Raw genomic sequence first — 129,286 nt, forward strand, 5'->3', positions numbered from 1 at the left:
TTGGCAGGCAGGCGCTTTACCCTGAGCCACCTGGGAAGCCCCCACCCTGTGTCTAAGGAGACCTCAAAGCAGCCTCTTGTGTCTTGTGTTTGTCAATCTGAGCAAGCTGAGCAGGACGGGTGGTGCAATCAGACCAGCTGCACTGGTGGTGAAGCACCATTTTTACACTGTCCTGCACTAACACCCATGTGGACCAAGTATTCCCATCAAGGTAAGGATAAAGACCACGGCGGAGATGAGGGAGAAACTGCGGAAATGAGCTTCTCTCCTGTCCCCTTGCTACGTCCCTACCTCTGACATTATACGGATCTAAAACTACTTGAAACGTCTTTAGTATTTTCTGACATCTCTTCAAAAAAATAGAAATAAAGGAATTGCTTGTTGTGTCTGTTTGATTGGATTTTCACCTCTTACAAAAAAGATTTATCATTTTTTATAAATTAAAAAAATTATGAAGATTAACCTACATTTAACACTTTAGGTTTTCAAGTAAGTGTAACAAACTCCAACAAACCGTCCTGTCTGTGTCAATAAGGATTTTTCCCCAGTTTTTTTTAATCACAAATGCTGCATGCTGAACTGGTATGGACACTGTGAACAACATAAGGCTCTTAGGGATGTTAGTCTGCGATGGCCTGAAGCCGAGAACACAGGCCAGCTATAGAAGGGGCTTCAGGAAAAGTATTCTAAACCAAAAAAACCCTCTGTCACACAAGGTAAGAGAAAATTATATCCCTTTGTTGAGTCCTTTCTTCAACAACAAAAATAGCATGTCTACAAACCCCTCTAAGGCCCAATATACTAACTGGGAACCAACTCAGAGAAACAGTGCCATCTACTGATTATACATGCTATTTGCCACAAGTGACAGAATTTCAATCTTGTCAGTAAATTGCCAGACAATGTGAAGTAGACCTTGAACGCAACGTTCAGAAACAAAGTTTATTTGACTCGTTCCTTTATCATACACGCTGCTAAATGGATGAGCTCTTGGGAAGTTGAATTCTACAGATCCGAGCTGCTCACACTTTAATCCATTAGTGATTCAGTCCTAATGAGAACGTGATTCAAATGTATTTACGCTGTCATTTAGAGCAAGATATTCCCATGAAGACATGTCAAAGGTGCACTTGTGCAATTAGAAATGAATCACATACTTGAATCAAACAGTACCCTTTGCACTGACAGTTATTGTCAGCTCATGCTGCAGACATGATTCCAGAAATCATGGAAGTAAGAAGGGAAGTCTCTGCTGCTGGAAGGGAAGAAAAACCACTGGTTCTGCCTTCTGGAGAAGGAAATGGCGACCCGCGCCAGGACTGCCTCGCCTGGAGAATTCCATGGACAGAGGCCCTGGGCAGGTGACAGTCCATGGGGCGGCAAAGAGTCGGACACAATGTGTGACTAACTTTCACTTTCACTTTCTGCCTTCTTCAGTGCCAAACACAGCCCCACATTCGGCAATCAGCTTTAAAAAATACCCTGAAAGTGAGATCTCTGAGTAAAGAACCCAATCGTGGCGGTTAAAGGGGGCGCGGTGCGGGATGAAGTATCTCATTCATTTATTTATTCATTTCTCACTTGCAAGTAGCTGTCTTGTGCCAGGGACCATACGAGGTACTAAGATACTAGGAAGGTGAAGTCGCTCAGCTGTGGCCGACTCTTTGTGACCCCGTGGACTGTAGCCCACCAGGCTCCTCCATCCACGGAGTTTCCCAGGCAAGAATACTGGAGTGGGTTGCCATTTCCTTCTCCAGGGAATCTTCCCGACTCAGGCATTGAACCCAGGTCTCCCTCACTGCAGGCAGACTCTTTACCATCTGAGCCACCAGGGAAGCCCCGAGATACTAGGGTGAATATGATAAAGGCCCCATCCTCAGAGAATTCAGCCTAGTGTAAAAGGAAGCCAGGTATTACAAAATAACAGTTATAAACTGTGTTATCTCAGAGTAGATAACAGACAAAAGAATTCTTATAAATTGAGTACCAACCACAGGAAAGGCACTGTGTATGTGCAACCCAGATGTTAACTGGATACGCCTTAAATTCTGGGTTCACTGAGTCTGATCCCCCGCAAATCCCTGGCCTATTGGCCTGAAAGCCTTCCTTGATCCCCAATGGCTGAGTGCTGTCTTCTCAGCCTCCGGCTCCTGTGTCCTGCACGCGGGCCTTGGTCCCAGGTCGCATGGAGGCTCTTGGCGAACTCAGCCTCTCTTCTGAAATTCTGGCAAGATTTGGGGGTAAGGCAGAGATTGAGGAGGGTTACTTCCCACACTCCTTAGCAAACAGTCAAGTGAAGAACAATCGTAATTCAAATATCCTCCGGTTCTCATCACAGGGCGCGTCCCTTATCTAACCCAGTCCCAGCCTCCCTCCACAATCTCCTTTTTCTCCCCTCCATCCTTCCCGCTCAGATTGTCTCCAAAGTTCTAAATTTTCCTTCCTCTATTCCACTTTGAGAGCAACCAACACCCATGTTGTTGAAAGGCTCACCAAGTTTGAATAGGGTGTTTTTCCAAATAAAAACTAAGAGGAATTCTGATGAAGTCTAGATAATATTTCTCCACAGACACAGAAAACAAACATCTGGTTACCAAACAGGAAAAGGGGCAAGACAGATAAATTAGGAGTTTGGAATCAACAGACACGACTATATATAAAATAGTAAACAGCAAGGACCCACTGCAGAGCACAAGCAACTATACTCAATATCTCGTAATAGTCTCTAATGGTGAAGAATCTGAAAAAGGATATATATATATAAATGAATCACTTGTTGTAAACCCATACCTGAAACTAACACAACATTATAAACCAACTATACTTAAAAAAAAAAAAGAAAAAGATAATATTTCTCTACCTGGCTGGCTATATATTTCATGAAGTTTTGCAACTATTCTTGGACATATCACTGAACAGACAGTAAAATTCAGTTCATCAAAGACAACACTAACGCTGTCATGGGTTGCTAATGTATGCAAAGCACTTAGCATTTAGAGCACAGTAATAAAAACTTAATGTTAGCCATTATTATTTTTATCATTATAACATCCATTTTATCTCTTCTGTAGCAACATTTACTACCGAGGTAATATCTTCCAGTCTCATGCCTTTATTAAACACCATCTACACGCTGAAATATCCTGAATTTCTCTCTAGCCTTGACCAATGTTTCCGAACTCAGCTCATACCAAACTGCTTATTTGACACCTCCACTGGCTACCTAACAGGCATATCAAACTTGACGTAATCATGTCTGAACTTGCGCTCTTCCCCCACAAACCTCCTTATCTCAGTATCTGGCAATTCCATTTCTCCTTTGGCTCGGGCCAGAAACCTTGCCCCATTCCAAATGATTCCAAGATCACTTTTTCTTTTCTTCTTACACCTTAAATTCAATCCATTCAGATATCTTGTCAGCTCTGTGTTCAAAAATATCCACAATCCAACACTGCCCTGCTCCCCCTTGGTCCAGTCACCAACGCCTCTTGACATGATTATGGCAAGAGCCTCCTAACTCATCTCATTGTTTGCACCCCATGTTCCACCAGTCTGTTCTCATCACGGAGCGGCTCAGCTCATGACTTTCCTTGGCTCCATTCCCAGTGGCTTTCCATCTCCCTCAGAGTAAAGCTGAAGCCTTCAAGATGGTCTTCCACGCCCTGTAACATCTGACCACCTCATCCCTTACTACATTTCTGACTCTCAGAAACAGCTGCCTCGAGCTGCTTCTCAAATGCGTCAACACTCCTTCACCTGTCTCAGGACCTTTGCCCTTGTGGTGCCCTCTATCTGGAACACTTTTTCCCAGAGAATGTCATGAGTCTCAATCCTTTTTTCAGGCCTCTGCATAAATCCACCACATATAAATAGCAATCTCCATCTTCACTTTAATATCTCCCTTATTCTTATTTTTCTTCATAGCACTTATCACCATGTGCAATATTATGTTAAGTCACTTTAGTTGTGTCCAGGCTTGCCAGGCTCCTCTGTCTCCGGAATTCTCCAGGCAAGAATACTGGAGAGGGTTGCCATTTCCTCCTCCAGGGCATTTTACTGACCCAGGAATCAAGCCCACATCTCTTACGTCTCCTGCATTGGCAGGTGGGCCCTTTACCGCTAGCATCACCTGGGAAGCCCTCTGAAACCACAGAACTGTCTACAAAAGCAGGCTCCTGCTCAGGACACTCTGGGCTGCAGAAGTAGACACACACCCAGGCACGCCAGCTCTGCGCAAGGCTCCAAGGTCACACGTGTGCGGGTGCACGATCCCTGCTCCCTGGGGGACCAACCTGACCGGCTCTCACGGGCAGACCTGAGAACACTGCCAGATGGGGGGTCTCCTGGGAGAGGACATGCTTCCTGACCAAGCAGGCCCACGTTCAAGACTTCCTGGCCTAGAGCTGTAGGCCTGGGCTCCCAGAGCCGCCTCCCCAGAGGTGGGGGTCCCTCTGAGTGGCCCCACCTGGCACATCCATCTGACACCTCCCTTACATGTGCGCATTATTCTCATGATGCTAGAATGAAAGCACGAAGAGGGCAGAGACTGCCTATTTTTTGCTGGATGCGTAATCCCTAAGATGACGTCCAACACGTACTAGATATTCAATAAATAATTGTGGAATGACAGATGAATTTAATCAAAATTAAGAAAGGCGGGGATTTCAAGCAGTTCACCAATACCTAATATGAACAGAAGCCAAGATGAAAATTGAAAAGAGTTCACTGCATTTGCCAACTAGCAAATGACTGGATAGAGGCCTCTAGTATTGGGGAGAGAGATACTGAGAACTCTTCTGGAAATGGACAGTGGTGATGACTGTACAACACTGTGAATGTACAGACAGTAATTCATTTCGACGGGGTCTGTTTTTAAAATGTGGTATAAAGTAAAATTTATTCTACTTTTTACAATGTTTTCATGTATCAGTTCATCCCATTCAAGGATTATTCTGCCAACAACTAATGACAGTTGGATGCCATCAATTATAATTATTAAAGTGCTTTTCCTCGGTGATACCTCTGTGGGTAATGTCTCACGTCAGGTCACCTGGAAAACAGACCGAGCAGATCTGCAGGCAGGGAGTTTGTTAGGAGCGACATCTGTAAGGCACTGAAGGAAGCAGGTCTGGACACAGAGACAAGCTGAACGGCAATGAAGCTACCACACAGGCCCCAACGGAGGGCCTCTGGAGCTGGAGTGGTCCTGAAGGCTTGTCCCAAACTGAGGCAAGGGGCTGGGCCTTTCTACCTTACATCATCAGATCAGCGGGCGCCAGTCACCTGTGGGAGGGAGGGGACCTCTGCATAAGGCAGCTCCTTTCAGCTGGGGGCTCTTCCTGGACAGAGACTTGGCTGTGAGTGGTCGTCAGTGACACTCCCAACAGGTGGACAAATGAGCAGCCTGATCCTAAAAGGGCCAACCTGGGCAGTACACCCTAGTGTCCACTACAATTAACACAGACAATAAAGCAGCCAGTCTCTTACCCTTTAAAAATATTTTTCCCCATTTATTTTTATTAGTAAAAAAGATTTTATACCTGAGAATGATGTGATACAAGATACATTTGAAGACAGTTTTACATGTTAAGCCTCACATAAGAAGCCTATACAGAGTCCATAAATGCCATTTTTGCTTTTTATTAGTTGATTACTCCCTTTCTGACAAACTTGGTCCTCAAAATGCCAGTTCATGAGTCACAGATGTACACATGTCCAGGTGTGCATGTGCGTGCCATGTCTAGTCACTCAGTCGTGTCCGATTCTTTGCGATCCCATGGACTATAGCCTGCCAGACTTCTCTGTCCACGGGGACTCTCCAGGCAATAATACTGGAGTGGATAGCCTTTCCCTTCTCTAAGGGATCTTCCCAACCCACTGATCAAACCCAGGTCTCCCACATTGCAACTGGATTCTTTACCATCTGAGCCACCAGGGAAGCCAAGAATACTGGGAGTGGGTAGCCTTATCCCTTCTCCAGGGGATCTTCCTGATCCAGGAATCGAACTGGGGTCTCCTGCATTGCAAGCAGATTCTTTACCATCTGAGCTACTAAGGAAACCCATAAACACCCAGGCATGGCACTACAGATCTACAGAACTCAAATTTGATGATAATTGAGTCTTTACTCAAAACCTTAAGACCATATTCAGTCTAAAAGAAATTTCCCTAAAAAGAATCAAAAGCTGATTATAGGAGCCCTAACTAGAGATTAAATGAGTAATTCCTCTTTGCAGACTTCAGTCTTGTAAAGCTTGCTTTGTACATTGATGTCAACAATCACCTCACAAACCTTCGACATGATGGTAGCTGAACCATGGTCCAGGGTATATACAGTGCTTGGTGGACATGGTTTTACAGACCGCGTGTCAGTCCCCTAGGAGTCAGAGGTCCCAGATCAGAAACCGGTGCTCTGAAGCATCTAGTGCTCCTCCCCATCCTGCCACGAGCTACACACCATTCTCACCCAAACTGCCCTGCAATAACTACCACATCGCATCTTCGGCATGTGCTATCCTAGTCTCTCACCCTCTTTCTCCTTTGAGCTACAGTTTAAACTGAGCAAAGCTTTCAATTGTCTACCACATCTACGGCTACAACTCCTAATCGATTTAGCTTTCCCAAAGACAAGGAACTGGGTGCTTCACCTTTTAATATTCCTTTAAAAATCCCTTAGAAAGCACTTAATAAAAGTGCACAAATTATGGAATTATTGATAATTATAGGATGATATAAGTATGTCTTTAATGTTTCAATATTTAGGAACATATACAAAACACTAAACAAGTCAGTTTTGACTACCGTATCAAAACTATAATATAGTGTGCAACAAAATACATTATTATAATTAAAATAATTCTATTTGTTTTCCAAAAGTACATTTACTTACTAGATTAACTTTTTAAAGGGGGAAGCAAAGTAATGTCGTAAAGTAATATTTCATTATATAGCAATAGTTTGATTGGTTATATTTTGAAAAAAGAATGATACATTTTCTCTTATTCTTTCAAGAAAAGGATCTGTAAGATTTAAATGATCTCCAGGAAAATGTTTCCACTGTTTCAGCTGTGACATGGAGAGAGGTTTCAGGGAGTCAGACTTCTGGTGATGTGGACCAAGCTGACAACTTCTAGACACAGGGAATTTTTCCAATGAATCACCTGAAAAAAGTAAAACAATAAGAAAATCCTGAGGTCAATCAATATTCTATTATACACAATACCTTTTAATTATATAATGAGTTTGTGTGATTTATTATATTTGATTACCATAGTTCATGTTAAGATGAGCAAATTCAATTGATTCACTCCTTCTACAAATATTTATAAACTGTTTATTATGTGCTAATTTGAGCAAAGAGGGCCAAAGTGGTCAACAAAAATAGACATGGCTTCTGACTTCAAGGACTTTATGATCTAACATGAGAACTACACATTAAACAAATAATCATCCAGAGAGATAGATGTATTATAGGTCCACAATTTCTTATCTAAAAGCCTGTGGGGCCAGATAGGTTTCCAAATTTAGAATATAATTGTAACAACATGGGATAACACTTCATAATCAAATTCATTAATCAGCTACGGCAAGAACAGCTGTACAAAAGAGATTAAAGACCATCGATGAATTCACATAAATTTAGCTAAGGTTTCTGCCACCAAATAAGACTGAAGCAAATTTATGAAAGTGAAGTGAGGGAAAGTCGCTTAGTTGTGTCCAACTCTGTAACCCCTATATAGTCCATGGAATTCTCCAGGCCAGAATACTGAAGTGGAATCTTCTCCAATATTCTCCAGGGGATCTTTCCAGCCCAGGGATTGAACCCAGGTCTCCCGCACTGCAGACGGATTCTTTACCAGCTGAGCCATAAGGGAAGAAGGTGTGGGAAGGGCAGGGGGGTGGCCCACAACTTTTGGTCTTTCAAGCTTTCTAGATTTCAAAACTGGAAATAAGGAACTATGGAGCCACATTACAAATAGAGCTAAGGGTATGAAGCTAAGACAGAGAGGGCTATGAGCTTTTCCTAAGAGGAAAAGCTGACCTGTGTTACTGAGATCTGAAGGATGACAGAGTGGCCACAATGGCAAAGCAGAAAGGCCCTGAGCTCACCTTCTCCCATGAGCACACCAGAAGTACTACTATGCGATTGTTACAATTGCAGCTTTTCATGAGAGGGATGTGAAGACTGACAGAAGAGATTTTCCACAATTAAAGACAGAAGGAACTACAAGGAGAGGGTAGGAGAGGCAGAGATGCAGTCAGGACCCACCCCCTGGGTAGGTGACCCACAAAGGGGAGGATAATCACAATTGCAGAGGTTCTCCCCAAAGAGCAAGGGGCCTGAGGCCCACATCAAGCTCTCTAGTCTGGGGGTCCTGCACAGGGAAGATGAGCCCCCAAAACATCTGGCTTTGAAGACCAGAGGGAATTACATATGGGGAAGCCAGAGGACTATAGGAAATAAGAGACACCACATTCAAAAGGCTCATGCAAATCTCACATGCTAAAAGTCCCAGGGCAGAGGCAATGGTTTGAAAAGAATGAAAAGAACCAGTGTCAGATCCACTTGCTGATCTTGGAAAGCCTCCTGGAGAAGCAGGAGCTAACTGTAATCCCCCTGGGAACAGCCATTCCGGGCAGCTCATTCTTCCCACAAGGGCATTGATGCTGGCGAGCACCATTTTGAAGTTCTCCCTCTAGCCTAGCAGAACCAGGGGCCTACCTGCCCACCAGCAAGCCAACACCAGTCCCAGAAACCATAAGCCGAGCAGCTAGACAAACAGGAACCCGGCCCCACCTACCCGTAGGCCACACTCCCTCTATGACCATCTGGGGCACACAGCCGGCAGAACCAGGACGTGGCACTGCCAGTGAACAGGCTGGAGCCACCGTATGTGGCGAGTCTGGCAGCCAGCCAGGCCAGGGACCGGCTCTAACTCCCAGGGCACCCACTCTGTCTGCCTGCCACAACAGAAGGAGCCACGCAGCCCCCAGAGGGGGCGCCCGAGATACAGCTCCGGTGACCGAGGGGAGTGCGCTGCGGGGCCCCACTGCATGACTCCTATACAAGGCCACTTCTCCAACATCAGGAAAAACCCAACCTATTTAATACACAAAAATAAACACAGAGGCAAAATGAGGAGACAGAAGAATATGTCCAAACAAAGAAATAAAATGAAACCCCAGAAGAAGTACTGAGAGAAGAAGAGATAAGCAATCTACCCAATAAAGAGTTCAGGGTAATAATCATAAAGATGCTCAACAAACTCAGGAGATGAATGGTGAGAAGTTTAACAAGAGCTAGAAAACAGACAGAAGAACCAAACAGAACAGAAGATACAAAAGCTGAGGCTGCTTTGACAGTAGAATAATACCTCAAAAGTACTAACCAAAAAAAAAAAAAATCCATTAAAAAACCCTATCAATTAGAACTGTACACTTAGCAAAGAAAGAATTTAAGAAAGAGAAAAAACACTTTGAAAAAATACTGAGAGACTTAACCACTAATAGACCCTTGTTGGGGGAAAAAACAAAAAATGAAAAGACAGACAGTAGAAATGAATCAAAATATATCAGTAATTATAATTAATGTAAATAGACTGAATGCTCTAGTTGAAAGAAAACATCAGACTGGATAAAAAAGAAAATCCAGGCTCATGCTATTTAAATATGAGAGCTACCGAAAATGATACAGAAAGACTTAATGTAAAAGAATGGGAAAAGATGTATCAGATAAATACTAACAATGAGAAAGTCAGTATAATATATTAACAGAAGACAAAATGAAAGCAAAAGACATCAGGGATAAAGCAATCCCTACATAATAAAAATATAAATAATAATGAAAACATTTCACAAACATATAAAATATATAAAGCAAAAATTGACAGAACAATAAGAAACAGACAAATTCACTGTCATACTGTAAGATTTTAATGTATTTCTTAATAACAGACACGTCACAGGCACTGCTTTTCTTGCTTCTGCTTGCACTTAGTCTCCGGTACTGCCGTGTAGACTCAGTGAGGTAGAACCAAGAAAGAACCCTTACTTTCCCAACAAATTTTTGGAGGTCTTGTGAGATCAAACAAGACCAAAAAGAAAAAAAAAAGAAAAAAAAAAAAAAAAAAAAAAAAAAAAAAAAAAAAATAACAGACACGTCTAACAAAGAATTAGGTTATTAACGGAAAAATGGGCAAATGTTATAAACAGGTGGTTCACATAGAGAAAATACAGCTCTTAACCACAGAAAAACATTCTCAACTTCACTCATAACAAAAGTAAATTAAATTAAATTAAAACTAAACAAACAAACCAGTTTTTACTCAGACTGGCAAAAACCCAAACATTTGATAAATCCTAAATTGGGAAAGCTGTGGGGAAATAGTATACTGTTGGTGGGGTATAAATGATACAACCTCCACTCCAATGGAGGGCACCTTAGCAGGACCTATCAAAATTACAAATGCACATATTGTCTGACAAAGCAACACTGATAATTAACCTTACAAGATATTTGAACATATGGAAAAAGATGTATGAATGAAGATGCATACTGACTGAAAAGAACCTAATTAATTCATGGCTGTGAGGTTAGATGAATAAATACGGTCTATTCATTCAATGGAGGATTATACACTGAGGGGAAAAAAAGAATGAGGAAACTCTTTCTGTAATGGTATACTATTAAATGAAAAAGGTACAGAAGGTACAGAATCCTACATATACTACACTATCCCTTATGGGGGCTGGGGGAACTGGGCAATAATATTTATTCAGAGTTCCTTGCATATGCATAAAAATACATCTAGGATACACAAGAAACTAGTAACAGTGGTTTCTTATAGGGTAGCAGGACTAGAAACTAGACAGATGAGGGCATTACAGAAGGAAGTGTTTCCACCATATACATTTTATACTTTCCAATAGCTTTCATATGTAAACACTGCCAATTTTCCAGGTAAATTAGTAAATTTTTAAATCTTTAAAATAAGAAAAAAATAATTTGGTAACAGAAACTTTGACTAATATGGCAGAGCTCTAAACTAAGTAATTAAGAGAATACAAATGATTTTCATGCACAAGAGAAACATTTATTAACTGAACACACCAGGCCATACACCAAGTCTCTACAGTTGCCAAAGAATCAATATCATGCAGACCATACTTGGGACTACAGTGCAGTAGCCAGAAGTCAATGACAAAAACTAAAATACACTTTAAGACATACTTTTAAATACCTCATGAGTCAAAGAAGAAATCACAATGGAAAATAAAAAATATTTAGAACTGAAAAATAAAAAGATGGCATATCAAAATGAGATTCAACTTAGTAGAAAATTTACAGTCTTAATACCCATTTTAGAAAAGAAGACTGAAAGTCATTAAGCTAAGGATTTAACTTTAGAAAATAAGGGAAAAATCAGATAAATACAGGGCAAAAGAAAAGAAATAATTAGAGTAGAAATCACTAAAATGGAAAAAACATACAATAGAGGAGATTAATGTTGACTATATAAAGTATAAATTATTCCATGCTAGTCTTACACAGTTTCACTTCTTAAACTCATCTCAATACAATTATCAAGTGACTTCCAACTTCCAGACATTGCTTGCTCAAGGACCACTTCCAGTCGAGTTCCTATCTGAACAGTGTTCACTCTGGAGGGCTGACACTCTCAGCCTCTCTAAGCAGCACAAGCAGCGTGTGACGTGCTGAGGAGCACGGTGGCTCGGGCGTACTGTCCAGAAAGTCTGACCTCATCAGGAGTGAGCAGTACACAAAAATAAACAGCAGGATTAGCCTGTCGTGTTTGTGTGTGTGTGTGAGAAACAGAAATAAGGATTTAAAACACTTCTCTAATTCTTAAATCATTATCATCAGGATTTGAATGATTTTTACTAAATAAGTCCAATTTTCCACAATTGATTCTGAAATAGGCTAAATTGAGAGAACTAAGAGGGTTCTATTTAAAATTTTTGCTCCTAGAGTAATGGAAATAAAAATAAAAATAAACTAAAGGATCTAATTAAAAGCAAAAGGAAACTATCAACAAAAAGACAACCCTCAGAACGTTAAAAAATAATTGCAAACAAAGCAACTGACAAAGGATTAATAATCTCCAAAACATACAAGCAGTTCAAGCAGCTCAGGATCAGAAAACAAACAATCCAATCAAAAAAATGGGTGGAAGACCTAAACAAACATTTCTCCAAAGAAGACAAACACATGAAAAGATACTCAACATTGCTGATTATTGGAGAAATGCCAATCAAAACCACAATGAGGTATCACCTCACACTGGTCAGAACGGCCATCATCAAAAAAATCTACAGACAATAAATGCTGGAGCGGATGTGTAGAAAAGGGAGTCCTCTTGCACTGTTGGTGGGAAAGCAAATTGATACAGCCACTATTCCTTTAAAAAAAAAAAAACTAGGAATTCAACTACCGTATGACCCAGCAATCCCACTACTGGGCATAAACCTTGAGAAAACCATAATTCAAAAAGACACATGTACCCCAATGTTCACGGTAGCACTATTTACAAGAGCCGGGACGTGGAGGCCACCTAGATGTCCCCTGACATAAAAGAAGTTGTAGCACATATATACAATGGAATGTTACTCAGCCATAAAGAGGAAGAAATTTGAGTCAGTTTTAGTGAGGTGGATGAAACTGAAGCTTGTTATACAGGGTGAAGTTAAGTTAAAAAGAGAAAAATATCGTATATTAATGCATACACATGGAATCTAGAAAAACGGTACTGACGAACCTATGTGCAGGACAGGAGCAGAGACACAGACGGAGAGAACAGACGTGGACAGAGCTGGGGAAGGAGGGGGTGGGTATGAACTGCGAGAGCAGCACTGACAGATAAACACTGCCACGTGTGGAACAGCTAAGCGGGAAGCAGCTGGACCGCACAGGCATCTCAGCCGGGAGCTCTGGGATGAGCGGGGTGGGGAGGGGATGAGAGGGCGGCCCAGGAGCGAGGGGATATATGTACACTTACAGCTGAGTCATACAGCAGAAACCAACACGACACTGGAAAGCAATTATCTTCCAATTAAAAAAAAAAAAAAGGGCCAAAAAAAAATTTTTTTTCTCAAATACCCATGTCACAGTTGCCCTAGGACCTGAAGAAAAAATAAAACTAACATATGCAAGTGGTCAATATTTTAGTCATTCTGCTTTTAAATATTTTCAACTGCTAAAGACAGACCAATTAACTTCATCATCATAACAGAATTAAAATACAACTAACCTGTATGATTTTCTCCCGTACATTCACAGTCAAGCAGGTCATGAGTAACGCAATGTGAACTTTCATGCAATGTGAACAAATTTTTAAGTTCTTCCACTGAAAACTGAATATGATCAGATGTCTTGGATAGGTCTACAACTGCCCCAGAAAGACCTTGCTTACTGATCTGTCTTTGATAGATCTTTTCCTCTATTGTGCCTGAAGAGAAAACATTCATTAGATTTCCTTCAGATCTTTACATCTGTCATTTTGGTAGGGTAAGATACGTTTATTACTATACTAGCTAACAAATAGCTACCAATATTCCTGGTACTGAAGTTTAACACACAAGACACCTTTATTTACTCAAGAGAATACATCTTTTTTCATACTGGAGGGTTACTACCTGTGGTTAGGAGTCTGTAAATATGTACAGGGTGCTTCTGACCATCTCTCCACACTCTAGACATTGCCTGTAGAAAATAAATGAGAACTCAGAGTACAACAGAAACTAATAACCTTCTCCACACAAGCAACTTGTATTCATAAATTTAAGACTGGGAATTCTACATTTCACTTACAGCTTCAAAAACCAAAGCCCAGGCATACCTAAGCATTCTCCACTTCAATTTTTTTCCCCCCGAGTTAAAGAAAGGGATGAATGAACACTCGCTATGGTACTGTAAAATAACTACAGGGCGCCAGGCAACAGTGAGAGGGTCTATCTCATCAAAAAAAAAAAAAAAAAAAAAAAAATGGGATAGCAAGTTTAGGAAGTAAGAATGCAATGAACCAAGTATAGCATGGGCATGGAGGGTTTATTCTCGGTCCCAAAGGCTAATGATTCACCTCTAAGGAACCCTAGGATACCTGCAATCAGCTCAGGCTCTAGGCAGATCCCTGAGGTTTTAGGATTTATCAGTAATGCTATTTAGTAAAAGGTTGATGTTCAAACCCCGAACATTCCAAAGAAAATTCTGGCCCTCAAGCAGCTTCTGAAAACCCCTAGAATATCCTGCCTGATAAAAGCATCTTTGGTGACCTGGGGTCTTGGGCCACACCAAGTTGTTTACGTTAACGATGTGATTTAGGTGAGGACTTGGGCCAGTCTGACCTTTGCAGAGGCCAATCACACAGGTATCCGTGCCTACATGACTACCTCCAACAAAAAAATCTAGACATCAAGGCTTAAGTGAGCTTCTCTGGTTGACAAAATTCCATGGGTGTTGTCACTCACTGATGCTAGGAAAATTAAGTGTTGTCCATACAATTCCATAGGGAAAGGAAAACTGGAAGCTTGTACCTGGCCTCTCCAGAACTCTGCCCGATGTACCTTTCACCTGTGCTGATTTTACTCTGCATCCTTTCACTGTAATAAACCCTAACTTGAATGGAACTGCCTTCCTTGATTCTGTGAGTCCTTCTAGTGAATCACTGAACCTGAGGGCTGTCTCCCGGTCCCCTAACACAGCTACCAGGTGAAGGGCAAATCTATAGGTAGGAACCTCAGAATCCGTGAAGATGGACTGTACTCTGAAGAAAACCGAAGGCTGCTACTGAAATATTTTCCTAAGAAAGCTAATTTTGTATCTTCACTATACCCTGCACAAACACTGACCCTAGCACCTGTAACAAACACCTTACTGTCCTCCCCTGATGGTCATGAGCATCCTGAAGACCCAACTAACTACAGAGTCAAGTAGGGCCTGGAGACATACAGGCTTGGGTATGAATCCTGGCTCTGCCTCTTACAAGCTTTGTGACCTGAAGCAAGCTTCCATACCTTCATCTGCAAAATAGAGCTTACAACATGCACACTTGTAGGACTACTGTGAGGATTAAACAGATGTAAAGCATTTAGTAGAATGCTTATTTTTACAAAATAAAGGCTGAATATGCAGCAGTTATTATACTTCATCATCACCCTCATATCCCCACAGGCACCGTATCCCCCTGTGGCATTCGATAATGTTTGTTTAATATAGAAACAGTCCTACCTGGATATCAGTAGCTGGATTCCAATCAATGTCATAGAGGATTAAGTGAGATCCTCCAATAAGGTTAAGCCCCACACCACCAGCTTTTGAACTTAACAAAAAAATAAAATCAGAAGAGTATTTACTATTAAAGCCATCAACAATTTTCTGCCTTTGAGAGATTGGGGTCTGTCCATCAAGTCTTGTATAAGCATATCCATGACGCTTGCAGACTTCTTGCAAAATATCCAAGGTTCGTGTATAGTTGGAGACCAGAACAACTCTGTCAGTCAAAAAGAAAGAATCTTCATATACAACTTAGAAGCAGTATTCGAATTTTTTAATTAGAGAAAAATACTAATATTATCACTGATATTTATAGAATAACCAACAGAACTTTGTACAATTAAAACAAAGATTTTCTTTCAAATTCCAGTTTAAAGTCAATATCTAAGAGGGAATTCCCTGGAGGCCCGGTGGTTAGGACTCTGTGCTTTCACTGCCAAAGGCATGGGTTCAGTCCCTGGTTGGGGAGCTGGGATCCCACAAGGCACACGGTGTGGCAAAAAAAAAGGAAATCTAAGAGACTTTCAGTATAAAGATAATGGAGTAAACACCGTTCTGCTTTCGTTACCTTTCTTAAGTCACCCTAAGAACAGCAGGAGAAGAAGAAACACAAACTCTATCTTTGATGAAACAAGCAGAGATTTATATATGAAAACAGAGAGTAGTGGCATGGTGACCTGTTTAGGAGTGAAACCTAAGTGCCCAAAGAGGGAGATACAAGTTCATTCACACAGCCACATCTTGTAAAGGCAGAGCAGAAGGAAGGGGTTTAGACCGCAGCTATTACAAGAGCAAAGGTAAGGAGAACCCAGGTCCTACTCCCATGAAACAAGCTGACTTCGCTTTCTCAACTAGAATACTTACTCTCTGTGGAAAGTAAATCAAAGAAACTTAGACCAGGGAACTCTAGAAGGCAGAGAGATAGCAACAAAACAAAATGCAAGTCTGAGTTTCTCACGTCTCTCATCCCCTAGCAGGCTAGCCCAGGCTTCTTCACATGGTGACAGAAAGGTCCCAGGAACCCCGAGGGCGGGCACGCCCCGCTGCACAAGACCTCTTCAAGCCCCCTGTGGTGCCACGTTTGCCAGCATCTCATGGGCCGATCCAAGTCAGGTGGCTGAGCTCAGAGTCAGAATGGGAGATGACCCAAAGTTACACAACAAAGGGACAAGGATGGAGGGAGGGAGAACTTGAGACCATTTCTGTAATCTACCAACATTCCTACAAAAAGACTCTGCCTGTACTAACATAGGGACAACATTACTACTATTGTTAGTAGTATAGGAAGAACACTCCAGTACTAATGTCTCAGTCATTTTTTGCCCTTTCAATACTATTGTGTGGATGAATAACATTATCTAAACATAGTTTTTCTGATACAGCTTTACTGGACTGGAGGAAGTCTGGTTTAGAATATTTTTCCCCAACAAGTTCTTAGAAGACTAGATGTAGATTGATGGGAGCAGTGATTATCTTGGTAAGGAGTCTTGGACAATCCCCTTTCATAGGTTGAGAGCTCCCCCTCCTCCACAAACATAACACTTTCAAATAGGATAGTATTTTTATGGTTACTTTAGTGTCCCTAAAAGCAGGTGAAATCTGCAGGAAGACTGCCATGTGAGGTACAGTACAAGGTGTACCCAGCACAAGAGTGTCCAAGCAAGATGTATGGGGGTTGGAATTCAGCATGAACTCTGCTCACTAGGTTTCAAGCCATGCATGAATGCAACCAAGACAGAAGAGGAACTTTTTAAATTTTGAAGTATCTTCTTTAGAAATTCCATATAAGGGGCACCATCCAGACAAGTCAGGGGTTCTAATTCATCTTAATATACACAAAAGCACTGTGAAAGAGTTTAGCCTGTAGACCTAAAACACAACTACCTGGTTCCAGTTAATGAGAGCACAGTAGACCAAGTACAGACAGTAATACTATCCCTGAAATCAAACACTGTGAGCAACTTATAGCTACATATTTTAAAGGTTTAGGAGATGTCTGCACATAGGCAGTTCAGCTGTGGAAAATCTGACCTCTATACCCAATTGGCCACATTAAAAAAAAAAAAAAAAAAAAAAAAAAGGCTACAACTCAACAACAACAAAAAACCAACCCAATTAAAAAATGGGCAAAGGATTTGACATCTTCCAAAGAAAATACACAGATGGTCAACAAGTACATCAAAAATGCCCAACATCACTAATTACTGTGTATGTGTGGGTGCATATGTGCAGTTAGTCGCTCAGTTGTGTCCAACTCTTTACGACACCATGGACTGTAGCCTACCAGGTTCCCCTGTACATGGAATTTTCCAGGTAAGAATACTGGAGTGGGTTGCCATTTCCTACTCCCAAGAGAACCTCCCGACCCAGGGATCAAACACATGTCTCTTGCACTGGCAGGCAGACTCTTTACCACTGTGCCATTTGGAAAGCCCCCATTAATTACTAAGGAAATGCAAATCAAAACCACAATGAGATATCATCTTATACCCATTAGGACATCAAAAACAAAACAGAAAATAGCAACACTGGTGAGGCTGTTGAGAAACTAGAATCTTTGTGCACTCTTGTTGAGAAAATGTTGCAAAAAAAGAGTATGGAGGTTCCTTGAAAAATAAAAAAGAATTATCCTATGATCCAACAATTCTATTTCTGGATATGTATCCAAAGGAATCGAAAACAGGGTCTCAAAAAGACACTGATTCACTCATGTTCACAGCAACATTATGCACAATAGCCAAAAGGTGGGAGCAAACCAATCATCCATAGGCAGATGAATGGGTAAACAAAGTATCATATACATACAGTGGAATATTATTCAGCCTTAAAAAGGAAAGAAATTCTGACACATATTAGAACATGAATGAACTTTGAGGACATTACGCTAAGTAGAATAAGCTAGTCATAAAAAGACAAACCATTGTATGATTTCACATACAGTAATCAGATTCATGAAGACAGAAATTAGACAGGTGGTAACACACTTCAGTTCAGTTCAGTCACTCAGTCGTGTCCGACTCTTTGCGACCCCATGAATCGCAGAACACCAAGCCTCCCTGTCCATCACAAACTCCAGGAGTTTACTCAAACTCATGTCCATCGAGTCGGTGATGCCATCCAACCATCTTATCCTCTGTCGTCCCCTTCTCCTCCTGCCCCCAACCCCTCCCAGCATCAGGGTCTTTTCCAATGAGTCAACTCTTCGCATGAGGTGGCCACAGGATTGGAGTTTCAGCTTCAGCATCAGTCCTTCCAATGAACACCCAGGACTGATCTCCTTCAGGATGGACTGGCTGGATCTCCTTGCAGTCCCAGGGACTCTCAAGAGTCTTCTCCAACACCACAGTTCAAAAGCATCAATTCTTCAGTGCTCAGCATTCTTCACAGTCCAACTCTCACATCCATACATGACCACCGGAAAGACCATAGCCTTGACTAGACAGACCTTTGTTGGCAAACTAATGTCTCTGTTTTTTAATATGATATCTAGGTTGGTCATAATTTTCCTTCCAAGGAGTGTCTTTTAATTTCATCCATCACCATCTGCAGTGATTTTGGAGCCCCAAAAAATAAAGTCTGACACTGTTTACACTGTTTCCCCATCTATTTCCCATGAAGTGATTGTACCAGATGCCATGATCTTAGTTTTCTGAATGGTGAGCTTTAAGCCAACTTTTTCACTCTCCTCATTCACTTTTATCAAGAGGCTTTTTAGTTCCTCTTCACTTTCTGCCATAAGGGTGATGTCATCTGCATATCTGAGGTTATTGATATTTCTCCCGGCAATCTTAATTCCAGCTTGTGCTTCTTCCATCCCAGCATTTCTCATGATGTACTCTGCATATAAGTTAAATAAGCAGGGTGACAAGATACAGCCTTGACGTACTCCTTTTCCTATTTGGAACCAGTCTGTTGTTCCATGTCCAGTTCTAACTGTTGCTTCCTGACCTGCATACAGGTTTCTCAAGAGGCAGGTCAGGTGGTCTAGTATTCCCATCTCTTTCAGAATTTTCCACAATTTATTGTGGACACACTAGTATATATAAAATATCATCCAATAAAACATTTTAATCAAACTGTATTAAAGAGTTCATCGAAAGTTTCCTTAGTCACTTCAGTATTATGAAAAAAGGGAATGACACTATTAATACTCCAAAGAGGTGAAGCGGACTCCTTGAAAATTAAATATAATTACGATTTTGCAAACTTTTCTCTGCATTTTTGCATTCAAAAAGCTTGAATATCCCCTACAAGGATAATCAGACACAGTCCCTGCACTACAGGTGCTGATATAGAAGAGGACTACTGACTACAGCACAACATGAGAAGCGCTCCATCAGAGGCAGGTACATGGCGCTAGGGGAGTACAGATGGGGGCGCTGACGCAGCATGAGGCCAGGGGCTTCCAAGAGGAGAAAGCCTTTGACCTGAGTCTGAAGAGAAAGTCGGCCAGAAGAATGAGAAGTGGGGGTACTTCAGGCATAGGAACCTGCAACAGGTAAGAACAGAGGTGAGAACCAGAGCAAATTGTAGGTTCTGCAAATAGATTCTGGTATAATTGGACAACTGGAAAGTGTGAAAGAGTCAAGAGGGATAAGGCTGGAAAAGGAGGTACCTTTATGTCATGAAGAGTCTTGATCATTGTGCTATAGAGTTTAGAAATTTCTGGATGGCAACTGGGAATCTTTGAATGATTTTTAAGAAAAGGAATGACATGTTCACATTTGTATTTAAAAAAATATACAATTTAGGGCATAATGATATGCAATGGGATTGAAAGTCAGAGGAACACAGTTTATATGAGACCACCATAATCCAACTGTAATTACAAGACTCAAAACAAAAATCTTGGTTGTGAACAGCAGTAATTAACACAACACTGTAATCCAATCAGACCTCAAAAATAAGTTTTTTAAAATAAATTTTAAAAAATATTTACAATAAAACTCAAAACAGGTGCTAAAAAAATTCTTGGTACCAGAAAGCAAATGGATTCCTGAGATCAAGAAATAAAATCAAAAAAAAAAAATAAAAAAAATAAAAAAAAAAAAAGAAATAAAATCAATAGAATGTAGTGACTGATGACATTGGGAAAGTGCAGGAGAAAAGTGAGTCTAGAATGATGAAAGCTTTTTCTTTGCATATGGTACCATTCATCATCCCAAGGAACAGTGAAAAAAGATTTAGGCTTGCAATGGCAAAGTGATGAAGCTGGTTTGGTACATGAGAAGGCTGAGATCCAGACAGATTTAGATTCCATTAAATTGAGGGTTGAACTAGAGATAAAGATTTCGAATCAACACTATATGGCTGACAGCTGAAACTAGGGGAATAGAACTAAGGCAGGAAGGATCTTTAGAGTGAGAAAAAGGCTGAAGAGAATGTCCTCAGGAGTAACAACATTTAAGGACAGAAAGAGGATTCTTAAAGAGATAAAGAAATGAGTTAGGGGCTTCCCTGGTCGCTCAGTGGTAAAGAATTCACCTGCCAAGGTAGGAGACACGGGTTCGATCCCTGATGCAGAAAGATCCCACATCCTGCGGAGTAACTAAGCCAGGGCACCACAACCATTGAGCCTTCACTCTAGAGCCTGGAAACTGCAACCACTGAGTCCACGTGCCCAGCTACTGAAGCCTGCACGCCCTAGGACCCATGGCCCTAGGTGCCAACCAGAGGAGGCACCGCAATGAGACGCCCATGCACCCCAACGAGAGAGGAGCCCCTGCTCGCTGCAACTAGAGAAAGCCCGTGCGGCGATGAAGACCCAGCACAGCCAAAAATAAACAAATTTAAAAACAGAAAATTAAAAAAAAAAAAGAAACAAGTTAGGTGTTACATATCAAAAGACATCTCTAGGGTTTTTTAAACATAGGTATTTACTTTACATTTAGTTTTAGTTTTTCTTAGATAAAAACTTACAGGCACATTGGTAATGGCAGGTTTATAAAAGACTAGGAGCTGACCATGCTCCCAAAAAAGAAAACAACTTGTTTTTAATGTTTTCTTTTTTTCAAAAAGAGGCAGTGAGGGAAGGGAGTAAGCTGAAATCCTTAAGTAAGCTGAATGGTCTAAGCTGAAATCCATAAGCACATAGACGCGGTTTATTAAACCGTGCTCTTACTTTTCAGCAGGACGAAGTTCGCGGATAACGGCTAAGAGCTTTGACAGCACCTGCAGTTTTCCAGACTCTTCCTCAGTAAACATGATCGGGTTGTAATCAGCAGGGAACACATTCATCAAGCCTTCATAGAGATTTCTTTCTTCACTCTCATCCCAAGTTGAGTTGCTTTCTTTTTCCTGTTAAAAAGGATGATTGTCAACCCTGGTTCATGTATTTTAAACAGGGAGGAAAAAATGCTTAAATTATGGGTAAAAAAAAAAAATTGAAGTTTAATAGCTACCTGAAAAGCTGACTCTAATTGTTATGTAAATCTTTAAAGGTCACAATTTGGCCATGTTTGATTACAGTGATTACAGAGCAGTTCTAATTGATGTCTCCAAAATGCCTGCTCCCTGAACCCCACAAGGGCAGTAGCATTGCCGATGTGTGATCGAGGGGGAGGTGGGTAGCAGAGAACTAAACGGGAGGAAAACAGAGGGCAGACAGTGCTAGGAAATCTGTGCGCTCCGAAACCCTGAGGATCCTCATCACTGCTGCCTCCTTTTCTCTCTTCTTCCCTCCTTCTCTCCCTGCCGTTCCTTTTCTCTCCTGATTTGCAGGCTCACACAGCACCTCCCAGGTGATCCTCAAACTCAAGCACAAACCCAATCTTACCCACTTCTTCTACAGGAAGGAATAATTCTGCCAACACATTAACAGAGAAGTTTACTGTTAGTTACAATATTTTGGCTTTTTTACAAAAGGTTTTTGTATATTATTCCAAAGAGATTATCACCACCTCCAAAACTCCCCCACCAAAACCGACATGTGAGCCCAAAACTGGAGATTACATTTGTTAATGACTGCATCACTTTTTTAGATTAAATTTCTGGGACTGGCAGTCTCCTCACTCTCTCCCACATTTAGCAGATTTTTCACTGTTCTTGAAACTTTGTTCAGCCTATGTCCCCTGCCTGGAATGTTCCGTCACTTTTTTTATTTTGCCCAATTATCCCACTCCTATAAACACTTGAGGACCCAATGCAAATTCCACCTGATTACTCACAGACACCTTTTGGGGGGCATTGAGTCTTAAAACTTTATGGTTACACAGTACATTTCAACTCTGAATTTATTTAGTTGTACAATTAACAATTTTTTTTATAATTCCCTAATGCTTTAATGTGTGTTGTAACCTTTCACTAATAACCCTAGAAACATCTTAAGGGCAGTGAACCCTGTAGCATAAATTGCTTGGCACAAAGTACTAACTTTAGCTTGGCTTATTCCCAAAGCATAGCAATATTTGCGTAAAGTCACTTGGAACCCTAAGATATTTTACATAACTGGGATATATATGAGAGGAGAGATGGTTGCTGGCTGCTTTGGGTTATGTTTCCTACACCAATGCCTACACCTTGGCAGGGTTATCAAAGGATGACAGACCCCGGGTCCAATCTACAGCTTTTCATGTTCAGAAACTTGCATATGCTTAAGCTCTAGGGAAATGAGCCATACTAACCAAATTAAGAGACTAAATCAGACTATAAATTATATAAATTTATTGACCTATAAATGAGGCCTGACTATTTAAACCGACTGATCTATGTATTCTGTCCTATAAACAGTCCATGGGGAAACCAAATTATTAGCACTAAGCTGTCTGGTGAACAATAAACCAAAATACAAGGGAGATGAGTGATCCTAAGGCACAAGAGTTCTCAGCCAGGAGCACATAATCAGAATCACTCGGGGCAGCTTTTTCAAAATCTTCATGACTGGGTCCTACTCTCAGAGAATCTGAATGTACTCTAAACAGCATCCCTGAAGACTATAATGTATACTCCTAATTAAGAATCAATTAACAGATAACACCTTTATGCTGAGACAGCCTGATTCATGGAGATGCATCACAGAGATTTACCAGTTAGACTGGTAATCAACTAGACAGGGCAATCTCTTCTCTGACTCTATGCAACCCAATACTCTCCTTGTAAGAAGATACACATATATCATATATAAGAAGATACACAGAAATACACAACTCATATAAGTTGTGACTTATTTTTATTGGTTATATCCATGCACATTTCCTGAAGAGAAACTCATCATTTTGATTGAACTTGAGAAAACAATCTAGTTTCAGTTGGAACACATTTATTAAGCCATTGCTTAAAGGTTACTTATATATAAAGGCTCATTTCAGTCATTTTCTTATTGATCCTTACTTGCTATGATGTTAGAGGGATGGTAAATTATGTCCTCTATTTAAAGTTTGTAGTATACTCTGCCTGTTAATAGTTAGGTGGTACATTCTGGGTCATCATAGGTTTTTTCTTTTAAGGAAGAATTCTGGCTTCTTTTTTTGCTGGGCATCATGCCCAAAGAGTTTAATTTTTATCACTGTGTTTAGAATCTGTTCCTTTAAAAGTTGCTTAATAAATTGTTATAATCCTGTCTACTGCAGAGTTATAGAGAGCTGACTTCTCCTATGATAAACTATGTAAATATAATCCACTGTAGGAATAAACATGGAGAAATGTGACAGAACACTACATCTCCTAAATACATAATTAATGACCTCTGCATAACGTAGCACCCACAGGTTTTCTTTTGATTTGTTTGCAAATTATTTTACTATTTGATAAAAATAAAAGAAGAAAAATTAAGGGTGAGTTGGGGATAATAGGGTATTAATAGTTACTGTACAGCTTCCATGACCAGGCATTCTGCTAGGTTCTTTCCATCTTCTTTCTTCAAATTGCCTCAATAACATTTTCAGGAGGTTATTATTATCTCTGTCTTCCAGTTAAGACAAACTAAAGTCACAGACATAACCTGGCCATGGTTAAACTTGCTTTCAGTTAAATAAGTAGTACAGAAAAACAAATCCAAGAAGACAAAGTTGTTGTTTAAGGAGGCTTTACAAATATCTGAGAAAAGAAGAGAATTAAAAAGGCAAAGAAGAAAGGGAAAGACATACCAAACTGAATGCAGAATTCCAGACAATAGCAAGGAGAGATAATAAAGCCTTCTCAAGTGAACAATGCAAACAAATAGAGGAAAACAACAGAATGGGAAAGACTAGAGATCTCATTAAGAAAATTGGAGATCTCATCAAGGAAACATTTCATGCAAGGATGGGATCGATAAAGGACAGAAATGGTAAGGATATAACAGAAGCAGAAGAGATTAAAAAGAAGTGGTAAAAATATACAGAAGAACTATACAAAAAAGATCTTATATGACCCCAGCAAATCACAATGGTGTGGTCCCTCACCTAGAGCCAGGCATCCTGGAGTCAAGTGGGCCTTAAGAAGCATCACTACAAACAAAGCTAGTGATGGTGATGAAATTCCAGCTGAGCTATTTTAAATCCTAAAAGATCATTCTGTTAAAAAGTGCTGCACTCAATTATGTCAGCAAATTTGGAAAACTCAGCAGTGGCCACAAGACTGGAAAAGGTCAGTTTTCACTCCAATCCCAAAGAAAGGCAACGCCAAAGAACGTTCAAACTGTCCTACAATTGTGCTCATTTCACATGCTAACAAAATTCGGTTCAAAATTCTTCAGTTAGGATTCAGCCATGTGTGAACCAAGAACTTCCAGATGTCCAAGCTGGGTTTAAAAAAGGCAGAAGAACCAGAGATCAAATTGCCAACATTCGTTGGATCATAGAGAAAGGAAGGAAATTCTGAAAAATATCTATTTCTGCTTCACTGACTGTGGTAAAGCCTTTAACTGCATGGATCACAACAAACTGGAAAATTCTTAAACAGATGGGAATACTAGACTACCTTACCTGTCTCCTGCGAAACCTGTATGCAGGTCAAGAAGAAAGTTAGAACCAGACATGGAACAAAGGACTGGTTCAAAATTGGGAAAGGAATATGTCAAGGCTGTATACTGCCACTCTGCTTATTAACTTATATGCAGAGCTGTTGCTGTTGTTCAGTTGCCCAATCATGTCTGACTCTTTGCAACCCCATGACTGCGGCACTCCATGCCTCTCCATCCCTCACCATCTCCTGACATTTGCCCAAGTTCATGTCCATTGCTTCGGTGATGCCATCCAGCAATCTCATCCTCTGACGCCCTCTTCTCCTTCTTTTCCAATGAGTTAACTGTTTGCATCAGATGACCAAAATACTGGAGTTTCAGATTCAGAATCAGTCCTTCCAATGTACTTTGCACAATATGCAGAGTACATCATGCAAAATGCAGGGCTGGATGAATCACAAGCTGGAATCAAGATTGCCACAAGAAATATCAACAACCTCAGATATGCAGATGATACCACTCTCATGGCAGAAACCAAAGAGGAATTAAAGAGCCTCTTGATGAGGGTTAAAGACGGGAGTGAAAAAGCTAAGAATATTCAAAAAACTAAAATCATGGCATCCGGTCCCATTACTTCATGACAAATAGAAGGGGAAAAAGTGGAAACAGTGATGATTTTCTTTTCTTTGGCTTCAAAATCATGGCAGACGGTGACTGCAGCCAGGAAATTAGAAGACACTTACTCCTTGGAAGAACAGCTATGACAAACCTAAAGAGCATATTAAAAAACAGAGACATCACTTTGCCAACAAAGGTTCATGTAGTCTAAGCTATGGTTTTTCCAGCAGTCATGTACAGATGTGAGAGTTGAACCATGAAGAAGACTGAGCACTGAAGAACTGATGTTTTCAAATTGTGGTTCTGGGGGAGACTCTTGAGAGTCCCTTGGACACCAAGGATCTCAAACCAGCCAATCCTAAAGGAAATCAACACTGAATACTCTGTGGAAGGACTGATGCTAAAGCTGAAGCTCCAATACTTTGGCTACCTGATGTGAAGAGACGAGTCAACGGAAAAAAACCCTGATGCTGGGAAAGACTGAGGGCAGGAGGAGATCGGGGTGACAGAGGATGAGATGGTTGGATAGCATCACTGACTCAATGAACATGAATTTGAGCAAACTTTGGGAGATAGTGAAGGTCAGAGAAACCTGGCGTGCTGCACTCCATGGGGTTGCAAAGAGTGGGACACGACTTAGAAACTAAACAACATGTCACAGTTGGGACTGATTCTTTGTTCCAAATCCAAAAGAGAAAGTTCTCAGGGTAGCCCAAACTGCCTTATGTTCATATTCAAATGGACAGCTCAACTATGTAGCCATTAAAAACCGTATTTGTAGAAGGCGTCTAATTTGGGGAAATGTCCACAATTTATTTAGTTAGAAAAATAGATTTTTAAATAATAAGCATAGCATCATTAGAATTAAGTTTCTCTAGAAAAAGACTACCCATGTGTATCTTTAAGTTCCTATTTCCTCACCAAAAAATGAAGATGGTAATAATAATACTTACTCCATAAAATTTTGTGAAGTAAAACAATATTTGCTAAGTACTTAGTGTTTTGATACATGGTAAGTGTTTAATAAGCATCAACTAAGATTAATATTACTAATAGCAAATGTGGTTTTCTCTAGCTGAAGAGCTTTACCTCTTTATAACAAATTCCTCAAAGTGGTATTGGCAGGTCACAAGTTACATAAAATTTTAAGGTCTTTGATACACATTGCTAAACTGTCTCCCAGTTGGACCAATTTACATTCTAACCAGTAGATGATTTTTATTTTCTTCTTTGTGATTTTCACAAATTTCATACAATAATCATGCATTACTTTTATAATGAGGAAAAAATAAATTATTTCTTAATGGTGGATTCTGTATGTGTTAAACCAAACAAACTGACTGGCTTTACTAACATAAAATAGGAAGGGAAACCAGGACCAAACATTAGGTGAGGCACCAGAGGGCATGGGACACAAAATCCAGAAGAAGGCTCTCAAGCCCAGTCCATCCCCTGTTTAACCCTATGAATAAGGACATGCTCTGAAGAACAAGCAGAAGGTTGGATGAGCTCTAGAGAAGAATCACACTGGAGAGACTGTACAGCTTTTGGAAAACACACAAATGTAATCTCAGGGATTAGTCTCATCTGCCCTCTTGGGTACACATGACATAGAACCCTCAGCTCATATTCCTGAGAGTCTCACACACTACTTACCTTTATTGAGCCAAACAAAAGGCAGGGGTGATTGCACAGTTTTTTAAGAGCTCCAATACATATTAGATGAGAAGTATTTTCCAACAATCCTTGAAGACAGAATCTGACAGCCTGAGAATTTAACAGTTTTCTATAAAGTTCAATCTGTAGGGCTCCTGGTCGGCAAAAGACTACATTCTCTATTTTAGGAGGGAGATATTTATTTATGACTTCTTGGGTTCTTCTAAGGATGAAGAGTCCAGTGAGGCAAGTAAGTTCAGCTGCTCTTTGCTCTCCTAACTTCCTTTCTTCCTATGGAAAAATAGCAGACTTAAAAGTGTTTTAGACAAAAAAAAATACATGCAGTTAAAAAGAATATTAAATATTTTATCAAGATCAAACATTTACTAATTGCTTCCCTTCAGATTTATTTTAAACAAGAATTATTTGAAATACAGCTTAGAATAGAAAAACCAACAATCATCTCTTTAAATGTTTAGCATAATCATTTAATTAAGTGAAGCCACAGTCTCAGAATCCTTGCTTGTTTGGCTACTGCCACCACTGAGAACCACTGGAAATCAATAATCTACAAACTGAATTATCTGAAAGTAATCTTTTATGTGACGATACAATGGTACAATAGTCTTAAAATCATTATCAAAGCACTAAAAAAGCAAATTCTTGGAAGGAAATATTTTTACAATTACTCATCCTAAAACAAAGCCTTTAAGAAATTACTGGCACAAGGCGCTGCTGACTCTTTAAAAATCATTACACATTGTTTGTTCATTATATAATAGTACATCTTTAAAGTCAAAATACAATATGAATGAAATATATGTTTAAATTCTCTACATAGAATCTTCTAGTCTTCTACACTAGAATCTTCACAGTATAAGTATATATTTGTTTCTATACAAATCATGGGAAATTTCCCTTATATTTTAAAACTATTTTCAATTTTTTATTACAAAAAAACTGGGTCACAGCTCATAAAATACAGTGATACAAAAATAAGAAAATTAAAGCTAACTTTCAATAACCAGAAATAGCAAACGCCGTCAAAACTTTTTATAAATAATTTCAAAATCATTGTTTGCATAAATATGCAAGTATATTAGATGTTTTATTTTTATTTGTTACAAAAAACATGATCTGAAACAATAAAGCTTCATGAAAATTAGAAACCAGTTTGGCTTATCATCATAGTCCCCCATGTCTGGCACTTAGCATTTGGCCCACTTGAGGGATTTCATATATAAGTGCTGGGGAAGTAAATGAATGTGGTCTTACTTTTAAATAATGTATTATAAACATTTTCCTTTCTATGAAATATATGTATAAATAACTATTTTTATATGGTTCCTGGTTCATGGAAACTGCTCAGTAATTATCTGTTAACTAATCACAGTATTGTAATAATTCTGAAATTTTTTTTTCTCAATTTAACTGCTCTGAAATAGGATGCTTTTACAATTGATGACTTCTTACAATTACAACTGACAGTGTTTTGCTACTGGTACAAAAAATAATGGTGCCTCCTAGAATTAATAGTATAATAGATGCTATGAAATATATACACCATATAGCACCTAACTTAGATTTTTCTATCTTCAGTTCAGTTCAGTCGCGTCCGACTCTTTGAGATCCCATGGACTGCAGCACGTCAGACCTCCTTGTCCATCACCAACTCCCAGAGTTTACTCAAACTCATGTCCATCAAGTCAGTGATGTTCACTGAGTCGGTGACTTCATCTTCTGTCTTCCCCTTCTCCTTCTGCCTTCAATCTTTCCCAGCATCAGGGTTATTTCAAATGAGTCAGTTTTTCACATCAGGTGGCCAAAGTATTGGAGTTTCAGCTTCAACATCAGTCCTTCCAATGAATATTCAGGACTGATTTCCTTTAGGATGGACTGGTTGGATCTCCTTGCAGTCCAAGGGACTCTCAAGAGTCTTCTCCAACACCACAGTTCAAAAGCATCAATCCTTCAGTGCTCAGCTTTCTTTATGGTCTAACTCTCACATACATACATGACTACTGGAAAAACCATAGCCTTAACTAGATGGACCTTTGTTGGCAAAGTAATGTCTCTGCTTTTTAATATGCTGTCTAGCTTGGTCATAACTTTTTTCCGAAGGAGTGTCTTTTAATTTCATGGCTGCAGTCACCATCTGCAGTGATTTTGGAGCCCAGAAAATAAAGTCTGTCACTGTTTCCCCATCTATTTGTCATGAAGTGATGGGACCAGACACCATGATCTTAGCTTTCTGAATGTTGAGTTTTAAGCCAACTTTTTCACTCTCCTCTTTCACTTTCATCAAGAGGCTCTTTAGTTCTTCGCTTTCTGCCACAAGGGTGGTGTCATCTGCATATCTGAGGTTTCTGATATTTCTCCCAGCAATCTTGATTCCAGCTTGTGCTTCTTTCAGCCCAGCGTTTCTCATGATGTACTCTGCATGTAAGTTAAATAAGCAGGGTGACAATATACAGCCTTGACGTACTCCTTTTCCTATTTGGAACCAGTCTACTGTTCCATGTCCAGTTTTAACTGTTGCTTCCTGACCTGCATACAGATTTCTCAAGAGGCAGGTCAGATGGTCTGGTACTCCCATCTCTTGAAGAATTTTCCACAGTCTGTGGTGATCTACACAGTCAAAGGCTTTGGCATAGTCAATAAAGCAGAAATAGATGTTCTTCTGGAACTCTCTTGCTTTTATGATGATCCAACAAATGTTGGCAATTTGATCTCTGGGTCCTCTGCCTTTTCTAAATCCAGCTTGAACATCTGGAAGTTCATGGTTCACATACTGTTAAAGCCTGGCTTGGAGAATTTTGAGCATTACTTTGCTAGTATGTGAGATGAGTGCAACTGTGCAGTAGTTTGAATGTTCTTTGGCATTGCCTTTCTTTTGGGATTGGAATGAAAACTGACCTTTTCCAGTCCTGTGGCCACTGCTGAGTTTTCTAAATTTGCTGGCATATTGAGTGCAGCACTTTCACAGCATCATCTTTTAGGATCTGAAATGGCTCAACTGGAATTCCAGCACTTTCACTACCTTTGTTCATAGTGACGCTTCCTAAGGTCCACTTGACTTCACATTCCAGGATGTCTGGCTCTGGTTGAGTGATCACAGCATCATGATTATCTGGGTCGTGAAGATCTTTTTTGTATAGTTCTTCTGTGCATTCTTGCCACCTCTTCTTAATATCTTCTACTTCTGTTAGGTCCTACCATTTCTGTCATTTATTGAGCCCATCTTTGCATGAAATGTTCCTTTGGTATCTCTAATTTTCTTGAAGAGATCTCTAGTCTCTCCCATTCTGTTGTTTTCCTCTATTTCTTTGCACTGATCGCTGAGGAAGGCTTTCTTATCTCTCCTTGCTATTCTTTGGAACTCTGCATTCAAATGGGTATCTCTCTCCTTTTCTCCTTTGCTTTTAGCTTCTCTTCTTTTCACAGCTATTTTAAGGCCTCCTCAGACAGCCATTTTGCTTTTTTGCATTTCTTTTTCTTGGGGATGGTCTTGCTCCCTGTCTCCTGTACAATGTCATGAACCTCTGTCCATAGTTCATCAGGCACTCTGTCTATCAGATCTAGTCCCTTAAATCTACTTCTCACTTCCATTGAATAATCATAAGGGATTTGATTTAGAAGATATCTGAATAGCCAAGCAGTTTTCCCTACTTTCTTCAATGTAAGTCTGAATTTGGCAATAAGGAGTTCATGATCTGAGCCACAGTCAGCTCCTGGACTTGTTTTTGCTGACTGTATAGAGCTTCTCCACCTTTGGCTGCAAAGAATATAATCAATCTGATTTTGGTGTTGACCATCTGGTGATGTCCATATGTAGAGTCTTCTCTTGTGTTGTTGGAAGAGGGTATTTGCTGTGACCGGTGTGTTCTCTTGGAAAAACTGTATTTTCCTTTGCCCTGTTTCATTCTGTACTCCAAAGCCAAATGTGCCTGTTACTCCAGGTGTTTCTTGACTTCCTACTTTGCACTCCAGTCCCCTATAATGAAAAAGACATCTTTTTGGGGTGTTAGTTCTAGAAGGTCTTGTAAGTCTTCATAGAACTGTGCAGCTTCTTCAGCATTGCTGGTCGGGGCATAGGCTTGGATTACCGTGACACTGAATGGATGCCTTGGAAGTGAACAGAGACCATTCTGTCATTTCTGAGATGGCATCCAAGTACTGCATCTCGGTCTCTTTTGTTGACTATGATGGCTACTCCATTTCTTCTAAGGGATTCCTGCCCACAGTGGTAGACATAATGGTCATCTAAATTCACCCACTCCAGTCCATTTTAGTTCGCTGATTCCTAAAATGCTGACATTCACCCTTTCCATCTCCTGTTTGACCACTTCCAATTTTCCTTGATTCATGTACCTAACATTTCAGGTTCCTATGCAATACTGCTCTTTATAGCATCGGACCTTGCTTCCATCACCAGTCACATCCACAACTGGGTGTTGTTTTTGCTTTGGCTCCATCTCTTCATTCTTTCTGGAGTTATTTCTCAACTGATCTCCAGTAGCATATTGGGTACCTACCAACCTGCGGAGTTCATCTTTCAGTGTCCTATCTTTTTGCCTTTTCATACTGTTTATGGGGTTCTCAAGGCAAGTATACTAAAGTGGTTTGCCATTCCCTTCTCCGTGGACCACATTTCATCAGAACTCTCCACCATGACCCATCCATCTTGGGTGGCCCTACACGGCATGGCTCATAGTTTCATTCAGTTAGAGAAGGCTGTGGTCCATCTGATTAGACTGGTTAGTTTTCTGTGATTGTGGTTAAAAATGTTTATTTCCTATTAGTTTGTTTTCCTTAGTTTTATCTATAATCTTTTTTTTACCCTTATAGCTAAATCTTTAAGCATTTAATAAACATCTATGATTACTTCTTTATAATAAATACCTAAAGGTGGTACTTCCAGGCCACAAGATACACTCAAATTGAAAGCTTTTAATACATATCGGCAAACTATCCTCCAATCATACCAATTTATATTTCAATTGGTAGAGGACAGTATTCTTAGGTACACTTGCTATTACAATGTAATCTAACCAACAAAAAAATCAGTAGAAAAGTACAAAAATCACTTCACAGTTACTTAATTTACATTTTTCAAAATTCAGTAAAGATAAACATTTTTATATGTTTACGGTCATTTATAATTCTTTATGAAGTACCTACCTATGAATCTTTTTAAAGTGATAATGTCATTTTTCAAAGTAAGAAATGCAAGAGAAGTTGAAAGATTGTGGAGAAAATAAAAAATTCACTCTACTAATTTATTTTTTCCTAAATTAAAATAATACCCAAGTTATGGATGATTTTCCCAGATAAACTACTCATCGTTAACCTACTTATTAAAGTAAACTATACCTCAGAAGCAGAAGGTTGTCTTGATATAATAATGGGTTCTTCATATATTTTTCTATAAGCTGACAAAGAGCCTAATATTCCTGGATTTACAAAATCAATTAATGCAAAAAATTCTTGGAGATCATTCTGAACTGGAGTACCTAAAGAGATAAAAGTGATGAGAAGGTCAAGTTTGTGTTTTACAGTATGAATTTTTTATAGAAATTTGTACTCTCTTCCCTCAGAGGACTACATATAAGCAAAGTCTCAAATTAAAAACGAGCAGCTAAATCAAGTTTTTAAAAATTAATAATCATGTAAATTTTTAACTCTGGTTGTAGCTGTGAACTGAAGCCTTATTTGGTACAGCATTTTGGCAGAGTACAGGCTCTAGAGTCTGACTGTGCTGTGCTTAGTCACTTAGTTGTGTTCGACTCTTTGTGACCCCATGGACTGTAGCCCACCAGGCTCCTCTGTCTGTGGGGATTCTCCAGGCAAGAATACTGGAGTGGGTTGCCAAGCCCTCCTCCAGGGAGAGTCTGACTATTTGGGTTTAAATGCCACCTGATCTCTTACTCTCTGAGTAACCTTGAAAAGTTACTTGCCCCAATTTTATTATTAGGGTTGTGAGGATAAAATGAATTAATTCATACACTAATAACAGTGCCTGGAGCACAGTAATGTTCCATAGCTGTTAGCTGTTACTGTTAGAACTGTGTGACTCTGGACAAAGTTGCTTAAGTCCTTTTAAGTTAAACTGGGGATTGTTTTTACACTTAAAAAAGTGGAAAGATATAATTTCCCAGGACATTACAGTGAAAAGTAAAGACAAAGGATGTGAAGTGCCTGACATTTAGTAGACACAGTGAAAGGTACCTAATACCTTACAAAGTTATCAGATAAAATTGGGATCTTCACTAATCCTAAAGAGTGACAGAGACTCTAATGGATCGATATACCCTGCACATACTACATGCTCAATAACTTCTGGCTAACTAATTTTCAAAGAAACACCAGCATGTTTCAATAATTATAATAATGTCAAATGAATATATAAGTCAGCACAGTAAAAGAGCGTAATTTCAGATGAGTTTCAGATAAGAGACTATAAAAAGTTGTCCAAAGATATAAATAATATAAGAAGTACATAAAAATGCACTTATTTCAGTAACAAACGACACGAACTTTTACAATGTTAGGGATTTTTACGATCACTTTCTTCAATATTAAATGGGTAGACTGAGGCTGGACCAATGCTTACTAATTTTTTTAATACATCTAGTTAGTTTTAAATTTTTTTAGACACATCACAGAGTTAAGAAAATATCATTTGTATTAATATGTATTTTGTTAAGCCTTTAAAAGAATTCATGACAATGATTGATAAAAAAGTGGGGGAACAGGAAAAGCAAGACGGGAACAAAAGGTACAAGGGTCACTGTGATTGGCTTCCAGACAATCATCCAGATGATTAATCCAAGCTAATCATAGTAGTTCTGTCCCCTGTGCCAATGACTGATGTTAAAGAAGAGTTTGTCTCAAACTAGGTTCTAAGAAGGAGAGCCTGAGATACAGATTAGCTACACATGATTTATGGAGAAATGACTCAGGAGAAAGGGAATCAGAAAAGGCAGGGAAAACAACTAACATTGTAGCTTGAGTTAATTTACAGGGAGCCTTAGAGCAAAAACTGCACCATATAAAGCTGCTCCTGAGATTACCCTAAGGTGAAGGAGCTGGTATTTTCTACTTGCTACTCTATATGAGTCCGAGCTACAAGGGAGAGAAGTAGCTCTCATTCAACCAATGATAATTCTCCAGATAAGGCAGGAGACACAAATTCTTTAACCAACAGTCCCAGTAGCTAAGAGATGGGTCTGACAGCTCAGAAAAGGCGAGCTAGAGAGGGTACTGACAGTGTCCGCCAAGAGTATGCGATCCATCTTGTCCAATGAGATATAAGAGGAAGTCAAGAGAAAAAGGCAGAGCCAGTCCATTTTCCTTTAAACATCACCACATCTGGATGTGATGTCTGGAACTGCTCCGGCCACTTGTTACAAGCATAAGGACGAAGTCAACACCAAACACGGCACAGCAGAGAACAAAAAGAACCAGAATCCTTGACAACATTGTTAAGCTGCTGGATCACCCCCCTGGAACCTGTCCTCGCTCTAGATTTGCAGTTGTGTGGGAGAATAAGCACGTTTGATTCACGTATCTGTTACTTGCAGCTGAAATCACCCTGATAGACAAGGGAAAGAGGCAAAAGCAAAACTGGAAAACAGAAAGGTGGAACGTAAGAAAGGGGCAGGAAAAGGATTTAGGGTAGAAAATAATAAAGAAGTAGAGTAAAGAAAGAAAAGAAAAGATGGGTTTCCCTGGTGGTACAGTGGATAGGAATCCACCTACCAATACAGAGGATACAGGTTTGATTCCTGGTCCAGGAAGATTCCACACACCGGGGAGCAATTAAGCCTGGGTACCACAACTGCTGAACCCGTGTTCTAGAGCCTGAGAGCCACAGCTAGAGAAGCCGCTGTAAGGAGAATCCTAAGCATGGGAAAGAAGAGTAACTCCTTCTCACCACAACTAGAGAAAGCCCACTCATAGCAACAAAGACCCAGTGCAGCAAAAAAATAATAAACTTTTTTAAAAAAAGAAAAGAAGGGACTATAAGCTAGACAATACACTAGGGTAGTATCATTCTGAGAAGTCACAAATGTCATCTAGAAATACTTTAGTCCCCAGCTCACTGCTTTTAGTATTGCTTTCTAATTCTAGACTATGTGGAACTTGTAGAAGAAGCTAAATAATATAACGTTAATGAAAGTTCAGCAGCAATGTCCTGTGACAAGAAAAAAGGAAACACTAAAGATTTTTCAAGTTTGTGTATTTACTAAAATTATTTTCAGAGCTATGGAAGTGAAATTAAGAGAACTTTCTCTTCCCCTACCTCCATCCCAGCAATAAAAGCTTTTCATTTCATTGTTTACTTTTAAAGAGACATAAATCTACCACCCAACCCAAGTACAGCTATATCCATGTCTCTGATTTCCATAAAAAGGTATAAGAGCTCTTTATACATTCTCTTACGTGTATTTTTCCTTTAGGTCCAATAATTCCACTTTCAGCAGTCTACATAGAAAAAGTATGTACTTGTAGATACTCATCACATTTCAAAATTATGCAATATCATAGAAAAATGTTTACATTAAGTGTATTTTGATGTACATTGTGTGTCAATGAATAAAGATGGATTTTGCATGTACTGGATTGGCCAAAAAGTTCGTTCAGGTTTTTCCATATGATCTTATGGGAAAACCCAAACTTTTTGGCCAACCCAATATATACAAAAAACAAAGAAATATGCATGTATGTTCTCTGTGTGCGTGTGTGTGTGTGTGTGTGTGTGTGAATAATGAAACATGACAAAATGCTAACAGCTCATTAAGAAACTGAGACTGAAGGATGACTTCCACACTCTAGTTTGTAAGCATGCCATAATACAGCAGTACATATATGTATCTGTATATCTGCGTATGTGGTATCTATTTTTAACTTTCAATCTTCAATAAGAATTTTGCTTCAAATCTCATATTTTTCTTTTTTATGCTATAAATAAAGGATATCTAACATATAGTGAAAGGTTATCTAACTTAATGAGGTGTTACAAATTGACCTGTGTCCCCTCAAAATTCGTATCTTGAAGTCCTAATTCCCAATGTGACTATATTTGAAAACAGGTCTTTTCAGGAGGTAAAGTTAAAGAAACTCATAAGGGTGAGGCCCAAATCCAACATGACTTATATTCTTTCAAAAAGAAAGACAGACACGGGATACACACTCCGAGGACAGGCCATGAGAGGACCCAGCGAGCAGACAGTCATCTTCAAGGCAAGGAGAGAGGCCTCAGAAGAAATCAAACCTGCTGATAGTCTGAGACTGGACTTCCAGTCTCCAGAACCGTGGGAAAATACATTTCTGTCATTGAAGAAATTTACCACCCAGTCCATGGTATTTTGTTATTGCAGCCCTAGAAGTCTAATATACCTCTATTAAATTTTAATTTAATTTTAATATTAAAAATTTCCAGGAAATATTAACTGAATATTCTTCACAGCACTGGGAGAGGTAAGAGCAGGAAACAAAACCAAAATTACATTCACTGGATTCTTAGACAGCTTTTGAGCACCTATTATGTATGCAGCACTGCACATACTCATAATCAAATGTTAATTCCATAATAAAACACAAATCACCTTGGGAGTAAGATATTCTGCCACTATTAAAAAGAATTTACTCAGGCAATCCTGAGCAGATAAAAACCAACTATAAGCATTTCTAAATATGAGAGGTTACCCAGTGCTAGTTTTCACCTAAATTCACAGCTCAGGAGCAGCAGTGAGCAGGACAAGAAAGCAGAAACAGGGACCTCCCTGGTGGTCCAGGGGTTAAGAACCCACCTGCACGGCAGGGGACCGAGTTCGTTCCCTGGTTGGGGAACTAAGGCCCCACATGCCACGGAACAACTAGAGAGCCTGCTTGCCACAACAACACAACAACAGCAGCAGCAAAAAAGGTCCCACATGATGCAGCCAAGATCTGCAACTAAGACCCAATGCAGCCAAATAAATAAATATATTTTTAAAAGAGAAAGAAAGAAAGCAGAAACAAGGTAAAGAACACAAAGCACAAACAAAGGGGGCAATGTTAATTCCTCAAAGGAAATGACATTATTGGTCATCATTAGGACAGTCCTTCTGAATGGAGTCCCAGAATCATTTTCTAACTGAAAATATTAAATTTAATAATCTCCAAAATATATAAGCAGCTCTTACAGCCCAATATCAGAAAAACAAACAACCCAATCAAAAAATGGGCAGAAGACCTAAACAGGTATTTCTACAAGGAAGACATACGGATGGCTAGTAAATTCAAGAAAAGACGCCCAACATCACTATTAGAGAAATCAAAACTACAATGAGGTATCCCCTCACACTGGTCAGAATTGTTGTTCAGTCAGTCAGTCATGTCTGGCTCTTTGCAACCCCATGGAGTGCAGCATGCCAGGCTTCCCTGTCCTTCACTATCCCCCAGAGTTTGCTCAAACTCATGTCTTTTGAGTCAGTGAGCCCATCCAACCATCTCATCCTCTGTCATCCCCTTCTCCTCCTACCCTCAGTCTTTCCCAGCATCAGGGTCTTTTCCAGTGAGTTGGCTCTTCTCATTAGGTGGCCAAAGTGTTGGAGTTTCAGCTTCAGCATCAGTCCTTCCAGTGAATATCCAGGGTTGATTTCCTTTAGGATTGACTGGTTTGATCTCCTTGGTGTCCAAGGGACTCTCAAGAGCCTTCTCCAGCATTACAGATCAAAAGCAACAACTCTTCAATGCTCAGCCTTCTTTATGGTCCAACTCTCTTTGACTACACAGACCTTTGTCAGCAAAGTGATGTCTCTGCTTTTTAATACACTGTCTAGGTTTTAATACGATGGTCAGAATGGCCTTCATCAAAAAATCTACAAACAAAAATGCTGAAGAGGATGTAGAGAAAAGGGAACCCTCCTGCACTGTTGGTAGAAATGTAAACTGATACAGCCATTATGGAGAACAGTATGGAGATTTGTTAAAAAAAAAAAAAAGAAAAAAACACCTAGGAATAAATCTACCATCTGACTCAACAATCCCACTACTGGGAATATACGTTGAGAAAATCATAATTCCAAAAGACACATGTAGGGGAATTCCCTGGTGGTCCAGTGGTTAAGACGTGAAGCTTGAACTGCAGGGGGCACAAGTTCGATCCCTGGTTAGGGAACAAAGAGCCCACATGCCGCAAAGTGCGGCCCAAAAAAACTTTAAAAAAAAATTTTAAAATAAATAATAAAAAATAAATAAATATGACACATGTACCCCAATCAATGTTCACTGCAGCACTATCTACAATAGCTAGGCCATGGAAGCAACCTAGATGCTCATCGACAGATGAAATAAGTCAGAAAGAGAAAAACAAATATTGTATATTAATGCATATATATGGAATCTAGAAAAGTGGTATTGATTAACCTGTTTCCAGGAAAAGAATAGAAACAGATACAGAGACTTGTGGTCTTGTGGGGTTGAGAGAGCAGGACAAATGGAGAAAGTAGCAAGGGCATATACACACTACCAAGTCTAAAACAGAGAGCTGGTGAGAAGCTGTTGTGTAACATAGGAAGCCGAGCCTAGCACTCAGTGATGATTTAGAGGGGTACTACGACAAAGGGAGGGAAGGGAGGCTCAAGAGGGAGGTGATATATGTATAATTATAGCTGATTTGCATTGTTGTATGGCGGAAACCACAGAACACTGTAAAGCAATTTTCCCCCAATTAAAAATAAAGTGTAAAAAAATTAAGAGTGGTATCATCCACATATCTGAGGTTGTTGATGTTTCTCCTACCTGTCTTGATTCCAGCTTGTAACTCATCCAGCCTGACATTTCTCACAATGTGCTCAACATATAGGTTAAACAAACAGGGTGACAGTAAACAGCCCTGTGGTACTCCGTTCTCGATCTTGAACAAATCAGTTGTTCCAAACAGGGTACTAACCATTGTTTCTTGACCTGCATAAAGTTTCTCAGGGGGCAGGTAAGATGGTCTGGTATTCCTATCTCTTTAAGAGTTTTCCACAGTTTGTCGTGATCCACACAATCAAAGGCTTTAGTGAGTCGATGCAAGAGGTAGATGTCTTGTCTGGAATTCCCTAGCTTTCTCTATGATCCAGCAAATGTGAGCAATTTGATGTCTGGCTCCTCTTCCTTTTCTAAACCCAGCTTGGACATCTGGAAGTTCTTGGTTCGCATAATGCTGAAACCTAGCATGCTAACCTTACTAGCATGGGAGTCACTGACTGCAACTGTCCCACCCACACAGAGTCGGACACAACTGGATGACGGAACAACAACAAAAAAATAAAATTTAATTTGTAATGCTAGTTAAGTTGATATTTTCTCATAATGGAGAATAGTAGTAAAACTGTTCATTTTTGCTAAAGGACATTATCTGATTGTCAAATAGAGGAGAATCCATTTTTCTGCACTGGGTCTGGGTCTGGTTGCCACGTGTGGGCTGTCTCTAGCTGTGGTAAACGGGCTACTCTTCGTCGTGGTGTGCAAGCTTCTCACTGGGGCAGCTTCTCTCATTGCGGAGCACAGGCTCTAGCCAGGCTTCGGTAGCTATGGCTCCTGGGCTCTAGAGCATGGGCTCAGTAGCTGACTCTAGTGCTCGGGCTTACTTGCTCCATAGCATGTGGAATCTTCCCACACCAGAGATCAAACCCACGTCCCCTACATTGACAGGTGCATTCTCACCCACTGTGCCACCAGGGAAGTCCTAGTTTTTTTTAAATTGCTCTACTATTATTGCCCAAAAGTAATCTTAATTTATCACTCTTTATTTTTGTTTTCCCCTTGAATGCCAATCTTTTTAACACTAGAGCTATTACTACTATTTAGGTAAGCAATATTGATGCCACACTGCGGTAAAGAGAAATAATCTCTGCTTTGCTCTTCCCACAATGTAACTAAATCTTTTTTTTCCATTGCTTTTCTGGCCTCAGTTCAGTTCAGTCGCTCAGTCGTGTCTGACTCTTTGCGACCCCATGAACTGCAGCACGCCAGGCCTCCCTGTCCATCACCAACTCCCAGAGTCCACCCAAACCCATGTCCATCGAGTCGGTGATGCCACCCAACCATCTCATCCTCTGTCATCCTTTCTCTCCGGCCCTCAATCTTTCCCAGCATCAGGGTCTTTTCAAATGAGTCAGCTTTTCACATCAGGTGGCCAAAGTATTGGGAGTTTAAGCTTCAACATCAGTCCCTCCAATGAGCACTCAGGACTGATCTCCTTTAGGATGGACTGGCTGGATCTCCTTGCAGTCCAAGGGATGCTCAAGAGTCTTCTCCAACACCACAGTTCAAAAGCATCAATTCTTCGGCACTCTTCTTTATAGTCCAACTCTCACATCCATACGTGACCACTGGAAAAACCACAGTCTTGACAAGATGGACCTTTGTTGGCAAAGTAATATCTCTGCTTTTTAATATGCTGTCTAGGTTGGTCATAACTTTCCTTCCAAGGAGCAAGCGTCTTTTAAATTCACGGATGCAATCACCATCTGCAGTGATTTTGGAGACCAGAAAAATAAAGTCAGCCACTGTGTCCACTGTTTCCCCATCTATTTGCCATGAAGTGATGGGACCGGATGCCATGATCTTAGTTTTCTGAATGCTGGACTTTAAGCCAACTTTTTCACCCTCCTCTCTCACTTTCATCAAGAGGCTCTTTAGTTCTTCCTCACTTTCTGCCTTATATAAGGGTGGTGTCACCTGCATATCTAAGGTTATTAACATTTCTCCCGGCAATCTTGATTCCAGCTTGTGCTTTCTTCAGCCCAGTGTTTCTCATGATGTACTCTGCATATTAAGTTAAATAAGCAGGGTGACAGTATACAGCCTTGACGTACTCCTTTTCCTATTTGGAACCAGTCTGTTGTTCAATGTCCAGTTCTAACTGTTGCTTCCTGACCTGCATACAGGTTTCTCAAGAGGCAGGTCAGGTGGTCTGGTATTCCCATCTCTTTCAGAATTTTCCACAGGATTTCAAAATCAAAGGCTAGTCAAGAAGTATAAAGAATTCACTTGGACTAAACATGAAGAATGTAAAGGTCATTTAACAGTTGCCCAAATCATGTCTAAAAAGCATATATGGTTTTAAAAATCACATTTGGTCATGGTTTTACAATCCTTCTACACAAATTGGAAGTCAAATAGTCATAAATTATTTAAAGGCAGGCTCCCTCTGTAGCCCAACTCAGGGCGAGCACACCAGAGGGGGTTTCTCTGTTGCTCCAGGGCACACTTCTACCCTGAAGATGCATATTGGAGGAATAAACTGTTGGTCACAGCCCTTCTCCCTCATTCTAACTTCAGAGGAGAGCTCTGACATGCATAAAGGACACATGAAGGACACAAAGACATGGGATATAACGCAGTAAGAATAACCATGCCCTGCTCATCCCTTCTAAAAGGATAAAAGATGATTGGGAAAAGGAGCCTTAAGCAGAAAACAGAAGGGTTGTAAACATTAGTATGACAACATCTTCTTTCTCCTGCCACCGAAATGGTAAATTGAAAGCACCACACAAGACCAAAGTGAGGTGTGGGAAAATAACTCCTTTGAGTTATTTAGGCCTAATTCTAGTCTAGGCCTTAAGCTAAAAAGGATAAGGTAGAAAAGTATTCTTGTATTTATGTACAGTCTATCCCACTTTTCCAGACAACCTAGGCTAGAAGCTTTGGCCAGCAAAAAACCATATGCATACAGCACAAACATAGAAAAATAAAGGATATTTATATTAAACACTTGTCATATAAGGGTAGTCTTCCAAGAACTTTACATTAATTAACTCATTTGGCCCTCACAACACAAGGAATCTATTTCACACATAATTTGAGGTACGGAGAAGTACGACTTGCCCAAAGTTGCACAGCTGTAAATGAATGTCAGACTTGGAAACCAAGCTCAAGCAGTCCAGCCCCATCTCCTACTTTCCTTACCATGACACCACCATGTTTACTCCTCAAAGAACCCAACATCTGGGAAACATTACACAGGAACCTGATAATTCAGAATCCTACCGAGACTCAACTGACCCAGGTTGATTAGTATGAATTCCACTCAATATCATCAATTCTTTGGATGTCAGACATCATACTACAAGTTCTGCATATTCGTTAGGCAAAACTCCATTATATCTCACCCAAAGTAAATACAAACCAGTTAAAATTATCCTTTTCTCACAGGAGAGGCTAATGAGGGCTGTAGTTGTCTTAATGGTACTGTTCTTCAAACGATGCCCTTCATCACAAATTAGAAGATCAAATTTTACAGTCTTAATTTGATCCAGGGAACGAAGTAACATTTCATAACTGATGATAAGAACAGAATAAAATGGAGATTTGGTGAATTCTTCTACTTTGTGGTCCTAAAAAAAAAAAAAAAAAAAAAAAGGGTAACCTTTAACAAACCATGGGCAAAAACTGTGTGCAATTAAATAAAAGCAGCATATTCCTGAAAACCATTCTCTAGGTATTAGAATATATTAACTCAACCAAATTGTAAGGCAAGATTCCATTTATCAGAAAAAAAGAGAGCTACATGCACTTGAAAAACTGCTAGACAGTGAAAGCTGCAGCATTGATTTGAAAAGCTAGAGATTTAGTAAAGACCAAATCTAAATTTTCAGAAGTCTCTTACCTGATCAACAGTAAATATCTTGATCCTTTCAATTCCTAGCCATTTTTGGAATTCTTTCCTCCAATTATTCACCAAGCTTCCAGGTGTGACAATAAGTGTCTTCTTTATTATTGGCTTGCCTCCATAGGGTCCCTGACACTGTAGGGTCCAGATAAGCGAAATACATTGCAGTGTTTTCCCTAAACCCATTTCATCGGCAAGAATAGCTCCACATCTGCCATTCACCCTGTTAGAAATAATTATATTTCCTTCAACTACAAAAGGAAAATATTTTATGCCCCTAACATCATTACCTATCAGTCAAAAACCAGAAGCTGATATTTTGTAATTAGGATGAATTCTAGCCCCCACTAAACACATTTTCTAGCTCTTCATTCAGCTGATTTATGACATTTTGCATCTGTGCTAATTATATTCATTATATAGTTATTGTCAACTAAATTACTAAAACAGATTGAAATTACAGTTGAATCTAAATCTGTTACTATCATGATTCCATATTTAGAAACTGGAAATGAATGCCAATTTCATATCTACAGTTAAATAATTTAACTATAACTGTGCTTCTCATCACTAGCAGCTGAGTAGTTTTTATCAGTTTCAGTATTAGATATCAAAACACTTTAAAATATAATGAAACATAAACCAGAAAGACCTAGTGATCTGTATTTATGATTCTCTTTCAATAAATGAAATCCTCAACCAAAATAGCTCCTTGACCTGAAAGAAAAATTAAACACTATTTGATCTAATACACATAATTTAGTAAAAATCTTATCCTACAAGCCTACTTGGTTCACGCAATTCAAAATTAAACATTATAAGGAATACTATCAGTAACTGGCATTTATACCACTTCATAGTTTTAAAAGCTCTTTGACAGGTATTAGATAAACACTTTAAAAGTTACAAAATCCAAAGGAATTAAGGAAATATAAGCATAGTTTGTTAATCCGTTCTGTTTCTTACTAGTAGAAATAACAACCAAAACCAATTTGATTTATGTTTTCCAGTTCAAAATGTAGAGAAAAAATTACAAACATAAATTATAGCCACTATTATTATTTTAGATTATTATAGCCCATATTATTACTTTAGATTATTTTAGATTTTGCCATTGCAAGATGCCAGCTAAATGAGATATAGTGAGTGGCAGAGAGAAAACAGTGATACAACATCCAGCATCCAGGTATAGTGAAGAGAGCAGGAAGGCTTCCCCTACAGAAGATGAACCTCGAGCAGAGTGTTAAAGGAAAACAGGAATTCACTACATTAATCAGTATTAACACATCAGCACAGCTGGAGCTTGAACTGAATTCCAAGCAAAGAAACACAAGGTTAGGAAGCGGGCAAGACTGCTAGCAGACAGACCGTACCTTGTAGGTCAGTGTGTCCCCAGCATCAGTCTTCCATGGATGACTGCAATGCTTGGCCATATACGTGATACTGTGTGTGTTACTATTCATTATTTTTCTCTAAATCAACTCACTTTTTAACTTAGATTTATTTGAAAATAAATTCTTTCTAAGCATAATCTACTTGTGAAACCAAAAGTTTGATGTACTCTTTCTTTCCAATTATTCACTAACTAAATATGTTATGATTAAAAGTAAAAAATAAAGTTTGTTCATGCACACCTAAAATAATCCTATACACCACCCAACTGGAATGCATACCACAGATTAGAAAACATTGCTCTAAGTTCTGAGAACTGTAATCACTTTAAGTAAGGAAATGCCATGTTCAGAACTGTTTCCAGAAACATCAAACTGGCAGCAATAAGTAGAAACAATCTGAGGAGCATCAGAAACAGATACACAAGTTAGAAGCTGTTGCAATAGTCCAGATAAAATATAACTTTATGACACCAGTTACTAGAACTGCTACAGTGAGGTGCCAGAAACAATTAGGTTCGAAATGGTATTTGGGAAGTCAAAATATTCAAACGTTTAGATGTGACTAGATAGAGAAGGTGAGAGAGAAGAAATAAAAGATGATTCTCAGGCCAACTGACATAAGATCTCCAGAGAAGAAGAGCATATTTGAAAGAATGTGAATCTAGAAAGTTTCTAGGAGATAATTTTCCCCTTGTCATCATTCAAGGGGTTCTTTAGAGCTTGGAGGAATTTACATTCCTAACTCCCTAGTAACTGAGACATACTGAGTGGCAAAGACCAAAGTAAAAATCAAGGTCCTATGCATTAAAAACAAAACAAAAAAGGACTGGAAGGAAATGTACTAATATGTTAGCAGCGACTTTTGATTCTTTTAACCCTCTTTGGTTTGAATTTATATATGTGTCTTCTACTTCAACTGTATTTTGACTACAATTCTTTAAGAAAACTCAATTTTAAAAGAGGAAGAGGGACTCATGTGTGTATGTGTGTGTGTGTGTGTGTAAGCAGAGGTGAGATAAGAAGAAAACTTTTTTGTAAAATACTCTTAAGTTGTGTGTCCAGTTTCAAGCAAGATGTCTAGCACACAGTATCCTTCAAGAACTACCTGTGGAGATTTCCCTGGTGGTCCACTGTGGCTAAGACTCTGGGCTCCCAATGCAAGGGGTCTGGGTTCAATCCCTGGTCAGGGAACTAGATCCCCCATGCTGCAATTAAGAGTTAGCATGTTGCATTTAAAAAAAAAAAAAAAAGATCCTGCATGCTGCAACAAAGACTAAAAATCCTGCCTGTCTCAACTAAGACCAGGCACAGCCAAATTTTTTCCTAAATAAAATGATTTTTTAAAAAAGAACTGTAGAATAAACATATGCATTACCATGTGCCATTCCTATCAACTAAAATATATGCTGCACTCATTGAGACTCATTATATATTAGGCTCGTCCTAGAAAACCATTATGTTACAGGTAAATCAAAGCTCTGATTAGATCAAACAAATTGTTTTCCTACCTCATTCCCATCACACATTCATAAAGGAATATGACCCCTTCTTTCTGATGTGGTCGAAGGTAATATACAAGGTGAGGATCTATCACTACATCCACAACAGGAAAACAGGTCTTATTGAACAGCCACTGGTGATTCTTATCTGGTCGGAGCATAACAAGGGAATCTTCAGAAAAAGGGAAAAGTATAATTATAAATTACTCTGTCAGTAATTACATTATCTTGCTCTAATTACTCAGAAGATACAACTGTTTGCCGTCATTTGTGACCAAAAAAAAAAATCCAAAACTTTGAAATTCAAAAAGAAAAAGAAATAAAAACACAATAATTTTTAAATTCAGTAACATCAATGCTAAGCAAAGATACAAAATTTTAAAAATAAATCTCAAGCTTTATTGATGTAAGCTTCATGCAAAGAATGGCAAAGAGTTTTCAAAATTTCATGCACAAAAGTGCTTTGAAACCACTAAAATTCACTATTGTTTCATAAAGAATTCATTAAGCCACAATACTTACTAGTTCAGTATTCAAAGCAAAGAGAACTATTTCCAACTGAAAGCACAGGTTGGAATTTTGCCAAGATGGCCTTTACTAATGCTCATAGCTTCTTATTCTAGAAAGGCTTTCCAAATTTAATATAAAGGCTTCCTTTATTTTCATTCCTATGCCACTAACAATGTCTATTACGCCTATTAAACAGAAGAACTGAGAAAGAATGACAAATTTTCCACTGACTTCACCACCATTATTTGCTTAATTACTTCATTCATGAAATATAAAATTCATGAATCTTGACAAAGCAGCATGGAGTAACCATCAAATAACAATGGAATTCTTTAGTAATATGGTAATACAATTTAAAAGATTTATTGAAAATCACTCAAAAAACAAAACCAAACATAACTAGGAAGCTGGTATCAATTGATAAATCTGAAATCAGATAATAAACTCATCAAAATAATTCTCTGGATATATTTGATGTCTACATCATGGTTAAAAAAAGTAAAATAGATTTTTTAAATATGAAGAAAGAAAAGAACAAAGATGAGAAAAGGAGATTAAAAAACAATAGGTTCCAGGAGACTAAATATGGGAAATCCCCTGGTGGTCCAGTGGTTAAGACTCAGTGCTTTCACTGCTGAGGACACGGGTTCAAATCCTGGTCCAGGAACTAAGATCTCAAAAGTATATGGAGCAACCAAAAAAAAAAAAGGGGTGGGGGGGAATTTAATAAATAACCATTAGTGTGGAAATACATAGTCACAGAAATGAGAGTCTGGTCATGCCTACTGATAGTAATTACCTGGAGGAAGGTTTTCTGTGGATCTTCCCAGGTTTCTGAGCAACCAAAAGAAACTCTCATTTTCGAGGTGAATTCCTGGCAGGTAGGGGGCTAGGGAGTGAAAACGGAAAACTCAGCCCCTGAGTTTCCTCCATATCCCAGTAGTAAAGAAGAGTGTATGTCTTGTGCATTTCCAACCAAGAAATGGTCCCATTTTTTTTTCTTAAAAAAAAAAAAGAACAAAAAGAGGATCTCCCTGGTGGTCCAGTAGCTAAGAATCCACAGGCCAATGCAGGGGACACAGGTATGGCCCCTGGTCCGGGAAGATCTCACATGCCTCAGAGCAACTGAGCAAACGCTCTGCAACGACTGAAGCCGGTGCGTTTCAGGGCCCAAGTGTAAGGAACAAGAGAAGCCGCTGCAATGAGAAGCCCGCACACCGCACTCGAGCATCCCCTGCTCACTGCAGCTAGAGGAAACCCACACGCAGCACTGAGGCTCAGTGCAGCTACAAATAAATAAAGCATTTTTAAAAATTAGTTAAAAAGGACAAAGGAAATTAGAAAGAAAACAGAGAAAAAGATGATTCACAGCTCAAGCAAGGACCATAGAATCATAAATCATCTAACAAAGCATGAAGCTTTGAGAAAAATAAAACCTAAAGCACCACAGCAATAGGACATCAGTTTAAATCTTCAGATGCCCTTCATGATCATGAAGCATCATTTAATGCTAACAAAATGTCTCTTGCTTTAGTTTTAAGTCTACAACTTAGTACTACCTTTAACAAGATTTAAAAAGAGAGAGGATAAACAAGTATTTACCACTTACAAAAAGGGCTTGCTTACACACACACACACACACACACACACATATACACACTCATGTACACATATATACAAGTTGTCACAATAAAATTTTTCATTCACTCAGTTATCAAATATTTATTGTACACAGTATGTACCAGGCACTCTAAGTCTCTATGGTAGTTATTAAAATCCACATTTTACATGAGGCAAAACATTTAGTGAAGTGACTACCTCAACTGATCGAAGAATCAGTAGTTTAGTGGCAAAAGCAGGAGTCTAACTCAGGTCCTTGACTAAGCACAGTGCTCTTTTTAGTTCACCACAGCTCTCTACTATATAACAGGAAGGCAAAGAGAAAGAAGCATAAAGGACAGAAGGAGGCTTATGAGCCAGTGTGACAGACAAAATATTCAGACAAAGAGAAAAATCAGAAGCAGAAACTCCCACACTCTAAATTTCAATTAAGTCTCAAATGAGCTAGAATAAAGCAAGGAATTTTTAATTTGGGAGTTTTAATCTAAATTATGCCAATACCTACTTTAAGCAAGTCAGTTCATGCTTCTGGTACTCAGATTCCTCAAATGCAAAGTGAAGGGATTGGTCTAAATTATCTAAAAGGTCCTTTTATTTCAAAAATTCTGTTTCCAAAATGGCAAGAGGGGAAAATAGTTATTTGAATACTTTTTGCAAGCATGCATGCATTCTAAGTTCCTTCAGTTATGTCAACTCTTTGACTGTAGCCTGCCAGGTTCCTCTGCCCAGGGGATTCTCCAGGCAAGAATACTGAAGTAGATGGCCATGCCCTCCTCCAGGGGATCTTCCCAACCCAGGGGCTGAACCTGCGTCTCTTATGTCTCCTGTACTGGCAGGTCGATTCTTTACCACCAGAGCCACTTGGGAAGCCAGCCCTTAATACATCTACTTGTAGCTATTTTAAGAGTTATTTTTATAACTATTTCAATATTTTTATTTTGACTACCATTATGAGAAAAGCTTACTCTATTCTCCGACTTGTACATAACAAAACAAATTCAATAGGAATAAGTCTTTTCAAACAAATGCTGAATTAACTGGACAACCACATGGAAAGAGCCTCCCAGATGGCACAGTGGTAAAGAATCCACCTGCCAATGCAGCAGATGCAAGAGAGGACAATTCAAACCCTGGGTTGGGAAGATCCCCTGGAGAAGGAAATGGCAACCTGCTCCAGTATTCTTGCCTTGACAGTTTCAGGGACAGAGGAGCCTGGCAGGCTGCAGTCCATGGGGTCACAAAGAGACACAACTGAGCACATACACCTCCATTCTTACTGCCACAGGGAAAGAGATGAACATCATTAACTCACCCTGTACACAAAATTTTAGGCAAAATGAATCACAGACAACATAATTCAAATTTTATGTCTGCCACATCACCAAATGAGAAGATTTGTAATGAGTTTTACCTCTGGGCCCAATGTATAAAAGGCACACAAGAAATACTTGTTGACTGAGCAATCAAATCTTAAAAAGTCATAAACACACTAGGTTTTATTTTTGATGCAATTTTTAAATTAAATTCATTAATGTGAAAATTAACTTGACTGGATTGAATTCTCATGAATAAAATTTGAACTCTTTACATGAAATCTCACCTTCTAATATTTTTTTTCACCTTTCAATATTTTAATACTCAATTAAGTCACTAATTACTAACACTTGTGATCTTCAAAATGGAAGTTCAAAAATATTCCCAATTTATGAATTTACCAATTTTTCTCCCTACAAAAGACATCAGGTTTTGTTGAAATCATACACATGTATGTGTCTATACATCTATAATTTGCACAATTTTCCTTCAACACATGTATTTTGGTTACCATACTCTTGCAATTGAACATTTACTTATGAAATAATTCTCAAACTATATTATTATTCAGCTTCAACATTATCCCTTATGTCAGACTATATATCTGAAAAATGATACATACTTTTACCTGAAACTGTTAAAACAAAATTTCAACTTTAAATTCACATACCAAAATATCTTTAGACAGTAAAAACAGAAAACTCAAATTAAGTTTTTAAATCTTACTTGGTGCATATGGGTCATGGCGTGGTTTGCAATTTTGGAAACTGTTCTGTTTATTTTCCTTTGAACTGAGTTTACAGACACTTTTGAAAGGGTTAGAGAAACACTTCTTGGCAGCTTGAGAACTTAAGACAGCAGAACATCCTCCTCTAAACTGAAAACATCTTCCACTGTTGAAATCATCTGGAGAGATGATACCCATGACTTCTATTTCTTTTCCACCAAGCATCATTGTTTGACCCTCTTCAATCTTTTCAAGCTCTTTCAATTTATATCCAATGCCTTTAAATTGAGAAGGAAAAAATTAATTTAATTTATTGACACCCTAAGATGACTTAATTAGTAAACCAGAGTCTCTTCTTATAACTGTACGGAATGAAAACTACTTTGAATGCAAACAGCCTCATATATATAATTTATATTATATATAAAAATATATATATTATGTATAAAATATATACAAAAATATAATTTACCCTTTTAGTAAAAATACACACATGCAAAAATCAAAAGGAATAAATAATTACATAGTTAAAAAATTAGGTAAGGTTTAGAGAGCCAAGGCTTGTTTTTAATTACTTAAAATACAATCTACTGTAGTCATAGTTTTGCCATCTGCTCTATAGCAAATCAAGAGAAGAAGGGTTTTGGTTAAGCTGTATGGTCCCTCCTTTCTTGTGAACAACCTAGACAAATGCCAGGGCAGTTCTATTTCCACTTAGAAACAAGTGGAAATGTGAAGAACTAGCAACAGAAGCAATTTCTAACATAACTAGTACTGTACTCTTCCACCTGCAAAAGCATAGTAAAACTACGTTTGTCATAGAGACTACTGATAGCCCAAGTTCTTGCTCCTGAATAAAAAGTAGGATATTTTATAATACCACACTTGTTTGAATTATTATTAATTCAACAGACGATTTATTAGGTGCTGCCATGTATAAGGTGTTGATGCAATATAAATATGAGTAAGTTATCACGGTCTGCTTAAAATGAACTCATCAATCAGATAGAGTGAGGGAATTTTATACTCCTCCACTTGGAAACATTAAATGCATGATTTTTGTGCCACTGTGAGGGGCAAGTGTGTATACCAAAAACCTAAGATCATCATATTTTAGATAACATTACATAACCCTTTTAAACTAGCTGGAAAATTGCTACAATTCCCTATTAACACTGGGCTAATAATTACAATCTCTGACAACTGGGAACTACATAATATACGTTTTTCAATTACTTAGGATAGAGCTCTAAGATGAAGCCAGATAGTTATTTGGCTGGTGTTCCTAAATGCTAAAAGACCCAGCCCTCCATTTCCCAAGCTGTTTCATTCAACAGCAGTCCTGACCTCTCCATATTAATGAAGATAACTGTTTTATCTTCATATTGAATCCAACCCTATTAATCCAATTACCACTAATTACATGAAAATGGGAGATAAGAATAAATTTAATTTTGAGGCATCTTCAAGAGGCTCTGCAACTCCAAAATCTCGTTTCACTTTGCTCCCTAGTGATGACTGTCTCAAACATCTCTACATCTCCAGAAGATTTTCTTTAAACTCTTGAACTTTGTTTCCCACACTTGTTCTTTGCTGGGTATGTGGAATGAAAATCAACTGAATCTGACTATATTATCACAAGCTATTAGCAATTTCAGCATTCCAGCCTTCGGGTTCTTAAGAGTGTTTATTCTTATAGTAATAATATTTAAATGCTGAATATCCAAATTATTTAAAAGAAAAACTGCTTGTATTATAGGTGATAACTTGCAAGCTTAACTCCAGGTTGATATATTTATTAACATTATAATTAAGCAACCAAGTCTTATATTTGGATGCTTTCACTTTGAAAGCCAATAAATCAATTTTTTAAACCAGTGATTTTCAACTCCTGCTGGATATGAGAGTCATTCAGAAACCTAAAATATATGGATGTTCAGTCCCTCTCCCCATCATCCAGACCAAATAATCACAGCCTCAGAGATCAAGGCCTAAGCACTGGCATTTTTTAAAAGCACCAGAGGTGATTCTACTTGTATAGAGGTGATTCTACTTTTTTCCACTACTTGCAACTGAGAGATCATTTTATTATTAATCCAAACTACACATACTCAAAACCATATATACTATAGTTATGGGTAACAGATATTCCAGGGTAATTTTGGTAAGTTTTTCCTTGCTAGGGGGCTTTAGAATATAATTTCACTAATTAAGTATAAACAAGTTCTCAAAAAAATTTAGCCTCAATCCTTGGTGGCTCAGATGGTAAGGAATCTGCCTGCAATGCAAGAGACCTGAGTTCAATCCCTGGGTCAGGAAGATCCCCTAGAAAAGAGAATGGCAACCCACTCTAGTATTCTTGTCTGGAGAATTCCATGGACAGAGGAGCCTGGTGGGCTATAGTTCATGGGGTTGCAAAGAGTCAGACACAACTGAGTTACTAACACTTTAACTAACATGTAACGTGTATTGCTAATTTTAATTTCTCTAAACACTAAGCATAATATTGGATATATGGTATTTGTTCAATATTTTCATAATAAAAAATTCTATTACAGATAATTCCATTCAGCCTCAACCCTTGCCCCTCTGTCACTGCCCTTCGCATACTACATTCCTGAAACACTGAAGTCGTTTTTTTAATTCACTCTTGCCTATACCTGTACATATGCTATGCCCCTTTCTCATTCCCTACAAAATTACTCGTCCCTCACATATTAAACAATAACTCCTTTGAAGCTTTCCCTTAGCCTCGTAGGCTGATTTACATGGTCCTTCTATATATGCTCCTATCGTACTCAGCAAACATTCTCATTGAAACAATTATCTTAGTGCTTCCTAATTATCAATTACATTGCCCTGTCCCTACTAAACTACAAACTATAACCCTCTTTGAATGCTTACCCCTAGCATAGTTATTGAAATTACAAACTATGTTATTTTCAACATGTAGAACAGACTTTATAATTATGGGCCACACTCAGAATTGAAGAGTAATTTAAGAGACATGTAAAAAGGCCATGATAACTTTACATACTCTGATTTTGTGGGCTAACTTATACAAATAAATCATGCTGGTAATGTTTTATAATGGAAATAACGGTTACCTCCAATTTAGATGTATTAATCTAAGGTATCTCTAGCTATTATCTCCTTGCTATTTTCAAATTTTTATTAGGTATCATTGAAGTTAGATATCATTCTACTCCTAATACCCACATCTTTTTAACTTTTAATCACTCAGCATTCTGGAAAAAAAGAAAAAAGATGAAAAACACAGAAAGAAAAACTGCTTAATCTCAGAAAAATGCCAATATAACTGTATATATCTAGCTAATCATTTTATATTCAAAGAAAATGATACCATGGGATGAGATTATATGAGTATATATAAGACTGTCAGACTTGCTATTATTACAAGATAAATTTATGTTTATCAGATAATTTATACATGAAAGTCAAGAAAGAACACCTTCATAAAACACAATTACATTTCAATTTTGTAGTCAGATACATATATTAACTTTAGACCAAATCATAAACATCAGGCAATATCACAATACCTCTTCCAATGTCTTTGCCTTCCAAATCCTTTAAGGTAAATGACTTTCCTTTTACAATAAGAACAGCATCACCTTCCCACTTTTTGTGTTTTTTCTTTGAAGCTTTACACCAAACAACACTGAAATATTTAACTAAGCTATCAGGTTTCTCTTCTTGTCCCTTAGACACTGTTATTTCTTTAGGGGCTGAATGAACTAGAATATAAACAAAATAAAAACCAATTATTATAGATGACATTAATATTTAAGTAATAAAATCACTCAGCAAAATAAAAGCACAAGTAAACTGGATTGTATTAAATATTTTTTCATATGTATGTTATAAACAGGGAAATTCAAATATCAGCTTCTAGCATTACCACGAGAACAGAATGTAAATTTCTTATCATCATACAAACTTAGTAGAAGTAGAAAAACATAATAATCACTGGTAAGATTTTCAAACTCTAGTAATTAAAAATAAAATTTCAGCATCCATGGAAAAATACCTAAAATCACATGACAAGATATATCAAGGAAAAGTAATACAAGATCACAGAGTTCTCTAAAAGAAAAACCTGTAGCTTTTTCAATAAGAACAAAGGTAAAACATTAAAGCAACAATCAGACTAAAATTTCATCAATATATTCTTGTCTCCTAGCTTAGGGAGCTGTCAGGTTGGGTCACTGATTCTGAGAATTCAGTAGTATATGATCAGGAAATTAAAAGTTCCTTATGAAAGTCTATACTTTTCTTGAAAACATTCCCAGTATCACCTTATGAAAACATATCCAAAGGGTCTAACACAGAAAATTTTTCAGCAACGGGGAAACTGATTTATGGTGACAGAAACCAGAAAGTGGCTGCTGGCTCTGGAGACGGGAAATTGACTGGAAAGGGTCAGGAAAGAAGAACTTGTTCTGGGTGATAGTTGCATAGATGAATGCATTTAACAGAAATCATCGTGGATCATTCAGAGCTATACATTTTATTTCACGTAAAGTACAGAGCTTGAAAAAGACAAAACATAATAAGACAATAACAGCAGAATAGGCTGAGAGGTATGTATATGATATTCTATATAATGGTATCTTTTAGTGCTTTGAAGCAAAAACACTCTTATCTATTAACTCTAAGCACACTTGACACTAAAGACAAAATCTCCCGTTATTACTGTCTTCTTCTTTCTTTTCCGCTTGGCAGTTAACCATGAGCACTTCCGGGAGAAATACAGAGCATCCTCATACTGAGCCATAGCTCTTGCTTCTCACCTAACTTGTATACTATATTTTTCAATGACTAGGTAAATTTAGTCCAGCTGAAGAGAGGAAAATCTCATTCCCTCATTATTGAAGAGCTATTCACTGTATCTTTTTCTTTATTTTTTTGTATCTTTTACCAAATACACACTTGACCTCCAAAGCTATCAAAACAACAGAATTTACAAAACAAAAGCCAAACTATTACTTTATCTTTTAAAATACACCCACCTACTTAAATAGGAAAAGAAAAAGGCCTGAAACTAGGAATAAAAAAAGAATCCCCATTTTCACCACTTCTAATCAGTGTTGTCCTGGAAAGTCTTAGTCAACACAATAAGGCAATGTTAACAAAAAGTATAAAGATCAGAAAGGAAGAGAAGAAGTGAAACTGTACCTATGTGCAGGTGATAAAACTGTCTACATAGAAATCCACAGGGAACCTAAAAACAAAGGACTGAGAACTAGTAACTTATTCCATCTAATTTCAAAGTTAACTATCATGTAACAAAAATGAAGATATTTTGGTATTTTAGAAAAACACACAATGATCAATGCAATGAAATAGTGGCCACTGTGTATGGCCACTACTTTTCAACAAAGTTGGCAGAACAAATTTATTTTCAACTAATTTTCAACAAAGTTGACAAAATAAATTAAATGGGAATAAGCCTTTTCAAACAAATGCTGAGTTAACTGGACAGTCACAAAGAAAAAAGATGAACATCAACCATTAACTCACCCTGTACACAAAATTTAACAAAAAATGAATCATACACTTAAATGTAAAATTTTACTACAAACTTTTACAAGAAAATGTAGTAGATATTTGTAATCTTAAAGTAGGCAAAGGTTTCTTAGGCTACAAATGTACAAAACATTAAAAATAAAATATATGTTTAATTTTATCAAAATTTTTAAAGGATGCCATTAAGAAAACAAAGTCAAACAAATCGATAGAAAATGGGCAAAAAAACATGAACAGATAATTCAGGAAAGAATATATACAAAAAGTCAGTAAGTACAGAAAAAGACGTTTATCATCATTAACCATTTGAGAAACGCAAATAAAAAACACAAGATACACTTCACATCTACTAAGATGATTAGTCTCCAATGGATAAAAGCAAGTATGGTGCAGATGCAAAGAAACTGGAATCCACACTCACTACTGGTGAGAATGTAAAATAGACCAGCCACTTTAAAAAACAGTTTCACAATTCTTCAAAAGATTACAGTTACCATATGATCCAGCAATTCCATTCCTAGGTATATGCTCAAGACAGAGAAAAATATGTCCACACAAAAAAACTTGCACATGAATGTTTATAGCAGTATTATTCATAATAGCCCAAAGGTAGAAACAAAACAAATGCCCATTCAATGAACAAATGAATAAACAAATTGTGGTACATCACGTTATTATCAGTGATATTATTCATACTATTATTCAGCCATTAAAGGAATAAAACACTGATACATGCTACAGCACATATAAACCTTAACAACATTATGTTAAGTGAGAGAAGCCAATCACAAAAGACTACACATTACATGATCATGATTCCACTTATATGACATGTCCAGAACAGGAAAGTCTATAGAGACAGAAAGTAGCTTAATGGTCACTTAGGGCTAGGAGATGAGGGTGAGACTGGGGCAGGAGGTATGGGGGCTGAAAGTTAGAGAGCACAGGATTTCTTTTTGAAGTACTGAAAACATCTTAAAACTATGGTGATAGTTGCACATAACTGTACACACACTACTAAAAAATCAGGAATTATATACTTTATATGAGTGAATTACGTTGCTCTTCTTCAGTCGCTCAGTCGTGCCTGACTCTTTGCGACCCCATGAACTGCAGCACGCCAGGCCTCCCTGTCATATAATGAGTGAATTATGTGGAATGTGAATTATAACTCAGTAAAGTTGTTTAAAAACATGAGATAACAACACACACTAACTTGATTAAAAATTTTAAAACTATCTTAAGTGTTAGCAAAATGTAAAGTCAATTATAACTGAAAAAACAAGTATAGAACGCCTAGAAATATCACACACTACTGGAAGGAATGTAAAATAGTACAATAACTTTGGAAAACAGTATGATAGATTCCTAAAAATTTAAAAATACACCTACTATAACCAGCCATTTCACTGGATAATATTTACTAAAGAGAGAAGAAAATACATGTCCAAAAACCAAACAAACAAACAAAAAATGTCTACAACTTCAAGCCAGGTAAACCAGTCCTCTAAAAGTCTGAAAAACCACTGTCACTACTAGAATTCAGATAATTCATTTGTGCAGCATTGGCATTCATGGATTTACCAAAGTGAATTTTGAGTGCTCACTTCGGCAGCACACATACAAAGTGAATTTTGACTATCTGAAGCCATCAAGGTTTTTTTCTAAGAAAACAAATGACTAACCCATAATGCTTGGCCCAACAACTTTTTATCCCCGAAAGGATTTTAGCTGCTGTAATCCCAAACCCAACAGTCAAGGACAGAAAGGACTAAAGGGCGGTGGCTCCAGCTTCCTGGTCTTCCTATCACAAGGGAGGGTGTTCGAACAAAGAGTGATTGAGGGAAAATACGCTTCTAATACAGAAAATATGGTGTAGTTTTTATTCTTTTTATTTTGAATACATTTCTCATATCATTAAACAGTAAAATGATGCTTAATATCTGCATAACGTATAACCAATGATATTCCTACAAAGACAGGATCCATTTCACTACTATATTTAATATCATCTCATCAATTTTTAAGTGTATTTATTTTTTATTGTTACAATTATCATGCAGCAAAATCGACATTTTCTTAGTGTACAGTTTTATGAATGTTAACACAGGTATAAATTGACTTACCACTACCACAGTCAGGATGGTCTTGATTCCTGTCTCCTGTACAATGTGATAAACCTCCATCCATAGTTCATCAGGCTCTCTATCAGATCTAGTCCCTTAAATCTATTTCTCACTTCCACTGTATAGTCATAAGGGATTTGATTTAGGTCATACCTGAATGGTCTAGTGGTTTTCCCTACTTTCTTCAGTTTAAGTCTGAATTTGGCAATAAGGAGTTCATGATCTGAGCCACAGTCAGCTCCCAGTCTTGTTTTTGCTGACTGTATAGAGCTTCTCCATCTTTGGCTGCAAAGAATATAATCAGTCTGATTTTGGTGTTGACCATCTGGTGATGTCCATGTGTAGAGTCTTCTCTTGTGTTGTTGGAATAGCGGGTTTGCTATGACCAGGGCGTTCTCTTGGCAAAACTCTAGTAGCCTTTGCCCTGCTTCATTCTGTACTCCAAGGCCAAATGTGCCTGTTACTCCAGGTGTTTCTTGACTTCCTACTTTTGCATTCCAGTCCCCTATAATGAAAAGGACATCTTTTTTGGGTGTTAGTTCTAGAAGGTCTTGTAGGTCTTCACAGAACCGTTCAACTTCAGCTTCTTCAGCATTACTGGTTGGGGCATAGGCCTGGATTAACATGATATTGAATGGTTTGCCTTGGAAACAAATAGAGATCATTCTGCCGTTTTTGAGATTGCATCCAAGTACTGCATTTCGGACTCTTGCTGACCATGATGGCTACTCCATTTCTTCTAGGGGAATTCCTGCCCACAGTAGTAGATATAATAGTCATCTGAGTTACATTCACCCATTCCAGTCCATTTTAGTTCACTGATTCCTAGAATGTCAACGTTCACTCTTGCCATCTCCTGTTTGACCACTTCCAATTTGCGTTGATTCATGGACCTAACATTTCACGTTGCTATGCAATATTGCTCTTTACAGCATCAAACCTTGCTTCTATCACCAGTCACATCCACAACTGGGTATTGCTTTTGCTTTGGCTCCATCCCTTCATTCTTTCTGGAGTTATTTCTCCACTGATCTCCATTAGCATATTGGGCACCTACCGACCTGGGGAGTTGCTCTTTCAGTATCCTATCATTTTGCCTTTTCATACTTCCAAAATCACTGCAGATGGTGATTGCAGCCATGAAATTAAAAGACGCTTACTCCTTGGAAGGAAAGTTATGACCAACCTAGAGAGCATATTAAAAAGCAGAGAAATTACTTTGCCAACAAAGATCAGTCTAGTCAAAGCTGTGGTTTTTCCAGTGGTCATGTATGGATGTGAGAGTTGGATGGTGAAGAAAGCTGAGCACCAAAGAATTGATGCTTTTGAACTGTGGTGTTGGAGAAGACTTTTGAGAGTCCCTTGGACTGCAAGGAGATTCAACCAGTCCATCCTAAAGGAGATAAGTCCTGGGTGTTCAATGGAAGGACTGATGCTGAAGCTGACACTCCAGTACTTTGACCACCTCATGCGAAGAGTTGACTCATTGGAAGAGACCCTGGTGCTGGGAGGGATTGGGGGCAAGTGGAGAAGGGGACGACAGAGGATGAAATGGCTGGATGGTATCACCAACTCAATGGACATAAGTTTAGGTAAACTCCGGGAGTTGGTGATGGACAGGGAGGCCTGGCGTGCTGCGATTCATGGGGTCACAAAGAGTTGGACACAACTGAGCAACTGAACTGAACTGAACAGTCAGGATGAGTTCCATCACTCCAAAAAGACTACCTCATGGGACGTCCCTGCTGCTCAGTGGTAAAGAATCCGCCTGCCAGTGCAGGAGACGTGGGTTTGATCCCTCATCCGGTAAGATTCCCCATGCCTTGGAGCAACTAAGCCTACGCACAACTATTGAGACCGTGCTCTAGAGCCTAGGAGCTGCGACTACTGAGTCCACACGCCCTGGAGCCCATCCTCCACAGCCAGAGAAGACACTGCAGAGAAGCCAGCTCACAGCACCGAGAGTAGCCCCGCCCTCCACTAGAGAAAAGCCCGCACAGCAATGAAGACCCGGCAGAGCCAAAAATAAAATAGTTATTTTTTTAAAAAAAGACTCTCTCATGCTATTCTTTTCTGGTCACACCCTTACCCTATTCAGTTACTGAGCTGTTTTTCTACCAGTGTAGTTTTGTCTTTTCAAGAATGTTTCAAATTAATCGAAATCATATAGTACACCACCTTTCACGCTGGTTTCTCCCACTCAGTATTATGTCTTTGAGATTTACCCCAAGTTGATGCCTATATATCAACTTTGTTTTTTATTATTTTGTTCCTTACTATTTATTGAGGTGTTTCCATTAATAGCTCTTAACTATCACAAATAAAGCTACTATGAACATTTATGTACAGATTTTTGTGTGAACATTCATCTTTACCAATTTGATAGAAATGGCATTTAACATGGTAATTTGAATTTTATTATTAGTGGTGAGACCGTTTTTATATATAGTTACATTTCCTCTTTGCTTGACTTCTCTAATTTCATATTATAAAGGATATACCTAAAATAAGTTTCTCACCTTTTTAAACTGAATTTTCAATCTGATCTGAAAACCCTCAACATTCATTCATCCAACAACTTACAGATTGCCCAAAATGCAGTCTAAACTCAAACTCTTACTGCAAAATTTCAGTGAAATCTATGAGTAGAACACAGGCAATAAAGAGAACTTGAATTAGTAAGAACTTATGTCAAAATTAAAGGACTTTCCTGGTGATGCAGCAGATAAGAATCCACCTGCTAAAGCTAGGGACAAGGGTTTGATTCCTGGTCCAGGAAGATTCCACATGCCATGGAGACACCAAGTCCGTGTGCCACACCTACTGAGCCCAAGCCCTAGAGCCAGCGTGCTGCAACTACTGAGGTCCACATGCCTACAGCCTGGACTCTGCAACAACAGAGGCCACCGCAATGAGAAGCCTGCGCAGGGCGACAAAGAGCAGCCCCTGCTCGCCACAACTAGAGAAAGCCTGGGCACAGCAACAAAGACCCCGTACAACCAAAATTAAATGAATACAAAAATTAAAATGTTTTAAAAATATATAAAATACTATTACATTTTTATATCTAAAAGGCTAATACTTAATAAGTGATGAATGTGCTAGAAGAATCAAGAATCCATTTATATCCTCTTTAACATAAGGAATTTACTACACCTTCTATTGTAATGAAATTTCAAATAATTTGTGACATTTTAAATAGGCCCAGGTTATTTAAACACTCCTCTCTATCCCTCCCCGCTAAAAAAAAGAAAACCATATGTTCTGGCAACACACAGAATTTAACAGTTTAAAATGCACCAGGTCGAAATAAGCCCACTCACTAGAAATTATTAAACATTATACTGTAACTCAATAAATGATTATGTTTTAGTAACAGGTCAAAAAGTTGATTCTTTATTTTAGTGAGAAACTATGAGATTGGAGGGAGAACCAGTGCATTATTTTAGGGGTAAGAAAGAGCTCTTAAAAAGATGACTTGACTTCCCCTACTAAAACCCTCTCCCCACAATAAATCCCAGGAAAAGGCCACAGCACGGAAAAGCAAAGTTAAAATTATTCTGTGACGTGTTACGCTCAAGGACAAGCCAGAGCACATGCATAAAGGCTTACATTGCCTGAAAGAGTTGCCTGTCCCCAGTTTCCACTGTAATCATCTGAATTACCACTCACTCCCTCGCTTTCTTCAAATTCGCAGTCAACTTCTCAACTTCGCCAACTTGGCTTCCAGTCGGGCCTGCCCCAAAGCTGCTACGTTAAAGGCCACTAAGGAGCTCTTTGTCAATAAACCCACAGGTTACTTTTTAGTCCTGACCAAAGTTCCCAAAAGGATCAGACAATGTTGACCATTTCTTCCTGAATACTGAACTCTATTGTTACAGCTTCTAACACACTTCAAATTTTCCTCTTCCTTGATGGCTATTTCTTTATCATCTTTGCCAGTTCTCACTTCCAGTCTAACCTTTGTTTATTGGAGCTCTTCAGCCCTGAGTCCTAAGCCTGCCTCCCCTCACTATGTACCAAATCCTCTTAAATTAGCTCCCATGGCTTCAATACCATTAACTATACTAAGTTATATTTTTTTCTCTAGCCCAGATCATAACTCTAGATTTGCACGTATACCAGTACATGCAGTTGGTCTACATGAATGTCTCATAAATGTCACAAACTCACCAGGTCCACTTATCTTCTCTTCAAAAATTGCTCCTCTTTCAGTTTTTCCATTTTTTAGTGAAAGAAGCCAAGAAACTGGCAATCATTCAGGACATTCATTTTCTCAATTCCTGAGCCAATCAACCATAAAATCCACAAGATTCTACTCTCTTCATGGTTCTCAAAGCTGTGTACTATTTGCCTTTTGCACTGTCCTTACTCTTTCCAAATAATCATCTCTGAACTAAGGAAATATTCCAGGGTCTTCTCAACAGTTCTGTTGAAGTCTTCTCTTGCCACCCCTACACCCAAAGCCATTTTCCATATTTACTGTATTTATTTTTAAATGTGGACTTCCAAGGTAGTGCAGTAGTAAAGAACCTGCCTGCCAATGCAGGAGACTCAAGTTCAATCCCTGGATTGGGAAGATCCCCTGGAGAGGGAAATGTCGACTCCAAGATTCTCGCCTGGAAAGTTTCATGGATTGAGGAGTATCACAAGATTGAGTGACTGAGCTCACACACATGAGTTTTTTAAATGTAAATCTAATCATCTACTTGTCTTAAAGGTCTTGAAGCAAACATTACTTCCAGCCAAAGTTCCTTCTACTTTTCTTCCTTCAACATGCTTATCTAAATTAATTTCTAGTCACCCTTCCATATAGTTTAAATTTCCCTGACTGCAAAACTACATCAAGCTGTGTTATCTCAGCATTAACTCAGCATCTATGTGACAAACTATTTAATGTCAGCCTTTCCCACAAAACTATAAAGTGTTGAGAGGAGGGTGTCTTTAGATCTTGATCATCACCATATTCCCATAACAACAGGTAGTTTTCAAAATTGCCATTTTTATTCTAGGCACATTTTTACTTCATGTTTATAAAGATAGCAAAATAGAATTACCTTAAAACTAATTTTCATGAGAAAGTAGCCTTAGAACTTAACTTTGAACTCAGCTGCATAGTTGTACATACTGTACATTCAGGATTATTTTCCAAGTAAATGCAATAACAAAGATTTATCACTTCTTTATGTATTTTAATTTTTGCCAACATAAATTCTTTCATAACCATTATTTCTACCAAATAGTTTTGCTAAATCAAATTTTCCTTCAATATTATGAAGACTGTATTACTCCATTAGTTTTTAGTCAAAAAGATACCAGTTCTTAGATAAGCTAGTTGTCATGTGTTATTTTTGTTATTTTAATTTTTCCAGATAAAGTTTTGAGGGTTTTAGCATTAATGAAAAAGATGGGATGCTTTGATCAGTTTTTGAATTCTAAAAAATGCTGTGGTGTGCAATTTTAGACAATTTTAGTTTGTTTTCTTTATACACTATTTCTACTAGTAGCAGTCACTGTGCACGAATGAAACACTGACAACAGCTTTCTGTATTTTTCAAATTTGTTCTTGATTTTCACTTGGTTAAGAGAAAAACGTAACTCCTCAGGATGGCTATTAAAGAAGGGACAAAAAGCCTGTCTTCATCAAAAATGGCTGGGAAAGATATCTTAGAATCAAATATTGTATTGCATTCCCTGGAGAGCTACCTGTTATGTCCAAACCTGCCCCTGCAAAAAAAAAAAAAAAAAACTGACTAGAACAAAAGACAGTAGTCAAATTCTAAGAATTCAGAATTCCTTATACTAACTGAAATAACATAAGGGTCTCAGATTTAGATATATCCTTTCTTTTGCAGGAAAGAAAGAAGAAGGAATAAAAGCATGAACTCTGGAGCCAGACTGGTTGCGCTTGAAGCTTGATCTGCCCTAACTAGTAATATGACCCTGGACAAGTTACTTACCCCTGGGCCAGCTTATAATTTGGCAAACGAATGTAATACTAATACCTACATCATAGAATTGTTGCATTAGACTAGCTAATACATGTAAAATGCTTACAACAGTCTTCGCCATGCAGTAAGTGCTCTCCAAATGTTAACGGCCATCATCATCTTCTACTTGTCCCTTTCCCATTTAGCCCCTTTTTAAATGTAGGCATAGGGCAGGAGAAAGGAACTGCTCCAGTATTCTTGCCTGGAGAATCCCACGGACAGAGGAGCCTGGTGGGCTACAGTCCATGGGGTTGCAAAGAGTCGGACACAATTGAGAAAGGACTAACACATAGGGCAGGCAAAGGAAAATGACTGCAAAAAAGCAGAATGAAGATATCAGGAATTAAACATATTAGGAGCATAACTTCCTTTATCTAGCCTACTTGTAACATATAAAACAATGACTAATTTGCTACATTCCAGACTAACCACCACTAACAATTCCACTCTAACCTATAATTTTTCCCAGGCTTCCCAGGTGGCTCAGTGGGTAAAGAATTCACCTGCAGTGCAGGAGATGAAGGAGAAGCAGGTTTGATCTCCAGGTCAGGAAGATCTCCTGGAGGAAGGCATGGCAACACATTCCAATATTCCTGCCTGGAGAATCTCATGGACAGAGGAGCCTGAATGACCATAGCCCATAGGACTGGAAAGAGTCAGACACGACTGAAGCAACTGAGCGCGCATGCTATTTATTTTTATTTCTAAACTTGGTTCTGATCTACTCCTTTGACCCTGTAATGCGCTTTCCAAATCAATGCCAAAAATAACCTTCATAAACCAGAGGCTCGAATGTGTGCAGCAAGATTCACAAGGTAACTCACAGGGTAAGAATGCTTAAAATCATGCTTTGACAAAAGAGGAAGGCAGAGACACGGTCATTTAAATATTAGTAGTGGATATTATCATCTTAATGGATGAGTCCTAAGCATAGTAACTCTAAGACTGTGTGGTTTAATTATATATTCCATAAACCCAAACCTTTAATATTCTTTTCTTTTAACAATTCTAAACACAAATGGAGTAAATGGAATTTAAAATGTCTCATATCATCAAATTCAACAAAAAATATAAATACTCTTACAAACCATATTTTTTGAGTTTCAAAATTACCAAAAGCTACCAGAACTTTTAATATGCATTAACATATAACTGCAATATTAACGTGAGATCTGAGAGAAATGGTTTTCATTACACTAAAAAATATGCAAACATGAATATACAAATTCTTCAAACTGGTAAACATCCACAGTTTTCTTTACCTAACAAAACAGACTGAGTGCCAACTAACCGCAAGTATCATTATGCATAAAATAAACCTAGAAGATACTTCTCTGCATTAAAGATCATTTTCAGAATGATACTTTGAGAATGGCAGGAACTATACATTTCATATTTCTCAATTCTTCATGCCAAAGCATACATGCAATAAGTGCTAAAACAGAAAGAAAAAAAAAAATCAACAAACTACAATATTCCCAGATATCTAAACTATCTGCCCAGCATTGTTAATTCACTGAAATATACAAAAATTTATTCATCAATTTCAATTCTGACATTCCAATCAATAAACATGCAAAGCTTTATTTTAAAAAATAATCCATACACTGTTGATGGGAGTGTAAAATGGTACAATCACTTTGAGAAAAGGTTTGGCAGTTTCTTAAAAAGTTAAACATATATCTTCCTTAAGCCAGCATTAAGTTCATGACATACTTATACGAGAAAATACAGAACAACCAAAATCTGGAAAAAAAGTCCAGAAGTCCATCAAAAGATAATGGATGGGGACTTTCCTGGTGGTCCAGTAGCTGAGGCTCCATGCTCCCAATGCAGGGGGCCTGGGTTCGATCCCTGGTCAGGGAACTAAGATCCCATATGCCTCAACTAAGAGCTGGTACAGTCAAATAAATTCATTAAATAAATAAAAAGTTTTTTTTTTTTTTAAGATAGAGGATAAACAAACTGTGGTGTATTTATAAAATGGAATACTACTCAGCAACAAAAAAAGCAATGAACTACTGATGAGAGGATGGATGAATATTAAAAACATTAAGATGGATGAAAGAAAACAGACACAAAGAGTCCATACTGTTTGACCTCAATTATATTAAGTTCTAGAACAAGCAAATTTTATCTATGTTTTTTTAAAAATTAGAACAACGGTTGCCTGAGGTGCCAGGGGATCAGTTAGGAAGGGGCAGGAGAGCACATTCTAGGGTGATAATTTTTTACACTTGATCTTGGTGAAGAAGTGATAGGGTGATAACCTTTTTAAATCTTGAAGTGGGTTTAAGCTACACAGGTGTAGTAATTTGTCAAAACTCATCAAATGGTGTAATTAAGATTTCACATTTTGCAAATTTTACTTAAAAAAATCATACACACACAAATAAATATTGAACTCCAGTTCATAACACTTATGCTGAAGTGATTATGGGTGAAGTATTTCAATTCTACAACTTGTTTTAAAATAAGTTTTCTTTAAAAGAAAAAAAAAAGAATTTATGGATGGATATAGATGGATAACTATGTGATAAGTGTAAGTCTAATGATATATACATGTTAGTTAAGTCTGGGCTAACTTGGGTGATATTTTTATTTATTTATTAACTTGCTTTCCACTATTTACAAAAGAACTGAAAACTAAAGATAAATAACATAAATTCACATCACAGCTGCTATTTTTAGTGAAAACTACTTATAGAAGATATATAAAAAATATAGATCCAATTTCTCAAAATCATATACAAAGATGTGGCATGACTATTAATGTTTAATTAGGTTGCATGTTTTAAGAATTTGCTCTTTTCTATTTGTTAAGTATTACAACCATTATTTCATCTAATTACTTTTACTATTTGCAATCAAAGTCACCACCAAATGTTCAATTGATTTTGAGAATCTGTGAGTCTTAACAATTGAAAAAAATAAATATATTATGAAATTTAGACATGGTACATTTGACATCTATACTGGCACAAGGGCTTCCCTTGTAGCTCAGTTGGTAAAGAATGCACCAACAATTCAGGAGACCCAGGTTCAATCCCTGGGTTGGAAAGATCCCCTGGAGAAGGAAATGGCAACCCACTCCAGTGTTCTTGCCTGGAGAATCCTGTGGACTGTAGCCTGCCAGGCTCCTCTCTCCATGGGATCACAGAAGTTGGACATGACTTAGCAACTAAACCACCACCAACCATTGGCACAATCACTGAAAGAAATGTCATTATTTCAATTATGTCTCATCAAAAACTTTTACCTGTGTAGCACTGAATTATTTGACTTAATGGCACACAAAAAGAGTACACAAGTCAATACAACGTATTACCGTGTATTTAAAAGAACATGTATTAACAAACCATTTAACCACTATCAACTATAGTATATTTTAATTACAATTTACTGCACTCAGTTAAAACTTGACATTATTCTAAAAGAAGGCACATGAAAAAAATTCATATTTTAAACATTTTCATGTAAGTAATGATGCAACAAGGTAGAATGAATCTTTCAAAATTAAATTACACCAAGTTGATGTCTCATTACACAAAACAGAAATATATTTGCGTATTTTAAGAAATCTGGCATTTGTTAGAAATGAAAGAACTTCATAAACTTTTTCAGGGTGCTATTATAAATCATACCTAGTTTTATAAAGTCATAAGTTGTTAAAAAAAAACAACATACCCATTTAAGTTCAAATGAGTAAGAAAAGACAAGATGACAAGAATAACATATGCACTATCTAAATCACTAAAATATTGGATGAAATAGTCTTATTTAGTATATTTTTCAAATTTAATGTATACAGAACCAAGTCTACATTTAAAAAATAAAATCACTCTTTCCTATGTTTTCCCAGCATTACACTTAATAAGAAAGCTCATGGCCCCAAACAGTTCTCTGTAGTATAAAAGATGTCAGGGGGCTTCAGATCTATTCCATTTGCACTAATAGAATCTGCCCTTACATATGCCCCTTAGTGAAACTTGTCCTCAGCAAAAACTGTTAATGTAAGTTGGTAAGTAGTCAAAAACTCAAAAAATTCTCAGTATAGAAAGGAAAAGAAAAAAGCTTTAGCTCAGAATTTCCCTAAGATACTCTGCAAGGTAATAATAAAAAACCTCCAAAACCAGTTCAGCAGTTAAACAAGTCTTTTTCGCACAGAATTTCTCAAAAAACTATCCTATGCTAACTATTGCCGGGGTGAGGAGATGGAGCAATAAAAATGGAGCAGAATCATTTAAAAAAAAAAAAAAAAATGGAGCAGAATCACACTCATTTTTAACTTTTGCAGATTAAAATTAAACAACAGTGACTCAGAAAAACTGCTGCAATGAACTCCGATGCAATGAGTGGAATACTGGTGTTTAAAAATATGTAAAACTAAGGTTTTCTATTCAGCCCTAAACGCTAACATATTTGTCACATGATATCAGGAATGAAACAACAATCTTGAACACCGCTGGTGAAAAATCTTACTGAAGCAAACTATGTTTTCTTGGCAGCAAAAAAAACATTCAAGGACAATTTTGTATAGTCTACATTTTTACTGTCCACACTTATTTTAGAATCTAATCACCAAAAAAAATGTATATTGAACTTTTTTTGAACATGTTGCTTTGCTAATAAAGACATTTCATAGAATGACTATTCCACAGAACAATTTGGAAAACTGATTCGGCTGTACAAAGTTAGCATTCAAATTGAACATTCATTAACAATTCTGAGTAGTACCATGCTAAGATTATAATATGAATTACATTCTGTATGGTAACTTGCTTTCAATAATTTCAAAAAGTTAAAGCTTACTACTGTAAAGACTTATGAGAATTATACTATAAAAACATTACCTCAAATAAGAGTTATAAAAGTCTTTAGACTGAAAAAAAAGTGAGAGAGAAGGTTAAAGAAGATGAAATTATCAAAAGGATATATCACATTATACATTCAAGACAAATTTTTATAATATTTAACTCTAATAACAGATATAAAATGCCAATGAAATTAAGCAGTCAACAGGCTCAAACAGTACTGTAAGAGTCTATTTTATTTACTTTCTTTCTATTCCTGTAGCCATAACCTAAATTTTGGATTTCATCTCACTACAATGCCCACTCTGAAATGCTATCATGACCTTAAGACAGAGCTCAAGGCATATGCCCCTAGTCAAAAGCCTTCCAAGGTTTCCCATTATACATTCACATTTGATTCCTTAACGACAGCTTTTAATGTAATCCATAACCTAGCACCAGTCTCCAACTTCCAAAATGATATCCCTCAGTTTACCTTCACCCACTCTTCAACAAAAAATTTTTAAATTCTAATGATTTATGCACCATGCTAGGTTTCCAAATACTGTATTTCAGTGGTTCTTTGACTGGCTTTATAGTTTGCATCAGAAATCTCTGGAGAGCTTATTAAAACAAACTGCTGGACTCTCCCCTTTGAGTCGCTGATCCAGAAGGTATGGATTTACATTTCTCTCAAGTTCTTAAGTGATACTGATGCTGCTGGCCAAGATGCACTCTTGGTGAACCACTGGTCTATACCAAAGGTCATGAGCCCGAAGCCCAACAGCTGAACGAGGCCCACTCACACGTTTTTATTCAACATTTTTTTAATTCATATGTTTTTATTCAACATTTTTAATTAGTTGTAAATGTTTTAAAAATAAAATTTTCTCATAAAAATGCAGATTTCTTGCTTATTTCTGCATGTAATAATTCCGCTAGAGCTAAAGAGTAGCTACCCCAATTAGTCAAGGTACATGTCCTCGTCCAGACTATCACAGCCCTAACTGGCTCTGTGTTCACTTAAAATCACTTAAAAATCACCTGGCTTAGCACTGTATTCGGGCTTATACACTCTGACCCACTTTTTCTCTACATCTATGCCTTTCTTCATGCTGCTCACTCTTACATAAACAGCCTTTTCCCCCAAAACTGTTGAAATCCAACCTACCCCATTCTAAAGCTTGGCTTAAAATAGTCTTCCTCAACAAACCCTTGGCAAAAATAGAAATCCTTAAGTAGTACACATATTAAAGATTTAACAAAATGTGTATGTGTGCTTTAAGAATCAAGGTTTTATTTCCACAAATACTAAAATAGTAATATTTACAGAAACATAAGACTATAGATATCATAAGTTATACACATATAATGTTTTGCTATTTTTATTGTAAGCAAAATTTTAATTTTGTTCATTAAAGTTTACTGTTTTTTTACCATGAAAGAAATCTTTTTCAGACTAAGACATTCAAAATGAATCAACATATTAAATCTCATAGTCAACATGTTGGATTAGCCAAAAAATTAGTTAGGTTTTAAGTAAAAATAAAAGACACATTTACTGAACAACATATTCACTAACCAAACAAACTTTTTTGGCCACCTCAATATATAACAGCTCCAACAGTACATCTTATTTTGCAGGACAAAAAAAAAAGGAGGATGGGAGTAACTGACACAATCCCCCTGATTTCACAATCCACCGATTTTTAAAGACAATTTTAATGAAATAAATGTTTCTAATTTTTTACCATGTAGGATACTTTAGCAGATTTTTACTTCTAAAGGAACAGTAGGGGGAAAAAATTAGAGAGAAACAAAAACTGACTGCTGGTCCTTGCTATGCCATGAAGAGCTTTGTTAAACCAAGTAAATCACTGAGTTTTCCCTCGCCCTCAGTTTTATTACCTTTAAATTGAGGTGGGAAAAGTGCTCTCCAAATACCTTCTATTTTAGTCCCTAAAATTCTATTCCCTAACACTTTAGTCCCTAAAATTCTAGAACTTATTCCTTCAAAGAATGAAAGGATAAAAATCAGTGTCATATAGACAAGCTTCTATTAAACTAGTATTGCTTCTAAATTACACTAACTTATTAATAAACAACTTGAACTACATACAGCTTTCAAAGTGTTAATTTAAAATGTTGAAGATTCAGAACTTTGAAAGAATATTTATGTATATACATATGCATTTATATATGTTAATAATCAAAATAAAACATCTTTTTTAAGGCCCAGGAAGAGAAAAAATTTATAAGCATGCCATCAGTGTTTTACTATATCTCAAAGGAAAATTAAATAATCAGAAAGTCATGTCAAAAAATCCTTTTTCATAATAGAGATTAACAATATGTTTTAAGAATATGTACTCTGCTTCAGGATATTCCCAAATGAAACTAATCAGGCTAAAATAAATAATCAAATTGCAAGATTGAAAAAAATCTCAGAGACTATTATATTCAGGTAGATCATGCCGTAGTCGAATTGCTTTCAGCTTCTCAACTTCAATTTTTGCTCTTAGCAGCTCTTCCTCTAGCTGCTGCCTTCTTTTCAATCCATCCCTCTTCTCCTGAACATATAATCCAAAACTTTTTTGATTTTCTAAAATTATCTGATGCTCCTCTTTCAGCATTTGTAGAATCTGAGGATCATACCCTAATTGTGACCTAAAATTTTCTCCACTCTCATGCCGAAAAAAATCATCTCTCCTTGGGATAGAAGATGGAGACGATGTCATTCTCATATCAACAGAGGAAAGTGATGGTGACAAAGATCTTTCCATTACACGCACTAATTCCTGTTCTTCTCTTTGCTCTAAAGTATCACTCTGTTGAGAATTTAAAACCAGTGGAGGAGGGGGCTTAATGTCTTCTTCTTGCTTCACCTCCACTGTAATAGCAACTGGATGACGGTCCAACATTACCTGCAGTGAACTGGTACCAGCCTGTGCTTCCTCATCCAAGTTTGCACTACAGCACACAAAAAACCATCACAAAATGTAAATCAAATGAAGACAAGAGCATTTAAAACATAATTTCATATCTAATATACATTAAATTATCAAGCTAAAAAGCAGATTAGGAAACAAAATATTTTTTAACCCTCGGAATAATAAAGTGACTAAGGCTGGGATTTTAATTATTATATATATATTTTTAATTATTATATATATATGTATATATATATATGTATATATATGGCTCTCCCTTATCCTTACCTTTAAAATTGGGCTCTTAAAAGAACAGTAAATTACAAATACTAAACAAGGCTATAGAGGTAAATAAAAAAGAAGTGGCATTTTTCACACCCTCAAAGAGATATCAGTTGTCCCTGTAAGCCCGAGGTTCTTAAACGCTGTGAAGAGTCATTGAATTCATTCTGGGCCTCACTGTCCCCCATGGTAGTCCTAGACCTCCTATTTCTACGCTCTTGAGCTGGTTAATCTAAAAATCACTGAGGTCCATGACTCTGGCAGGAGGACGGTGAGAGGTACTGATTTCTGTATTTGTCACACACAAAAAATCAAGATTGTGTATGATTTGGGGTATGCTCCACTAGCAGGCGGTTCTCCTAACTTTCCAATTTCAAATACAGTGGTGTTCCCCCCGTACCTATCCAGAACCACATGACTCAGGTGCTCTTTAAGTCTTTTAACCAGTGGCCAGGTAAAGTGTACAAGAGCAAGGGTTTACATCTACCACTGAATCATCAGTACCCAGCATCATACTGTACTTGGAATCTAGTAAGTACTCATCATATGTTGAAAGACTGAATAAATGAAATGGTGTTTTTAATGCAATTTTTAATGACCTCTATATATTGATAGTTTATTAAATTTACATGAAATTTCCATAAAATATGCATTCCTATTAGAGGCAACTATAGTTTTAGCATAATTTAAATTTTGATATACCAATATTTGTTATGACAAAACACAATGTTCCTTAAAACTGTTGGTTTTTAAATAATTTCATGTATAACATTAAGTTGTGAATTAAGAATACATGTTTTCCTAGGTTTTTTTTAAAAATATGTCTTTATCTAACTCAAAAGTTATAGAGGTGAAAGAGATTATTGGAACATTAATGGAAATGCTACACTTAACATTATTGAAACAACATTTCATAAATCATAAATAAGTAATACAGGTAAGAATGCATTCCACATGGGTGATTAAACTGCTGGAACGAGTAGAACATAAGGAAAAGAATTTAAACTCCGTATGTCACTAATAGCATTAAATTGCCAGAAATATCAGATATTTCTCTAAGAGGTACAAATGAAATAAGATATTTAATATGTTATGAAAAATCTATTTGTATAATAGATTATATAAATTATAATGTTGCCTTTGTGATTTTATGATATTTGAAAGCAAAAAAAGGAATACAAATGTAATTCAAATTAGTAAGGCTTGCTTTTACTAACATCTCTAAATCCTAAAGTGAGAAAAAGTTAAAACAACAGCTACAAATGAAATTTTAAAAACCCACATAACTACTTTTCCAAATTAGTATGTATAATGGACTATAAGACTGACAATTAAACATAGACAATATACTTCCATGTAAATTAAAAATATGCCTTATATCTGGAATATTCCATCCTTTTTTAGTTTTAAACATCAGAATAAGGCATAACAAAGTCTAAAAATGACTCAGAGAAAGTTACAAAAAATGATCAAACAGGAAAGGACTTATAAAATTTATGAATATGAATTCTGAGGATCAAATTGGTTATAAAACACAAAATATAACCTGATGTTAAAGAGAGGCAAAAATAAAGACATAAATCAATATAAGTTGCAGAAACAGCCTTATGAAATAGTTGCATATCTTTAAACACGTTAAATAAAATATGTAGTAACATTTTCCTTATTAAGTATAGAGTTTGATGAGATTAAGAGGTTATTTATATAGAAGCATAATTAAAATACTGTAATTATAAGCTTCCAAGATAATTAAGAGTCAAGATGATGTCAAATAAGTATATGAAATACATAAATAAATGAAAATACTAATATAGAGAGTGGCAGAGCTGACATGCTAACATGAGTGTTTTAAGTGGCATATTTTTGAAACTCTTACCTTTAAACTGAAAAACTGTTTCAACAGTAGGCATAGAAATGTGTAAATCCAGTAGGTATAGAAATGTGTAAATCAATTAACTCAATTTATCAGAGAAATGTTGGTGTCCCAAAAGACTGATTGTGTAGGTATATATATTGTATGTATGTGTACATATACCATATATACATAAACAGATATTTGTATCTTATATATTACTCCTCTTCTACATTACTGTATTTTTAAAATACACAACTTAATAAAACTACATTTAGTTTTAGTTTTCAAATTATAAAAGCCTACAGCCAAAAGGTAGTTTAATACCTATAATGCAAAGCCAATGTTCTTTATGGCTCAAAGAGGTAAAAAAAATTGAATGAGTATAAAGCAGTCTCACTGTGAAGGGGGATTTTTTTGACGTTCACCATATTGGGATTTAATCATTTGTCATCACAGTGAACAGTTTAAGCAGTAACCCCATGAATTAATGTAGTGTGTATCCATGTCTTGGATTCCCACTGGCGCTATCTTTCACTATGATATCAACTAGAAAAAAGAAGTATATTGTTAAGAAGTTGGCTCAAAAATACTATCCCAGTAAATTACCAAAAAAAAAATATGTTTGACTAAAGAGGTTTTTCCCATTTCTTCCCTAACTTCAAAGGAATTTCACAGGTAATTAATCATTTTGCTTACATAAAGACTCTTTCACCAACAGGAAAGTACTTTGTAAAGTTAAGTTTGAGAGGTTCCTCAACTAGCAAGGAGTTTACGGTTTGCTTAAATTATTCCAAATGATTCAGAAAAAGCATGAAGCTGCCATTTGTATCTTCTGCTGGGGGTTAAAAATCTGAATTAGCAGTAAGATAATAGTTTTTTAAGATTTCCAGGCAAGTGGTTACGTAGAGCACAAAATTCAACCAAAAATCTGTTTCTAATCCAGTTGCTCTTATTAACATATTAAAATTCGTATTTTGATACTCTTGCAAAACACTATGGGAGAGTTTAAAGTGAACAGACCATTAACATATAAAAGCAACAAAAACTTTTACTACATAATCTGTATCCCTAATTAGGCATTAACACCTTTTCCTGTGTTTCCTTGTCTCTCTGAATATAAATTAGAAAAATAGTTTAAACTGTCTTAACATATACATATACAGTGGTGCTACTAACAAGTTTACTTAATTGTTCATTTTAGGTTTTTAGCTCAATTAATATTTAGTAAATGTAGACACTGAAAATTCATAATAAAGCGAGGGTACCATTTCTCCTGAAACTGCTAACTTTATACAAAATTGAAAATCCAATGAAATGTAATCTTAAGTGAAACAAGAAAAAGGTATCTCCCAGAAGCTAATTAAACAAATTAATATTAAAGCTTAAAAAGTTTATGACGTAATGTCACAGATTACATCCCATTTATTCCTCCCTAACCTTTACTTTTTAGAAACTACAGAAGGAGGGAAGGGGGAAGGGAAGACAATCAACAGTGGCTTAAATCAAATGCAGCAGAAAAATTCCTTATAGCCTCACTTTTCTTGTTTAAGAATGCAAAACAAAGACACTATTCACTGCTCCCGTAGTGGGGATGTTTACTATGCATATCTCTATCACAACTAAGCCAGAGCCCAATAGATAGGAGGCGCCATAATTTTCCACAACAAAATAAAATAAAGCTTACCTTTGTATGTGGTTTCTGTCTCTTACCAGGCAAAAACTGGAAATCTGGGGAATCATCTCCATAACTTTCTTGGTTGGCTCAGAAATATTGCTTTTAAAATCTGACTGGGTCTCTCTTTGCTGCAATAGCTCCTGTTTGGCATATTCTTTGAGCCTTTTGTAAAGAGTGCGTAGGCCCTGCGCTGTTCGAGGAGGGCGGTCTACTCCAATTGCATTATAGTTAACTGCTATGATATCCCAACATCTATTCTTTTCCACTATCACTGAATGTTTGTTAGTGTGTTCTTCCAGAATTTTAACATATGGCTTCACAAGCTTTAACAAATCAAGCTTTTCAGATAAGGTAAAATTGGAAGATCTAGCTTTTCCTACCATTGTTCTTTTCAAATTAAGTAGGCAGTTTCTGAAACCACCATGCAGCTTTCAGCTCTGCTCAGCTCTTTTCACAAACAGAAAAAGATCAGGCTTAACTAGGCTAGCCTCATTTAGGCCCACGCCTACAGGGGAGGGTTTATTAAAATTCCTCCAGCTTAAGCTGACGCAGGTTCAGGAAATCTGCTTAAGCCAAGCCTGACCTACATAAAGCTTCTCACTGAAGACAGGAAGGCACAAGCAAAACACACTTGCTTATAAAGAGAACAGCTCGAGATAGGATTTAATACACAAAGGTCTAGAGATAAGCATGGAACACAGCTAAAAACTGGCTAATTTAGTGAGAATATCAAATTTCGACACGTTTGCCTAGCTGATAGACTGAAACTGCATTGCAGTATCACTTTAACAAAAACAAAAGAGGAACTGTTTTGTGCTATTTGTTTACAAATCCAGTAGGCAGAAAAATGAAAAAACTAAAGATATGAATGGTGAGTGCAGTGATTCCTAACAGAGCCCTTATCACGGTTTCTGAGCTGCTGCTCTCTTACAAAATCTGCCTAATGCTGGTCCTGCTGTCAATCAAGAATTGCATATCCTCTAGCTAGTTAGGTTACACCCAGCTCAGGCTCCACAGTAAAGCTAAGCTTCTCCTTCATTTTACAGTCTACAGTAGCCACCGTGTATTTTTTCCCCAGTTACTTATGAAAAAATATTTGAACACTAAATCTAAAAAGCAGATAAAAATTATTTTTAAAGCAATGGATTATTCCAGCTGTAATGTACATTGAATATGCTAGCCTGCTCTACCCTGTGTAGAAAACACCATTCACAGAGAGAACTGCATAATAACGCCTTGAGAGTGCACACAACAAAACTACATTGGCTCTTAGTACTGAGGAGGATTTCTGTTTAGCTATAGTCACACAATTTGGACTGTGAAAGGCAACAGTCAGTCTAGTCATTTCCAAGGCCATCCATTTGTGTGTTTAGGATGTATTTCCTAATCTCTGTCTGAAAACATGATAAATGACAAAGTAAACAAAACAAGCCTATTTTCTCCTGATATACATGTTTTTCCAGACAGGATAATGAATTAGAACATACTTCAACAGAGTTACATTCAATCAAACAATTAATGAACACCTACCTATAATAATGTTCCCAAGCACTGAGAAAGACCCAAGGAAAACAAAGGTAAATACTGAACTGTCAGGGAAGCCCAAATCTAAAAATCTAGATATGAACTCTATCCAAAGAACTGTAGCTCTACAGAAATGCCATAAATTTTCAATTACTTTATTTTTCATTCTTTCAATGGAAGAGAATTAAATCTATTAAGTTCTCACTCTGAGCCAGACAATGTGCTAGAAGCTTTAAATATGTTATTTGTCAGGAAAAAAAGTGAAAGATTGCCGAGTGCACTATAGGATGCTAGGTTTTTTCTGGCATACTCTAGAGGGTAACCTGAATCTGTAGTGGTCTCTAGCCTTTCACTGTTTTTGAGCAGTTTTATTGCTGAGTAAGACTGCAGAAAATAGTCATGTAAATGATTCTGGCCCATAGAGAAGCAAACTGAAAACTGACCTGCTCCAACCACCTGATCAGTTACTTGAAGGAAAGCAAGAACACAGGATATATACTGTCTTTAAACACAAGTATTGTGTTAAGAAATAAAGTGCTAATGGAAACATGAAAACCCATTCAATCTCACTATCAAGGAAATGTATACCAAAAATGATTTTCATTCATAAGACTGGCAAAATTCTTAATGACTGAAAATGTCAGGAGTGGATGAAGGTGCAGGACAAAGAGTACTATTCAGGAAAAGTTCACGGGAGTGTAAAATGGCTTTTGTGATGGCAATCTGAGAGTATCTATTCATAGTTTACATGTGCAAAAACTTTTAAAATTGCAGTAATTTTATTTCTCAGAATCTACCTGGAAAAATACTCAAACACACAAGGCTTTCTTATAGATGCATAGTACTGGGAGCAATCTAAGGGCAATCAGTTGGGAACATGTCACTAAAGTATAACCATACTATGGTCAACCCCGGAAAGCATTAAAATGCAAGAGGCAGATTCCTATGTATTGACACAAAACAAGCTCCAAAATAAATGTTAAGTAAAAAAAAGCAAATAGAACAAAAATATATACAATATAATTCCATTATGCTATCAAAAACACCCAAACCTAAATATTTCTGTGGGTACAGAAAATACATATTTAGGTACAGAATGCAGGTCAATACACAGGTGACGACACTCCAAAAAGGTCTAGAACTCCACTGTCTAATTACAGGAGCCACGAGCCACAGTCATAGCAATTTTTTTTTTTGGCCCTACAGCACATGGGCTACGTTCCCAACTAAGGATCAAACCCACAACTGCAGTGGAAGCATAATCTTAACCACTGGACCACCAGGGAAGTCCATCTGTTGAGCATTTTAAATGTGGTTAATGGGATGAAGAGACTGAATTTTTTTATATTATTGAATTTTAATTGTGCCTTGCTGTGCTCAGTAGCTCAGTTTGTCCCACTCTTTGGGACTCCAGGGACCACAGCCCGCCAGGCTCTTCTGCTCACAGAGATTCTCCAGCCAAGAATATTGGAGTGGGTTGCCATGCCCTCCTCCAGGGGATCTTCCCAACTCAGGGATCGAACTGAGGTCTCTCGCATTACAGGGAGATTCTTCACCGTCTGAGTCACCAGGAAAGCCCAAGAATACTGGAGTGGGTAGCCTATTTCTTCTCCAGGGGATCTTCCTGACCCAGGAATCCAACCGGCACCTCCTGCATTGCAGGCAGATTCTTTACCAGCTGAACTATAAGAGAAGCCCTGGTTTTTAACTGATAAAAACACAATTTTTTAACTGAAGCAACATATTATTACATTAAACACAACTTCATTGTTTGGATAGGATTACACTTTTACTTAACCCTTTTGTCACAAATGATTCGATTGTTTCTAGTATCACTGACAAGAACTCCCTCCTTGACCAAACTTTAATCAGGCTCCTCTAAGCCTTCTCAACTAGCAAAACTCCTACTAAACCAGTTTATAGACAATCCCCCTACCCTTGAAACCTGACCAAATTGTTGACACTCCCACCCTTAATGCCTAACCAAGTTTTTCTCAGTAATTTTTTACCTGACTGCCTTACCCTGCCCATTGGCTACAAACCCCTCAGTAGTAGCAGCTGAGTTCAGGCTCTCCCCTGTCAGAACAGTTTTGAGTAAAGTCTTCTTGCCTGTTTAACTTGTCAGTACAATTTTTCTTGACACTACACATAATCACATCACCAGTGTAGTCAATCTTAAATTGGAGATTCTGCTTGAATGAATTTTTTCTATGCACTGATACAACATTTAATTGATTTGTTTGAATATTTTACACAAACAGCACAAATTACAGTGACACCCTGGGTAAACTGTAATTGATTATTAATCTGAATTGCTTATTCTGTCTTAATTATAATTATTTTTCTAGCTAAAAAATAATGAGCAAAATTTTTAATGTAAAAATGTGTCATACTGATGCAGAATCAAATGCAGGTGCAGAAGATAGTACTCTTATTGAAATAATACAAAAAAACAGACAGACGGAACTAAAGCATATTGCATATTTCACATTGAATACCAAATGTAATTTACTAAGCAGAACAACAGGAATAAGTTGTCCAATGCATTTTATTTTTTTTCCCAATGCATTTTAAAAGCTTCAAAAAAGTAAACTAAACAATACTGAGAGACACTGTCAACATAAACATAATAAACCTGACAAGCAGTTTCCTCTCAACAAACAAGAACTGAGAAGTTTTAGTCACCTCAAATCAAAATTAAATATCCAGACATATTTTTAAATAATATGTAACAAGGTCTGACCTTGTAACTTTGGTCAGCTGTAAAATGGTTTCTTGCACTCACAAAAAAAGAAAACCATTTTTAGACAAACAGATGGTAAAAATATATATTATTTCAGTTGTGGAAATTTTATCAGAAATTATGGAGAAAAGATTTTAAAAGCTATTTTAAAAATGAAAGATCTTCAATTAAGCAACCAACAATTGCCTATAGAATATGAGACCTTATATATCGAACATCAATTGATTCAATATTTGTAAAATTGCTAATAGTTTTCTTCTGCTCAACTTTCTAGAGCAGAATCTATGATGAGTGTCATGAATATGTTGTTACACATCTGGAGGACTTCCCTCATGGTCCAGGGGTTAAGAATCCTCCTGCCAATGTAGGGTACAGGGGTTTGATCCCTGGTCTGGTAAGATTCCACATGCCTGGGAGCAACTATGCCCATACACCACCACTAAGCCCGCACTCTGAGCCCAGGCCCTGCAACAGAAGCCACCCCGAGAAACCCAAGCAGTGCAACTGGGGAAAGTCCAAGCGCAACAACAAAGACCCAGTGAAGCAAAAAGTAATAAAATAGTAAAAAAATTAATTTAAAAAAAACAACACTTGGAATACACATGAAATATAAATTCTTGGAACTGGTTAAAAAAGAACAATTTATTTAATGATTTTTCTGGTTTTGTGCCAGTGCTCGTTGGTTGGGTCATGAAGAGTTTTATAAATTACTGTACTATCTATAAATTTATAATTTTTATTGCCTGTGATTATGGGAGATAATAACTCCAATAACCCAATCAACCCCAAATTTTTAACTGAACCCAAGATTTTTTAAAGAAACAAAACGAACACTTGCTAAACATTCAAAAATCAAGGACAAAAACAAAAGGGCAATGTAATTTATGTTTCTCATCCACATCATACTCTATATGAGTGAGTCAAACCTGAAACTCCGAAGAAAAGAAAGGCATATTTGTGACCTGGTGAGATAGGTAAAATAATCTACGTTTAAAGTAAAAATTTCCACAAAAATACAAATCAGTAACTGACATTATATATCCCTCTGACATAAACTGACAGAAAATTTTAACTATAACTAAGAGTTTTATTTAAATTACATGAAAAAACTACAAGAAAAATTTGAAAAATACTTTGTTGATTTTGAAATTTAGAGCTGCTTTTATTTATTTATTTTTTAGAGCTGCTTTTAAATTTATACAATGCTCTTATGAATTCAGTGTTAACAATATGGAATTGACACAAGAATTAGTAAATGTGCTTAACTTGGACAGACATGTTTTTGAAAGTTACATGGTTTTATTTCCAAGTCAAATCAATTCTTCTGAAAAAGATGAGATAGTTTTGTTGATGCAGATGTGAACATAAACAGAATTTTTTAAAAACTGAACTCAGCTAATGAACTTTTACATTATGTTTAGAACTTAATTTCATAAATATGAAGTCTAATCAAGAATGCAAAATAAAAATTCAGCATATAAATTGAGATCTGCTGTAAATGTAAAATACAGAGCAGCTGTCAAAGACTCAGTATAATAGTTAATAACTTTTACATTAATTACACCTTGAAGTTACATACATATTGAGTTGGTTAAAATGTATTATCATCATTAGCTTCACCTGTTTCTTTATACTCTCTTTAACATGGCTATTAGAAAATTTTTAAATGTTTATATATGATTTATATTCTAGCTCTATTGGGCAGCTTTGGTCAAGAAGGACAGACACCAAACTAATGACAGCAACTATTACTGGGAGGAGACCAAAAGTGAGGGGAACAGCTTAGAACCTTTCATTTAACTGTATTAAATGGCAGGACATTTCAGAAGGCAACTAGTAAACCACATTAAAATGTAATTTAAACGCATTATGATCGGACAACTGAGAAACATTTGTATAAGTTCATAAGACCACATGCACAAGGATGTTCACTGTAGTATTTTTAATACAATCCTAAATAAATCATGATATATTTACACTATGTAAACCCTGCAGCAACTAAAAGGATTCTAAAATTTAGAAAACAAAAATCTCCAAAGCACAACAGTGAGAACTGCAAAGTGAGTACTTTCAGCACAGAATATCTTCATCCAAACCCCTGCCCTAAGAGATGTGACCATGCCTAGGATGACCTCTAGCAGCCTAAAGGCCCTGTCCCTGGGACAATCTAGCCTCCCCGTAAGTTCTGTTCTGCAAAAGCTCAGAGCTATCAAAAGAATTTACAGTTTGTTCTTCTGGCTAACACCCGACCATAGGCCCTTGACCTCCCTTTGGTAGCACATTTACTAAAAAGGCTGACAATTGTGAATCCTTCCTCTGTCCCTCTGACATGCTTTGAATCTCCCACAACTCAGGAGTGTCCTTCTCAAGAACCTGAAAGTCATTCCTTTAAAATGTAATTAACAGAAAGAAAAGAGTCAAGGCCTTCCAGTCTTGGTGAGAAGGCAGGATCCTAACTTTGATAACTGCCAGCTAGCAGATACAGCTGCCTAATCTTATTTACACCAACCTGCCTTTTGCCATTTTTCACTTCCCTGACTCTACTTGAACACTCTGCCTCCCTCATCCTCCCGTCAAAAGCCCAGTCACCTCTGCACAAATCAGAAAGGAGCTCAGTTCTTGACCCCACTATCAGGAGTTATTGAATAAAATCTGTTTTAATTGTTTTTAACTAATGTCTGACTTTGTTCACCTTTGACACTAGCGAATGAAAAAATCAAGTTGTATGTAGATATATGTATACTGTATGACATCATTTATCTGAAACACACCACTCACATCAATAATTCCAATTTCTTACAGGTAAAACTTAGAAGAGCCTAGCTGACGCTGGTGGTAAAGAACTCACCTGCCAATGCAGATGTAAGAGATGAGGGCTCAGTCCCTGGGTAGGGAAGATCCCCTGGAGGAGGGCATGGCAACCCATTCCAGTATTCCTGTCTGGAGAATTCCATGGACAGAGGAACCTGGCGGGCTACAGTCCATGGGGTCACAAAGAGTCAGACATGACTAAAGCGACTTAGCATGCACGCACAGCTTTACTTATAGTATTTTTAGATAGTTGTATGGGGAGAACGTATTTAGATACATTACTCTCAATGATGTATTTTGAAGAGAATGTACTGATGTCTACAACTTTAAAATTCATTTTTTAAAAGTAAGACAGACTGATGGATGAACAGATATGCAATAAAGCAAATACAATAAAATTTTAATTGTGGAACCTAGGTGGTTGGTGTATGGGTAGTCAATGTAAAACTATCAACCTTTCTTTATGTTTCAAAATTATACGTTCAAAAAATTATCCTTAAAAATAAATACAGCTGCTAATATATTTTAACTCTTTAGCTATTAAAAATGTGGGAAATATGGACAAAGCTAAATTTCCAAAGTAGACTTTAGATAATTAGATCTATTAAATTTAATAAATAAGGAATAACTCATCCCACCAGGAATAATCCCTAATGCACTTTCAGACTGTGCCATCCAGTCTCCGAGGGGCACAGAATGTCACCCCCAACCTCTGTGGTGTGGCGTTTCATCCAGCATCAGATGTGGCGGGAGGAGTCAGTCCCTCCCAGAGTGGGGGGTTGTAGTGATTTTTTTTTCCATGAGCTACTTGTTAAATAAAAAGAGTACATGACTACTGAGATAATTTCCATATTTTAGGAGATTTTTTTTAAAAAAGGTATGGACTTTAAACCCTTATTAATCTTTGTCTTAGCCCACATTCTCTGGCAAACAGGGCCTGAAACGATGACTGGAATGCTGAGGCTTTCCTTGGGTACTGCATACACAGCACATCAAGAGTGAAAAAAGGTAAACTGAGGCAAGGAACCATGTAAAGTCCTGGCTTGGGGACTTCCCTGGAGGTCGAGTGGTTAAAACTCCACACTTCCATTGCAAGGGGCATGGGTTCGATCCCTGGTCAGGGAACTAAGATCCTGCATGCCACGTAGACAATAAATAAATAAATAAACACTATTTTTTATAGTGCTGGCTACCACTTTATAGCAAGCTATAAAAAAGACAGAGTAGGTCACTTGGCAAATGCATCCACGTGGTACTCTGCTTGGAACACCTCCCAACACACTATAAAAAGAAACAGAGTAGTCCACAGAGGAAAAAGAGGAATTTACCTGGCAGGTTCCCTCCTGTCTCCCATTCCTCAAAGACCAACCTCACACCACTAGGAATAACCCCCACCGCACTGGCAGACGGTGTCGTCCAGCCTCCACGGGGGCACGGAGTGCTAGCCCCGGGCTCTGTGGCGCAGTGCTTCATCCAGGGTCGGAAGCGGCAGGAGGAGCCAGTCCCTATCCGAGAAGGCATATTTCACACCACAGGACATGAGGAAGACAAGACTTTTAAAAAAATCTTCCACACAGGGTTAAAAGCCAGGGTGAATCCAAGCCCTGAGAATCATTCTCAGTTATAGCATATACATCTCACACTTCACCCCTGTGCTTTGGGGGTGACACCCTGAAATGCTAAGCACTCAGGACAATCTAAACTGGGATTTCCCTGGAGGTTCCGTGGTTAGCTTTCACTGCCTCTAGCCCAGGGTTCAATCCCTGGTCAGGGAACTAAGACGCCATAAGCCAGGAGGCATGATCAAAAAAAAAGACAATCTGAGGTTATTGATATTTCTCCTGGCAATCTTGATTCCAGCTTGTGCTTCCTCCAGCCCAAGCATTTCTCATGATGTGCTCTGCACAGAAGTTAAATAAGCAGGGTGACAATATACAGCCTCGACGTACTCCTTTTCCTATTTGGAACTGGTCTGTTGTTCCATGTAATCATGTAAGTAACCAAACTTACTGTCACTAATAATAGGATAAATTGATATCATATGATATCATATCCCTTCTAATGATACAGTAAGAATTATTTCTGTGATATTTCTGCCAAAAATGTATAGCCTAAATCTACTCATGAGAAAACACCAAACAAATGCAAATTGAGGAACACTATACAAATGACTGGCCTATAATTTTAAGAATATTAAAATGCTGCACAGAAGACAGGCAAAGACTAAGAAACTGTTCAAGATTAAAGGAGACTAAAGAGACATGACAATTATATACAACAATCTTGAACTAGCAGAAAAAATGTTCACATATTCATTTTTTTAAAGTTCCTAGAGATTATCATGCTAAGTGAAGTAAGCCAGACAAACAAATACTATATGGTATCACTTACATGTGGAATCAAAAAAAAAAAAAAAAAAGACACAAATGAACTTACATACAAAACAGAAACAAATTCACAGATGTAGAAAAGAAACTATGGTTACCAAAGAGGAAGGAAGGTGATAAATTATGAGGTTGGGATTAACATATACACTAATACGATATATAAAATAGATAACCAATAAGAACCTACTATATAGCACAGGGTATATTCTATATAATAACCTATAATGGAAAAAGAATCTGAAAAACAATGTGTGTGTATACACACACACACACACACACACACACATATATATAAAAAACCAAATCACCCTGCTATACAGCAGAAATTAACACAACACTGTAAATCAACTATATTTCAATTTTCTTTTATTTTAATTTATTTTTGCCATAACAGGTATCATTGGGGCAAGTGAAGAAAGTGGAGTGAGATCTGTGGATCAGATGATAGTATTATATCAAAGTTAATTTCCTAATTATGATGATTGTACTTTTGCACTTTATAGAAGCTTATCCTTATATTCAGTGTAGTTTAGGAAATATTACATAATGCAGAATTTAGAGTAATGAAGCACTATGTCAGCACCTTATTCTCATCTGGTTTGGAAAAATTACACACACACACACACACACAAATGTGGTAAAGTGTGTGGAAATTCTTTGTACTATTCTTTGAATTTTTTTGTAAATTTGAAATAATCTCAAAATACAACATTAAGAAGTTTAACTTAAAAAGCTCAACAAAATATTTTAATGATTAGATTGCCAAATATCAAAAATTGCAAGTATATACTTACATATAGATTTAGCATCACAGTAAATGACATACATTGTTTATACACTGCTGGTGAGAATACAAACTTGTATTAGCCTCTGCAGAGGGCAATTGCTCAACATTATCCATCAAAATGATAAATGCACATACCTTGAGACCCTACTCCAAGATATCCTAAGAATATATTCTCACATATGATTATAATACATAGACATTCATTGTAGCTTTGTTTGTAACAAGATACAAAACAATCTAAATATCCATTAATACAGAACTGGTTAAGTACAACTGGCAAATTCACACAATGGAATATTATATTTTAAAAAGAATGAGGTAGCAGAGTTCCCTGGTGGCCAAGTGGTTAAGATTCTGGACCCTCACTGCTCTGGCTAAGGTTCAAACCTTGGTCACGGAACAATGAGATCCCACAAGTCAAGCAGAGCAGCCAAAAAAAAAAAAGATGAGGTAGTTCTAAATGTACTTGAAGATTTCAAAGATAAGCATTTATAAATTAATTATAAACCAATAAAATTCAAAAATCATTAACATGATAGTGATATTTTACTGAAATTAAACTGCTAATCACAGTATAAACATTGTACCAAAAGATACGGCGCAAGTTCTTTCATGTCCAGCAATATTCTTCTGCAATACAGCATGTGCACATGTGTGTGCGCTCAGCTCAGTCGTGTCAGACTCTTTGCAAATCCGACTCTGTTCTCTGACTGTCCTTAATCCAAACAGACAAGACCTTCATCTAGTGGGATACCCCACTTTGCCCGCCTCTGTTCTCATCTGCAGACATGAAATCCTGTAACAGTGCTCAGGTTTATGGTGGCCACCCAAAAGATCCAACATGTGCATACACACTTTTACTCATAACATGTAAAAGAAAACACAAACTTCTAAGTTTCTCTGAGGATTTATAAACCCCTGAAAACAGGTCCAAACATCTCTAAGGACCTAAAACCCATTTGGAAAACACTTATCCCGCCAACAGAGACAGATTTTATCATTTCCTTTTTATATCCTTTATCTTCCCCTCTTCAATACCGCTTTCCTTTCAAACTATGACACACTACCTTTAAAAAAAAAACCAACCAAAAAACTCTCTGGTTCCCTGCTATCCCTCAAGATACCACTCCTTCCCTTCGAAATCATATTTCTGTATTGATTTACATACATTATTTATTTCATACACTGCCTCCATTTGTCTGTTTCCACTCATCACATATCCATTACAATACGGCTTTTGTTCCAAACACTTTCTGAAACTATACTCTCAAGTATTACCAAACCCTGCAAACTGTAATGTTCCAGCAGCTACTTCTTGACTTCTCTAAAGCACTTGAGAGCCAAAGGGCTTAGACAAGACTCAACTACAAGTTTTACAAAATCCCTTCATTTAGTCATAAAATATTTTAATTTATCCTGTTTGACTTATAACTCAAAAAGGACACAGTTACTGCCTTTTTATGCCACAGCTTAGTGAAGGAAAATCAGGTAAAAATTAACAGATAAAATATAATGAGTACAGTTGAACAGCCTGAGGGAGGATTAATGGTCTCATCTCATACTTCATCACAATGAAAAGGAATCAGAAAGAATCAAAGATTTCTTTGTTTTTCTAAAGACTAAGCGTAGCCATGAGTATCAGGAGATCTAGGGCTGTCTTTATTAATTTCCAAGGACTGCTGCAACAAAGTATTAATACCACAAATGCCTAAAACAACAGAATTTATTGTCTTAGGTTTGGAGACCAGAAGTTCAAAATCAAGGTGTCAGCAGGGCCTGAGGTAAGAGACAGATGGGCCCCAGGTTAGACATTTACAACTAGCCTCCTGTTTGCATTTCCTGGGACAGGAGATGGTGGGCTCCAGCTGAGGCGTTTACAACCAGCTTCCTGATTACAGTGTTTGTCTCCTGTAAACACCTTAAGGTGACAGTCATGGCAAGGACAAAGAGGTACAAAATTCTGTTTGAATAAAGGATTAAGACCTCTGCTCCCCCCTCTTTTGGGACAAGGGATACACAGAAAGGCTCCCTATGGGTCTAAAGTCAGGGGATGACGCCAGGCTCTAACGAGCCTTGCTCCTCCCAGAAGCCTTCACTTCGAGATCCATGTTGGCTGAGGTGCAAGCCACCCCAGGGGAAGGTCCCAGGGTGGGGAAGGTCCCAGGGTTGGTCAGGTGTGGAAAAAGCAGCCAGATAATTGGCCTGAAGGAAGACAAAGACCCAGAAGAACTGACAGACGTGAGTGACTTAACCGCTTCTTTACTGCGCCCCTCACTAGGGGAACGCCCACAGCCTTCCTCTCCAGCGTGCAGCTCTGCCTTCTTCAGTCTCAACTAAACAAACCGCTTCTCTCTGTGCTCTCCTGCTTGTTGTTGTGCTGTCTCTAATAACAAACTCTGTACCTGCATTCACATTTTTTGCCTCCATGATAAATCCATTTTTCACTAGGGGCAAAGATCCAGGGAAAAACAGCTTCTAGCCTCTAGCCCTTGCTGTTTTGGTGGGTAGGATTCCTGGTTTTCATCCAGGCTAGCCAGGTTCAATTCCTGGGCAAGTAATTAAGATCTTGCTTCACGCCACCGCTCACCGCTGCCTTGCTGAGATCAGGCCATGTTTTCTCAGAAGGATGGAGGGGAGAATCCTTCTGTGCCTCTTTCTGGAGTCTAGTGATTGCCACCAATCCTTGATGTTGCTAGGCTTGCAGTTTACTCTGATCTCTGCCTCCACTGTCAGAAAGTCTTTTCCTCTCTGTATTTCTCTGTCTCTCTTCATAACCAGCCAGTGGATTCAGGTCCACCCCAATCCAGTATGACCCCAACAGACTTGAAGAGACTTGAAGTGTCCAGTAAAGTTTAACAGAATGAAAATATACTTATTAGGGCTCTTTCAGTTAGTAAAGAAACCAAATATAAACTAGCTTAAGTAAAAATGGTTTTCCTGATGAACTAGATATTAAATACTATGAATTATTGTTAACTGTTCAGTGTAATGTGGTTATATAGGAGACAGCATTTATTTTAAGACATACATGCTGAAGTATTTAGAGGTAAAGTGGCATGAAAGCTGCAACATATTTTCAAATAGTTCAAAAAAATTTGCATACAAGGGGGGTGGGGAATACAGACAAATGAGGCGAATATTAGAAACTACTGAATTTTTGATGATAATTGGATTATTCTTTCAACTTCTCTGTATGTAGGAAATTTTTCAAAATAAAAAGCTAGTAAGAAATGAGGGTGTATTTTCACTAGGACATGCAGGCTTGGAACTGACTCCAAGGCGAATTAGACCTAGAATTAAAAGAATGTCAAAAGATGAATATATAGGTCTTTCACCTCCGTACTTTTTTATACACAACATCCCTCTCCAGCAATCACCAAAGGAAGCATGATGTTTCTCACAATATTTTTTTCCCCAGCTAACCTCTCTCTCTAAATGAGAGGCAGTAAAGTATCAGGAGATTGGCACAGGTTCCCCAGTCCAGTCAATGTACTAAATCAGAGAAGGGATTAAGGGATTAGAGGTTGGGTAAATTAACTCCCTCTTCAATTTATCTTAACTCTTAATTCCCTTCTCATATTTAGTAAGGAAGAGAATGAGAAACTATAGTAGAACACAAAAGCAGCCCCAAATCAGTAACATTAAGTGTATTATATTTTTGAGTCTAATATCATTCTCTGGGGAAGAGATTAGCCACCATGATATAAAAGAAACAGGTATAGATGGATCATTACCCACCACAGGCTTGACAGCAGAGAAAAAAAAATCTGAGAAAAAAGGATATTCACCTAACAAAGATGGAAGGAAGAAAAGAGAAAAGGAGGGAGGTAAGGACACAACTGAGCGACTGAACTGAACTGAACTGAAGGAGAAGAGTAATAAGAAAGGAGAGTAAAGGAGTGAAACAGGGCAGAGGCTAAACTGCTATGCCCGTGACCGTGGCCATGCTGTCTCTAGGGATCTCACTAAATTTTGATACCAGCTCCAAAAGTCCTTCTCAACTTCATTCTGAAACTTGTCACAAATCTGAAGTTATGAGGAGCACATAAATGGTACTAAGGATCCTGGCTAGTTGGGAAAACACAGAAGACCCTCTGCCCCAACAAGAAATGAACCCATTCACGTGTAAAATTTATTAAATATCACAACTCTCAAAAAGTTCCTTCAAAAGGGTTTAGTTTAAGGCACACTGTTGATTTGCATTGGTATCTTAGGGAGACAAGCTGCATTCTGTAGACTAGTAAATGAGGCTCTCTCCCACAAACTCTATTCAACCAAAAAATGAATAAAATGTAATTTAGAAAAATGTAGTCTTAATGGTGTGCCTTTCAAAAGGCCAAATAAACACCCATGAATACTCCAGATAATTTTTTTAACTACCTGAAAAATATTAATCTCTTACAATGCAACAAGAACCATAATCATTATTTTAGTTCAACTCAGCAGTAGGGGAATTTGTTAAATGCTTGGTTTTCCTACAATTATATACTTTCAAATCTAACTGAAGTTACTCCAATGTACTATAATGAATTAACAATTTTTAATTAACATTTAAAGTTCACCTCTCCGATTTTAATGCTGCTAATGCGTTTTAAGACTTTTTTTTTTTAAACTATAGCTATATCTATGTTCCTTTTTTTTTTAATTTTTTTATTTTTTTATTTTTCAGTGGGTTTTGTCATACATTGATATGAATAAGACTTTTTTTTAAAATTAAATCTTAAAAACAAAAATCAAACCTTTAAACACAATTCATTTTGGTACTTGAGGTAAAGACCATTATTTGACCAGTAAGTTTACGATGAATAACCTTAGACATATGCCTATTACAAAATACAAGATTTAGATGACATAGTTACTAATTCAATCATTAAAGATAAATCATGCCAATGATCTAGCAGTGCTATTAATGTATCAACTATTTCCAAATATAATATATTCATTATTGTAAATAATCAATTTAAATAATATTGTAATAAGACTGGTCAAGTATAACCTGTACAGTCTTACCTGTATGATGTAGGTCTAATGTTGCCTTTGTAGATGCTTCCAAACAATATTTTTCCCTGTGATTATCCCCATGATTAATTCCTTTAGCACGTCCTTCAGTAGGCAAATTAAAATTGCATATTTTGGGATCATTTTGTGGCTGGAGAAAATTATTCTTATTTGCAGAAACCTAAAAAAACAAAGTATGTATTTTATGCTGATATTAAACCTAATTTCCCATATTTTTACATAATAGAGTCCCAATTTAAAATACTGAATATGAGCTACTAGTTTCTCATATCTAAATAGGGAATAGGTATTTTAAAATAAACTAAAATTATAATTTTTTTAAACTAGTTTTATTATGTTATAAAAGCTGAAAGCTGGTAAAGAATCTGCCTGCAATGCAGGAGACCTGAGCTCAACTCCTGGGTCAGGAAGATCCCACGGAGAAGGGAAAGGCTACCCACTCCAGTTTTCTGGCCTGGAGAATTATAATATATATAGTCCATGGGGTTGCAAAGAGTCGGACGCAACTGAGCGACTTTCACTGTCCCTTTCAAAAGCTGAAAGATACCACAGAACGAAAATCACGCTTACAATTATAGTGTATTTTAAGCAACAGATCAAATGAGGTTTTAAACAAGTCACAAGGTGCCATTCTCAGTCAACTGCTTATCTTTCTTGCTAAATTTCTCAATATTGAAAGCAACACTTAAATATTGTTAATTTCTTATGTGGCTGATGATATTGCCACATATTGTTTTAACAGTACCTTATATTTTAGAGTCAAGTACTAAAATATTTACAAATGAGAAGATATTCCTGGAAGCTGTATCAAAATAATGAGTTGAGAAAAAAGGGGGAGGGAGCTAGAGAGGTAAAAATGAAGCAAAAGGGGTCATAAACTGACAACTGCAGAGGCTGGGTGATGTGTACATGAGGGGTTCTTCATACACTCTTTTCTCTATTTTTATATATGTATCAATATTCTGTTGCTGCTGTAACAAATTACAACAAACTTAGTGGCTTAAAACAACACAAATGTATTGTCTTATAATTTTCTAAGTTTGAACTCTGACTTGGCTCTTACCAGGCTGAAATCAAGGTTACCTGCATTTCTTTCCAGAGGTTCTAAGACAGAACACATTTCCTTGGCTTTCCAAACTTCTAAAAGCTACCAACATTGCTCCACTTCATAGTCAGTGCCTCTACATCTCTCTGCCCCTGCTTCCTTAATCACATCTCTTTCTCTAACTCTCATCTGTCTCCCTCTTCTACTTTTAAGGACCTTTGTGATTACATTGGGTCCACCTTGATAAGCCAGAATGACCACCCTCACTCCCATCTCAAGGTCCTTAAACATTAATCACTTAGTCAAGAGTCCCTTTTGCCATGTGAGGTAATATATTCATGGGTTTCCAGGGACTAGGATATGGATGTTTTTGGAAGGTCATTTTTCTGTCTACAATAGTATGTTTGAAGTGTTTTTTAAATAATAGCTTACAATAACAGACACAGCTGTCATATCTCTATAAATATTCATTTTAGCAAATTTCAGAGACATTCAAAAACCTATCTGATAATATTTTAAAGTAAGTCATGGAAATAAATTAATGAGAGTCACAAATTTTATTTTTTGCAACATTTTATTTTGACATAACTTTAAACTTATAGAAACATTCCAGAAATAATACAAGGAAGTCCCATGTACTCTTTACCCAAATTCACCATTTGTTTACATTCTGCTCCATTTACTCTCCCTCTACCTCTCCTGTGCATGTGTGTGTATCACGTGTGTGTGTGTGTGTGGTGTGTGTACATCTGAAAGTAAGCTGGAGACACTGTGATCCTTTACCTCTAAAAACGACAAAGTGTGTTTGCAAAGAGCAAAAACACTCTCTTACATAATCACAGTAAATATTAAAATCAAAAATTTAACCATGGTAGTAAAATATTATTATCTAATCCACAGCCCACATTCAAATGGGGTCACTTACCCCAGCAATGTCTTTTGACAGTTTTTCCCCTGAGCAAGGATCCAATCCCAGGTCACACAATACATTTAGTCAACAAGTTTCTTTAGTTTCCTTTCACCTAGAACAGTTCCTCACCTTTATCCATCTTTTGTGATTTCTGGCACTTTCGAAGAAATGTCAGGCCAACTTTTTTATAGAATGCTCCCCTATCTGGATTGTCTGATGTTTCCTAATGATGAGCTTCAGATTACGTATTTTGGAAGGAATATCATAGTTCACCATACTAAGGGCACAAAATATCAATCTGTCCATTACTGGAGGCAGCCATTTGATTAAAGTGGTGTCTACCAGGTATTCTCACCAAGTTAGTATTTTTCTACTTGTCTTTAAAGTATGTTGTAAGGAGATACTTGAGTGTATTCAAATATTCTACTTCCTGATAAAACATTCACCTATTAATCCAATGGGTTCTGGAACCCATTAATATTTTCCAACATCACCATTACCTTTATTTTTGTGATTTAGCATTCCACTCTGAGAAAGAGTTTACTACTTACTTAGTTATATTACTAGGGATTCAGACTCCTACATTATTCAGTGGATTATTATCCATTAGTATATTTATTTTTATGTTTGATTTGTTCCAGATTTTTATTTATCAGACCACTCAAATAAAAGACCCCTGAAGTCACCAAACCAATACATTCTTGGTATGGATTAATTCAATCTAAGAAAAAATTTAAGGATGGAATAGACAAACGGGACAGTAAAGTTGACTGCTCAGCCTAATATTTTTAGGCTTTGCATGTTGCCTTACTTAAAACAGCTGTATGGTTTCAAAAATGCCTACTTCATTAGTATTTAAAGAAAACTTTTTAGTTTCTTAATAATAATTATAAGAGGAAAAGAATAAACCAGTGGTTTTGGTTTCAAATTAGTCCTTAGAACCTCCGTCAGAAAATAAACCTAAACACAAGGGTGTCAAAATGATTCAAAAGAGGAAAAAACAGTCTTTTCAAAAACTGGTCCTGGAACCCAATTAGATATCCACATGTAAAATGATAAAATTGGATTCCTACCTCACATCATACATAAAAACCATTTCAAAATGGGTCATGGACTGAAATGGAAGAATTAAAACTATAAAACTCTTAGAAGAAAATACAGTAAATCTGCATGACATTCTCAGATACAACATTAAAATCACAAGTACTACCAACACCAAAAAAGAAAAACCCAGATAAACTGGACTTCGTCAAAATTTAAAATGTTTGTGCTACAGATGAAGCCATCAAGAAAGTGAAAGGTAATCAACAACATAGGTGAAAATATTTGCAAATCATATAAGGCACCTATGTTTAGAACCTATACAGAACTCTTACAACTATGTAATAAAAAGCAAATAATCCAACTTAAAAAAATAGGATCTGAATAAACAATTCTCCAAAAAAGATATACAAATGGCCAATAAGCACATACAAAAATGCTCAACATTAGCCACCAAGGAAAAGTAAATCAAAACCCCAAGTTGGATACCACTTCATCCATAGTATGGTTATAATCAAATAGATAATAAGTAAGTGTTGATAAACATGTGGAGGACTGAAACCTCATACATTAATGATGGGAATGAAACAGTACAGCCACCATGGCATTAAAAGGTTAACCACAGAATTATTATATGATCCAGCAATTCCATCCTAAGAATGCACCCAAGAGAAATGAAAACATGTATCTATTCAACAATTTACACATGAATATTCATCAGCATTATTCATAATGCCTAATAAATTTAAAAAATAGAAACAACTCAAACATCCATCAACCAACAGATGGAATAATAAAATATGGTATATTAATGCAATGAAATATTACTCAGTGTGGTAAGCAGAATAATGCCTCCCAAAGATGTCCATACCCTAATTCCTAGAACCTACGGAAATGTTACCTTATGTGACAAAAAAGAGACTTTGCAGATGCAATTAAGGTTAAGAACCTTGAAATAGAGAGATTGTCCTGAGTTATCCAGGGCGGCCCAATCTAACCAAATGAGTTCCAGTTTCAGAGAGCCAAAAAGATGTCAATAAAAGGAATCAAACTGCCACTACCAATTTTCAAAGAATTAAGAAGGGGGCCACCAAGATTGCAGGTGGCCTGTAGAAACTAGAAAAGGCAAAGAAAACACTCTTAAAAACTCCAGAAATAAATGCGACCCTGCCAACACCTTGATCTTAGCCCAATGTGACCCACGTTGAGCTTCTGACTTACAGAACTATAAGATAATACATTTGCATTGTTTTAAGTCACTAAATTTCTGATAATCTGTTACAGCAGCAATAGGAAACTAACACATTCAGCAATAAAAAGAAATAAATTATTGATACATGCCACAATATGGACGAGCCTTGAAAAACACTATAAAACTGAAAACAGTGAGGCATAAAATGCCACATGTTGTGTGACTCTATTTATATGAAATGTTCATAATAGATAAATACATAAAACAGAAAGTATATTAGTGATTACAAAGGGCTGAGGGATTTGAATGGGTTGATGTGTGTGAGGTCTCTCTCTTTCTGGAATGATTAAAATGGTCTGAAATTGATTTTGGTAATCATTACACAACTCTGACCATATGAAATACAACTGAATTGTAGTAGGTAGATTACAGGTATGTGCATTTAATTTAAACAAAGTTGCTTTTATAAAAAGAAACCATATTTAAAATGAAAAACTATGCTTACATAGTTTTCTCCTTACATTGTGGCCAGAATTCTAAAGGAGTGTCGGATAAAACAAACAGATGCAGACCAAATAACAAGAGTCAAGAATGAGCAGATGCTTTCAACAACAAAAAGACAAAAAATCAGTTAAAAGCCTCAAAGGATGTGAAAAGACATTTCTCCATAGAAGATAAGCATATGGTCAATAAGTACATGAAAAAATGCTCAGAATTACTAGTCATTAGGAAAGTGCAAATCAAGACCACAGTGGAATACCACTTCACACCAATAAGGATGACCATAATCAAAAAAACAGCAACTAAAACAAAATAACCAGTGTTGCTAAGGATGTGGAGAAAAAAATGGAACCCTCACACATTGCTGGTGGGAATGTAAAATGGTTCGGTACCTATGGAAAACAATTTGGTAGTACCTTAAAAACTAAACATAGAATTACTGTATCATCTAGCAATTCCACTCTTGGGTATATACATAGAAGAGAACTAAAAGCAGGTACCTAAACAGATGTGAGAGTTGGACTATAAAGAAAGCTGCGAGACAAAGAAGTGATGCTTTTAAACTGTGGTGTTGGAGAAGACTCTTGAGAGTCCCTTGGACTACAAGGAGATCCAACCAGTCAATCCTAAAGGAGATCAGTCCTAGGTGTTCATTCGAAGGACTGATGTTGAAGCTGAAACTCCAATACTTTGGCCACCTGATGCGAAGAGCTGACTCATTTGAAAAGACCTGACTGATGGGAAAGATTGAGGGCAGGAGGAGAAGGGGACGACAGAGGATGAGATGGTTGGATGGCATCACCAACTTGATGGACATGGGTTTGGGTGGACTCTGGGAGTTGGTGATGGACAGGGAGGCCTGGCGTGCTGCAGTTCATGGGGTCGCAAAGAGTCAGACATGACTGAGCGACTGAACTGAACTGAACTGAAATGAACTGAACCTAAACAGAAACATGTATGCCAATGTTCATATCAGCATTATTCAAAATAGACAAAAAGTAGAAACAAACCAAGGATCTATCAATGAATGAATGAACAAAATATGGTGTATGTGTATATATATATATACATACAACTGAATCAACATTCAGAAAACTAAGATCATGGCATCTGGTCCCATCACTTCATGGCAAATAGATGGGGAAACAGTGGAAACAGCGACTGACTTTATTTTGGGGCTCTCCAAAATCACTGCAAACGGTGACTGCAGCCATGAAATTAAAAGACACTTGCTCCCTGGAAGAAAAGCCATGACCAACATAGACAGCATATTAAAAAGTAGAGACATTACTTTGCCGACAAAGGTTCGTCTAGTCAAGGCTACAGTTTTTCCAGTAGTCATGTATGGATGTGAGAGTTGGACTATAAAGAAAGCTGAGCACCAAAGAATTGATGCTTTTGAACTGTGGTGTTGGAGAAGACTCTTGAGAGTCCCTTGGACTGCAAGGAGATCAGTCCTGAGTGTTCACTGGAAGGGCTGATGTTGAAGCTGAGACTCCAATACTTTGGCCACCTGATAGGAAGAGCTGACTCATTTGAAAAGACCCTGATGCTGGGAAAGATTGAAGGTAGGAGGAGAAGGGGACGACAGAGGATGAGATGGTTAGATGATGTCACCGACTCAATGGACATGAGTTTGAGTAAACTCTGAGGGTTGCTGATGGACAGGGAGGCCTGGCGTACTGCAGTCCATGGGGTCGCAAAGAGTCAGACATGACTGAGCGACTGAACTGAACTGAAACAATTGAATATTACTTAATCACATAAAGCACTGATGTTCACACCTGTTACAACCTGGATGATCCTAGAAAACACAGGCTAAGGGAAATAAGCCAGACACAATAGAACAAATATTTAGGATTCCATGTAAATTTGAGGTACCTAGAGTAATCAAATTCATGGAGACAGAAAGTGTATTGATGACCAGGGAAGGGAGAATAGGGAATTACTGCCTAATGGTTATGAAGTTTTTGTGAAATGAAAAGTTTCGAACACAGAAAATAAGTGATTATTGAACAATAAAGAAAATGTAATTAATGCCACTTACCTGCACACTTAAAAATGGTAAAATGGCAAATTTTAGACTATATAAATTGTGCCATAATAAAAAAAAGAAAAAAATATTAGCAGATTTCAATCTCCAGAACATAAATCAGAGAACTGTAGAGTAGCCAAAGTATGGACTGTCCATTTTACATATGCTCTATATAATCTTTATAAATCTTCTATTATACCTAAGACTTAAATAATCCTTCATCTTAGTAGCAAAGAATATATATTAAGACTGTTTTGAGCACTTACTTTTTATAAGTAAAAAGGAAAGGAAGTTTCCATAACAGTGATATAAAACATTATTTATATATGTTTTCTCTTTAAATTACCTTATCCAAAGTTTTTGTTTACTTATGTGGTACTTTTAAAAAGAACACTGATCCAGGATAATTTTTTTTCTTGAACAAGAATCTCCACCCCTTCCCTTGTGGAGGTATTTTTCACTGTTACCAAAAGTTTATTTATAGACCTAACGCAAGTTTACTTTATGCCATTCCTTCAAATATATATATTTAGTCATTATGTCTAAGGTTTTTAGAAGAATTTACCAGAAATACTGAAAACTCCTATAGGCAGTGAGCACTATTAACTGTTTAAATGGCAATTTTTTAAAATACATGCTTCTCTACATTAGGCTTCCGTTACTGTTTTTTTTTGTTTGTTTGTTTTTTTACCTCAAATAACTTTATTTCTGAATTCAGTTTTGCAACCTCTTCATTGGGACTTGGATGACTTCTTGCTGGTGATATAAATTTTGGTTTTTTGAAGGGATTCCCTTGCAACTGACTTGGTGCTGCTGATCGTCTCATATTTTGCAGTATTAACCTGAAAAATACCCAAAAGTCATTTCATCAGAAGTCTGATTAGAATTACCTCCAAATATATCATCACTATAATCATGACATCTTTAAAAATATAAGAGGATAAGCCTGTAAAAAGCCTTAGAAAACAAATTCAACATTTGGTAACATTTTATTTTCTATCACAAAGGCTTTTGAATGTATTAAGATTCAAAATATATGGTACAAACCTAAACATATATTGTACCAATTTTGATAAAACTATAGATTAGATAACAACAATAAAGCCTTAAACATAATTTAAATAGTAGTTTCAAAATCAAAGAAAACATAATTATTCACATACATATATTAATCATGTTGCTTTTTTCCTATTCCACCAATCCATAAACTGCATGCAGGTAGCAATCACTGTTTTCTTAACCATTCTGTAAGCAGCATCAACCACAAAGCCAGATACATGATAATCACTAACAAATACTTTTGAATGAGTGAATAAAATTCTGGCAATTGAAAGAATACATTTACAGTTTAATTTTTACTATCCTATTTCCTTTTAAAGCAGTGAGGTATTTTAAATAAATAAATCAAGAGACAAGAACCACGTTTCCAAACTTTTGCTCAATGTTATTTCCATCAGGACAGGACCGGTGAGACAGATAAAAGACAAGAACATTACAAGCACACATCATGCTTCTGCAATGGACAGCAGCAAGCACTCTTATTTAAAGCAATCTCACAAAACTGTACACAAAATAAGGCATCAACAAGGATGTACATGGCTACCAAAATAATTTGCTTAACCCAGAAATTATACTTCTGGAAATTTACCCTAAGGAATTAGCAAAGATATACTCAAAGAATTATGTATAAGGTTTTCATGCCAATATTACTTACAGTAGGAGAAAAAAGGGAAATTTAAATATCTACAACAGGATACTGGATAAAATAGAATACACTCTCTTCCTACATGACTAAAATGTAGTGCTGCAATTTCCCAAACAAGCCATGTTCTCGTTTCCTCTAGGTCTTTGAACAAACTCCCTACACAGTATTGGGTCTCCGATACAGCCTTTACCCATTTTTCTTTGCCTGATGAATTTCAACTTATCCTTTAGGACTCTTAACTTTGAGCCGCCTTCATCTCCCCCAAAGACTGGATTAGAGATCCTTCCTATGTGTCTACTACCCAAGTACTTTTCACACTGTAATGAAACTGCCTATTAATTCCCCCAAGTTGTAAACTCCTGGATCAGGCATGAAGTCTTACCTTCCAATCATCAGTATATTGCCAGTGTCAACACAAGAAGGCATTCACTATTTGTTATATAAATAATTCTACAGCCATGAATGGGGGGGGGGGGAATCACATTTTAAAACAATGTTTAATGATATGAGAAACTTTCTTATACATCAAATAAAAAATGGCTAAAAACAGCAATTTTAGCAAAGTTGCAAAAATACAAGATTAATACTCAGAAATTAATTTCCCAACTTATCAGCAATAACTGGAATTTGAATTTAAAAACACAATACCATTTACATTAGCACCCCGCAAAAATGAAATATTTAAGGGTAATCTAACAAAGCATGTATAAGATCTATAGAAGGAAAAACCAGAAAAACTCTGCTGAGCAAAATCAAAGAACTAAATGAATGAAGAGATATTGGATTTCCCTGGTGGTCCAGTGGTTAAGAATCACATGCCAGTGCAAGGAACACGGGTTCAGTCTCGGGTCTGGGAAGATCCCACACGTCACTGAAACCAACCATAAGCCTGAGCGCCACAGTTACTGAGCCCACACTCTAGAGTCCACAAGCTGCAACTACCGAGGCCTGTCTGCCTCACAGTCCATGCTCTGTAACAAAAGAGGCCACCACAAGTTCAGTCCAGTCGCTCAGTCGTGTCTGACTCCTTGCGACCCCATGAACTGCAGCTCGTCAGGCCTCCCTGTCCATCACCAACTCCCAGAGTCCACCGAAACCCATGTCCACTGTGTCGGTGATGCCATCCAACCATCTCATCTTCTGTTGCTCTCTTCTGCTTTCAATCTTTCCCAGCATTAGGGTCTTTTTCAGTGAATCAGCTCTTCAAGATTAACCAATTTGATCTCCTTGCTGTCCAAGAGACTCTCAAGAGTCTTCTCCACTATCACAGTTCAAAATCATCAATTTTTCGGCACTCTGCCTTCTTTATGGTCCAGCTCTCACATCCATACACAACTACTGGAAAGACTCTGACTATACACTTTCGTCAGTAGGTGTTGTCTTTACTTTTTAATACACCATCTAAGTTTGTCATAGTTTTCCTGCCAAGAAGCAATCGTCTTCTAATTTCATGGCTGCAATCACCATCCACAGTTATTTTAGAGTACAAGAAGAGGAAATCTGTCACTGATTCCCCCTTTTTCCCTTCTTTTTGCCATGAACTGATGGGACAAGATGCCACAATCTTAAGTCTTTTTTAATACTGAGTTTTAAGCTTTTTCACTGTCCTCTTTCACCCTCATCAAGAGGCTCTTAAGTTCTTCAGTTGTCATTAAAGTGGTATTATTTGCATATCTGAGGCTGTAGATATTTCTCCCGGTAATCTTGATTCCAGCTTGTAACTCATCCAGCCCAGCATTACAAGATGTGCTCTGCGTATAAGCTAAATAAACAGTGTGACAATAAACAGCTTTGTCATAGCACTTTTTCAATTTTGAACCAGTCAATTGTTCTATATAAGGTTCTCATTGTTGCTTCCTGATCTGCATACAGGTTTCTCAGGCGACAAGTAAGATGGTCTGGTATTTCCATCCGTTTAAAAGTTTTCCATAGTTTGCTATGATCCACATGGTCAAAGACTAGCGAAGTCAATGAAACAGAGGTAGATGTTTTTCTGGAATTCCCTTGCTTTCTCTATGATTCAGCAAATGTTGGCTGAATTGATGTTTTCGAACTGTGATGCTGCAGAAGATTCTTCAGAGTCCCGTGGACAGCAAGGAGATCAAACCAGTTAATATTGAAGGAAATCAATCCCAAATATTCATTGGAAGGATTGATGCTGAAGCTCCAATACTCTGGCCACCTGATGCAAAGAGCTGACTCATAGGAAAAGACCCTGATGCTGGGAAAGATTGAAGGCAGGAGGAGGAGACGACAGAGGATGCGATGGTTGGATGGCACCACCGATTCAATGGACATGAGTTTGAGCAAACTCCAGGAGATGGTAAAGGACAGGGAGGACTGGCGTGTTGCAGTCCATGGGATCGCATAGGGTCAGACATGACTGAGCAACTCAATAACAAGGTGGTGCTAGCAGCAGAGAACCCACCTGCCAATGCAGGAAACATAAGATATGCAGGCTCAATCCCTGGATTGGGAAGATCCTCTGGAGGAGGGCATGGCAATCCACTCCAGTATTCTTTCCTGGAGAATCCCATGGACAGAGGAGCCTGGTGGGCTACAGTCCACAGGGTCGCAAAAAGTCAGACACAACTAAACTGAATTAGCATGCACACACACATGCAAAGAAAATGAACCTAGAAACAAGACTTTATACTCTTCAGAATAATCAACTTAAAATGAATCATAGGCTTACATGTAAAACACAAAGCAAAAATACTTCTAGAAGATAATACAGAAGAAAATCTAGATGACCTTGGGTATGTTGATGACTTTTTAGCTACAACACCAAGGAACAATCCATGAAAGATAACTGATAAGCTAGACTTCATTAAAATTTAAGACTTGTGCTTTGCAAAGACAATGTCAAGGTAATGGAAAGAAACACTAGGAGAAAATACCTGCAAAAGGTGTATCTGATAAAGGACTATTATCCAAAATATAAAAAGAAATCTTAAAACTCAACAATAAGAAAACAACCCAGTTAAAAAGTGGGCCAAAGATCTTAAAAGACATATCACAAAAGATATACAAATAGCAAATAAGCACATGGAAAGACGCTCCACATCATATGTCATCAAAAATGAAGAAAATCCAAAACAGACAATACCAAATGCTGGTGAGGATGTGGGGCAATAGGAATTTTCACTCATTCCTAGTGGGTATGCAAAATGGTACAGCCACTTTGGAAGACATTTTGGCACTTTCTTATAAAAGTGAACATATTTTTATCATAGGATAAACTCCTTTCAACAAAGAGTTGAAAAAACCTGCATAAAAATGTTTTACAGCAACTTTATTCATTATTGCCAAAACTTGAAAGCAACCAAGCACTCAGATGAATGAATAAACAACTGTGGTGCATTCAGACCACAGAATGTTACTCAGAAATTTAAAAAAAAAAAAAGAAAGAAAGAAAAGAAAAAGAGCTGTCAATCCATGAAAAGACATGAAGAAACCGAATATGCATATTACTAAATGAAAGAAGCCAATCTGAAAAGGCGACATACTATATGATTCCAACTATGTGACATCCTAGAAAACTACAGAGGCAAAAGTATGGAGTAAAAAGATCAGTGGTTGCCAAGGGTTAGGGGAGGGGCATATATGAAAAGGTAGACTACAAAATTTTTTAAGGCAGAGAAAGTATAGTTTATAATGCCCTAATGATGAATACATGTCATTACATATTTGTCTAAATGCAGAAAATATACAAGGCCAAGAATGAATCCTAATGTAAACTATGGACTCTGGGTGCTTATGTGAGTCAACGGTAACAAATGTACCATTTTGGTGAGGGATGCTGATAACAGGAGAAGGCAGGGGTACATGGTAAATCTCCACCTAAACCTAATGCTGTAAACCCAAAACATCTCCCTCCACTTTGCTAAACCTAAAACTGCTCTAAAAACAGTAAATTTTAATTTCACAAATGGCTACCAAACATGTTCAGCATCATTTCAATGTTATAAAAGAAAAAGACCAAAAAAAAAAAAAAAATATGTGAGTTTGTGCTAAGGACTAGAATACAAAGGGGCATGGGTAACTTTCAGGTGTGATCAAGGTAAGCTCCATCATACTACAGTGTGGTTACAAGTTTGTTAAAACTCATCTAAGTGTACACTGAATTATTAACTGCAAATTACACATCTATAGAGAGTTTTAAAAGACTAGAAAAAACATATGCCACAACATTAACATTGTATCTAGATGTCAGAAGTACCAGTAATTTTTTTCTTCTGGATTCTTTACTGTGTATTTCCAATTTTCTACAAAGAAAGAAAGAACTACAGCCAATTAAGCTGGGACATGCCATCACTGCTGGTTAGACCTTTCCCAATTTCAGCAATGTAAAAATGAGGAAATACATGAGTATCTGATAAATAACCAGTCTGGATATACTTTGAGGGATCAGCAGTGGTATAAAAATTAACAGAAATCTCAACTAAAATACACACCAGAGGCCAGAAGGAGCAGCTCTCCCGCTGTATGATGATAGCAATGACCAACAGTTAGAAGAAGAGCCCTCTTTTTTGCCTGGCAAGAACTCAGCCAACAAAACTGTCACAACTCAGCCAACGAAAAGTCACTACTGGGACCTCCCTGGTGACCCAGTGGTTAAGAACCCGCGCTTCCACTGTGGAGGGGCGTGGAGGATAGGCGTCAGGGTGGACTCTAGTCAGGGAACTACAACCCCACATGCCGCAGGGCGTGGGCCTACCCCCCAAAAAAATGAAGGAAAAGTCACTAGACTTCAAACTCTCAATTCCTCCAATGGACTCTTTGTTTACCGTAGCCCTTTATTTATTTATTTTTGGTTTGGCTGGGTCTCCTTGCTGCCACAGGCTTTCTCTAGTTGCGGCGAGTGGGGGCTACTCTTTGTTGTGGTTCCTGGACTTCTCACTGGTGCAGCTTCTACTGACCGGGAGCACAGGCTCCAGAGGGTGTGGGATCCAGCAGTCCTGCTGCAGGGGCTTAGCTGCCTCACAGCAGTGGGATCTTCCTGGACCAGGGATCAAACCCATGTTTCCCACACTGGCAAGTGAATTCCTACAATGGCCTTCTTAATCCCTCCCCCCACCCATAAAAGTGTTCTTCTCTCGTGGGTGTGCAGGTTTTGCACATGGCTCACCATGACTGCAAACCGCAAACTGCAATTGTTTGCTGATCCCGAGTAAACCCACTTTACCTGGAGAAATAACTGGCAGTCTATTTGTTTAAAGTCAACATTTTGGTGGCCCAGACTGGGATCCAGAGAAGACCTGTGATGACTCCAAGGCTGGTGAGCAATCAGATGCAGGACCCACGCCAAGTCCACTGGTGCCCACTGCTTTTCTTCGTAAACCCTGGGGCTCAAGAGTAAGTCTTTCTCCTGGATCTGAGCTTACATCTTCTTTGGGTTTTGAGGCTCTCCAGGTTTTATTAAGGATCTGTTTCAGGGACTCATTCTTTCTGTTTAAGGCCTTGTTCTGTCTGTGAGTATTCATTTGGCACTTTGGCCTGACACTTATAAAGTCAGGCTTTCTCAACTATAACTGCACTAGCCTCCAGCCTGATTCCATTTAGAACAGGAGCTGTTTAACCGGAAATGTGCCAGTTCAGCCTTTGGCCAGATTCCCTTTGAAATGGGCTGTTCTAGTGGGCTAGCTCCCACAGATTTAGGCTGTTTCACTAGACTTTTGCTGAGCAGCTTTTAGCTTGGCTCTTGCATGACTGGGCTGTTCCCTTAGAACTGGCTAGTATTAGACCTACAAAGTATTTGAGCTGTTTAGGCTTTTGAAACTTATTCTTTCACTCTAGAGAAAAAACTCTGAGAAATGGGATCCCAGTTACCTAAATTATTTTGAGGGTGCACTCCACCACTACAGGGACTCCGGCCGATTTTATGTTTAAAAACTACAGTCCTTCTGCATACACAGTTCCAGCTAGATGTACCAACCTACCCAAAAGCAATTTAGAACGTCAATGGCCATTAGGAGGAACTTGTGAAATTCCCAAACTTACTTTTCTTAAAACAAAACTGGACAATCATAGTTCTAAAATTCCCCAAACTGAAGAAAATGAGTATTTTGATTGCTACTCCGAGGTTTCCAAATGTTATCAGGAGCTGAAAATTGTCTCTTTGCAAAATAACATCTTAGCTGATGCAAAGAAAGAACGATAAAAAAGCTTCAAAATCCTCATCCCCCTCTTCCTCGGCCCTCAAGGGGAGGCCCACCCTCTGGCACCATCTCTCTCCCATTCTACACCACCTGCACCTCCTCTACACCCTCAGTTCCCCCAAGAAACTCTCCAGCCGAATTTCCCTTTTTCACTAAAACTATCCCATCTCCTCTTCCTCTGAATATATCAGAACCTGCCTTTTAAAATTAAGCCTTCTGAAGACCCAGATGATAAACTCTTGCTTTCTAATAAACCCTAAACTAAAAAACTACTGCACAATTGCACTCATCTCACACACTAGTAAAGTAATGCTCAAAATTCCCCAAGCCAGGCTTCAAAAATACAAGAACTATGAACTTTCAGATGTTCAAGCTGGTTTTAGAAAAGGCAGAGAAACCAGAGATCAAATTGCCAACATCCGCTGGATCATCAAGAGTTCTATTCCTGCTTTACTGACTATGCCAAAGCCTTTGACTGTGTGGATCACAATAAACTGTGGAAAATTCTGAAAGAGATGGGAATACCAGACCACCTGACCTGCCTCTTGAGAAACCTGTATGCAGGTCAGGAAGCAACAGTTAGAACTGGACATGGAACAACAGACTGGTTCCAAATAGGAAAAGGAGTACATCAAGGCTGTATATTGTCACCCTGCTTATTTAACTTATATGCAGAGTACATCATGAGAAACACTGGGTTGGAAGATGCACAAGCTGGGATCAAGACTGTCGGAAGAAATAACAATAACCTCAGATATACAGATGACACTACTCTGATGGCAGAAAGCATAGAAGAATTAAAGAGTCTCTTGATGAAAGTGAAAGAGGAGAGTGAAAAAGTTGGCTTAAAGCTCAAAATTCAGAAAACTAAGATCATGGCATCTGGTCCCATCACTTCATGGCAAATAGATGGGGAAACAGTGGCAGACTTTATTTTGGGGGGCTCCAAAATCACTGCAGATGGTGGCTGCAGCCATGAAATAAAAGACACTTACTCCTTGGAAGAAAAGTTATGACCAACCTAGACAGCATATTAAAAAGCAGAGACATTACTTTATCAAAAAAGGTCCGTGCAGTCAAGGCTATGATTTTTCCAGTAGTCATGTATGGATGTGAGAGTTGGACTATAAAGAAAAGAAAAGAAAGCTAAGCACCGAAGAATTGATGCTTTCGAACTGTGGTGTTGGAGAAGACGCCTGAGAGTCCCTTGGACTGCAAGGAGATCCAACCAGTCCATCCAAAAGGAAGTCAATCCTGAATATTCATTGAAAGGACTGATGCTGAAGCCAAAACTCCAATACTTTGGCCACTTGATGCAAAGAGCTGACTCATTTGAAAAGACCCTGATGCTGGGAAAGATTGAAGGTAGGAGAAGGGGACAACAGAGGACGAGATGGCTGGATGGCATCACTGACTCAATGGACATGAGTTTGAGTAAACTCCGGGAGGCAGTGATGGACAGGGAGGCCTGGCGTGCTGCAGTCCATGGGGTCGCAAAGAGGTGGACACAACTGAGCAACGGAACTGAACTCAACTGAAAGCTAAACTGCAAGCAATAAAGATTTTCCAAAAGTAAACAAAGATCCTCACAGGTTTGTATCGGAATTTAGTATAGTCATTCAAACTTATCAAGCTGGTTTCTGCAACTTATATCAGCTAGTTCATATGTGTGACAGCAAAGGTCAGGCCCACCTTGTATGAAAACTGCTGACTTGGAGGAATTCCCTGGCAGTGCACTGGTTAGGAATGGGTGCTCTCACTGCCAGGGCCGGGGTTCAATCCCTGGTCAGGAAACTAAAATTCCACAAGCCATGTAGCATGGCAGGAAAAAAAAAAAAAAAGAAAAACCACATGCTAACTGGGAAAATACTGAAAGGTCTCTAGAATTACAACCCAGAGACCAGTCCACCAACTTATTATATGGTCAGGCTCAAGCAATCTCCAGATGACTTCATCAGGCATTTCCACAGACTTTTGCAAAGTCTGTTAATTTGAACAAAATTCAGGCTTGCACACAAAAATCTGATGAATCTGTTCATAACTATTACAACAAGTTTAAAATGTTTTTTTTTAAAAAAAAAAAACAACTCTTTTTTCTTCAGATGTTGATTCCACCTATGTAGCTTTTAACTGTATGTTCATTAATGGGCTGAAACAGGACCTTTCTCTTCCAATAAAATGGACCAGGATAGGATGGAAAACTATGCCTATTTCAGATTTAGCTAATCTAGCAAGCCAGCTCTTTCACACTCTAGATGAGTCACCTCAAAGAAAGTCTGCCATAATTCTTAATATTCAAGTCCAGCAAATAAATTCAAGTCCAGCCCCTAAAAGAAACCAAAGCCCTCCTAGTTTTGCTAGGACTTCAAACAGTCAGAACACTGGAAAGAGACTGTTATAAATTTAAGCCCTTTCAGGTGCCATTAGCCTTCTAACCAGCCTTTCCAACATTCTCCCAATTGTTAATGAAGGGATTCTGAGAAAATACAGGGGTTCTTCCCAATTCTTCCTCTTAAACATCTGGAGAAGCATTTGCCAGATTGAGGATGAGTCTCTTCCAGTCTTAAAGGACATGAGAGACTTACTCTCAGTGTTCAACACCACTACAAAAAGGAGCCTTTGACTCAGAGAACTGCAACAGTTCAAGTAGTGGGGATCTCTAATGAACTTCAACAGATCCCTGTCTCTGAACCTATACCCTTTTGTTTAGGCCACTTGAGAGATACACACCCTTTTCCCCTCTGCACAAACCCACTTATTAGGTTGATCCTTCGTTAGAAAAGTCTCATGCCAGAACTTCTTTCTCACAAAGGGTAAATAATTCTAGAGTTTTTATAGTAGTAAAGCAACCAACCAGGTGAATGGAATTATCTTTGACAACCTGTATTTGCTTCATCTCTCATGTTACTAGAGCTGATTCAGAAAACATAGATCATCTCTCCCTATTGAATCAGCTATCACCCTCCTTATGGAGGTGCCATATATACCTGAAGTTGGCAAAATTCACAGTGTATCTCCCATCAAGGGAGATATTTACAAGTGGCACTAGTGGTAAAAAACCTGCCTGCCAATTCGATCCCTGGTTGGGAAGATACTCAGGAGGAGGGCATGACAAACCCTGGAATCCCCAGGACAGAGGAGCCTTAAGTCCAAAGAGTTGCAAAGAGTCAGACACGACTGAAGCGACTTAGCAAGCTTGCAGGCACCCACGCACTCCCATCGAGATTCTAACAGATCCTTCAAATCCCCTCCCCCAAATTAATTAATACCCTACAAGTAAAGAAGCCCTTCAAGGCATAAAACCCATAACAGAAGATTACAAGGCTCAAGACTTTACAATCCCTACTACTGGTTATACCAATATAACATTCCCATTTTACTGGTGAGAAAATCAAAGGGCCAAAGGTGGAGTTGCCCAAGGACCTCCAAGCAATAAACAACACTGCTATCTCTTGACACCTTGGCTGTTGTTCCTAACCCTCTACTAAAATCCATTCTCACTGGAAGTAAATTATTTACTGTAACTGATTTATCAGTGTATTCTTTAGTATTCCAGTTGATCAAAGCTACACAACACCTTTTTGCCCTCACTTGAGAAGAAAAAACTCACCTGGACAGTAAAAACTCAAGGTTTTACTGAGAGTCCTTATTTCTCATAAATCCTAGAGGCTGATCTGTATGATAAAAAGTTCCCCACAGGTTCTACTTTGTTGTAATATGTGAATGATTTGCTTCTTTGCTCTCCCTCTCAAGCTGCCTCCTTGGAAGACAGTATCCACTTGCTATAAGGTTTTAGCCTTATAAGACATATAAAATCACCAAGGAAAAATTGCATCAGTTTGCCCAAACCCAGGATCAATACTTAGGGCATCTGATATCAGAACAAGGGCTGCGTACAGATCCAGATAGGCTTCATAGTGTGCTAAGTTTCACCAAACCCAAAGTGAAAGTGAAAGTCACTCAGTCATGTCCAACTCTTTGCGATGCCATGGATTTCTCCAGGCCAGAATACTGGAGTGGGTAGCTATTCCCTTCTCCAGGGGATCTTCCCAACCCAGGGATCCAACCCAGGTCTCCCGCATTGCAAGTGGATTCTTTACCAGCTGAGCCACCAGGGAAGCCCAAACCCAAAACTAACTGTCAACTACAAGGCTTTCTTAGGCTAGTTGGTTATCACTTTGATAACATTCTAAATTTCTCTTATGGCCAATCCTCCATATGTTTTACTAAAGAACAACAGGAACCAATTCTATAGGAATAACCAGAAAACATAGACTTTAAGGCCTTAAACAAGTTTCATGAATCCACCTGCCCTTGGGCATTCTAATTATCAGATTTTCCTTTTCCTTTTTGGGTATGAAAAGGAAGGAAATGCCCTTGCATACTCACCCAAAAACATGGGGACCACCAACAACCCATAGGGTATTACAACCATTACTGCCACCGCCATTTTGGTTAAGACCATCAAGAAAAGAGTTGTGGGATCCTCATTAACACTCGTGACACAGAAATCCTCCTAAATTCAACATTTCCAAGTCAGCTGCCTCATCTATGAAGTCCTTTTGTTAACCCCTCCTTACATAACATTTCTACAGTGTGATAACCTGACCCTCCCGCTACTCTTCTCCCCTCTGTCAACAAGGTCCCTCGTGAGTGCCTAATGCTGAGGGATCATCTGATTCCTTGTGACTGATCTGCAGGAGATTCCTTTGGGTAACACTGGGTTCACTGATGGCTGGGAGAGTGACAATATTGGAACTACTTTTGATAGTGTTGAGGTAGCACCTTTACTACTTCAACTCAACAAACTGAATTATATACTCTTATATGGGCTTGTGCTTTAGCCAAGGGCAAAACTGTCAATATTTACACTGATAGTAGATATGCTTTCAGAGCAGCTCAAGACCTTGGAATGTTGGGGAAGCAATGTGGCTTCCTTACTTCAGCAGAAATAAAATTTTAAAAGGTCCCTATGTTCAGGAGTGATTGGATGCATTACTTTTACCTGCAACGTTAGTCAATACTAAGATTCTGCTAAACTTGACTCTCTGAAAGCTAAGGGAAATCACCTTGCTGACATTTCCACAAGAAATACTGCCATGGTCCAAATGGATATTCTCCTAAATAGCAACTTAGAAAACTGGCTAGAGAAGCCTAACAACTGACTTCAGAAAATGAAAAACAAGATTGGAAATTCAGTAACTGACGGCTTGATATTTTAATATCAAGAAATCTCTGGTTTGGACCAAATAAATACCCAGTCCACTAAAGATTCTAAAATTCCCTCTCCTAAGCACTGTACATAGTACCATTTGGTCTACTGGCAAAATTATAGCGTTTATGAATCAACATTTGTGAGGAAATATTAGCAAGGCCACAAAAGAAGTGCCTATCTCACTTGTCCCGTTTGTTTAAAATACAACCCAGGGAACCTGAGAGTACTTCTCCCAGATATTTTAAACTGCCTAGTGGGCCATTTGAGGTCTGGCAAATGGATTTCACACAACTTCCTTCATCTTATGGATAAAAACATGCTTTTGTCATGGTCTGTACATTTTCACACTGGACTGAAGCCTTCCCGGTTACAGACAGTCTTACCACCTCTTCTGCAGCTAAAGCCTACTTGGAAAAGATTGTCCCAACCCAGAGAACTCCCCTTAAACTTCAAAATATTTGAGGAACCCATTTTACTCGCTAGGCACTTCAACAAGTCAGGCCAGTTCTACACCACTTTCACTGCGCTGCTCACCCTCAATGCCCTGGTTTAGTCGAACACACTAACGGCTTTATCCAAATATCTCAGCCAAAAGCCACTGGTCCTCCTATATTTCACATTTAAGAATCGCTATGTTAAACCCTTAAACTTTTCTACACCTAAATTTTATCATGTCTAATTTTTCAACCCTTCTCTTTATCCTGTAAACTAAAGAAAATATTAATGAATTTGAGTATGCAGGTATGGGAAAAGCAGCAAAGTGGGGATTAAGAAAACACTTGAGCCAGCCTGCCTTGGCTTGATTTCTAGCTCTGCCATTTATATAAGCCCTTAGGCATCCACCGAGCCATCTAACTCACTGATGATGCATTTCAGAGTAAAGTGCAGATTATCATTATGAGTGTGTGCTCAGTCGTGTCCTACTCCTTGTCACCCCATCGACGGTAGCCACCCGGGCTCCTCCGTCCATGGAATTTTCCAGGCACAAATATGGAGGGGGTTACCATTTTGTACCACACAGGAGCTTCCTGATCCAAGGACTGAACCCACAGCTCTCATGTCTCCTGCTTGGCAGGCAGATTCTTTACCACTGTGCCACTGAGGAAGCCCTAGACATCAGTATACTTCCCCCAAAATGTTTCTGAATCCTTATTACTTCTTAAATTAGTGCTATGTGTGCCCTTTCCCAGCCCTAGAAATAACACCCATTTGGCACCCTGCTGTGATGCTCTAACATCTGTTATATTCTAACACCTACCTACTTCTGCTCTCCCAAGTAAAATGGCAAATCCAGGCTAATGACACGTCAGAAGACCTATGTCACTGAGCAACTTAACACACTGTACTGTGCAATAATTAAGAATACAGTTTTTGAGGCAAATGCCTGAATATAATAATGGCCTAACATTTCTATCATGTGATCTTACACGGTTTATATAACTTCTTTGGGCTTCCCTGGTGGCTCAGTGGTAAAGAATCCACCTTCAATGCAGGAGATGAGAGTTTGATCCCTGGGTTGGGAAAAAGCCCCTGGAGAAGGAACTGGCAACCCACTCCACTATTTTTCCCCGGCTCCCCACAGACAGAGGAGCCTGGGAGGCCTCAGACCATGGGGTCAGACAGGACTTAGCAACTATACAAGGACAACATAATAATAATTATTCATAAGATGGTTGGGGGGTTAAATCAAATACTTAAACTACTTAGAATAAAGTCTGACATAGTAAACAGTGTTATCTGTAACGTTACAATGTATGATAATTACTATTAGATGTCTCGCACATAACGTTCTATGAGACTAGAAATGAGGAAGGTCCCGAGAGAGTGTCTAGCAAAAGATGAAGTTGGACAAGCGAGATTTTGACCAGAATCTAGGGATTCTGTTTGGCTTTGAAGCGGGCGTGGGAGGGGAACCATCAAACCTCTAGGATGCAAGAATTCAAATACAATAGTAAAGAACCAGCAACACACCTCCCCTGCTGTTTCTGCTTTCCGACTTCCAACACCATTAGAAAGAAAGAAAGTGAAGTCGCTCAGTAGTGTCCGACTCTTTGCGACCCCATGGACTGTAGCCCACCAGGTTCCTCTGTCCATTGGATTTTTCAGGCAAGAATACTGGAGTGGGTTGCCATTTCCTTCTCCAGGGGATCTTCCTAATCCAGGGATTGATCCTGGGTCTCCCCCATTGCAGGCAGACGCGTTACCGTTATTTCCCTTCGTGGCTCAAGTTGCTCCTTTGATTTTTATGGTCCCTCTAAAGAAAATAATTCTTCCATTACTTAGTTAATTCTAATTAACACCGCGCAGGGCAGTATAGCTGAATCCTGAGGAAAGCCGCCCAAACGCCACAGCAGGTAGGCGGGCGGGCGGGAGCGGAGGCACCGCCGCGCGGAGTCGCCTCTCCTGGCGGCCTCCCCACCACAGACGCGCCCCCACGGCCCTCCCTCGGACACCGGCGACCCACGGCAGGCAGCCAAGCGCCCCTCAGTCTTGAGACCCCATCGGCACTCCCAGACCCGCAGGAGGCGGCCGCGGCTACGCCGCCGCCTTCTGCCCTCCCGCCTCCTTCAAAGGCTCGCTCTGGAGCCTCTCGCGTCTTTGTCCCACACAAGCCTACAGCCTGTCACAGCCTCACACGCCTCCCCGCTCCAGGGACGCACCGGTGAGGATCCGAAAGGACCGACGGCCCCGGGCCAGGACGACGCGGAGTAGACAGCTACACCCCCAGCGCCAGAGCATCTCAAGGCGCCCGCCTCGGCGCAGCCAATCGGGGACGACCCCTGGTGCGTGCGCAGTAGTTTCCTGCCGCAGTTCCGGGTCCGCCTCGTCTCTAAATGGACGACATGTTCGCGTCACTGCGCAAGCGCCTTCGTGTGTCTCCGCGAGCACTCACTTCCAAGTTGGCTTCGGGATTGGGGTTCATTTCTCAAGTTTGCTGCCAACACTCAGATATGGTGTAGATGCTTAGGCTACAGACCACATCCTAGGACACATAAGGCATATTTCTTAAAATCAAGAGAACGTCTCCATGGACATGTTTGTGCAATTTGATGGTCCTCTGAATAGCAGTATTTGCTGTGAAAAATAGTGTACAAATATAATGGATTTTTTTTTTCTATACACCTTTCAAGTTACGCCTTATGTTAGGAATGAGGTACAAAAAAGATCTTCAGGATCCACATAATCACGATGGTGTGATCCCTCAACTGGAGCCAGACATCCTGGAATTTAAAGTCAAGTGGGCCTTAGGAAGCATCACTAGGAACAAAGCTAGTGGAGGTGATGGAATTCCAGTTGAGCTACTTCAAATCCTAAAATATGATGCTGTGAAACTGCTGCACTCAATATGACTGCAAATTTGGAAAACTCAGAAGTGGCCACAGGACTGGAAAAGGTGAGTTTTCATTCCAATCCCAAAGAAAGGCAATGCCAAAGAATGCTCAAACGACGACACAGTTGCACTCATCTCACATGCTAGTAAAGTAATGCTCAAAATTCTCCAAGCCAGGCTTTAGCAATATGTGAACTGTGAACTTCCAGATGTTCAAACTGGTTTTAGAAAAGGCAGAGGAACCAGAGATCAAATTGCCAACATCCCCTGGATCATTGAAAAAGCAAACAAGTTCCGGGAGAACATCTATTTCTGCTTTATTGACTATGCCAAAGCCTTTGACTGTGTGGATCACAATAAGCTGTGGAAAATTCTGAAAGAGATGGGAATACCAGACCACCTGACCTGTATGCAGATCAGAAAGCAACAGTTAGAACTGGATATGGAACAACAGACCGGTTCCAAATAGGAAAAGGAGTACATCAAGGCTGTATATTGTCACCCTGCTTATTTAACTTCAATGCAGAGTACATCATGAGAAATGCTGGGCTGGATGAAGCACAAGCTGGAATCAAGATTACCAGGAGAAATATCAATAACCTCAGATATGCAGATGACACCACCCTTATGGCAGAAAGTGAAGAAGATTTAAAGAGCCTCTTGATGAAAGTGAAAGAGGAGAGTGAAAAAGTTGGCTTAAAGCTCAACATTCAGAAAACTAAGATCATGGCATCCAGTCCCATCACTTCATGGCAAATAGATGGGGAAAGAGTGGAAACAGTGGCTGCCTTTATTTTGGGGGGCTCCAAAACCACTGTAGATAGTGACTGCAGCCATGAAATTAAAAGGTGCTTACTCCTTGGAAGGAAAGTTATGATCAACCTAGACAGCATATTAAAAAGCAGAGACATTACTTTGTCAACCAAGTTCTGTCTAGTCAAGGCTATGGCTTTTCCACTAGTCATGTATGGATGTCAGAGGTGGACTATAAAGAAAGCTGAGCACTGAAGAATTGATGCTTTTGAACTGCAGTGTTGGAGAAGACTCTTAAGAGTCCCTTGAACTGCAAGGCGATCAAACCATTCCATCCTAAAGGAGATCAGTCCTAGGTGTTCATTGAAGGACTGATGTTGAAGCTGAGACTGCAATACTTTGGCCACCTGATGCAAAGAGCTGACTCATTTGAAAAGACCTGATACTGGGAAAGATTGAGGGCAAGAGGAGAAGGGGACGACAGAGGATGAGATAGTTGAATGGCATCACCGACTCAATGGACGTGAGTTTGGGTAAACTCTGGGAGTTGGTGATGGACAGGGAGGCCTGGTGTGCTGCGGTTCATGGGGTTGCAAAGAGTCGGACACGACTGAAGGACTGAACCGAACTGAACTGAATTTCAGTGACTTTGTTAATAGGTTCCTTTTAGGTGCATGAGTGCTCACGTGCTCAGTCCTGTCCAGCCCTCTGAACTATAGCCTACCAGGCTCCTCTGTCCATGAAATTTTCCAGGTGAGCACACCAGAATGGATTGCCATTTCCTACTCCACGGCATATTCCCTACAGAGGGATCTAACTGGGTCTCCTGCAGGCAGATTCTTTACCACTGCAACACCTGGGAAGCCCTTCTTCGTAGGTACCCAATGGTGGCCCAGGAGGTAAAGAATCTGCCAGCAATGCAGGAGGCCGGGGTTCAATCCCTGGGTTGGGAAGATCCCCTGGAGGAGGAAATGGCAACTCAATGCAGTACCCTTGCCTGGAGAAACCCCATGGAAGAGGAGTCTGGCGGGCTTCAGTCCGTGGGGTCATAAAGAGTCAGACACCACAGAGTGACTAAGCACACAGTGGAAACATCAGTGTTTCAGATGTTTCTAAAGTGGTCAAGGGCTTCCCAGGTGGTGCTAGTGGTAAAGAACTCGCCTGCCAATGCAGGAGACTAAAGAAGAGTCAGGTTCCATCCTTGGGTTGGGAAGATCCCCTGGAGAAGGGAATGGCAACCCACTTGAATATTCTTGCGCAGGGAATCCTGAGGACAGAGGAGCCTGGTAGGCTACAAGTCCATAGGGTTGCAGTCCTCAAGAGTCAGACATGACTGAAGCGACTTAGCATGCACATGCACCATTTAATACAATAACTAGTTAGAAATAAATAGTTCTTGACCCCTTTAACATACAGTGAAAGTGAAGTCGCTCAGTCATGTCCAACTCTTTGTGACCCCATGAACTGTACCTGCCAAATTCCTCCATCCATGGGATTTTGCAGGCAAGATTACTGGAGTGGGTTGCCATTTCCTTCTCTGGGGGATCTTCCCAACCAAGGGATTGAACCCAGGTCTCCTGCATTGCAGGCTCACTCTTTACCATCTCCAAACCAGGACACCATCTGTAGTATATAGAAAAATATTCCAGTTTGAACAAAACACTTAAAAGTGTGTAAATAGAATAATTTTTATCATTTAGCCTGATTTTCAAAAGCCAGTAACTAAAAATATGTGAAGAATTAGAGTATTAAATTTTACCAAATTGTAGTAGAGTAGCTATCTTTTTTTATATAATACATTGTTACAATTTTTAGACCTTATTTTGGTAAAATCAGTGTTTTTAATAAAGATGTTATTACTTATATAACAGCATAAATTTCTGTGTTCATTGTTTAAAAGCTTGAGCTAATTTTCTACAGTAAAGATAAGGACAAAAAGCAAAGCTATGAGTGATGAGTATAATCCAAAAGAAATACAGTCCTAGTTAGAACATAGCAAATAAAATACTTTTATTTGAAACGGAAAATTTCAACTTATTTATGTTTTATAGGTATTGTCTGTGGGGGGAAGAAATCAACCTTTTTATTCTTTCTAATAAAAATCACCATCATGAAATATTTTACTTCACTTATTATTTTATTAGATTAAAATGGTCTAAAAAGATATCTGTCATTTTAGTCAGAAAGAATACAACTGTTTCTCAGCACTAACATGATTTATTACATAAATGATGTGTAATTGTCTGCATCTCAGTCACAAAGTCTACCAATGAGGCTGACTTTGTACCAGTCACCATAGGTGCCGGGAGATATGTGTCTTAGTCACTCAGTTGTGTCCAACTCTTTGTGACCTCATGGAGTGTAGCCCGCCGCCAGGCCCCTCTGTCCATGGAATTCTCCAGGCAAGAATAAGGAATGGATTGCCATTCCCTTCTCCTAGGGATCTTCCCCACCCAGGGAATGAACCTGGTCTCCTACATTGCAGGCAGATTCTTTACCATCTGAGCCACCAGAAAAGACTGCTAGGGGATATAGCAGTGGGTAAAACAGATAAAAATCCCTATCTTTATGGAACTTTGCTTTCTAATGGACAATCAATAAAGAGAATAGATAAATAAGTAAATTATTTTTATAAAAATATAAAAGTAAATTATTTAATATATAGTGTTAGATGATGAAAAGTGGTATGAAGAGTAAAGCAGAGATGGAGGGTATTGAAATTTTAGATAAGGTAGCCAGGGAGAGCCTCCCTCAGCAAAGGTCCCCTGGTTATCATGTACTTAGGGGCAGCAGGAGCACTGAAGATTTGGTGGCTGAAACAGAGTGAGTTCAGAGAGTAGTGGATGAAGTCAAAGAGATAACAAGGAAGGGAGAAATCACGTAGAAACCTGTGGATCATTATAAGGACTCTGGCATTTATTCTGAAATGGCAGCAGTTTGAGCTGAGTTAGGAGGCTATTTACATAATTGAGACAAGAAACTATGATGGCTCAGCCTGGGCTGGCTGCAGCAGAGGTGATAGCAGTTACAATCAAGGTATGTTTTGAAGGTAGAAGCCAAATCAGAGGTAGAGTGTATGAGAAAAGGAGTAAATAAAAATGACTAAGGTTTTAGGTATGAGAAACAGGAAGATCAAATTGCTATTTACTAAGAAAGAGAAATGAACAGAGGAGTAGTTACCATGAAGGGAATATGAGTTCAGTTTGGATATTCCAAATTTCGAGTGCTTACTAGACTGGTGGAGATGTCCAGGGCAAATCTGGGGCAACCTAGGAGAGGGCTAGGTTGAAAATTTAGAGGAATCAGCATATAACGGTGCTATTTATTTTTATTTATTTATTTTTTTTGTGGAAGGTTATTACATACATTTTTTTTTTAATTTTTTTTTCCAGTGGGTTTTGTCATACATTGATATGAATCAGCCATAGAGTTACACGTATTCCCCATCCCGATCCCCCCTCCCACCTCCCTCTCCACCCGATTCCTCTGGGTCTTCCCAGCCCACCAGGCCCGAGCACTTGACTCATGCATCCCACCTGGGCTGGTGATCTGTTTCACCACAGATAATATACATGCTGTTCTTTCGAAACATCCCACCCTCACCTTCTCCCACAGAGTTCAAAAGTCTGTTCTGTACTTCTGTGTCTCTTTTTCTGTTTTGCATATAGGGCCATCGTTACCATCTTTCTAAATTCCATATATATGTGTTAGTATGCTGTAATGTTCTTTATCTTTCTGGCTTACTTCACTCTGTATAATGGGCTCCAGTTTCATCCATCTCATTAGAACTGATTCCAATGAATTCTTTTTAACGGCTGAGTAATATTCCATGGTGTATATGTACCACTAACGGTGCTATTTAAAGCCATGACCTCAAGAACAAAAAAATGAACAAACAAGTAAACAGTGAAGCCATGACTCTCAGTATGGCCAAGATAATGAACATAGTTTTTGAAAAATCATCCTGGATAATTTCCTAGCAATCCAGTGGCTAGGACTCAGCATTTTCACTGCCGTGGCCAGGGTTCAATCCCCGGTCAAGGAACTAAGATACCACAGCTGCAAGGTGTGGCCCCCCAAAAAAGAAAAATAAATAAAAAATCTTGATCAGCTGAATACAGGCAATTCAATTGGATACAAGCAAATCTGTATCCAATGCAAGGATACAGATATCTTTGGGAAAAATAATTTGGTAAATTTTAGTTCCTTTTCTTCTTTAATCATTAATTAAATATTAAAATGTTATCGCAATTAAATACTTTTTATAAGGACGTTTTATACTTTTCAGAACTACTGAAAGTTAAAGTAAAAAATAACTTCTAATTTTTAAATAACTTTAGTTACTGAGTTTTTATAATATTGGCTAGTTGATTAGCCAACACCAACATCAGAGCTGAAAGTTTCTATGAGGGGGAATGAAGAGGGGAAAAATAATTTGAATACCTCCTTTTCATGGCATACCCTTCCTTTTTCAGTTGTGTTTATTCTACTTGTCTCTTAGTCACTACATTTCATCAATTTTGGACTGCTACTTAGTACTTCAGTTGTACAATAAGTATCTATAATAAAATCTCTTCTGATTCATCCTCTCCAGTATACACATTCTGAATCCTATTGTACTTTTTTACTTTTTACTGAAGTATAGTTGAATTACACAGTTCTGTTAATTACTGCTGTGCATAAAACTGACTCAACTATATGACAAATATACATTCTTTTTCATTTTCTTTTCCATTATGCTTTATCATGTGAATCCCATTTTATACTTAAGAGTATAGGAGAATATAGAGGGAGGCCCCACTGAAGACTTGATTTGTTCATATCACATAGCAAGTTAATGAATAGGAAAGTCAGGACTGGTGCCTACTCTTTTACATTTCCAATTTTTTTATGTCTTTTCATTAAAATCAGTTTGGGAGAGAAGCAACTTCTTAAAATTCCATGTGCTTATGGAGCAGTTTTGGGATAATATGAATTCCTTCCAGAGGACCCTAAATTAGTCTAGCAGAGCCAGGTGAAATGTTTAGTCAGAGTAAATAGCAACTGTATTATTCCAGGGTTACTGGAACATTGAAAAGCTTCATCCCTAAACAACTTAAAGTAGCTACAGACTTAAGAGTCCCTTAAGGCCTGCTCTACTTCAAATATTAACCAAAATACTCCCAAAGCCTCTGAGTAGCAAACAAAGAGACCTTCACTCTGAGGAATAATATAATTTGTCAGCACAAATCATTTGTTAAGATTTATTAATTTGAAAAAGTCTTAAGAATTTTCATTTGGTTATTTTAGTCTCATCCTTTGCTTTAAAATTAAAACCTTACAATTCAGCATTATATTCTTCCAAATTAATACTGCCAAATGTTATTCCATTTGAAACCCTTAGGGAATTCCCTGGCAGTCCAGCGGTTAGGACTTGGCACGTTCACTGCTGTAGCCCAGGTTCAATCTTTGGTCAGGGAAAGAAGGTCCTTCACATGGCATGGCAAAAAATAAAAACAAACAAAACACCCAAGAATATATGACAAATACGCTAACCAGAATAGGGTCATTACAAAACAACACTTTGAGGATACCTCCAGTTCAGTTCAGTCTATCAGAAGTGTCTGACTCTTTGACTATTTTAAGGATACCTAGGGAGCCACACATTTCAGTTCAGTTCAGTTCAGTCACTCATTCATGCCCGACTCTTTGCGACCTCATGGACTGCAGTATGCCAGGCCTCCCTGTCCATCACCAACTCCCAGAGTTTACTCAAACTCATGTCCATTGAGTCAGTGATACCATCCAACCATCTCATCCTCTGTCGTCCCTTTCTCCTCCTGCCCCCAATCCCTCCCAAAATCAGGGTCTTTTCAAAGGAGTCAGCTCTTCTCATCAGGTGGCCAAAGTATTGGAGTCTCAGCTTCAACATCAGTCCTTCCAGTGAACACTCAGAACTGATCTCCTTTAAGATGGACTGGTTGGATCTCCTTGCAGTCCAAGGGACTCTCAAGAGTCTTCTCCAACACCACAGTTCAAAAGTATCAATTCTTCGGTGCTCAGTTTTCTTTTTTTTTTTTTTTTTTCGTTGATTGTCACTAGCCAGTATTTTTCACAGTGGGGAGAAACCATTTCCTAGGTGACTTTGAACAGTGCAGGAAGACCAAGAAAACCAACTCTAGTTCCTTCCAAGTGAAAATAATTCTGGCTTTTGCTAGCTTTGTCTGCTAAGTGTTCTGCTGTTAAGAGCAAAAGGAAGGTGAGAAGGGAATAATGCAGAGATGCCCTTTCATTAAGTTCAGGGCTGAGACAACACATGAATAGAAACAAATTTCATATCATACTCATTTTTGGTAATCTTTGGCGTTGGGTGCGTGCATGCGCGCTAAGCCGCTCCAGACCCGGTGGACTCTAGCCCACCAGGCTCCTCTGTCCATGGGATTCTTCAGGTAAGAATACTGGAGCGGGTTGCCATGCCCTTCTGCACTGGTGTTGGGTAGTGACTAGGAAATCAGAGGTGTATATTTTGCCCCCAAAGGCCTGAATGAAAACAAAGACGGCATCTCTTTGTCATCTAGTAGATGATTACTTGAAGGCCTTGATCTCTGGACCTGTGCCACCCCGCGATCATTTCCGGAGACGTAGCCATTTTGCAGATTCTGGAGGATGGTAGAAAGGGCCAGACCCTGGTATTGACTCGTTCTCAAACCTCCGCGGAGCCAGTCCAGATCGGCGGCATCGAGGCTGGTCTCCGTGACTTGGCAGCGACCCAGGGGCGGAAAAACCGGAAGGCTGGGATTCCCAGGTGGGGTCAAGGGTGTGCGAAATTCATCAGCGAGGACTGGGCGCCTCGGGGAGTCGTCTTTGGAGACAGGTTCCCCGCTCCTCTGCGCCCATGAAGTAGCCACTCCTTCCCGAGGTGTGTAGCCTGCGTCCCAGCTGCCTTCCCGTCCTGGAGACGTGGGTTCAGTGTATCTTTTTCTTAACCCGCAAAGCGCGATCTCTCCCTTAAATTACGCTCGGCCTCAGGGGGCCGATTTTAAACCAGTAATACAACCATGTCCAGAGAGACGCCCCGCTCATTCAAACGCCGAGCATCGGTAGGGCGCTTGACCGGGAGCACCTTGGCTCGCGGCCTCCCCGCCCCTCGTTCCTTCTCGGTCGCAGCGAAAGCCCGGATCGCGGGACGCGGCCGCGAGGACCGGGGCTGCGAACGCGGCGCGGCGCCGGCGGCCCGCCGCACCGGGCATGCTCAGTCGGTGCTCAGTTTTCTTTACAGTCCAACTCTCACATCTGTACATGACTACTGGGAAAACCATAGCCTTGACTAGACAGAACTTGGTTGACAAAATAATGTCTCTGCTTTTTAATATGCTGTCTAGGTTGGTCATAACTTTCCTTCCAAGGAGCAAGCATCTTTTAGTTTCATGGCTGCAGTCACCATCTGCAGTGATTTTGGAGCCCCCCAAAATAAAGGCAGTCACTGTTTCCACTCTTTCCCCATCTATTTGCCATGAAGTGATGGGACTGGATGCCATGATCTTAGTTTTCTGAATGTTGAGCTTTAAGTCAACTTTTTCACTCTCCTCTTTCACTTTCATCAAGAGGCTCTGTAGTTCTTTGTTTTCTGCCACAAGGGTGGTGTCATCTGCATATCTGAGGTTATTGATATTTCTCCTGGCAATCTTGATTCCAGCTTGTGCTTCATACAGCCCGATATTTCACATGATGTACTCTGCATATAAGTTAAATAAGCAGGGTGACAATATACAGCCTTGACACACTCTTTTTCCAATTTGGAAAGGAGTCTTGGAAAGGAGATTTGGAAACCACTCTGTTGTTCCATATCCAGTTCTAACTGTTGCTTCCTGACCTGCATACAGATTTCTCAGAAGGGAAGTCAGGTGTCTGGTATTCCCATCCGTTTAAGAATTTTCCACAGTGTGTTGTGATCCACACAGTCAAAGGATTTGGCATAGTCAATAAAGCAGAAATAGATGTTTTTCTGGAACTCTCTTTTGCTTTTTCAATGATCCAGGGGATGTTGGCAATTTGATCTCTGGTTCCTCTGCCTTTTCTAAATCCATCTTGAACATCTGGAAGTTCACGGTTCACATACTGCTGAAGCCTGCCTTGGAGAATTTTGAGCATTACTCTGCTAGTGTGTGAGATGAATGCAATTGTACAGTAATTTGAACATTCTTTGGCATTGCCTTTCTTTGGCACTGGAATGAAAACTGACCTTTTCCAGTCCTGTGGCCACTGCTGAGTTTTCCAAATTTGCAGCCATATTGAGTGCAGCACTTTCACAGCCTCATCTTTTAGGATTTGAAATAGCTCAACTGGAATTCCATCACCTCCACTAGCTTTGTTCATAGTGATGCTTTCTAAGGCCCACTTGACTTCGCATTCCAGGATGTCTGGCTCTAGGTGACAGATCACACCATTGTTGTAATCTGGGTCATGAAGATCTTTTTTGTATAGTTCTGTGTGTTCTCGCCACCTCTTCTTAATATCTTCCGTTTCTGTTAGGTCCATACTGTTTCTGTCCTTTATTGTGCCCATTTTTGCATGCAATGTTCCCTTGGTATCTCTAATTTTCTTGAAGAGATCTCTAGTCTTTCCCATTCTGTTGTTTTCCTCTATTTCTTTGCATTGATCATTGAAGAAGTCTTTCTTATCTCTCCTTGTTATTTGTTCTGCTTTACTGCCATGCTAATTTACTCCTAATCATGCTGAAGCTCCAGCCCCTCTTTCCCACTAGAAAGTATTTTCAAATCAGCAATTGCTTTGGCTAATTTTATGCCATTACAGCCTAATATAATTCTAGAGGTATTACAGTGTCTGAGAAACACCTTTTCTAGCTGATCCCTCCATTTCCACTACCCTGTCTTAGCTGAGGACATTCTTTTCCATCTAGGCCATTGAATTCAAACCCAGCTGATTATGAGAACCTCTGAGAAGTTTTTAAAAATAGATTTTAGGGCTCCAGGAACATTCATTGTTTTTAGCTTTTTATTATATATTGGAGTATAGTTGATTAACAATGTTGTGTTAATTTAGGTGTACAGTAAAGTGATTCAGTTATACATACACATGTATCTACTTTTTCCAGTTCTTTTCCCTATTTAGATTGTTACATAATATTGAGCAGAATTCCCTGTTATGCAGCAGGTCCTTGTTGGTTATACAGTTTAAACACAGAAGCCACCATCATGAGAAGCCCATGCACCACAGCTAGAGAGCAGGCCCTGCTTCCCACCAGCAGAGAAAGCGCACATGCAGCAAGGGAGATTCAACTCGGCCAAAAACAAATGGGCATGTTAAAAAATAAATGTTTACAAAATACAGCAGTGTGTATACATGTCAATCCCAAACTCCCTAAATATCTTTCCCCTCCACCCTTCCCTACTAGTAACCATAAATTCAGTCTGTGAGTCTGTTTCTGTGTTGTAAATAAGTATCATTTGTAAGTTCATATGTATCAGGTTTTTTGATTCCACATATAAGCAGTATCATATGGTATATTTCTCTGACTTCACTCAGTATGACAATTTCTATGGTGTATCCATGTTTCTGCAAATGGCGTTATTTCATTCTTTTTCATGGCTGAGTAATATTCCTACACACACACACACACACACACACACACACACACACACATCTTCTTTATCCATTCTGTCTGGAACCTGCTTTTTTTTTTTTTGGAACCTGCATTTTTAATGACCTCCCCAGATAATTCCTAAATTTGAAAACCACTGATGTACAAACTCTGAGGTGCATCCACCTTCACCTGCCGGGCTTGTGAAAGCACACATTGCTAGCCCCCGCCTCCAGTTTCTTAGGTCTGGGGTGATGTTTAAGAACATGCAGTTCTAATAAATTCCCAGGTGATGCTGAGTTGCGGGTCTAGAGCCACTCTTTGAAGATTACTGATTTAGATCTTCGCTGTAATTGCTTAATTGCACTTTCTGCCTCAGACTCTTTCCTCTCTAACCCACATTCCTGCTGCACCAGAGAGATAATCTTTCTAAGCCAGAGAATTACAAGTTACTTTATGGAAAACACTTATCATAGTGATTGGTGTTAACAGTAGATGCTCATAAAAATGTTCCAAATTTTAAAATGCCATTTATATTAACAACAACAATAAAACTTTAGTTACTCTCTATGGCTTAGCATAGCAAATAATAAGACCTTTCATAATTTTCATAATTTAGGCCCAATTTCCAAGTCCACCTCCCTATTTCCTCTACTCCCGTCCCTGCATTCTACACTGGCCAAAGTAGACTACTCACTGTTCCCTGCATTTTCATACCACCTATAACCTTTTATATTTTAAAATATAAACATTTTATTTAAAAATACTACCATATGTACCAAGACTGTCTATTGTAGCTTCCCTTGTAGCTCAGTCGGTAAAGAATGTGCCTATAGTACAGGAGACCCAGGTTCGATCCCTGGGTTGGGAAAATCCCCTGGAGAAGGAAATGGCAACCCACTCCAGTATCCTTGCTTGGAAAATATCATGGATACAGGAGTCTGGTGGGCTGCAGTCCACGGGGTCCCAAAGAGTCTGCACAACTGAGTGACTAACACTTACTTACCACATGCACTGAAGTATCATGGAAATTCTTAGGCAGAAAGTAGACTATCTTCACTTAAAATCTATGTCTACAAGACCATTATAAAATAGTGTCCACAAAATAAAAATTTCCCTTAAAAAAAAACACATCTAAATTGCCTGGTGGAGCTATAAATTAATATGTCTATTTCCTTAACTTATACATTATCTCAAGCAAGCACTGGGAAGATCCCCTGGAGAAGGGCATGGCAGCCCGCTCCAGGATTTTGCCTGGAGAATCCCCATGGACAGAGGAGCCTGGTGGGCTACAGCCCACCGGGTCGCAAGGAGTCAGACACGACTGAAGCGACTTAGGCTGCACTCACACACAAGCAAGCCCTAATTCCAATGACTTCAGAAATTATCAAGAACATCACATATGGTACACTTTTTCCCCAGGCAGTAGAAGTTGGAACAACATTTGAAACAATATTGCTCTACATATTTTTTGAAAAGTCAGATGTGTACCTTAACTTCCAAAATCCAGTGAGGTAGGCAGAGCAGAGAGATTTAGTTCCAAAGTACTTTTCCCTACAGCATCCTGTCGTGCACATTAGTTAGGCTCAAATAATGTTTTAAATTATTTGATTTGAATTGCCATACTTGAAAACTGATTACACATCAATAATCTAGATTTTTGGCTTTCTCTTTAAGAGTCACCAGCTCATCCATTAAGATGGATATTATTAAACGAAAAGAAAGTCTTGCTTTCTGGCCACAGGTCTGTACCACCCACCCTAGAGTCCACCTCCGGCCCCCAGAGCTCCGCGCAGTTTTCCGGCCTCGAAGCCTGGAGAACACAGCGAGGCTGCGGTGGTTCCCATGCGAAGGACTGTGACAGCCTGTGAACGTAGGCGAGAAGGAGTGGCCATCACGCTCCAGACCAAGATCCGTGTGCCTGGCTATGTTCTAGGCGGCTGGTCAGTGGGAGAGACCTGCAGGTGTGGCTCGTCAGGACTTGGCATCAGGACAGAACATTCCAGAACCCCGCTGCTATCATGAGATCTCCAAACCGAGATGGGAGTCCTGCTGGGGAGCCGGGCGCACCGGCCTCCAGCAGAGAGCACCCGAGTCAAGCCAGGGCGCCTGCCCGACTCCGCACAGCAGCCGAGCTCGGCCAGTCTGAAGGGCAGCGCAGGGCCTGCAAAGTTGTGGCCTTGGGACTGTCCTCTGATAAAGAAGGATCTGCAGGCTTATGATGTTGTTGCTGTGTTGAAAAGCAGTAGTTGTGTGCGCGTGGATCAGCAGCGCCGAGGCGGTGGGCGAGTGTGTTACAGAAGTGTGAGCACAGACTGCCTGGGGTCCGGAGACTCCAGGGAACCCAAGGGTGGCAGAAAGCCCAGCGAAGAGCGACAGGCGTGGCGGGGCCTGCGGTGCGAAGGCAGGAAGTCACCCCAAGGCAGCGGTGTCCATCTGGGGTCCTTGTCCTGGAGTCCTCCAGCCCAGAGGCCCAGGGAGCTGCACCATTTTGTGGGCGTGCCCCCCCAGACATGAGCTGTAATTGGATTATCCACCCCCCGCCAAGGGGAGAACGTAGATGAGGTTCTGCAATTGGTGCTGGTAACAGGGGTCTCACAGCTGACTTGGGAACACTTTTTCAGCACGAGGTGTTACAACGAATGGAAGGATTGCATGCATTTGTCAAGGAAGGTGTCCCCATGTTGGCAAAACTAGATAATAAATGGGTCTATTGAATTTTAAGTCTTGGTGAGAATGTGGAGAAATTAGAATCTTCGTGTTGGTAGAAATGCAAAATGGTACAGGCACTATAGAAAACAGTATGGAGAACCCTTAAAAACTTATATATATAAAAAAAAAGAACTACTATAGACCCAGCAGTCCTGCTTCTGTGTATACACTCAAGAATTCAAAGTAGGATCTTGAGCAGGTATTTGTATACCCATGTTCATAGCAGCAGCATTATTCATAATAGCCAAGTGGAAGCAACTCTAATGTCTAGTGACAGATGAATGAACAAAATGTGGCATATACATACAATGGAACATTGTTCAGCCTTATACAGAAGGAAATTTTGATATGTGTTACACAATGGATGAACATTGACGACATCATGCTAAATAAGAAAAGACAAATGCCACTTATATGAGTTACATAGTCAAATTCAGAGAAAAAAGAAAAATGGTGGGTGCCAGGGGCTGGAGGAAGGGATGAAGAAGCTGCTGTTTAGCGGATATAGAGTTTCACATGTGCAAAATGAAAAAAAGGTCCTGGACTTCCCCCCTGGCGCTAGTGGTAAAGAATCCACCTGCCAATGCTGGAGACACAAGAGATGCAGGTTCCATCCCTGGGTCGGGAAGATCCTCTGAAGAAGGAAATGGCACCCCACTCCAGTATTCTTGCCTGGAAAGTTCCATGGACAGAGGAGCCTGGTGGGCTACAATCCATGGGGTCACAAAGCGTCAGACACTACTGAGCACACACACTGAACTCCACTGAAAAATGGTTAAGATTTTGTTTAAAAATGGTTAAGATTGTGTTTTTTTGTAAAACACAAATAGTATTTTTTTAATTTAAAAAGTTAAAACATTAAAGAAATTTTTTTAGAAGATGCATCATCTTTGGATCTGTCAGTTTTCCAAGGTATCAACCAGCTGAAGCTGAGGAGTAGTTTAACACACAGGCCCTCTCCAGGGCCACCACCTCCAACTAACTCTCCTAGCTTTCTCCCTCATGCTGAGGCCAAAGTGTCAACTGCCAACTCTTCCCCAGTTCTCACTGTCTCTTCTTCACCTGGTCCTCTTCTCTCATTTCTGTTACTTTCAAGGCCACTGCTAGTACTTGAGTTTGCATCCTTTTCTCTAGGTCATGAATTTATAGGATGTTTGTAAGATCTTGCTCATTACTTCCCAGTCTGTCCTTTTAAAAATAAAAATCACATGTGTATAATTTTTCCATCCTAACTAGTCTTTATACAAAAACAATTCCAAAGATGTTATGTATGATCTATCAAGAGATAACTGTAATATCAAGTCTTTTCTTTTGTTCCTTTGGCTATTTTAAACATATACTTCAAAAACTCTGTAATAAAATGTTTGAAATATATTAGCTGGATTATTCAAGAACTCCAAGTTATTCCATGTTCATACACTCACATACTTTTTTTTGTTTTTAAAGATATTTTTTGATGTGGACCATTTTTAAAGTCTTTATTGAATCTGTTACAAGATTGCTTCTGTTTTACGTTTTAGTTTTTTGGCCTGAGGCATGTGGGATCTTAACTCCCTGCCAGAGATGGAATCCTCACCCCCTGCATTGGAAGGCAAAGTCTTAACCATTGGGCCGCCAGGGAAGTCCCACCTATTCACTTTTTAAAAGACAACAACAAAAAACTACACACACACAAACTTGCTCACGTGGTTGTTCTCTTTACTAGATTATGAGTTTGGGGGGGTGCAGAAACTGCATCTTATTCGTCCTTATATTCCCTAGACTATACTAGGAAACACAGAACACAACAGACACTTAGAAAACATACTCTTGTTCCTACATTCTCAATCTCTCAATCTCGATGTTTTTGCCATTTTCTTACACTAAGCAATAAAACTAAACCGGACCTAGTGCTGCTCACACACCCTCATTACTACCAGCAACACTGCTTCTAAATAAAGCATAGCAATATTTCGGAGCATTTTTTTCTTCTTACAAAACAAGTATAAATCATTCTATGAACTCCTTGTGTTACAAATTAAATAGAGTATGTTATCCTCAAAAGTATTTCAAGTTTTTCATTAATTTCTAAACACTACAATGTCTTCTAAAGTCTCTTATGTAAAAGTTATACAAATAACACATAAAACTATTCTACCAAAGTACTCATAAAACTGACATTCATTTTTGAAGCTATGAGGTCCTACACACAGATCTAAATGTGTATGACAAGAACCATCGCCCAGCACCTGTCTGGCTCCCTTTGTTTTATTTTTGGCTGCGCTGGGAGTCCGCTGATGCACACAGGCTTTCTCTAGTTGAGGCCAGTGAGGGCTCCTCTCTAGCTGCAGTGCGCAGGCTTCTCACTGCGTCGGTTTCTCTCTGTTGCAGAGCCTGGGCTTGAGAGCATAAGTTTCAGTGGTTGTGGAATATGGGCTTAGTTGCCCTTGGGCACGTGGAATCTTCCCAGAGCAAGGACTTCACTCACGTCCCCT

The 129,286-nt window shown here is 38.4% G+C and overlaps 2 protein-coding genes across 5 annotated transcripts; both read right to left on the reverse strand.

Moving 5' to 3' along the window:
* Positions 1 to 5,436: 5,436 nt before the first annotated feature.
* On the reverse strand, positions 5,437 to 113,215 carry RAD54B (RAD54 homolog B). 4 transcript variants are annotated; one of them, XM_065902961.1, is made up of 15 exons: positions 113,097 to 113,215; positions 98,047 to 98,197; positions 90,623 to 90,791; positions 53,723 to 53,917; positions 50,159 to 50,437; positions 45,998 to 46,160; positions 43,093 to 43,318; positions 42,637 to 42,820; positions 32,817 to 32,956; positions 27,444 to 27,734; positions 21,411 to 21,586; positions 15,245 to 15,506; positions 13,654 to 13,720; positions 13,269 to 13,466; positions 5,441 to 7,160 (listed from the first exon to the last, which is right to left on the reverse strand). In XM_065902961.1, exons 2-15 carry the CDS (start codon positions 98,179 to 98,181, stop codon positions 6,943 to 6,945), a joined length of 2,703 nt encoding a protein of 900 aa, XP_065759033.1. In that variant the 5' UTR covers positions 98,182 to 98,197; positions 113,097 to 113,215; the 3' UTR covers positions 5,441 to 6,942. The 4 variants fall into 4 exon arrangements, with proteins under 4 accessions (XP_065759036.1, XP_065759033.1, XP_065759032.1 ...); XM_065902960.1 differs by having other exon boundaries at positions 5,444 to 7,160; positions 42,613 to 42,820; XM_065902962.1 differs by lacking the exon at positions 5,441 to 7,160 and adding an exon at positions 10,293 to 11,804 and having other exon boundaries at positions 42,613 to 42,820.
* FSBP (fibrinogen silencer binding protein) lies at positions 64,437 to 75,948 on the reverse strand. Its single transcript, XM_065902965.1, has 2 exons — positions 75,370 to 75,948; positions 64,437 to 71,588 (listed from the first exon to the last, which is right to left on the reverse strand). The coding sequence occupies exons 1-2, from the start codon at positions 75,741 to 75,743 to the stop codon at positions 71,063 to 71,065; spliced, it is 900 nt and encodes a 299-aa protein (XP_065759037.1). The 5' UTR covers positions 75,744 to 75,948; the 3' UTR covers positions 64,437 to 71,062.
* Positions 113,216 to 129,286: the final 16,071 nt, after the last annotated feature.

The sequence above is a fragment of the Muntiacus reevesi genome, chromosome 12 (genome assembly GCF_963930625.1).
Source record: "Muntiacus reevesi chromosome 12, mMunRee1.1, whole genome shotgun sequence".
NCBI lineage: Eukaryota > Metazoa > Chordata > Mammalia > Artiodactyla > Cervidae > Muntiacus > Muntiacus reevesi.

What these genes read in the sequence shown, in the direction of transcription:
- RAD54B (XM_065902960.1), bottom strand. Translation starts at nt 98,181, where the DNA reads ATGAGACGATCAGCAGCACCAAGTCAGTTGCAAGGGAATCCCTTCAAA. An exon ending in GAAAAGGATAATTTTAACTG is followed by an intron (nt 32,957 to 42,612) that starts GTTTGTATTTAC and finishes TTATCTCTTTAG; the next exon opens with GTACTCCAGTTCAGAATGAT. An exon ending in TACGGGAGAAAATCATACAG is followed by an intron (nt 7,161 to 13,268) that starts GTTAGTTGTATT and finishes TACTTTTTTCAG; the next exon opens with GTGATTCATTGGAAAAATTC.
- FSBP (XM_065902965.1), bottom strand. Translation starts at nt 75,743, where the DNA reads ATGGTAGGAAAAGCTAGATCTTCCAATTTTACCTTATCTGAAAAGCTT. An exon ending in GACAGAAACCACATACAAAG is followed by an intron (nt 71,589 to 75,369) that starts GTAAGCTTTATT and finishes TGTGTGCTGTAG; the next exon opens with TGCAAACTTGGATGAGGAAG.